General features: G+C 33.5%; 7 protein-coding genes and 1 long non-coding RNA gene across 21 annotated transcripts; 6 read left to right on the forward strand and 2 right to left on the reverse strand.

The window, feature by feature from the left end:
* Positions 1-26,987: 26,987 nt before the first annotated feature.
* Positions 26,988-34,643, reverse strand: LOC110720249 (probable isoprenylcysteine alpha-carbonyl methylesterase ICMEL1). The gene is made up of 11 exons (XM_021899254.1): positions 33,978-34,643; positions 32,100-32,176; positions 31,919-31,988; positions 31,734-31,814; positions 30,905-30,979; positions 30,426-30,527; positions 30,139-30,282; positions 28,996-29,061; positions 28,783-28,926; positions 28,309-28,399; positions 26,988-27,378 (listed from the first exon to the last, which is right to left on the reverse strand). The coding sequence occupies exons 1-11, from the start codon at positions 34,388-34,390 to the stop codon at positions 27,217-27,219; spliced, it is 1,425 nt and encodes a 474-aa protein (XP_021754946.1). The 5' UTR covers positions 34,391-34,643; the 3' UTR covers positions 26,988-27,216.
* An 8,976-nt stretch (positions 34,644-43,619) lies between these two features.
* Positions 43,620-45,294, forward strand: LOC110720258. The gene is made up of 2 exons (XR_002511298.1): positions 43,620-43,953; positions 44,562-45,294. It is a non-coding gene; the product is annotated as an uncharacterized LOC110720258 (long non-coding RNA).
* Positions 45,295-50,405: 5,111 nt separating this feature from the next.
* On the forward strand, positions 50,406-58,385 carry LOC110720302. 11 transcript variants are annotated; one of them, XM_021899350.1, is made up of 8 exons: positions 50,406-50,582; positions 50,793-50,962; positions 51,045-51,122; positions 52,192-52,300; positions 53,097-53,171; positions 54,010-54,080; positions 57,647-58,148; positions 58,251-58,385. In XM_021899350.1, the coding sequence occupies exons 6-8, from the start codon at positions 54,053-54,055 to the stop codon at positions 58,291-58,293; spliced, it is 573 nt and encodes a 190-aa protein (XP_021755042.1). In that variant the 5' UTR covers positions 50,406-50,582; positions 50,793-50,962; positions 51,045-51,122; positions 52,192-52,300; positions 53,097-53,171; positions 54,010-54,052; the 3' UTR covers positions 58,294-58,385. The 11 variants fall into 11 exon arrangements, 10 of the variants coding, with proteins under 10 accessions (XP_021755042.1, XP_021755051.1, XP_021755010.1 ...); XM_021899359.1 differs by having other exon boundaries at positions 53,105-53,171; XR_002511320.1 differs by lacking the exon at positions 58,251-58,385 and having other exon boundaries at positions 54,010-54,064; positions 57,647-57,720.
* On the forward strand, positions 58,327-60,348 carry LOC110720294. Its single transcript, XM_021899297.1, has 2 exons — positions 58,327-59,201; positions 59,965-60,348. The coding sequence occupies exons 1-2, from the start codon at positions 58,359-58,361 to the stop codon at positions 60,250-60,252; spliced, it is 1,131 nt and encodes a 376-aa protein (XP_021754989.1). The 5' UTR covers positions 58,327-58,358; the 3' UTR covers positions 60,253-60,348.
* LOC110720265 lies at positions 60,349-75,634 on the forward strand. 4 transcript variants are annotated; one of them, XM_021899271.1, is made up of 9 exons: positions 60,349-60,589; positions 60,688-60,800; positions 60,894-61,072; positions 61,159-61,278; positions 61,751-61,921; positions 62,001-62,189; positions 62,284-62,763; positions 72,827-73,999; positions 74,214-75,634. In XM_021899271.1, the coding sequence occupies exons 8-9, from the start codon at positions 72,852-72,854 to the stop codon at positions 75,367-75,369; spliced, it is 2,304 nt and encodes a 767-aa protein (XP_021754963.1). In that variant the 5' UTR covers positions 60,349-60,589; positions 60,688-60,800; positions 60,894-61,072; positions 61,159-61,278; positions 61,751-61,921; positions 62,001-62,189; positions 62,284-62,763; positions 72,827-72,851; the 3' UTR covers positions 75,370-75,634. The 4 variants fall into 4 exon arrangements, with proteins under 4 accessions (XP_021754963.1, XP_021754968.1, XP_021754974.1 ...); XM_021899276.1 differs by having other exon boundaries at positions 61,813-61,921; XM_021899282.1 differs by lacking the exon at positions 61,751-61,921.
* LOC110735433 (protein FAR1-RELATED SEQUENCE 1-like) lies at positions 63,594-64,871 on the reverse strand. The gene is made up of 2 exons (XM_021915647.1): positions 64,120-64,871; positions 63,594-63,597 (listed from the first exon to the last, which is right to left on the reverse strand). Exons 1-2 carry the CDS (start codon positions 64,869-64,871, stop codon positions 63,594-63,596), a joined length of 756 nt encoding a protein of 251 aa, XP_021771339.1.
* An 18,267-nt stretch (positions 75,635-93,901) lies between the features above and the next one.
* LOC110720352 (phosphate transporter PHO1 homolog 1-like) lies at positions 93,902-100,495 on the forward strand. The gene is made up of 14 exons (XM_021899374.1): positions 93,902-94,563; positions 94,658-94,952; positions 95,447-95,855; positions 95,992-96,040; positions 96,145-96,216; positions 96,911-97,040; positions 98,223-98,346; positions 98,448-98,697; positions 98,887-98,991; positions 99,082-99,126; positions 99,217-99,369; positions 99,470-99,748; positions 99,912-100,048; positions 100,143-100,495. The coding sequence occupies exons 1-14, from the start codon at positions 94,336-94,338 to the stop codon at positions 100,231-100,233; spliced, it is 2,367 nt and encodes a 788-aa protein (XP_021755066.1). The 5' UTR covers positions 93,902-94,335; the 3' UTR covers positions 100,234-100,495.
* Positions 100,496-105,373: 4,878 nt separating this feature from the next.
* LOC110735520 lies at positions 105,374-106,788 on the forward strand. The gene is made up of 3 exons (XM_021915741.1): positions 105,374-105,493; positions 105,761-105,879; positions 106,134-106,788. The coding sequence occupies exons 1-3, from the start codon at positions 105,374-105,376 to the stop codon at positions 106,786-106,788; spliced, it is 894 nt and encodes a 297-aa protein (XP_021771433.1).
* The last annotated feature ends 18,383 nt before the right edge of the window (positions 106,789-125,171 follow it).

Raw genomic sequence — 125,171 nt, forward strand, 5'->3', positions numbered from 1 at the left:
CAATCACAACTCATAGATTATGCCACTATGTTTTATAATTAAAGTACTCTTAGATATTATTTGGAGCCTTAAACTTCTTAAACGAACTTTCACTTTATATAATTGTATCATTTTCATTCAAAAAAAAAATAAAAAGAAATAAATAAATATATATATATATATATATATATATATATATATATATATATATATATATATATATATATATATATATATAATTGCATCATTTGAGTTAGAAAAAATTGTACAATCAAGTATGGATGAAAGAAGTTAATTAATAAATCCGGGTGTATGTTATAATATTAAATGGACTAGGATTGGTTATTGTAGAATTGTGTAAACTTACGGCTTAACCTTTCATTAATTGGAGCAAAACATATATATACAATGCTAATTCCTAGAGATACCTTAATTAGGTTACTAGAAATTAGGAAACAATATGAAAGATAATACCAAATATTCCACAAAATATATCCCACAAAATATATCCTCAATACCCCCCCTCAAGTTGGAGCACTAGGGTCATGAGTGCCCAACTTGGACAAAAGATGGTGAAACTGTGACTTCCCAAGAGCCTTCGTGAAAATGTCGGCCAATTGAGAAGTTGTAGGAACATAAGATGGAGAAATCAAGCCTTCAACAATCGCATCTCGAACAAAGTGACAATCCACTTCAATATGTTTGGTCCTCTCATGAAAGACCGGATTCTTTGCGATGTGCAAAGCAGATTGACTGTCACAAAATAACTTGATCGCCTGAGGGTGTTGCACACCCAAACTCAACAACAAACCCTTAAGCCACTTGAGCTCACAAGTGGCTGCAGACATTGCCCTATATTCGGCATCTGAAGAAGATGTCGCCACAGTTGGTTGCTTCTTAGTCTTCCAAGAGATAGGCGAATGCCCCAAAAACACCAACCAACCTGTGACAGAACGACGAGTTAGGGGACAAGCCGCCCAATCCGAATCACACCAACCTTCCAAGGTGAGATCACTAGTAGCACTCAACAAGATACCCTGACCCGGGGTACCCTTCAAATAACGAACAACACGAAGAGCTGCTTCCCAATGCTCAATGCGTGGCGCTTGCATAAACTGAGACAAGATATGAACGGAGTATGCTAAATCTGGTCTAGTTACCCCAAGGTAAATCAAACGACCAACAAGCCTACGATACATTTCCGGATCCGCAAGAAGCTCACCTGTGGCACGACCGAGCTTGTGGTTTTGCTCCATGGGAAAACCACTCGGCTTTGCCCCTAATAAACCTGTTTCAGAAATAATATCCAACGTATATTTTCGTTGACATAAAAATAAACCTGAAGCACTACGAGCAACTTCTATCCCCAAAAAATATTTCAAAGGACCTAGATCCTTCATTTTGAAACAATCACTGAGATACGCCTTGAAACCAACAAGTGCAGCGGAATGATTACCAGAAATAATAAGATCATCAACATATACTAAGACATTAATCTGAACTGTGCCTTTAGTATATGTAAAAAGAGAATAATCAGAGTAAGATTGAATGAAGCCGTACCCTTTCAAAGCCGTTGTTAGCTTTGCAAACCAACACCTCGGTGCTTGTTTCAACCCATACAAGGACTTCCTCAAGCGACACACTAATGAAGGATCTGCACCTTCAAACCCGGGAGGTAATTTCATGTATACCTCCTCAGCAAGATCACCGTGCAAGAAAGCATTATGCACATCCATTTGATGGAGTTCCCAGTTCTTTGATGCTGCAATTGCAAGAAAAGCCCGAACCGTGGTCATCTTTGCAACTGGAGCAAACGTTTCACCATAATCTATGCCTTCCTGCTGATGATTACCAAAAACGACCAAACGAGATTTAAGTCGTTCAATATCACCAGTAGAGAAATATTTTGTCTTATACACCCATTGACTCCCTAGAGCACGTTTGCCAGGAGGAAGGTGCTCTAAGGTCCAAGTGCCGTTATCTTCCAAGGCTCTAATTTCTTCCTGCATAGATTGTCTCCAACCTTCATGTTTCATGGCCTCTCTAAAAGATTTCGGATCATGACCACCAACAATAGCTGCCATAAACTTACAATAATTCACAGAAAACTTGTCACAGTTTATATAATGTGCTAAAGGATAAGGAGTACCTGAAGGAGTATTGGAAGACGGAATGGAGGGAGACGGATTTTTAGCAAAAACTGAGTGAGTCACAAAATCACGAAGACGAACCGAGGGAATTTTGTCCCGAAAACCTCGCCCCAAGGGCTGCTGATCTGCTGCCCCTGTACTGCCATTTTCATCATGGCTTAAGGACTGCTGTGCTGAAGAACCCGCGCCCACAGCCTCCTCCTGCGGGTGAGCTGAAGCAAGACCTTGGTGGTCTGCCGTAGCTGCACTCGCAGGGTCATGGTCACCCAAATATCTGCCCTCAAGGACACCATTGGGCATATCACGTTCCACACTGCCATCACACTCCTCAAACTCAACAAAATCATCGTGAATAGCATATTGAGAATCAAAGTCATTAGGCTCAATGTTAACACTGTCCGGAGTAGCAAACGGAAACACATCCTCAAAAAATTTAACATCCCGAGACACAAAAAAAACTTTGGAGTCAAGGTCATACAAACGCCACCCTTTCTTCCCAAAAGGATAGCCCACAAAAACACACTTCCGACTTCTACTAGCAAACTTATCTCCATTAGTTTTCTGATTATGAGCAAAACATAAACACCCAAAGGTACGAATGGCACCAAGCATAGGGGGTTTATCAAATAGGATTTCGAATGGAGTTTTATTTTGTAGCAATGGAGTAGGAGTACGATTAATTAGGTGAGCCGCGGCAAGTACACACTCACCCCAAAAATAAATAGGTAAGTTTGCCTGGAATCTCAAAGCTCTCCCAACAGACAAAAGATGCTTATGTTTTCTCTCAACCCTCCCGTTTTGTTGCGGAGTACCCACACAAGAGGTCTGGAAAATAATACCCGTAGTATCAAAAAAATCATGCAAACAATTAAACTCCGTACCATTATCACTTTGCACAATTTTTATGGTTTGAGAAAATTGTCTTTCCACCATAGCAACAAACATCAAGAACTTACGGAAAACCTCCGTTTTATCATTCAGTAAATAAATCCAAACGGCTCTAGAGTAATCATCAACTATTGTCAAAAAATAACGAGCACCGCATGACGAAACATGTCTATACGGACCCCACAAATCACAATGTATCCTTTCAAAAATTCTAGATGCTTTATTGTCACTCAAAGGAAAACTATCTCTAGGATGCTTAGCACGCATACATACTTCACATCCTTTATTTAAACAAGCTTTATTACTAACTGTGGGAAGCAACTTAACTACCCTCTCAGAAGGATGACCCATACGACGATGCCACAACTCCAACTCTGAATTTGCAGCGCTCACATGATGCACCGAATCCATTTTGCTAAAGTAATACAATCCGTCTCTCCTAGTCCCCGTTCCAATCAGCTCCTTCGTGTGGTCCTGTATAGCACAAATATAAGGGTTAAATTGGACAGTACAATTAAGGTCATCGTTGAGTTGCGAAACAGAAATCAAGTTACAACTCAAATTAGGGACATAGAGTACTCCGGTGAGAGTAATCTTGTCCGATAAACAAACAGAGCCAATAAGAGACGACGACACCGTGTCTCCATTGGGCAAACCAACCGGGCACTCGAAGCTTTTTGTGTCAAAAAGCCAATATTTTTCTCCAGTTACGTGATGTGTAGCTCCTGTATCAATAATCCAAGAGGTGTCATCAAACTTACCACTCAAACGATTATCAGAAATTGTAGCATTACCCATCAATCCCGTAATTGCCTTCCATTGTTCACTAGAGAATAAACGACCCGAAGCAAAAGAACTTGTATCCTCCGACTTCGAGCCACCACCCGAAACTGCATTAGCCTTCACCGGACCTCCCCGACCACGACTAGCTGCGGGTGGCCCCCCCTGGCTGCCAGCAGCACCCTCCGGCCAGCCATGTTTGTCATAACAGCGGTTTTCTTCATGGCCTCGTTTTTTACAGTAAGCACAAATTTTATCGGACCAACACTTCACGGTTTCATGACCCACTTTCTTACACTTGTCACACACTGGCAGCTGCCTGTCAGAACCACCGGCGCCACCTGCACGACCCCTCCCTGCAGCAGTTCGTACAACGAACCCGAGAGCAGGAGCAGGATCCTCCTTTGTACGAGAAATCCCTCTAACATTCTCCTCCTGTGAAACCTGTTGGTATGCTCTGTTCAAAGAGGGCAAGGGATCTTGCAAGAGCAATGTAGAACGCAAAGCAGCATAATAATCAGAGTACAAACCGAGCAAAAATTGTTGGAGACGATCCCCATCACGCCGCTGTGCGTGTTGCTTCCCAACATTACAAGAGCACTTCCCACATTTACAAGAAATTAGGGGTTCCAATCTATCAAGTTCATCCCACAAAACCGCTAATTTACTATAATAAACCGCAACTGTCATGTTTTTCAATTGTTCACATCTATTAATTTCAAATTTAATCTGTTGAATTCTAGGGCCATTAACGAGACAAAAACGCTCATGTAAATCATCCCACAATTTCGTAGCATTATCATAATGTGAAAGCATAGATTTTACCTCGGGATCGATTGTGTTCATGAGCCAAGAAACTAACATACATTGAATTGTTACCCAATCATCCTTCGTACATGGCGGCTCGAAGGTGGTGATACTACCATCAAGGAAACCAAATTTCCGGCGAGAGCAAAGAGCAAGTCGCACGGCATGAGACCAATCGTGAAAATTGTCCAATTTTAGACGTTGTGAGGTGATGTAATCCCCGGGCCGATCTTGCGGTCCAAGGTAGAAAGGGGAGTTTGATTCAATTTTTGTAGGTGCCGGTGGAGGAGATGTGTCATCCCCGACGGCCATTATTGATGTTTACAGAGAGAAAAAAAATCAAGGCTCCGATACCATGTAGAATTGTGTAAACTTACGGCTTAACCTTTCATTAATTGGAGCAAAACATATATATACAATGCTAATTCCTAGAGATACCTTAATTAGGTTACTAGAAATTAGGAAACAATATGAAAGATAATACCAAATATTCCACAAAATATATCCCACAAAATATATCCTCAATAGTTATATTGATACTAGTTTAAGTTTGAAATTAATTAACTTATTGAATTACGTTGAATGATTATCTCACAGTCGAAAGACCAATAAAGATATCGATCATTTTATAGTTTATACATGCATTGTATTTCTTCACCCACCAAAGCCATATAGTTTATAGAGATATCACTTTATAGTTCATAATTAGAAATTGATGACTCCTAGCATAGGGTTTTTTTTTTTTTTAATTTTTATTTTTATTGATGAACATTGAATACAAATTTGAAAAGTGAATAAGTAATTGACTTTTTAACCGAGCAATCTCAAAGAAACACGGTCTTAGGTATAAAAAAAAGAGTCGGACAAAGTCTAATAAGTTTCATATTAAGTACACAAATAAGGTTGACTTACCTTCTACAATATGTAATTGAGCTCACTAGAATGAAAGAGTTACGTTACACATCCAATAATTTAGAAAGAAATAATTGTCATAAATATAAAACGATTTCTCTAATCTCTCTTTTTATGAATAATCAATCAAAAATATTAAAAAAAAATCATTCCCATTAACATTAGTCGTGTAACCAAAAATCCCTATTCACTTACGGAGTAATTTTTAACTAGGTGTCATACATGATCAATTGAGATTTTTTATTTTTTATTTTTTCCATCTTTTTGTTATATACTTGTATGATGCATATTTATACCTTTATGAAAAAAAAGACAAGAACTGTAAAATTAAAACTTTGTACTATGAAATATACGAAGTATTGTCAAAAAAAAAAAAAAAAAAAAAAAAAAAAGGGAAATATACGAAGTAAAACTTTGTACTATGGAAAATAACGTTGGTCTATATAAATCGGTCATGCAAATGTTGTTCCCTGTGGATAAATTACAGCTGTAGCATAATATACGAAGAGAAAGGCATATTATCCTTTTATCTTTACTTCTTTATTAATCGTATGATCATTTGCCAGAGGTTATGGTATCTTCCTTTATTTATTTTTTTGGTTGATGGCTTCCTAATTTAAAGTTGGAATGTCGGATTTTCTCTACCTTTTAGATTTACACCTTTATATGTGTCGGTTTCTCATTCATTATCATTAATACTTGAAAAAGTATATTAGCATCATCTTAATTATGGTTCATTCTTCCTAATCAATAGGGTAACTACCGACAATCCCCTTTTGTAGAGAAAATCACAAATGCAAGTAATGGCTAATAGGAAAGTGCTTCGATCAGCTTATAATGGAATTGTTCTAACTTGATCAAGGTATTAAGTTCGAGATTTATCAACATCATATTAGGAGAGTTTTCCCTTCAATTAGGGCTTAATTAATAACCTGACTCTATTTCGGATTAGTCAGTCTAGTACGCTCTACATTATTGATATGTTTGTACTAATTAAAAGAGTATTGATTAATAAGGGTTTTCGAGTTTTGTGTAATACCCCTAAATAATTAACAATGATTATTTTCTTCATCGAATCTCATTCATCACATCTAAACGGATGTGGTCTAGTTTGATTTCATGATTTGATTGAACTTTGATCTTATTTACACATTGAATTAGATATAGCTTAATTAAGATAGTTGTCATTCACATGAAAATAAATAGTTGTCATTCTCATATTTGCTTTAAAACTTTAATTTGCTTGACAAACTACAAAGTATCCATTGACAAGAGATTTGCTTTAATAAGTTGAATTAGACATAGCCTACTTAAGCTAGTTGTCATTATCATACCTTATACTTCTTCCAATTCTTTATAGTTGTCAGACTTTTCTAAAATGGAAATGTCATAATAGTTACAACACACTATAAAAAGAAAGGTTTTCATGGTGAAAATTGTACTATACCTTTATTTTAAACTCATGACCCACTTGATTATACTCCTAACAATCTCTTAACCCCATTTTGAATGTATTATGTCATCTGAGGTCCAATTTCTTAAATACCGTAATAAAGTGTGTGTTGCAACTATAAAGAAGCGGAAGAAGTAGTTTTAAATTATTAAAAACACTTCTTTCCTTTGTATCACATGAGATCATCTTTTTACCTCAGTTCTCATCAATTTATAAAATTTGAGCAATACCCAGTCAATTCTCTATGTATAATTTTCTGGGGGTATAATTGTCTTTTCAAGTACCAATGGAGAGGTATATGCGTCTTTTAATGTACTAGTTGAGGGGTACATGTGTAATTTCCTCACCAAACAGTAAAAGCAAAAAGCAAACAGTAATTGGACAGCTCACCAAAAGTACTGAATAAATGACCCCGCTTTTTCAATATATTTACAAAAATGCTATCAGATTAACAAAAATTCGTTTATTTGGCAGATTAACTTGTATTTTTCCATAAAATTTACAGTCCCTAAATACTAAACTTAATAAGAAACAGATGAAATATCAATAATCGAACTTTGTATTTGAAAAGGAAACAGGTAATTAAATTAGGACACGTTTTAACTTGTTTTTCTTGTTATTTTCTAATATGCAACTAACTCAGGTCTCAATGTCACAACATCTGTACAAGATCTACTGTCAAAAAAAAAAAATCCATATTTAGTAAGAAATCATTTGTTCCTTTAATATGAGAAACTGATAAAAAAGGAAAAAGAAAATAAACACAACAAGAGAATGAAAATGACATCTAACTAGGTAGGAACATGGGACGACTATAATTTACGCAATATGGAGTAACATCCAACGCTAAAGAAGTAAAGATAGAGTGATAAATTGGAGTAAGATATATACCTAACCTATCAATTTTGTTCAATGTTGTGGCGGACTAAGATATACTGTGTGGTCAATTTCAGGCTGATATTATATGCATGTGACGGTGCGAACTAGGTCTAAATTAGGGTTATTACAGCTCATTAATCAGACATACTAATCCGATTAGGGATTGATCTTTTCTCCGCTTCCCCCTTCCTCTCCGGTAAGATATTATCAAATCAAATCACAACCCCCACGGTAAAATTAAAGATGGGGACATGCTATTCCATGCCAGCATGTCTCTTGCTCAAGCGAGCCATGCCTAGAACCGGCTAAGATATATCGTGCTAGCTTGCTTGCAATAGGCGGGTACATAATACGCAGTAAGTTTTTTTTTTTTTAATTAAAGTTGCATGTATGAGTGCATGACATTTTCCCAAACACATGCCCACACCTATCCATGATGTACATATATACGTCCAAGTGTACGATATAGTAATGCATTACTAAAAAGATAGCGTGAACGTTGTCTCTAGTAGTATAGTACTAAGCAGCAGCACTTGGTGCCAACTTTAATGAGACGGTTTGGCCGATTGGCCATAAATGGAAATGGTGGGAAGCAAGAAGAAACACCTTCACTAAGATAAGTAAAATTAGTTAGCAAAGGATACTACTAAAATGGATGGATGCATGCCAACAATCATATCATACATCTTTGAGTATAATATTGAGCTTACATACAATATATACACCTACATACACACCATATACATACCCCCTCCGTCCCTTAATATTTTTTGTCCCATAGAGGAATATTACTTTATTATTTTTAGGTTGGAAAAAAATAAATGAGAGAGAAAATTAGTAGGATTAATGTCCAAAAATAGAATGAGACAAAATTAAAGAACAGGTTAAAAAGAAAAGGAAACTTTGGCCAAAAAAATACCAACTATGATAAAGGTGCGTGTGGCATCACAACCTTTTAAGGGTGCGGTCAACAGCACAAAATATGTAATTGGGTGCACATATTAGCATAAATGACAATAATGAACTAAGGTTCTATGGGAAAAAGTGGAATCTTCATGATTATATAATTGTTTTAACATTTTTTTTAACTTACATGATTTTCAATCATGTATGACTAAATTAGCCTTCCCCCTTTTTTTTCATTTAAGCATTTCTTATCCTCCACCATTTAAGCGGATTCCTTCAAAAAAAATTTGCTACTATTTTCCTTCGTTCACTTCTTCAATTACTTTTTTCTAATATCGATCTTACATGATTGACTTAGTTTCCTTTCCCTCTCCACTTAGTCATATACTAAATTGATAAATATATGAATAAAAATCATACTCAAACCTTTATTCTATCAGCGTTCAGGATACAAAAGTAACTTTCTAATACCAAGCCCCACAAAATAATTCAAAATACTTAATTCAGACTAAGCTAAGTCAATTACATGAGATGCAAAAAAAAAAAAGTAATTGAAGAAACAAACGATAAAAATAATGGCTAAAACTTTTTAAAATAATTCAATTTAATGGAGGAAATTGAATAGTGTTTAAAGTAAAACAATTAAAGGAAGAGAAGACTACTTAGTTACATGAGATGGAAAATCAAGTAGAATGAAATTAAACCAAAAAATATATATTAAAAAATAAAAAAGCATTAAAAATATTTAAGATTCCACTTTCTGAAGAAATCTAAGCTATGCCAATGTCATTTAATTTATGTTGTTATATGTGCAACAAAATGCATAGTTTGTAATGTTGAGTGCACCCTTAAAAGATTGTGCTGCTAGCCTGCTACACACTCTTTCGTCATAGTTGGTGTTGTTGCGGTCAATTTTCCTCAAAAAAAAAAATGGGACAAAAAATAAGAGACGAGGGGAGTACAACATACTAGATATATCATATGAAGTAGTTCACTACTGTAGATGTTTGAGAACGCGTAATAAAAATAAAATTGTTCTATTTCAATTAGCATATACAAAGTATATACTTCGTATACATTCAAAAGATTACTTTATTTTTTAAAAAAAAATTGGAAGAGACAGATGACTATGTATAATTTTTCAACTATAAACTATTAAGAAGATTATATTATCATGTTTCATGTTTTATTCTATATCAAACGTGCACGTAGGTTCACTGTTTAATTACAATAAAATCCAATATTTCGTATGATTTCTCCAATTCGACATCAACTAAAAGTTTAAAGTCTCATTTTTTCACAAAGATGGATTTTTTTATTTTTTATTTTTTATTTTTGAGACATACAAAGATGGATTTTAAAGTTATCTAGGCTTTTAAGTTTTTGAATTTTTGAGCATGCATATCAGCATATATCTAGCAAGGTTTATGAAAAGTCGATCATAAGGAAATTTCGACCTTTTAACTTTTATAACAGCTCTCACAAATTACCATTTTACCATGGCACTTGGCTTTGGTGTTCCAAGCTTAAGAAAATTCTAGTACGATGAGTGACTTGTTTGGTAATAAAAATGAATTTCATCTGATATCTGACCCGCTTAATGCACGAGTTGTTATTTAGATATATATTTTGAAAGTGTCGCTTATTTGTGCTATATATGCATCATTGTTGTTTTGTAATAATTACATTTGATTTGCAAAATGGATAAAAAAAAAATTAAAAAAAAAAATATTTATTGTTCGTGTGAGATTAAGGGTCTGTTCTCATACGTTGAAATTCAATTCAATTCAGTTCAGTTCAGTTCAGTTATGTTCATTTCAGCTCAGTTCAGTTCAGTTTATGTCTAATGATATTGCTAATGATATAAAGCCAAATTTCATTCTTTTAAGCTCTTATTACAACGACGATAATAATAATAATAATAATAATAATAATAATAATAATAATAATAATAATAAATAATAATAATAATAATAATAATAATAATAAATAATAAATAATAATAATAATAATATTGATACAATTCATTGTTCAAATGGTTCTATTTTTTTTATACACATTTCTATTGTTAAACTCATTGAGAAAATTAGAGTACTACACAACTTAAACTAATTTTCATAATCGGTTAGTTCTTCATCTTCTTCTTGTCCACCAAGCTCCTCCATTACCTCGGCATTCCTCTTAACTGACTCCCATATCTGATCAGTTATTTCTTGTTGTACAATATCCATAGCTGCTTTTCTGTTAGGATCATACATAGTATGATCTTTTCTTCGCTCCATGACTTCAACTTGGTGCGTGAATGGAATCCCTAGTTCATGTAAACGAATAAAATTGTGTAGAGTACAACAAACAATGATTATTTGCAATTGAAAACGTAATTTTTTTTTATTTTTTTTAAAATAAAAATTAAACAACACAGTGTTTTGTGTTCTTTTGTCATAATACTATTTTATTTTTAAATTATATAGTATATGTGTTTAAAATGTTTTGGGGTTTCATGTTTATAATATAGTTTCCATAAATATTATAATTATAAAGTATATTTTTCATAAATATTTTAAATATGTACATATGTATATACACATATGTATAGTAATAAATAATCAATAAATAATCAAAGATCACTAATTCGTAGTTAAAAATCACTAAAAATTAAGTTATGTTCAGTTCAGCTGATTTCAATCAATAAAAACAGGCCCTAACTTGTATGTTTTGATGGACTCGATGTCCTATTGTCAATATAATGCTCCGTTTGCTTCTGCGAAATTCACATTTTCTAGCGATATAAATGTTTATAATTTATCTTTTTATGATCCTTTTTGTTATTTTTAGAATCTTTTAATGAGACAAGGAAAAAGAGTTAAAGTAGGAATAACAAAAGGCATTATTAGATCAAAATAGAATATCTGACAAGTAGGTACTCACATGCATTAGTTGTTATTAATCTTGACTTCAAATTAAAAATATAAAGGTTAATGCATAAGATAAGTGGTGAAAAAAAAAAAAAAAAAAAAAAGCAACAAATAGAGAGAGAGAAGAAAAACCTTAACTTAACTTTCTCCTCCCTGTAATATCATAACTAATTTCCATTAAATTGTTGAGTTATGGTGGAAATTCTATTAGATTTTACATGTGAAAAACCTTAGTCATTTTTTCTTTTGTGATTTTTTTTCTTTGCATTTGTTTATTTTTTAGGTTTAATAATGTTTCCTCTTCTAAAATGAACATTTCTCCCTCAAAGGATATGGGTTTTATTCACCTCTATTGTAATGAGAATTAAATAGTCTTACTTCTCTTCTTATTGAGAGATAGATCTTATGCATTACTATAAAATATCATCAAAATTCATCAATAATTTTAATTCAATCATATACATATGAATCTGATTAAAATTGTTCACAGCTCTCCAACAAATCATTAGATTATTTATTCAAAAAGCAATATTTATTTGCGATATGAGTGGGAGGTCTTTCACAGTTTATAACAAGATTTACTTGACGATCAATTATAGCGCAAGCTTAATTATATATTTATATGTAGGAGCTGAGATTGAGTACATTTATTAGATTCATATTTCTTTTATAAATGTCGTATGACTTTTAATAATACTAATGAACTAATTTGCATTTTTTTAAAAAAACATTTTAATGTGAAAATTGTTAATTATGAATTGTATGTTTTATTTTATTTTATTGTATAATTTTCTATTTTACGGGTACTAATTACTAATCACAAAATACCTACATATAATAATAATAACTAGTCTATTATTATACTAAAAGACAAGCACCTCAATGTGAGGATGACAAATGTCACTCTCTCATTGGCTTATGTTATGTATAAAATATATCTATATAATTATTGTTTACATATTCAAGCATAGTTATTTTTGTTAAACTTCAAATAATAAAAGCAAGTTTCTATACATGCATAAGATTTTCATGATTTCCTAACATAAATATTGATTTAATTTTTTATAATAAATATATACTTTCCAATACTACAAATAATTCATAAAATCTTTCCAATCTTTATTTATAGTTAAGTTAAAGAATAATAACTAATTTGAAGCAATATGATTAAAGTGGCATAATTCAGGAAACAAATATTTCGTATTTTGAAAGGCTAATATAGTTTTTTTTATGAAAATTAAATAAAATCGATAATATTTAGTTTGACGTTAATTATAAAATCAGTACAAACATTTAAAAAAAAATCAGATGTACAATAAAATATTGTGCACCTATTATAAAAGCTACCCTGTAATGAATGAAAGTTATTTATGATTTATTGATAAAAGTTACCCAAAATAGTCTACAAATTATCCTAAATTCAATTCAAGTAATCGGATGAATACAAAAGTTTTTGATAAAGATACAAAATAGTGTAAAAATTACTTTTATCGTTTGTTGTACTCCTTGACAAATACTGAATGCCGAGCCGAAATGTTGTCTTGGAAAAAAATACATAATCTTGAACATAAATTTAATTTTAATCGGCCTTTCATTTTCTATACAATGTCTTTTACAATGACCTTTTGTTTTTCTTGCATAAAAAAAAAAAAAAAAAAAAAAAAAAAAAAAAAAAAAAAAAAACTGAACCAATAACTAATCTAAACAAGAAGAATAAAAGTTAAATTGAATTAGACCTTTGACGGAAAAGGGATAGATATAAATGTTTTAAATTGTAATATTCTTATTAACAATGCTATTATGTATGAGTTTTTTTTAGAAAAACTAACATTTTGATTTAAAAATCGTGCATTGCTCATGTACTATACTAGATATACAACAATCATGTGCAATAATTTATGTTGTTTTATACATAATAATACTTTTAACTATAATACTATGTGTATATAATATAATATTTTTTATAATATAAAAAAGTATATGTATATAATAAAATATTTTATAACACGTGTCCTTCATGTTGGTGTAGTGGTGATTGAGTTTACACTTGGTAGGGAGGACCTGTGTGCTTCCCTGCAACAACAATCGGAAGGGGAGTGTAACCTAATAACCTAGAACTGATCCTCAAATCTGGATTAGCCCAAAGGGTGAACCAGATAGAACACCCAAAACTCAATGCATATATGACGGGAATTAACTTATCCTTTATGTATCTTATACAAAACTCCAAAGTCTAATTTTTTTTTTTTCAAAATATGATAATAACATTTGTAAATTTTTGTTAATATGAAAAATATAAACCTATCAAAATGTATATATAGTTAAAATGTTTAATAACTTATATCGAATGCGTAGTTTTATTAAAATTATTTGCATGTAATCATTAAATGTGTTGGATGTTGTGTAGCTATGCAATGTCCTCAAATCTGGATTAGCCCAAAGGGTGAACCGGATAGAACACCCAAAACTCAATGCATATATGACGGGAATTAACTTATCCTTTATCTATCTTATACAAAACTCCAAAGTGTAATTTTTTTTTCAAAATATGATAATAACATTTGTAAATTTATGTTAATATGAAATATATAAACCTATCAAAATGTATATATAGTTAAATTGTTTAATAACTTATATCGAATGCGTAGTTTTATTAAAACTATTTACATGTAATCATTAAATGTGTTGGATGTTATGTAGCTATGCAATGTCCAAAACTTTAGTGAGCGACTTTGATTTAGTGATTGTACGGTAAAAAGGTATTGACTTCGATCTTGAAACCTAATAGTCTAATAAATTCTAAATAGAAAAATTAAAACAAAAGGAAATAAAAATAGTAAATGGGTTTAAATATTGAAATAAACATAACCTTTTAAATCAATTTAGCGATTCAAGAGACAATTTTAAGGCATTTAAAATTAAATGGGGGAAAATATATGTAAAAAGAACATTTTTAGATTTATAAATGTCCATGCACTATTATAAGAGTTTTGTTAACCTTTTTATAATTAATGTAGGGATAAATCTTAGTAATATATAATCCGTATATTTTATTTATATAAAATTATCAGTATCCATACCTATATACGAAGTATTTGTGTCGTATACTATATTTAATCAGTTGTTGGTTATATATATGACTATTATATAATATATAGTTTTTGACACAATGCTTAACTTAGGAAAATATATGTTTTGGTAGGTCAAATATAGGGTTATTATTGTGTCTATAGATTTAATGAGTGCGACGGGTAAATAAAACATGTATATATTAGATAGATTGTAGCTACTGATGCGGATGGTATGATAAGAAAATTTTAGTTTTTTCTCAACGGAAGATATAAATAAATTAGTCCACTTCTTATATAGCTATGTGGAGTATTATTCAATTAATGAAAGGAAAATTTTCAAAAAAACCACCCAAAAATGTGATCAATTTCTAACTAACCACCCAAAAAAATTTTATTTTAAAATACCACCCACTAAATTAATTTTTTGCTCAGATTCCCACCCAATTTGAAAATCCGGTGGCTTTTTAACATGTGGGGCCCACATAACGGCTAGTTTATGCTTTTATTTGTTTTCTTCCCCCGATTTTTCCTATAAAAGTCTATTCCTTATTCAATTTTTGATCCTAAACAAAATTTATCCCCAAATTACACAAAATTAAGCTTTCTTCTAATTGCATTTGCATCTACAGCAACGACATAACTTGAATTCGCACAAGGTAATATCAATTATCTGGAAAAATTAGGGTTCTTGCAAAATGTTAATTGGGGGAATGTGTGGGATTCATTAATTAGGGTTTTTGCATGTACACGATTTAATTGTGATATTTTGGCAATTAGGGTATTTGGTAGTACTGAATTGTGGTTTTTCCTTTCAATTACACTTAAGTTTGCTTTATTTGTAACCTTGTTGTTTGTGTTTGTTTGTTGTTGTAATTGTTGTGGTAGCAATGAAACAACCCCACTTCAAGCAATTACTCTAGATTAATTCCTGCTGCAAGTACAATAAGGGTTTTAATGACGAATTTAGGGTTCTGAATTGAACAATGCACAACAATTTTTGAAGAAAGGGGGAATTCGCTGAAAAAAGGATTGAAAATTGATTGTAGAATAGGGTTAGTTGGGAGAATTGAATGAGAAAGAGAGTGAAACACAGTGAAGTCGAGAGAAAAGGAAAAAAAAAAGAGGGAAATAACTGAACTGGGCCCCACATGTTAAAAAGCCACCGGATTTTCAAATTGGGTGGGAATCTGAGCAAAAAATTAATTTAGTGGGTGGTATTTTAAAATAATTTTTTTTTGGGTGGTTAGTTAGAAATTGATCACATTTTTGGGTGGTTTTTTGAAAATTTTCCTTAATGAAATAACACTATAAAAAATTAAAAGAAATTCAAATAAGATAAAATACTATTCAAATAACGTTTCTTTAATTTTATTTTTTTTATTGACCATTAGTGCAAGTCCTTTAATAGTAAATGAATTACCTTTGTTTTTATTTTTATTTTTCCTACGGGTTTAATAATTTGATTTATAAACCGTGCATCGCGCGAGCACTATGCTAGTTAACTACTATTGAGTGATACTTCACTACAAAAAAAATGAGATAGGCAACACTTAAGATTGCAACACTTACAGAAATGTTGCTCTTAATAATCTAACGCAACAATACTTATTTGTTACCTTGAACTAAAGTAACAGAAAAAAAAAGTGTTGCTCTAGACTATATAAGGCAATTGTCGCTTAAAGTGTTACCTTTTTCTTATCTAAGACAAAAAAATATAATAATTGTTGCATGAAAAGATAACAATAACAAAACTATTGTTTGAAAAATGTAACATTAATATCTATGTTGCCATCTATAGCAACATTTATATTAAAATGACAACATATATATATATATATATGTATGTATGTATGTATGTATATATATGTATGTATGTATATATGTATATATATGTATATATGTATATATATATATATATATATATATATATATATATATATATATATATATATATATATATATATACATATGAGAAAGTTTGGTAGAGTTGGTGGGGAACTCACCTTGTGACTCTGAGGTCACAAGTTCGAGCCCTACCAACTACTAAATTCTTGGGAGTGACAACATTTTTTAATTATCTTCTTAGATGGCAACATTTTTCATTTGTTGTCTTTGTTAAAGTGTTGCCTTATGTATCATTTTACCTAAGCTATCAAAATTGTTGTCTTTGAATAAAAATGTGTTGCCTTATGAATAGACAACGGGGGCATAAATTACGCCTCATATGTGTTGTCTTAGCTACAAGGCAACATTTTTTTTATATTAGGCAATGGTTTTGCATTGTTACCTTTGCTTTATTTTGTTGTAGTGCTTGGAGCTTTAAAAGGAAATTTTTATCTTTTCTTATGTTTTTGGGCCATTATATATAGCCTATAGGTAATTAAGAAAAAGGTTGGGGAATTAGCGTGAAATTCTTGTCTACTTCTTTCACATATTCTTAGGTGCACACTCATGCACCTAGAAATGTGGATTGCTAAACATCGCCCGCAAATCTCCACATAAAGCCCACAAAATTAGAGTGAAATGACACTTTTGCCCTCAAAGTAAAAAACACAATTTCTTCTCTCTATTCTCTACTTCCACTTTCTCTCTCTAAAAAACTTTCCGAGCGATGTCGAGGCGGCCGGCAAGGAAGTGGCGGCACCGGCGGCGGGTGGACGGCGGTTTGCCGGCGAGAAGGTATTTTTAATTAATTTTGTTTTTAAAAAATAAAAAAAAAAGTTTGGAGGCGGTGGCGGCGCACAGGCCAGACGCCACCACCACGGCGGAGGCGCCTAGGCCAGACGCCGTGACGGTGGCGGCGGCGCCTAGCCCAGACGCCACCACCACGGCACCAGCGTCTGGGCTAGGCGCCGCCGCCACCGTCACGGCGTCTGGCCTAGGCGCCTCGTAATATTTTTTTTTTTTTTTATTTTTTTTTGTTTTTAAATTTGAAATTTTATTTTCGAAAATAATTTTTTTTTTCTTTTTTTTTTAAATTTGTTTTTCTTTTTTTTAATTTTAAATTTTATGTTTCTGATTTTTTTTTTTATTTTGTTTTAAATTTTGTTGTTTTTTTTTAAAAAATTTTATGTTCCTCTTTTTTTTTTTTTAAATTTCTAATTTTATGTTCTTGTTTAAAAAAAAGTTTAAAACAAAAAAAAAACAAAAAAAAAAGAGAATTAAATTAAAAAAAAAAAAAAATTTTTTTAAAGCAACCCCTAGTGGCGCCTGGCCAGGACGCCGGAGCCACGGTGGGGGCGCCTGGCCAGGACGCCGCCGCCATGGTGGCGGCGTCCTGGCCAGGCGCCTCGGCCGTGGCTCCGGCGTCCTGGCCACGCGCCACTCCCACGGGTGAGGCTTCCCCACCAGGCGCCTATGCCACGGTGGCGGCGTCCTGGCTAGGCGCCACAACCACGGCATGGCCTTCTCGGCTAGGCGCCAGCCACCATTTCGTCCTTACGATACGTTACGAACTTCGTTTTCCGGCGACGATGGCGACTCTCCGGTGCATATCGCCGCCGACGACGTCTCTTCGGTGATCCACATTTTTTTAGTGCGAAAAATTTGTTTTCGGTTAAAATTATTAAAAGGGCAAATTTGTCAAAAAATTATAAAATGCGGGCTTTATGTAGTAATTTGTGGGCGATGTTTAACAAATCCCCTAGAAATAGGTATAACAACAACACAATATGAACATTAGCTTTTTAGAAAGTGAACATTAGGTTTCTTCCCTTTATTTTTCTCCTTCATTTTTTTATTTTCTCTCTCCTCTGTTTTTTTTAATTTTCCCCCTTTTTTACACTTTTTTGATTGAATTTATTTCTTACAACATGAAAGTAGTTATTAAGTATGAATTTTTGTGTGAATTACGATTTTGTGCTTTAATTTCGATTGATTAAGGTATATATGAATCTTTGAATTTACAAATTATACTCTATTTTTTCTCCTTCCTTCTTTAATTCCTTTTTCCTCTGTTTTTTTTGTTGTTGTTTTTTTTTTCTATTTTTCTCGTTTTTTCGATTTAACGATAAAATATGTTACTTACAATATGGAATTGGTTGTTTACTTGATTTTTGAATTCATATGAATTGTTTTTTTTTTAGCTTCGATCAATTTCATTTGTGTATGAATTTCATTTGATTTTCTGCATTTTTTTTTTATCAATGAACATAATTACATAATCATGCAAAATATGAACGTATGCATAGGTTCCCTTAAATGTGAACATTAGCTTTTCAGAAAGTGAACATAAGCATAAAACATATGAACATATGCATTTAAGAAAGTAAACATAACAATTCAAAATATGAACATAAGCATTGGTTTCCTTAAAGTGAATATAACCATTTAAAAGGTGAACATATGCGTAAAAAATATGATCATATGCATTTAAGAGAGAGAAGATATGCATAAACAAACTTAATGAGAACAACAAATATTTACTATGAATATTTACATTATGAACATATAAAATATTATTATGAATATAAGGCATTTTATTATGAACATAAAAAATTGAAGATATAAAAATAATATGATTATGAAACATATGCATCATAATTCATAAGTATTAAAAATATGAACCTATATATGAATTCAAAATATGAACATATGCAGTGGTTCATTTTTGAATGCGTATGGACATAATTAAGCATTTCAGAAGGTGAACATATACATAAAAAAATATGAACATATGAATTTAGAAAGTGAATATAAGCATTTCAGAAAGTTTACAAACGGATTCAAAATATGAACATAAGAATTCAAAATATAAACATATGCATTTCGAAATGTGAACATAAAATATCCGTTTGATTTCACTAATTTTTTTGACAATTCCAGTAATAAATTTCGAACAATATTCAAACAAAATTAAGTGATAATCATATAAATTCAAACAAAATTAAGTGAAATTTACATAACATTGACTTTTTGGGGAGGATCCTTTTGATTTTGCATCTCTTTTCTGATGTCCATTGAAGTTTTTGCAGTTTTTTAGTGAAAGAATGAAATAGAGGAAAGAGAAAATCATATAGAAGAAGAAGATTTTTGAGTTTGGAAATGACGTTATATTTATTAGGTGTGGGTGGGTGTATTGCAGTTTTCGTATTTTTTAGTTTTAGGGCTTTATTTAATTGGGTTGTGTGTAATTAGGCTTTTGGGCTACGTTGTTACACCTATTTAAGGTGCACAAGGGTGCACCTTAGACTAATTAGTCTATTTCTTTTTAAGGGTTTTTTTTTTTTTTGAAAGGTTCTTTTTAAGGGGTTGAAAACACATAAATGTGGGAATTTGGTGAATAATACTCGTCATTCGCCTAATATAATCATAATTATTTAAAAGTGTTGCGGACTTAAATTTCCAAAGGTATCATAAATTGTTAAAGGACAAATATATGCTAGCCTCAATTCCTCCAATCATGAAAAACTTCTAATTGCATGGTGCAAGAAAACAATTACATCCACATCTTATAGTTGACATGAAGATCATTAGTCTATTATCTATTATTATCATTTAATTGGAAATTTTTGATTATGAAATCCAACTTTTACCGGTGTGCATAAGTAATCACAATTGGCATCTAGTGATATTCCACAAAATTGTTCTACTTTTGTCCCTTTTGTTGGTTATGCACTTATGCTTTCTCTTTTCGTTCCTTTCTTTTAGTTGGTTGCACTTTAGTTTTTGTTATATTTTTTAAACCCATATAAACTTTTATTACCAAAACCTCACCTACAATATTATCTTACTTATATTTGCAAACACACTATCACTCATTCTCTCATACCCTTAATAGTCGATCTCTAATAAGGAACACAGTTAAATTGCGTAATTTTATTAGAGTTAGGTTAATTTTTAAATTATCATCCAAAAATGTATCCATTTTTAAAAAACCTACCCGTTAAAATTTTATTTTACCACCCCTTAAATTCAAAAACTACTCAAATTATCACACATTTCAATATTTCGGTGGATTTTTCTTATATGGGTCCCACCCAACGACTCTTAATGATGAAAGGAAGAAGATGATCGGTAATAGTGACAATTCAGACAACAAGCTCTTGATTTTTTTAGTTGTTTTCTTTTGGTTTTAGGTTATCTTGTACTCAATAAATTAGTTTAGGGGGGGGGATGGAGTGATGAAGACGGGGTTGATTGTAATATTTAGATATAGCCGTTACTAGCCGTTGGGTGGGTCCATATAACAGAATTCCACCGGAATTTAAAAATGGGTGGTAATCTGAGTAGTTTTTAATTTAAGGGGTGGTAAAATAAAATAAAAAATTAAACAGGTGGTTGTTTTGAAAATGGATACATTTTTGGATGATAATTTAAAAAAATTTCAAAAAAGTTAAAATACATCCTTAAAATTTGGGGAACATTCCATCAATTAGTATTAATAAATTACCGAGCATAAATTTGTATAACTAAACTATAGAAGATTTTAATAATAAGTAACTAAAATTATTAATATGAGTTTTTTTAGGGCCTATGTGATGGTCTGATGGACATTGAATTGATATGAAAAGTTGCTTCAAATTTCCTCCTTCGCATCTATTTCAAAAATTAAGCTAAACAATTCAATAAATTAAAGTTCGAGGTCATTTATAGATTAACTAGCTTTTGGACCCGTTCTACACATGGGTTGTGCATAAGTTATGTTTCATATTTTTTTTTTTAACTCACAAATTGCATAAGGGGTCAATGAATTATATAAAATGTGATTAGATTTAATATAAAGATAGAGGGAGAAGAGGAGAAGTTTAATAAAATTCATTTTGTTGAATTTAAGTGGAGGCTATAGAATGCATACAATTATTGAAAATTAAAGGGGGAAGCTGGAGAAGTTCCTTGTAAAACTAAGAAAATAGAATGATAATAGAGAAAGGTGATTGGAGAGGAGGACATGTGGCAACTCTGGTTTGTGTTTTTAAATATTAATAATAAAGTATATAGATTTAATCAGTCATTAGTAATTTAGACTAGTCAGTCAGTCACCAAGTCTTAAAAGGACGAAGAATCAAACTCCTAACTCTAACCTCAACTCGCCAAATTGAGTTACATTGAACAAGCCCTAAATTCGAGCAAAGAGCCAAAGTGATAACTATAAATAGATGTGTTTAAGATGAGTCGATTACATACAAGTTCATACACCACAAACAAAATAACAAAATCTTCAAATATGCCAATTATTGATCTCTCCAAAACTATAGTTTTTGTTACATATTACCTCATTGACAAAGACACCACTTTGCATAAAATTGGCAGACATAATAGATAGAAATTGTCATATTATAAGTGGAAGTAAGCAAATGAAATCATATATATGCTCGACAAGTTACTGAATTTACATGCAACATAGCACTACCTTAGTCCTTTTTAGTACAACATTTAGCTAGTTGCATGCATACATACAAATTATCGTACAAGTTATTACAACTTATTTTCTGATGCACAATCTAGTAACGTGGTACATGTGTACGCTTTTCTATTTTAGTTGGTTAACATCAAATAGTGGGATTTTAACAATGGACATATTTCTTGTAATTGATGTTTCCTCACCCATCAATTTCGATCTATATATGATGATGTACAATTTTCATTGTATAAATCATTATGAGATGAAATTTTGTACATAGATTTTAGACGATTTTGTTACATGATTTTAATACTCGAAAATGAATATGATTAATTAACAAGGATTTTGCATAGTTTTGCTTTTAACCATTTAAAAGGAATTATAAATTAAAGTGTCACTTCATCATGAAGAATTTTCAAAAGGTAAAAAATTAATTAATTGAACTACAGGTATTTAAAAAATAGTTATGACGACCTTTTTCACTAGTATATATTCTAATTGTTCTAGATAAATTATATAATTGGTGTGCTTCAGCCTTCAAGTTAAGGCATGACATCTCTAACATAATGGATGTTGTATTATCTTGAAAAGGTTATGAATTTTTTTTTTTTTTTTTGGCACATAGGTTAAGAAAACTATATACTCAGTTATCTTCCTTAAAAAAGCTACTCCTCCGTCACTTAAAGAAAATCATATATGGTGGTTCTATACGTAAATAAAAAAAAATAAGATAGTGGAAAGAAATGATTAGATGTCACATTTATGGAACGTTAATGATATACTACGTATCGTATAATGTGGTGTGCCTTCATTCTTCAAGTTAAGTATGATTAGATACAAATATTTGCATTGAGGATATGTAATTATCTTTGTTAATAGAAATAAGTGCATTAGATTTATAAAAGTATTTTGAAAAATAGGAATAGTTACATGGAAAATATGTACGGAGTATGTATGAGGGAAATGTGCACTATTACAGATATGAAAATAATGGGAAATTTTGGATTCAATGTGAATATACGGAGTATTTATTCTAATTCAAGAAATAATTGAAAAGTTGCCATTAAGGGGAACGCTAAAATGACGACAAACGTAACTCTCTTTTAGGATCGGAGGGAATAAATTATAAATAAAAATAAATAAATAAAAATTGTCTAGAAATGCAAATATGCATTGCTAGTTGGAGTTTTTTTTTTATTTTATTTTTTTTTTGTACTTTTAAATAAGGCAAATTTGGTTTTGAATTACCTTTCTTTTAGTACTTTTTGAATTAAATTGTGAGTATCTTTTAAATTTCTTAATTAATTTAACTATCTTTCATTTTTTTTTATCAAATACTGATGAAATGTCATTTATGGCACTCATTTGGTAGCATTTTATGTTGTTTATACCTTAGTATTATAGATTTTTTTTTCCTGATTAAAAGCTTAGCCTTATTTCATTTTTTTATCTTTCTGAGACCCGTCACGATGATTTTTCGGGTTGGAAGAGGCCTATGGTGCAAGGTGGAAGCTTATGTATAGCTCACAAGGCAAGAGATGGTTTACTACAAGACTTGGGCCTACGCTCTTAAAAAATTATGGTGTTGAATCCACTATAATAAACTTCATTTCGAAAATGTCTACCTAGTGACAATCATGAGGAGTGCAACATTCACATCACGCACAGATCAAATAAGTGTGCTGCTCTAGGCTGCGCGGGCGCACATGACAGACATGCAGGCATGCACGACAGGAAATGACGGGCCACGACAATTAAGCAGCGCAACACCACGGCAGGTGCCCGCGCTGTAGAAAATTATAAAATGATTAGAGTAGGAACTCAGCGCAAGGGTAGCGCGACCTTTGCGCGGTCGCGCATCAGGGCCGCGCATATGTCATGCGCAGGCGCACCACTTGATCTCTATTCCGTACCCAGATTATCATAGACGTGGCGATGGCTGCGAGGGCGTGCCTGACTGGGTCTACTTCAGGATATTTGCCTTATTTCCTTTGTAGTTGGTTGTACTATAAATAGCTTGTCTTTTTAATTCTTCATTAATTAATTTAAGATTTGAATTAGACTTCATCTTCAGTTTAGGTTGAGAGTTTCTCTCTCTAGTTTTAAGCTTAGTTTTACGAGTGGTTTTAGAGAAAGAAAATGAGGGATTTCAATGGTGATTTGAGATATTGAAGATATAAGGGTGACAATTGTATATTGAAGACCTTCTCAATTATCAATGAGCATTTCTTACTCTATCTCATCTTATTACTTTCTTTAATTTCATGTTTGTTTGATTTAGTTTTGTTGCTTAATTCTTGATTAGATTAGCTGTAGTCCGTTTGATTGAATCTTGATGTGATCTCTTCTACTTGCATTGCTTTGATGTAATGATGATTGTTAGTGAGTAGTTGCTTGCTAGGGTTTGGGTCAAACTTAGCTTGTATGATTGATTTATTGTGCTTAATTTGGGAATCATGTTGATTGATTGTTGAAATTAAATGATTAATGGAAGCTTGCATGTGCTTAGTTTGATTAGGCCTTAAGAACTATGCTAGATTGCAATGCAGATCCTAATGACATGACCACTCGATTTAGGATACAATAACTATTGATTGGTTTGAATTGTGATTCTCATAGTTTGTCATTCATAGTGGAGACCTAGCTTGAGGATTAGCTCATTGATTCCAATTGATAGCTCTTACCATTAGTTTTCACAATCATTGATTGATTTAATCTTCCCAAATTGTTGCAATTGTCATGATTACATATTGATCTCCATTCCTTAGTTTTTCATTTGTTTGATTTCTTTGTTTTGGTAATTATTGATTGATGTTTGTTTACTTTATCCTTCATCTTCGATTTTGACCTAACTTAGGTGTAGATGGAAAGTACTTGAGCATAATCGTTCTTATTGGTTCAACCCTTGACTTACCTCTATACTTGTATGTAGGCTTGTTAAGTGATTATAAATTTTGTTTGGCTCTAGGGAGAATTAGTCAATGACCCACTTTTCCCTACGTCAAATACTCCATCCGTTCTCAAAAAAAAAGTTTACGTTTGGTTGTTTTATACCGTTAATAGAGAAAATAAGATAGTGGAAAATTGATTAGATATCACATATATAAAGTATTCAGTCATTAAATTAACTTTGAAAATAAGAATATTAAATATTTTGATAAATGGAATAGTTGCATTTTGCATGGAAATTATGTATGGAGGAAAATGTGAAAAATAATTGAAACGTAATCATCAAAAGGGATCTCCTAAAAGAGCAAACTTAACCCTCTTTCAAAGGGAGTACTTTGTATTAGTTTTGCAACCATGCGTTTAATAAAAAAATACACCAATAATATCAATCACAATTCATATACAAAGTATGTATTTTCAGTTTTAACCTCCTTTTTATACACTTTCCATTTTACGCTCGTTTTAGCTATTAAAAAGCCCAAAATGGCTTCAACTTTGCCAATTTTGAACTTGCAGAATGACCCAATTACACCTAGTACTTAAGAACACCACCTCCCGCACCCCCACCGGCCGAGGTTGTGTAATGTGTTATTCTTAGCTGTAACTTGCAAACATTAGTGTCAGCCTAACAAACACAAAAACAATGTAGCTATATACACTACAAGGTACTGAACTTTGCCAAATGTATCAATTAAGGTACTGAACTTTTATTTGTATCAAATAGAGTACTTTGACCTAGACTGGAGGTAACCTTTCAGTTGGTAACCTATTGTAACAGGTTTATTTGATTTTAAAAAAAAAAAAATCATGGATAACTTTTTCTCTCTCTAGAATATTATGTTTCTTTCATCCAACTTTCTCTATCTTATCTTCTCCTTCGTTTTACAACCCCAATTTAATTTGGATTATTTTATGGGGTTTTCTTATACAAGTATAAAATTTTCATTAATTTGCCTCTATTATAAATAATGTGGGAATTAATTTTCGATAACAATTCGATTACTTGTTAGGGTTATTCTTGTAGTTGCTGCTCTTGATAATTGCCCCTTTCTTCTTTTCGTCTGCAAATTATTTATGAGTAATTTTCCAATCAATAAAACTTAATAATTATATAAAATTCTTGAAGAATGAGCGTAACATTGTGGGAAAAAGCAGTAGAAAAAGGAGAAGAAAAAGAAGGTTGAAGATGGTGGCAAAAAAGGAGGAGAGAGAATAGAAGATGATGATGTTTTAATTCCTCCTGTCAATTTTTGTATGGTGGAAATCGGAAGATGGACTTTGCAGATGTGGGTTTCAATAACCTTCAAATTTTGGCTTCCTCTAAACCCTAAGTCTCAAGTCTATCATGTAAGTTAATGATTTTTTTATGGTTAATTATTGTAATTTGGGGTTAATTAGTTTGTTATAATTAATGAGATTTTATTTGATTGTGTTATTATTAATTATTGTATTTAAATTTCAATGCAGAGATATTTGTGTACCGAGCTATACCCAGAATCGCATTTGAAGTTTATTGAATCGCATAATATTCGATTGTGGTTTAATTTTTTATACGGAGTATTAATTATGAAATTATTGACAGCTCAAAGATGAAGGAAGGTTTTTGGAACAGACCTTCAATGGAGCTGCAACAGACATTTTTGGAAAAAATTGAAAGTTCGGTACCTTCCATAAATTTTGTCAGAATTTTATTTTTTCCTTTTTTTTTTTTTTTGGTTGTTAACCGGTTGTTGTAGGTGAGAAAGTTTAGTACTCTCCCTTAAGTACCTTGCCTGATACAAATGAAAGTTCAGTACCTTGCCTGATACATTTTGCAAAGTTCAGTACCTAGTAGTGTATATAACTCAAAAACAATGTGACGCTTTTCAAGTGAATATAGTCATTTTACACCTTCAGCAAAGAGAACAAAAAAAAAAATACTGGTATATCAAGATGCATTAACGAGTGATCCAGTGATGACGGCTAACCAGTAAATTGAGTCTAGAGTTGAATATTTCCAAAAAAAAAACTGATTACATTAGATCACCGATTCTTATCAGATCTAGTATACAAAATTAAGGCCTAATTCGGTAGTCCATATAGAGCTCAAATTACAACTATATACAAAGAATGGCTGCTAAAAAACAGCTGAACTAATGGTATGACATCTGGTTTCTTCAAATTGTAAAATAAATTTCTAAAACAATTAGAAGGGACTAACAGCACGAGCCAATTTCAACATAAACTCTGGTACAAGGCGTTTCCTTTGAGGTGCCATTGCATCTTTGGCAAGTGCTTCTTCATCTTCGGCATGAATTATAGCAACTAAATCTTCAAACATTGGGTCATTACCACCCCTCATTGGATCCTAATAAGCAGAGTGCAGAAATTAAAATATTGCAGCAGATACACGACACAAGTTGATAGAAAATCAGCCAACCTCATACTCTAGTCCTAATAGCTCTTCCAATACATAAGAGGAGGAGAGGAGAGTAGAAGAGATAACAAGATCCAGAGAGTATGTACAGGAAGTACAGAAAACCGCGATTTATATAGTAAGTAGTGGACGCTCAATGTTGTTGCATGCCAACTCGTAATAGAAAGGCTTTCAATGTGCGACATATATCTCAGTATTATCTGAGTCTATTATTAAATTACAGGGAAAAAGCCTAATGGAAAATAAGGGTTGGTTTGAAACTTACTAAAAACATCATGTATTTTTCCTTATAAGGATTTAAAAAATGCACCTTAAATAACTTAGTTACTACCTTATGTACAGCATATATGGTCTGATATTAACCATGATGACTAATAACAAGTATAACAGTCGAATATTAATGGTAAGGAGTAATTCGTTTGTGGAAAAGCCGAATAGGCATATCATGAGTGAGGGCAGAGGGAATATTACCAGATATAGAGCACTAACAAGCCTCAAATAAAGGATGTTTTACCAGATTCGCTACTTTAGCAAAACTATTTACCAAAATGGCTATTTATAAATTCTAATTCCAAAACTAGCTATACTATTAACAAAATATCGAGAGAATTTTTATTTATTTTTTTTTAATGCCAAGTTATTTGAGAAAAAAAAAATTTAATACAATGATTTATAAATCATTTATACACATAGGTCCGCCAATGAAAGTAGCAAATTCAGTAAAAGATCTTGATAAAGTTGAGACCTAAAATGAAACGGATGATGGAAATATGTACAGAAAATGCGAAGGACTAACAATTCAGCACCAGGGTAGGACACTATCACTAAGAACTAAGAAGACTGCTAACAGTAAAAATTTACCTGGAGAAAAACATCAGTATGAGTCTTTCCTTCATACAATATTGCTTGAGCTTCTACGCCAAGTCCTTGCAGTGTTTCGGAAAATTTTACGCTGAAAGATGCCAAGTTGAGATTATTAACCCAGAGAACCAGGGGAATAAATAGTACAAATAAAGCAAAAAAGATGGACCAGTAGCTTTTTAATAAGAAAAATTATGAACAGATTGTTACATTGAAAATGGTAGACTGACTGGAAAATTATTTATTAGAGGAGCGATAATGGGTACATATGGAGGTCGATGGGAAGGTAGTTTGAATTGAAAGTAACAATAGTGTTATTATTATTATCCTAATCGATAATCTCATCTTTTGAAGTTAGTTAAAAATGACTGTGCAAGTGTTCAGAGTTAGCATAATAGCCACGAATAGCCAGCACTTTACTGTATACACAATTTTGAAAAATTAGGTGAGTGGTGAGATGAGGGAGAGAGATACCTAGCGTCTGATGGAATGGAATAGTCACCAGTCCCATGGAATAGGGTCATTGGAGGTAATATTGAAACTGCACTTCTAACATTTGGATCCTGCACCACGACTTCAGGCGAGTAATGCCGCAACGAATGCTCCCCACCCATTATACTAAACCAGAGGTTAGATAAGGCTCCATGTAAGCATTATAACAAATTTAAGGAGAGACATGCGCCTAACCTCAAAAAAATGGAACGGTATAAACCTCTACTGTGGAAGTGATCAACTAGATTTAGCAAATTATACCTGAAAAGTGATTGAAATCATAAGAATCAACTAAAGTAGGTTGATACAATCAAAATCAGACAAGCTTTCTTCCAAACAAAATGAATAATGAGTTTGCTCCAAAACACAGTTTAAGCAAAGAATGTTTCACTCGATTGATCTAGAAAGAAGCATTCACAAATACAGTATCTGAAGGCACAATTAGTCTTGTAACTCAAAAGTGCAAGGCCAAAAAGAATTGAATAGAGACATTATATAACCATGAAGCTGTGACAGAAAAAATTAAGAACATGCAATGTAATGAGACTAATGACCATCAACAAAGATCATCAATTCATTTTGAAGATTTTGAAGGAAACTCCCAATTGAGAAACAATGGAAGCACTAACTTTTAGCTTTTTAAATTATGTGTGCATATGCTTCCATAGGATAGACTAATTTTAAATATTAGACAGGAGAAAAATTAACAGCTGATGCAACATTATGATTTAACTGGACTTTCCTTTACTGGTTAATTAGTATACATGACGGTAATTAGTGGTTATACATGACGGTAATTAGTATACTGCATAGAACAAGAATAAGTTTGATTTAGATCAAATACATATCCTTTGAAGTTAAAAATGACAATAAAATTTTGAAATGTCTTTCAGATCTCAAGTAGTTCCCAGCTAATGTTTTAGAGATAACACTTGACGTTGGAAGATTAGTTACTTTGTTTCAGGCCCTAAGTGATATATAAGTGATCAATATTGACATCAGGCCTCTGCCATACACTCTAATAAAGGCATGCCAACCAGGCAACTTTACTTGCAAATTAATTTGCAGCACAGACAGGCATTCATTAGCTCATGAATCATGTTTGAATTTATGCATTGGATTTTGACTGGGGGAACGAAAGGATTTTAATTATCATAGAAAGATGCCAAACCAATCAAAAAATTATGAGGAAAACATCAGTCAATTACTTGAATATAAGTTTATCAAATAAATGGAAGGATTTATGATTCTATACCAGTTATCAATTATTCTACCTTAGTATAAAGTTCAATGAAGTCGGTTATTAATCTGCACAATCAAATGCAAGCGCATACATACCCTCCTGATAATCCAAAATAAGCTCTTATCTGTGAAACACTCCAAGAAACACTTTCTCCTTCACCACCTGCCTCTTTGATAGCTTGCTCAACAAGAGTGCAAGCTGAAATATGAGCACCAGCTGACTGCCCCATCAAATATATCCTGCAATGTGGAGGAGAAAAATAAATCAGTAAATCACTAGTCCAAATAAAGTAGAAATCATTCGGGGTTAAAAAAAAGAGGAAATTTAAAAATTTAACCAGCAGTCTACTGTCTACTACAATGATTTATGTTGACCGTATTACCTGTTAGGATCACCTCCATATTCTTCGATATTGTTGCAGACGAATGATATTCCACGGGAAGCATCTTCTATCATATCACTCATTGTACCCTGAGGAAAATTTCTGGATGCATGTGTTTACAGCAGCACAATCATTATGAAATTCAAGCAATACTCAGTAAACACAGAAATTCAAAACATTATTGCCAAGTTTTACTACCACAATGCATAAATTCCTTTTCCACTTTGATATCCTTTTTTTTTTTTGGTTTCTCTTAGTACTTTTATTACTATGGTTCATATGATTTTTTTTAATTTTTATTTCCTTTCTATTTTTCTTCTATAAATAGTACATCCAGATAAATGAATTTGTGAAGCAAATTATGCAACAGAAAATAATTTAAATCTATAAATTACATACACAAATTGCAGCAAGTGTATGAAAAACCATTTCCAACAGCATCAATTCGAGGAGCTATAAGTATTCTTGAAATCACATACCTATAATCAATGCATGCAACAATGATGTCTCTATCAGATAATTGTTGCCCCAGAAGAGAACCCCATGCTTTGTAACTGCATTAACAGTGACATTAACTTCAAAGCACAAATAATACTTAGGCATTTAAATCAACAACAGAGTCTGAATCACAGCTTATCTTTCACCATTAGCATCTTACTATCTTAAGTCTTCTACTTCAAAATTTATATTCAAAGAATTACTGTAATGGTATTAATGTGGTTGTTTTGTGCTAAAAATTGAATGTGGTTACATTTAGTCCACAGTTCCTGTCATCCCCCTGATCCCTTAGGAGTGGGAGAAAGATAAGGGAGTCCCTACCCCTAAAAGGTCTAGTGGATTTGAGGTCATTACAGATATGGGATGGAGAAAGGAAAGGACACAAACTATTTGGGACGAAGGCAGTAAATTTTGTGATTAAAAACAAGGAAAGACTTTAAGGGTAAATACTTATTTTAAAAAGAACCTGACAGTAATAGGAGAAAGAAAGAAAAAAAAAAACTGGTGCACATTTACAATGCCTAAATTTACGTAAAGTTTGACAATAATAATCATTTGTCCATGGTGAAAAATCCTGACTTCTAACCTGAAACAACAGTTCTACAAATAATTTTATTTTACGCCACGGCACATATAAAAACTGAAATGTCACCCTACATACATTAGAAATGCTAACTTGGGGAGAACAACTGAGCAAGAATTTAAAACAGGGGACAAAACAGTAATAACTAGCGCAAGCCTCTTTTATATACAGAGTATCTCATATGCAAAGGTATAGCCGGGTATCATAGAGATTCTTAGAAAGCTCACCCAATAATCCAGGCTCCACCCGTTACAAATGCAACAACTGGCTTTGGCCCATTGTTATTCTTGGGCAAGTATAGATCAAGACTGCCAAATTCTCAGCATTAGCTTCATTTCAAAAATCAACAAATAAAGAAAATGTTCTGAACCAGTAGAAAGTCAAGCAAAATTAGTAATAAATGCTTACACACCTGTTTCTAGGTTGATCACCATAGACTATACCTCTGCGGATACGACTTGAACAAAAATACTTATAGCCAACTGTATGAGGGTGATTACCATGGTTCAGAAAGAAAACAATACACAGATAATAAATCCAACATACTTCATAAGTATAAACAATTACATAAACCCTATCTTTCATGGACAAACCTTGAATAAAACCAGGCATCAAGAAAATGGCATAACAACCAAGAGCGAAGAATCTTATGATCCATCTGTAACCTACCCTGGAAAAAGTAAAAATAAGCATGGAATAGAAGCAGAGATGATTACAATCATAGCATAAGTTTGCAAACAGAGAAAGTGAAAAAACATCAACCCTAGAAGCCCAACATGCATCATCAATCTAGAAGTTCCAGTGTATTTACAGGTTATTAGCTTATTATGCATACATCATCTCTAATGTTCACAGGCCATCACGAAGCCATGGTGTAATCATCTAATCAATAGTTCAATACACCACGCCCAAAAGGCATGCCACTTCATATTTCAGATACCATTAAACCTTATGACAGCATTTCAAGTGTAACAATCTGTTCCCATTGAAATTAAATTACCCCTCCATCAAAGCCAAGACAAAAAAAAAAGAAAAAAAAGAAAGAACGCTTCAGTTTCAGGTGACATGGCAGCTCTGGAAAAGTTTTTCAGAGACAAACAAGCTAGTTTTATCGACAATTATATATATATATAGCATAAGTCAACAAATCTTTACATCCAACACCACTGCATAAATTCATTGACAGCATTATATAAGGGACGTCACTGTACCATATAACAAAATGCAAACAATCATAGCTATATCATCTAAAAAACATAGCTATCCTCGTTCATCATACAACCACTAATTAACATCAGTGGCCTTGCACATAGGGAGTTGGGGACTTTGTTAGATTTGCTCATGGATTGCATGAACCTCTATTTCAAGTATAATAAAGATAAGGCTATTAATTATGGTTAGAAACTAGGAAGAAGCTTTATACCCATTATACAGATTACTGAAGATTCCATCTTAATAAGAAGATTTTTTTTCTATATTTAACCAAAACAAAAAAGGATTATACTAACAGCTCAGAAAATGTAGGACAAGCAAAAACAGACAAAATATCCTCTAAAACAGGACTAAGGGCATATGTTATATTCCAAAGAAGATGAGGTAATCGAACAAAAATGCAAAAAAGAAAAATGATTCACTAATAGTTCACCTTAGTTTGGATATAAATAAATCCACAGAAGAGACATGTCTTATTGCCATCCTTTAAACCACCTAACAGTGTGCGATTCAAGCTCTCAACAGTGTCAAAAGGTAGATTATGCTATCAATCAATCAATCAAAGCCTCAATCCCATAAGTGGGATCGACTACATGAACCAAAAGGTATATTATGCTAGGTCATTAAAAATCCTCTTTGCTTTCTAATTATTGTTGCTTAAAGGCCACCTCTGCAGAGACCAAAGAATCCTACACACTATTTATTCGCTAAACACCATATGTTACTTAGACTCGAGTACAAGCAACTCACACAAATATATCTGCATTTCTAAAATTGCCATCTATCCAAATTCCAAAACATCATATACTTCAAGTAAAATCCAAATTCCAAAGCGTCATATACATCTCAAAGTGTCAAAACAAAACATCATATACTTCAAGCAAATTCCTTGAGTAACGAATCGTCCAACTTCCACTCAAAACATTTGAATAATTAATTCCTAAAACACTCAATAATTCAATAACCAACCAGCAATCATAGATCAAATAAACTTACTATTTAACAAAAAGCACCACATAAAACTATCAACTAATATCAACATTACCCAAAACTAGAAACAAAACCAATTGAAACAAATTTTATAAATCCAAACTTATTAATCATCCAAGTCATACTTAAAATTTTGAATAATTAACCCTTAAGAACTTACAATCACTTCAACAAAGAGAAACCCATAAAACTATCAACTAAAACCAACATTACCCAAATATAGAAATTATAAAATTCGAAGAAACAAATAGAAAAATCAAGGAAAGTACCCCAGATAACCAAGAAGCTTAAAACTGAGACGAGTGATCAAAAAAGTCTCAGCAGCAGCATGTTCAACACTGGTGGCAACAGATTCACCCTCATTCTCCTCCCCATTAGAAATCAAATGCAGATTATCATCGCTAGCGCTTCGGCGGCGGCGCTGTTGTTGGGTGGTTGAAGGGGGTGATCCTCCGGCAAAGCTAAAAGCTCTAGAAAGAAGGGGTTTTTTTTCAATGGAATTAGAATTATAATCATCATCAATTTGAGAAATTAAAAGATGGGAAGTGGGTAATTCATAATTAGATCTTTGAACAAACATTGTTGAAGAACCCAGAAATGATGAAGATGGGTTAATATGATTATTGTTATTGTGATTATTGGTTATAGGAAGAATTGGGGGTTTAGATTTCATCATAATCATCTATATATAGGGGGGAAATTTGGGAATTTTTTTGGGAAATGGATTTGGGTAATATGAGCTGTTAGTTTATTGGGCTTAACTGCCAATTTTGTTTGTGAATGTGGAGTTGATGAATTGATGATGATGATTGGGTAGATGTATTTGCATCAACAGCTAGCAGAAGAGGAGGAGAATATACGAGGAGAATTAAATAAGGAAGATTGCAAATCATGCAATGGTTTTGTTTAAAGTTTTGTGATTGGAAGATGGCATTTTGGAAGACTTGTAGGGACCAGGGGTGAAGATGCCATGATGGGACATGGGAGGGTGTCTTTTCTATATCCGAGAATGAAATTATGTTTCGAATTTTTTTTTATTTTTTTTTTTAACTGGTAAACTACGGGGAGGGGGCCCCATCCTATCATAGGAATGGGGCTGTGAGGAGTCGAACCTCCATCACATGGGGGGAGATGGAGGGACCAACCATCCCTCCATCCCCTCACTCCTCTGAAATTATGTTTCGATGTTATGAGTAGATAAGAAGGTGATTTAAGCACAACAAAAATTGATTTTGACACTCCTAATTATGAATTGGGTAATTAGCATTTTTCATTACTATAGAGACTTAGAGAGGCTAATCGTTAGCTAATTATGACGAGATTATGAATAAGAGGTTTACTTTTAAAAGTGATCATAAAGAACTTTCATGCCGTTTTTATTGAAGAACCTGAATGGTATTGTATAGCCAAGATTGGTCCCTTAATAGTTTATTTTCCTTGCTTCGAATAAGCCTTGTGGCATTAGTAATTGTTATGTTTTGCTTTCGTTTCTAGCTTAGGTCTGTTTTTTATTTTGGATTTTAATTTTCTTTTCCTCTGTTAAGGCTTTGCCCTTCTCTTAAAAAAAACGCAATATTTACTCTTGAATGCCCTCCCTACATAGAACTATGGGAGTAGCCAAAATCAATTTTTGATGTGCAAAATAATCTTGTATAGATAGATTTCTCAAAAATGGATTTGACCAGTGAACTTAGTTTGAGTTGATCATACATCATACGATATCCAATATGTACTCGAATAATGGACGAAATATGTGATCTCTAGTACAAATCGAACTCAATTGGATGTTAAATAACAATTAACTGACTTGAATTGATAATATATGATTCGAACCTACATGAAAAGTATTATGACCCAATATAACAAACTAATGACTCGGCCCATGATGATCCTTCCCAGTGTGTTGTATCGTTGCAACCAATCTTGATTCATGGGGTACGGTTGGGGGTTGTTGTCAGTTGAATTTTTGGGTGCAACCTCACAATCCAAGTAAAGGCTACACATATAATTGTTGTAGATGGTACCTACATACAATTTTAATTTGTCATGTTTTTATTGGCTATGGGCCCAAGTTTCCTTAAATTCAATTTATATTTGACTCCTAATTTTCTCCCCTCTTTTGATGATGTGTCCATTTTTTAATGGTATTGCATGTAAGGACAATTTACAATGGTTGTATGTGTATCTAGGGGTGTACATAAAATGCCCAGACCGAAAACCGGACCCGAACCAAACTAGACCCGAAACAGAATATCCAGGTCTGGTCCCAGTCCTTAACAATGGTCTGATTCGGTTTTCGGTCTGGTCCGGGTTTAAACCAGATTTTTCGGTCCAGACCGAAAACCCTTTTTTTTTTTTTTTTTTGTATAATCAGGAAATGAAAATTTCATAGTACACTAGGGTGTACCAATGATGCGTTTTTAATATTTCATTTGCAAGTTGTCAGTTTGTTATTTTAAAAAAAAAAAATAATTCAATCTCTTCCACAATTCATGGGATTGAATGTGATATTATCCATTTTTTCATAACTTTCAAAATTAAATATCACCATATTTCAATTTCGAATTAAGAAAGAACAAAGTTTATACGTAAAGAATTTTGTAGAGAGAAAAATACAGAGCAAATTATGAGGACATTGTAATCGATGAATCGGAAAAGGTAATTTGATTTTATTTGTTATGATTTTAATTTCAGAATTTTTCTTATTAGATTGATTATATTTAGTTATTATTTTGCACGATTATTGTAAAACATCAATTTTTATTTTCAATTTTGATATTTATGAAATTGAGATCCATATGACAAAGGTTGAAGATGATGTTCTTTTATTTTGTCAAAAGTTGAAGATGATGTTTTTTATATTTTGTCAAATGTTGAAGATGGTGTTCTTTATAAATTGTACTTATGTTCGTTATAATAATTATTGAACAATTATATGAATGTTCTTTATTTTTATCCTTTATGTTCTTTGTTTCGATGTTCTTTGATTTATTCTGTATGTTCTTTGAATTATTATAATATTTTTTTAAATAGTATATCATTTATTAATTCTATATATATTGTTAATATTAATTATCACTAACTACGTATATTTTTATTTTAAAAAAAAAAAACCAGGATCGTGAAGGTTGATGACGATATTCTTTTGAGATCTCCTCTATTGATGATTGTTTTTCAGATCTAAAGAACATCCGTAATATTATTAAATAACATGATAATATTATGTAATGAACATAACTTTTATATATATATATACCTACCTCGATCCAAAGACAAAATTCAAAAAACATTTCGCAATAAGCAATGAACATTATGTGAAGATAAAAGTACATTGCAATTACAATCAAAGAACAAGAACATTTAAAATAAACTATCAAAAAAATCTAATAAAATAATTATATTATATAAGTATGGACTTAATGAAAAAGATATAGTTTTATAAAATAATTGTACATTACAAACAACTATAAAAAAACATCATGTTTTCTAATAGAGAACATTATTATATCACATATAGAACATCATAAAAAATTTATACCAACCCTAAAATGAATATTGTAACTATGGGCATGTTCACATTTACTGAACTGAATTGATCAGAGCTGAACTGAACTAAACAAATTGGAGCTGAATTGAACTGAACTGAACTGAATAGAGCTGAAATGAATATTTTATGAGAGAAGGAAATTAGGAGCTGAACTGAACTGAACTGATTGGAGCTGAATTGAACTGAACTAAAATTAAGCTGAAGTGAACAGGCCCTATATATATTAATGGTGAAAAATATGAACGAAATAAAATAAAAAAAAAAATTGAAATCTAAAATTTTGAAAATGAAATTTATAAATTTAAAATTTAAAAACGAATCTTAAGTTATTTTTAGGTGAAATAATTTTAGAGAATAAAAATAATCTTCTATTAACTATTACTAAAACAAAAGTTATTGACGTCATCATTTCATATGTGTCGCTCTCTCAATAAAAATTTTCCCACCTAAATGCAATGATGATGTCATTTCCTTTTTTTTGCTATCATATTTTACATTTTTAAAATTTAAATATTAGAAGCTTGTACATTACAACTAAAACCTATCGGTTTATCGTTGGAAATTTAAACAATTTTGAATAGTACACTAATATATGACCAGTATATTGAACTATGAATTAGACAACGTTGATCACTATATCATAATTTTGATGAATATAAAAAATTTTAAAATTACAAAATGCACGTAATCAATCAATAACATAATACTAAAACAAACATTAGGAATGACATGTGTCACTTCCTGGTGCTCTTTTTTTGCCTCCAAAACTACTAACCCCTTTTAGCAAAAAAAAAAACTTTTATTTTAGGAATATTTTTATAATACAACTTTTATAATGTTATTCCAAATCTTTTTTTTTTTTTTTTGAATGAATGTTATTCCAAATCTTTATATTGTCATAAAATGTATTTTTGTTTAATGTAATTCATGATCTTAATTCTTCTATACACATTAATAAAAATTAAAAAAAAAAATTCTATCTCTTTTTTAATTATAGAAAAAGTGAGCCACTGGTTTAGGTACAAGATACTATCATTACTTCCCGAAACATCTTTTAGACGGAGTATTATTGAATTTTACTCGAAAAGTAATTAATAATAAAATTCATTCATATAATTGATACAACAAATTACTTTAAAACATCACTTTAATTTTTTTTTTTTCAAATACCTCTAATATTTTGTTTGCTAGACTAATAGAGTATTACATATGACTATAAAATATTGTGTTCGACAATTATATAATATGTTTAATTCTAGGAAAAATGTGAAATATCAATCAATTTTTTTATTATTACGTAATTAAATATATTAATATATTAGTAAATAGACAAAAAATATATGTTTTGTTGAAATATGTGATTGAGATAATTAATTTATTACATTCAAGTATTCAACATTATAAATAAGATGCATAGTAAACGACATGTCGAACATAGTGACAAGTAGAGGTGGCCAGTGGGCCGGGTTGGACCCAGCCCACCCTAACTCGCACGGCTGGTGGGTCACGTGGGTCCGACCCGGTTTCAATCCGGCACAGCCCGGCACAGCTCGGATTTAATCCGGGTTGTGTCGTGGGTCCAAAATTTTTGACACAACCCATTTCAACCCAGCTCAGTTTAACCCGTTTGATTCGACCCAAATCGCACAACCCGTTTTGACTCATTTAATTCGACACACCTAGCCCGTGAACCCACCTAACCCGACCCACCTGGCACAACCCAGCCCGCACGGCCCACCCGCACGAATGACCCACCCAACCCGCACGAGCCAACCCACCTAACCCGCACGCATGACCCACCCAACCCGCACGCATGACCCACCCAACCCGCACGGCCGGCACAACCCGCACGGCCCGCACAACCCGCACGGCCCGCACAGCCCGCACAATTCGCACGACCCGCACGGCCCGCACGGCCTAACATCCATTTTAAAAAAAAAACGGCTAATTTTTTGTATCTAACGGCTAGTTTTTTGTATCTAACGGCTAGTTTTTTAAGTGTATGATCATCCATTCTATTTTTCCTATAAATACCAATTCCATTTCACTCAAATTTCCACACAAATTCAAGCTTTCTTTCTCTCTTACTTAAAAATTCTTATTGTTCTCAAATTCTCAAGTGTTATATAGAGTTATATTTTTGTTAAAAAAAATCTCCTTAATATTATTATTAGTATTCTTAAGATTCTAAAAAAAAAAAGTTCTTCTCCATATTATAATTAGTAATCATACAAAAAAAAATGAGCTCAAGAGGAGGAATGGGAAGGAGTCAAAGTGGTGGTCGAAGTGGTAGCCAAAGGAGTGGTGGTGCAAATTTTTCGTATGAAATTAATACGGAAAATTTAAACCAATTTGTCAATGAATATGGAGATTATGGTTTAGGAGATAGGCAAAATATTCAAACGTCTCCACCACAACATTTCTCCCACGAGTCCCACCAATCATCAAGTTCAACTATGCCACCTCCATCGCAACCAACATCTCAACCTTCATCTCAAGGTAATTTCTAATTAAATTTTTATTGTTATGAATCTTTAAAAAAACTATTATTAATGATTATAAAGTTAGTTTAGTTTCCAATTTTCTATGATTTACAATTAGTTAATTACCATGAAAAATGCGTTTAAATAAGTATAATTAAAATATTTAAAATTTAAAAGCTTATTTTCATGAATAGCATTTAAAAATTAATTTTAATAATTTGATTTATGAAAGGTGGTGGCGGTGAAAGTAGAGGTCGAGCACATTTTTCTTGGGTGTGGAAACATTTTGAACGAGTTGAGGTCACACCCCCGGGATGGCAACCTGGTCAACCAAAGAGGTTCACGTGTACATGCCTAGTTTGCAAGGCGCTAGGTGCAAATGTCAAGTCATATAATTGGAAAACGGGAGATGGAACCGGAACCTTGAGTCGGCATTTGCAAAATAAACACGACTTGTTCGAAAATGGCCCCCGTCCTTCGGGGGGTGGCGTCCAAACACAATTGGGTGGATACATGAACCAACCCGGCGGAGGTACACCTTTCATTTATAATAAAGATAGAATGATTGATGAAATGAGTACTTTAGTTATTGCTAATGAATACCCTTTTAGTTACGGTGAAAATGCAAACGTTGAGCATTTTAATAAAGTTGCATTACAACCTGCATTTACTCGTGTCCCCCGAAATACCCTAAGACGTTATACACAAACTTCTTATTATAAGTATAGGAGTGGTTTGATTGAATTATTTCGTACTTTTGATGGTCGTGTTAGTTTTACAAGTGATACATGGACTTCTAGTTTTGGCGAACCTTTTCTTTGCATTACTGCTCATTGGGTGGATGATGATTGGTTTATTCAAAAACGTATACTATGTTTTCAAGCTATGGAAGAAAGGCATACCGGTTTTAACATCAAAGTTCGTATTTTGGATTGTTTAAAAGAATTTCACTTGAATAATAAAGTTTTTTCTTTGTCTCTTGATAATGCAACTGCAAACACAAAGTGTATTGACTATTTGAAAAATGACTCCGAGTTGAATTTGTTGTTGGGTGGTAGTCTCTTGCATGTTAGATGTTGTGCTCATATTTTGAATTTGTCTGTTCAAGAGGGTCTCGCTGAGTTGCAACCATTGCTAAACCCAATTAGAACAGTTATAAAATGGATTAGGATTACTCAGTCAGTTAGAAGAAAGTACATAGCTATGTGTAAAGAGAGAGGTCTTAAGAAAAGACAATGGTCTATTGATACCCCTACCCGTTGGAATTCTACTTTCAAGTTGTTGAGTGATGCTATAAAGTATCGTGATATTTTGACCCAACTTTACAATGAGACTCGTGTTGATCCTACTGAGTTAATAACCGAAAGTCATTGGACTAATGCTTCTTTTGTTCGTGATGTTTTAAATGCTTTTGATAGTGCAACTCATATTTTCTCTTATATTTATGAGCCTAACGTTCATTTAGTCATAATTGAGTGAGTTAAAGTTGTTCACACCATCGAAGAGCATATGAAGATTGATGGACTTCGTCCCGTTCTTGATAGCATGAAACGTAAGTGGCATACTTATTTTAGTGAATTTCCAATCATTTATGGAATTGCTGCTATTCTTGACCCCGGTGTCAAAGCTGAAGGTTTGGAAAATCTTTTAGAATTTTATTATACAAGTTTAAGTATCGATTATGATGTTAGTGAATATATTAACAAATGCAAATCTGTTTTGGGAGACCTTTATGATCATTATGCATCTATTTATGGTTTTGATTTGGCAACACCAACTACTACTAGCACTTCCGATTCTAGATTTGGTTTTCTTGATAAAGTTATGAAAAAAAAACACAAAGCATCTACATCATTCTCATCATCATCTTCTTCAACACTTGCTATTAATGATTATTTGTCATATCAACATGAGACCAACAACAACTTTCAAATTATAAAATGGTGGCAAGAACATAAAAAAAGTTTTCCTATATTGGCGAGAATTGCAAAAGATATACTTGCAGTTCCCGCTTCATCTGTTGCTTCCGAGTCTGCTTTTAGTGCAGGTAGAAGAGTGTTAGATGAAAAAAGATCTCGCTTAACTCCGGAAAGCATTCAAATTTGTGTTTGTAAGAAAGATTGGGATCAAGCTGAAAGAAGAACTCAAGGTTTAAAGGAAGACGAAGACGATGAAGATGATCCTGTGATGATATTGGAGTCGTCAACGGATGATGCAGCTTCCGGGGATGATGATGCAACAAACATGGTGGCTAGAAAAGTCTAAATCAGGTACGCTAAGAACTACGTGGGCTTTGATTCTTTCGGGATACGTAGGCAACTTATTTTTCGAAAATTACAATTTAATTGCAAAATTAAATTTTAGTTTTCTAAAGATAGGTCCAAGCCCCCCCCAAATTTCAAAAGAAGTACAATATAAGAACTACGCTGGCTTTGATTCCTTATTTTATAATATAAGGATACGTAGGCATCTTAATTAAGAGCAAGCCATCAAATTGTTAATTTTGTAAAAATTAAAACACCACACAACCCACCCGACCCTAACCCACGAACCCACCCGACCCTAACCCACAAACCCACCCGACCCTAACCCACCTAACCCACAAACCCACCCGACCCTAACCCACTAATCCACCCGACCCTAACCCACCTAACCCACAAACCCACCCGACCCTAACCCACTAACCCACCCTTCGACCCACCCTAACTCACTAACCCACCTTGACCCGTCTAACCCACGAACCTAGCTCGACCCACCCATGACCCGTCTAACCCACAAACCCAGCTCGACCCACCCACGATCCGTCTAACCCACAAACCCAGCTCGACCCACCCACGACTCGTCTAACCCACGAACCTAACCCTGGTGTGTCCTACTTCTCCGACCCAACCCACGACCCGGCCCACCCTACCCTACGTGTGTCGTGCCGTGTGTCATGAAACCCCAACCCGCGACCCACCTAACCCTAACCCAGCTCGCACGACTCGCACGGTGGACACCTCTAGTGACAAGTGACATATCTTGTGTATCTTTTTTTTTTTTTTTTTTAAACATCTATCATCTACAAATAAATTTTTAAGGCAATAATCAAACAAGTATCAAATTACAATTTTTCTTGGCAAAAAAAAAAAAAAAAAAAAAAAAGCTTCAAACACATTTTTATATAACTACAAAGAGCGACGATATTATCAATTCATAAACAGAAAATGTACTATTAATAATATAGGTTAGTGTTGTCTAATAATTGATTATTATTGCCTTTAATGATTCAAGTAGTATTTATTTTCATTGAAATTATTCTATTGGATATAAATGTGATATATTATTTATAATTTATATATTTATATGTATGTTGTGCTAATAGTTTTACGGTACGTAGATTTTATTTTGTTGTTTTATTATATTAAAATATATTTTCATGTTTATTAAAAGACATTTATAAATAATTAGTCTTTAGCCATATACTCACTAGATTGTATAGTTGGGAATAATATGCATTATTGTTTTTTTTTTTTTGGGAATAATTAATGTAGTATAATGTATATATACGGTAGGAGTACTACTTTTAAATATTGTCAATACAACTAATCAACAATAAATCTTTTTTCTCAATTGTAGTTTTAATAATTTTTGCTTTATTATTTTATTTTTCTATGTACTGCATTGCACTTGTTTATTCCACATGAATTGTCTCATTTTTATATTATATAACAATTAATTATAGGAAAACAAATTAATACTACCGTGCATCGCACGGGCACTAATCTACTGTAGTTTTTTTTTTTTTTTTTTATAAAGAACATTATATATAGTCATATAATAAAAAGTACACTGAATAATCATTAAAATAAAAATTATAATCAAATTTTTTTTTAAAATTGGTGAAAAAATATGAAAAGAATATTTTTGTAAAGAATGGGAACGAAATATAGTATTTTGGATAACAAGAATGAAAAAGAAATTTAAATTTTTAAATTTGAAAAATTAAAATTCAAAACAACCGTTTTAATTCAGGTGTATGGGTGTAGGAACTCTAGGAAGTAGGAACCACGTATATTGTATATAATCAGGAAACAATTCATTCTCACTCTCACCAACGTTCAGTCCAATTCTCTGATCCTCTCACCTAAAAAACCCTAAGTTCGATTCTCTCTCTCACCGGAGATTCTCTTTCACCGAAATCAGTTCTCTCTCACCGGCGACTCCTCATTCATGGTTAGTGTATTTTTTTCTCAATTATTGATGATTATTTACTTGGTTGATGTTTGCATGTTGATTTTTTGAATTGTTGATGATTATTTACATGTTTTGAGTGCATTTGTATGGATTTTAGGGTTTCTTTGAATCTGTGGGTTTATGATTTTTCAATTACTTTGATTATGAGTTTTTGTTTTTTCAATGCCTACTACCTGTTCGACGAAATTATCACATTTTCTATTAAGCTCTGAAATAATTTGGTAGTTAGTAATTGTGAAGTTATTTGTTAATTTGACTCTGATTTCAATCTGGGATTGGGTTATTTCTGCTGTATTTAGCACAAAGTTGGGATTTTTTCTTGTAAGTATCAGGAAGTTATGGTAGTTTGAACATAGTAGCAAAAGATTTGATGCTACTGTTCGGATGCCGCACCACATGATCAATATTTAGGCCTATTTTTGAATACAAGAATGGCTAATGTTTGATAATTATTTCAATTTTTTAATAAGGTGTAATTTGTCAATGGCATTATAGTGATATACTCCGCACTTACCAAGTTACCAGTTACTATGTGTCTATATTTAAATAATTAATTGGGTTATTTTTGGGTGGATTTTTGTGAAAAGGGTTTGTAGATCGGCGTTCCCTGCTACGAAGCGATCACAACGAGTACCATTTTTCCCTAGAATTCTTCATCGTCAAGGTCTGATAGTTGTTGCTGAAAGTATGGTGATGACCAGATCCAGATCCAAGGCTTCAATGCCTGTTGCTGAAAGTGCGGTGACGACCAGAGCCAAACAAGCTTTAAATTGGAAGATTGTTGAAACACACAAGATAATCTAGGGGAAAAAGAAGTCGCCAACGGCGTATTATAGAAGCGAGATTTTCATTCATCTAGTGCATACGGATGCTGCTAATATTTTTGTGGAAGAAGATGAAGCTGTGAGAGAGTTTAAGGAGAAACAAATTCACAGGGAAGAAGATGAAGATCTGAGAGAGTTTAAGGAGATGAAGCATGCACTGGTATCAGAAGATATTTGGGATGAAATTTGGCGTGCTGCATTTAAGAAATGGTTTCCATGACTGTTACTGAACAAGCTCCTTACCATATAAAGGCTGCGAGAAAGTATCAGGAAGTGGCTGAGGCTATGAAAAGGAGCGTAGAAAATTGAACGCCCAATACCGACGATGGAAAAATCGTCAAGACATGAGGAAGAAGAAAGGAAATTGAAAGAGTGATGGCAGAGAGTAGAGCTTAGAATGGCAGACGACTTTTAATGTTTGCGCTTGAATAGAACATAAGAGTTTATTGTGCTTGTTAATGCCACTGTTAATAAAAAAAAAAAACATTGATAATAATTTGCTCAGTATGTTACTGACTGTTGGACCTATAAGCTCTTGCACTTCATCTTTTTCATCCTGGTATATTGTATAATCAGGATGCTAAAATATATTTTATGTATATGGAATTAATTTGCAAAATAGCTATGTTAAGCTAGCATGTATCCCCGTTGCTCTTTGGCATAGTGCAGTGAGGCTGGTTTGTTCGTTCTATGGTAAGAGGTTTTGTTTTGCATATGCATAATTGAAAGCGTTTAGGATTCTAGTTACATTCACCATTAAGTTGACTGTGAGAGTTGTCAATGTCCATACTCCATTTCCTTGAAATTGCATTCACTTTCCATGCTACTTTGACTCTCTGTCCTCCCCTCAATTGTTATTCCCTATATTTGAATCAAGTTACCAAATACTCTATGTTTAGGGAAATCCCCATAGCATTTCTCATGGATGTGAATAGAAACAAAATAGGGAAAAGCAGACGTTTCTTGAAAATTTTGTTTCTAAAGATTGACAACCTTTTAGGGACAATTGGGCTATGGCTTGTTGATAGATTTCTTTTCAATTCTTTCTTTTATGAGATATGTAGACATGTAGTGTATCAAGGAAGGGGAGTTGTTTTAGACAGATTCTATAAAATTGCATTTCTATGGCAGTAACATAAGATTGGCAGTGATAAAAAGGAGTGCGGGAGTTTAAGCTAATGACCTGAGAATCTGAGCTTAACTGGTTGAATCAGGTTCGGTCTCCAGTCCTCAAAATTCCCTGATTTAGTTCCGGTCTAACAGGTCCGATCCGGTGCACAACCCTACTTATGGGTACAACAAATTTTTAGACCATCTCTCCGAAAAGGTTGTATATTTGTTAATTTAGATTTCATTTGTAAATGACGTATGACTTTTTATTAATGAATTGATTTGTATTTTTTTTTGTACTCTACCACATCGTCTAACAAAAGCCTCAGTTTATTTATCAGATATTGATGTAGTGTTGGAGGATATTCTGCCGATTAATAGTGCTTTTATGTCTTTTCTTTGGTCTCATGTTAGAAGGGATGATAACATTGTAGCTCATCACCTTGCTAAGCTAATGCCATTTAGTGTTGAACAAATATGGGTGAATCATTATATTGTCCTGTAATGATATCCCCTTATGTACTCTCGGACAAGTTGTCCATTTATTGATTAATGCATTAGCTCGGCTTCCCCTAATAAATAAATAAATAAATAATTGAAAAGTTACTAAAATTCATATTTATGGAATGGGGTCCACGTGATTTTTTATTTTTAAAAAATATGAATATATATATATATATATATATATATATATATATATATATATATTTTTTTTTTGAAAAGGGTGTGAACTGTGAACATATTTTAGTAAAGCTCATATGAGTTTTTGCCCAAAATATTTTTTCACATGGAGAATTAAATAAGAGAAAATCCTCGTTCATAAGGCTTATGAACGAATTTCATTCATAAGAGGGTAATCGCGTCATTTTGGCAATAATAGTAAGGGTAAAGTCGTCCAATTGAAATCTGCCTCTTAACTTCAACATAGCGTCGTTAGTTTATGTAATTTTGACATCCCGTTATTAATTTCCATCCTGTTGCACCCACCTTCAATAACAACAAGATTATTGTAGGGAATAAATTCAAGCGTTAGCCCCTAGCTTGAACCCCACTGTGATCATACACTAAAGTACGGTGGCGTCCAAAAGGGAAGAAGATAGAGCAAAAGAGTCGCCAACAAGTTTTAGGAACTTGTAAACCGTTCACAAGGTGAAGGTTACACCCCTTCACGATCCAAGAGATCGTCAACTCCATAAGGTCTATATCCAAATAAGGGTTCGGGGATGAAGGTACAAATCCAACCTAAAAGAGATTGAACCTGCCCTAATAATAGACCTCTACTTTATTCTGATCGTATTCATGTGCGCTTTCTGACTAACATGCAATCAATAAGATTAACCCTAAACCTGTTTATCTATGTTGGTTGAATATTTAATGCACAAATAAAACTATTATTGGCGATCACTTGAATTATAATCATATCATATTAACCCTAACAAGATTATTAATTATCTTATTAAGCGTGATTACAAATACCAAAATTCCCATTAGACATACAATAAAAGGCGTGATCAAGCAATAACAATAAATAAGCATCAAGCAACATAACAATAATAAATATCATCATCATGAAAATAAATTATAATTGAAATAATCATGATAATAATCATAAAAATAATAATCATCATATTAATAATAATAAAATAATTATCATAAATAAAATAACCATCATCAAAATAATAATGTTCATAATATTCATAATCATCACCAATTATAATCATCATAATCATGTTCATGTTAATATCAAAGCATAATAAACATAGCAAGATCCTAGGCATGATACTAACAAGATTAATAACAAATCCTAACATGTCACTAAGCAATAAAAATCAAAGCTTTAACCCTAACATGATACTTACAATCATAAATATTAGGAAGAACATAGGAAGCATCGTGACAATCATGTTTAATATTAAGATTAACCTAAACATGATACTAGGAATATCATAATAACAATGTAAACATGATTTCTACATCATAACATCAATAAATATCATTAAAGCACTTACTTTGATGCCTCCTACCTCTTTCTAATAAAAAAATACACACGTTAGTAACTTCAAGGAAAATAATAATCAAACAATTAAATTAAATAATTGAAAGAGAGATTTGGGACCAAACCCTCAGAAATTAAACCTTTCACGTCTAGGGCGAAAGCAACTTTGAATATGGCTAGGTGTTTCTAGATCTTGCGAATGCGGAATTTTGTATGTAAAAACAAGGTTTAGAAAAGAGAAAGAGAAGAAAGAGAGATGAAAGAGTTAAGAGAGAATGAGAGAGAACTGAAAACTGATTGTAGGTGAATCTAATTGAAAAGCTGGTTGTTGATGAATGAAAACGGAGTTTTAGATGATTATTTATAGAGAAAATCAGCCAAAAAGATAAAATTAACAAAACAGAGTCTGGCGCACGCAAAACGAAATCGGCGCCAGCCATTGGCCATTGGCGCCAGGCGCCAACGTCAGCGCCAGGCGCCAATGTTGGCGCCAGCGCCTGGCGTTAAGCGCCAATCTTGTTTTTGACGCGTTTTCTAAAATCTGATAAATTTTGCCGTACAGGAGGATAAAATCGTATCTTTTCCTCAAAAATGCTCTTTGATTTTAATTAAAACTCTGAAAAGTCAACAAAAGTCAATTTATCAATGCTAATTGAATTAGGAATGAAAAGAACCTTCTAGAAGAATCTAGAAGACTAAAACCATTCCTAATTGCATTAGGAATGATAAATAATATTAGGCCCTCCCCTAGATCATTGGGCCGTACATAAGGCTCAAACCGGGCCCAGTTTAGTAAATTGGCCATAACTTCCTCAATATTCATCGGAATTGGGCTTATAATATATCGTTGGAAAGCTCTTGTCAAGCCGCATCCAACTACACTACTATTGGACCCATATAATGGACCAACCAAACTGGATTGGCTATTTTCTTAAAATAAGTTTTCAAAAACAGAGAGAAGAGAAAAGAAATCAAAACTGTCCGCAACACTAAACTTTCAACACTTTCGCTTCATTCGATTATGATTCGACACGAAAGGTACTCATCCTTGGGTTTGGTTTTGGGGAGACACAGATGGGTGTCTACAATTATGCATCTGAATGGGACTGTGAATTCAACAAAGCTAAGGGTTTGTATGAAAGCTCTTCGCCTGTACCAATTTGCTATATACGGATGATAAAGTGTGGAGGAGGTGGTGGCGGTGAGTCGAATTGGCGGCGACTATAATCCCATGCACTGAAGTTGGCCGCGAATGAGGAATGCATAGCTAGGGTTTCGACAGGTATGTCTATTGTGTGTGTTTGCAATTTATGGTTTATCGTTCGTGTTTGTTTTGCAATTCATTGTTTGTCTTGTATAAATTGTTGTCATAGGTTGTATAATTCAATCGATTTGTGTGTAATTTGCTTTTGATTGATTTTAAAACTGTGGTTTTAATTCAATTTATACCGACTGTGTAATTGTTGCTGGTGATTCATTATCTTGTTTGAACTGTATGATGATTTCGAGTGTGATTTGATATTGTGTTAAATAGTTTTTCCAATTGACTAGTGTTTTTATCGAATTCATACGGATGTTTGATATTGTGTTAAATAGTTTTTATATTGACTTGTAGAATCGTGGACCCATCGTTGTTTAAAATAAAGTTCTGATTGAATTCATAAGGGCGGGTCAATTTTTCTGGTAGTGTGTGATTTGTTTGTGCAATTCATAGTTTAGAATGCGCAATTTATAGATATATCATATGGTGCAAAGGGATTTCACGGGTGATTATGGGGCAGTAAGACTTGGGTTAATTGGGATTGAAATATGTCATAGTCCAGATTAATGTTTTTGTACTATAATTGATATTGAGTAGCAGGATGAAGTACGAATGATCATTGATATGAGATTTTAGGAATTTTTGGAATGAGAATGGATTCATTGGACAATAAAAAAACGTAACTGCAAAATGTGCAGAACTGCAAATATTTCTGAGGTATATTCATTGACTATTTTGTTAGAGCATATTTATCTGTTTATACATTGGTCATGTGTGTAATCAACCTATATGTATAAACCTGCCTATTCTCAGGAGGGTATACCAGGTCACATGAAGAAGATTTATCCAGAGATATTCAAGGTATTTAGAAATGTTGTTGTCAATAAACCTTAAGTCGGAATAAGTAAATCGTAACAAAGTTGCTAGTTATTGTAGGATGACTCTTTAAGTGTTGGTGGGGAGGTGAAGAGGAAAGGTGAAGTGTTGGTGCAACATTTGAAGGCGCGATGTAGGGTAAGTTAGTTGATTTATAGTATGTTAGTTGATTTATAGTATGTGTTTATCTATAAATTCTTATTCTTATTAAATATGGGAAGTTAGTAACAGTACTTTTTGGTGGTATTACACTAAAGCCCTCGAAATTAATGGAATTCCTACATTACCCTTTATTCTAATTGGTTGATGTTTGGGTGCTTTGACTGAATACACCGAAACCCTGCGCTCTTCTTCTCATAACTCAGAAAAAAAAGGCTCAAAGTTTTTAGGGAAAACAAGGAGAGAGAAACCTAGAGAGAGAAAATATATCCTCTTTCAACAACGATGGGGATGAGCTATAAACCACCGACCATCCCTTCGACGATGGTTATGAGGCTTTGATTCGTCTCAGTGTTTCAATTTCTCCGGTTTCAGCGACGAGGTTGCTAAGTTTCCTTTCTCTTTATTATTCTAATTGATTCGATGTTCATCTCTTCGATTAGATTTTACCTTTTATACGAAGGTTGTTTTGTTTCTTTCTGGGCTTTCATGCAGTATTTTGATTGAATTTGATTTTAAATGGCTCTTACTTAGCAAATTGCTACTAAGGTTCATTCCCATGTTTTCCTAAAGCAAAGATCGATGTTCGCAGGAATGTTCCAGAAGAAACCAAGCAAGGAAGAAGCTTTGACGCAGCTTCGATTCCACTGATTGATGCTCGGAGCATGGGTTGTTGCTATTCGGGTCACTCCTTATGTTCTTCAGTATTTTTAGAAAGAGGAGATCACTTTGGATCTTTGATTTAACCCCACCAAATTTAAGGTAATTAGTCTTATAAGTTTTCAAGATATTGACTTTATTTGATTCTTAATTTCACTTATTATACGTTATATGGGTGTTTTAGATATTAAAATATTAATTTTTGGAAGGAGGAAGATGGAGCAAGGTTTGGTGGATTCGAGTTTGAGGTAAAGAAACTCAGGTATTATTAGATGTTTGATCTATTTTATTTTATTTATTTAATTTCTAGAAAATTATTTTGTGCAATATATTCCACAGCTAAAATAGAGATGGAACAAGTATTTTTTTTCTTTTTTCATCCTCCATTATATTATTTTTACCTTTCTTATTCCTATCTTTTCATTTTTATTTTTCTGTATTTTTAATTTTTTACTTTTATAATATGCATTTTTTTTTGGTGTTGAATCATGAAATTATGAGTAATTTTTGAAAGTGGGTTTGTGTGTGTTTGGAAGCAACTAGAAACCCGGAATTATATCAATAAATTTTACATTTTAATTTGCCTTCTAAGATACTTGTCATGTTGTGAATATTGAACTAAAGGTGTTTTTGCCTTTAATTTTTATCTTTTTTTGGACATTATTGTTTGCTGGTTGAGCCAGATAACCTATTGATTATTTTTGGTGGATTGTATTCCTAGGCTTAGCCTAAAGCAGATGAAGTTTATGCCCATATTACTTTAATTCGAGAAAAGAGGAAAGATTGTATGACTAATAATTTAAGTACTTGTATATAGTGAGTCTTGAAGGCTTTAGTTTATGATGATGGTTATATAGATTTGTGGATTATGGGTTGTTTGTATTTGTATTGTTGTAGTAAGGAATTTTTGGTCCTTTGCAAGCAAGGCGATGAATGCTTGCCTCCCTTGGAGCGACATACTAATTAATTTTATTAATTTGGTAGAGAGGGGGGGTGTTCAAATTTGATTACGATATGAGTTTGGTGTGATTATGACTAATTTATAGTCAATAGTATTGATAAATAGTGGTCTGCGTTTGCATTTGGGTGAAAATCTTCAATTTATTTTATTACCTCTTGTTCTGCTAAGTTTGGGGTACTGTTCTAGAAAATAGGAATTTAATGAATTATATATGTCTATGAATAAGTGAAACATTGAAGTTTGAATCTATTTGTTTGTTGAAGTATGAATCTGTAGCTAGCCTTGATACAACTAGCCATGATACAACAGAGCTATAGTAACTCTAAAGTTGTTGTAGTTCTCACTCGCTCGCCCTGCTTTGTTTTCCAAGGGGGAAAAGGGAGAAGATCGAGGGGAAGATAATCTCAGAGAAGTTCTCAAGCACTCCGCGCTCAAATGGTTTTGGAGCTCCGAACCTCATAATAAGTATCTTGAACGCTGTGAGTGACTTCTTGCTTTTATGGATTTTTGCAGTTTGTTTGTTTGTTGTGCTTGTGCTTGTATGATTTTTTTTATTTATTATTTTTTTTATAAGTATCCTTATTAAGCTTTAAAGAAAGATTTTATTGACTTACAAATTTATGAACATTTAGGCTATAATATGAATGCTATAATAATTAACTCGGTTTCTTCCTTAATTGTTTCATTAATTGAAGATTGGTTGGGCTTCATTGTTTCTTCTTTTAAGGTTATTCATTTCCTTTTATTTCGTTATATTTCTTGTACCTTGATTATAGACGATGTTTTAATTTCTATCTATGCAGAAATGGAGGGTGTAAAATTATTTCAGAATTTTGGGGTGGTTTCGATTCAATTTTTTAAAAATTTTGGGATTATATTCCCATGCATTCTAATGCTAGGGTATTATTTATTTATATATTTTTAAGAAGTCTTCTGAAATATCAGCTCCAACTGTTGGAAGAGTCAAGAACACTCATCGTTACCATCCTAGAATTGTTGCTCCTCAGTAAATTTTCAGTTTTTTTTTATTAAAGCCCCAAATTACTATAATAATTTTGCCATGTTTTTAATAATTACGGGAAGATAGAAAGCTTACAATTACAAAACAAATTTTTCTTATGATTATAAGAAAAGGAGGGTTCTTCATTCATGTGGAATAGAGTAACAAACCTTCTTTTTCTTACAATTTAAGTTTATATTGTGGAAATTTATTCTCATATGAAAATCCCATTTTTTCTTTTTTTAAAAAAATGATTTTTGCTTTGTTTCGTGAAGAGTAACAGGGGAAATGGGGAGCTTGAATGGGATCTGAAGTGAAAGGGTTAATGGCTAGCAAAAGACCGGCATTAAGTGAGTTCTTCGATCTCAAATGCCTTTAGTTTTTAGTATTCTTTTATTCTTTAGCAGGTATCTTTCTGGTTCATATATGTTTAATCCATTTCTCAGGTTTTTTTTCTGTTTATTTTGATGAATTTGAAATTTTGGGATTTGGGTTTTGTTTATTTATAGGTGGTGTTGGAGTTAATCCAAAATGCTCATAGTTAAATCTGGTTTCCTTTTGATATCTTGATTAATTATCCATGTTTAATTTGATTTGAGTTTCTCTATTTTGGTGCGAGTATTAGTGAGCATTGGGGAAACTATTACTCATACATTATCGATTGGTAACTAACATTAGCTTTACCTTGATTTGAGAATTTCTGTACATGTTAATAATATGGCTGGAAATTGTTATTTATGAGCTATGATAAGTGAATTTTAGTGTACTGTTGTGTGAATGTTATTAAATCTGTTAAGGTAGCCCAAAAGATTGGTGTTTGTAGTGTCGTAGATAACATATTTTTTTGTGAAGTAATTTGGTAAAATCTGGAGTAAAAATTATGTTTGGTTACTTTGTAATTTATTTACTTTAATAATATAGCCTCCATTGTAGATCGTTGAGTCCATTCTCGTGTATTGATGTATTTTTCTTTAGAGGGAAAATAAGTAGGAGCTGAGTGGCATATGATTTCTTATAAACTATTTCATGGATGCATTTTTAGAATATACCTTACTATAAATTATGATATTTAATTTAATGTCTCAATAATCTTTATGAAGGAATAGGAAGCTGAATTAAACACTGCAGAATTGAGTTTTGTCAGCATTATTGATATTTTTATTTATACTATTTTTGCTGTTGTTATAGGATAGGACTTCAGAAGAGGTGAAGAAGATAGTAGAAACTCTCAATGCAGGTGAAGGTCGGTCATGAAAAAGGTTGTGAGTCTACTTACGAAGACATAGGGAAAAGAAATTTGATATAGTTCATTAAGCAGCTCATATCTTAGTAATAATTACATCATTCAATAGATTATTAGAGTACTTAAACTACTTGAATTTGTCATATTATTCAACCTACAAACTAAACTTATTTAGAAATCACATGACCTGATGTTAATATATTAGAACTTCAAAAATGATCTAACCCAAATAAAAAATCAATGCGACATATACTCGGTTTCATGATTACCACAGATTTACCCAGGAGGGATGGGAGGGATACCATTTGTTATAATGTCAGAGGTAGACTTTCTTCTATTCTTGTTTTCTTCAGTTTCCTATATTTGTTTCTTAAATTTATTGCAACAGAATACTAATAAGTGGTGTTAATTTCATCACACTATTAGTACTTATATCCAATTGTTTTAGGGATATTGGGTTCTTTATGGTATAAGTAGTTGTGTCTTTCTAGGTTAGTGAATTGTACTATTCTACTTTGATGATTGATGAGTGATATTATTTGTATGGAAAGGCACTACCGCCACCAATGCTGGAAAGTCCAATTTTGCATTATTAGTGATGGGTGTAGGTGTGAGTGTGACCTTGGTTGATGCTATTTGAGTGTAACCATATTGTTAGTTTGTTTAGTTGATGCTGCTTAATGAATTTGATTCAAATTTAGCATCTTTCCTCACCTATATGTACCCTTTGCAAAGAATTTAGTAGACAGAATGTTAGAGATGAGTAGTCTTTGTATATTCAATGGAATATAGCTATTTTAGTTTTGCCCTGTTTGCTATTCAATTGTTTTGTATCTATAGGAGGGCTCTGTTATGGATACAATATTGAGTGATGTTATATTTGTCTCTTTTGGTTGATATATGAATGTGGAAGGTACTGTTGTGTTTGTATTTTGACTGAATATTGTTACTATGTCTTATTGTAGACACCTAAAAATGTCTCCCCAAAACCAAACCTGATGATGAACAACCTTTGACCGCCATTATTGGTCGGGTTGAGTATTTAATTTTTGGAGTGCTTAAATCCATATTCAAATCCATATTTCCATTTCATAAAACCAACCCAACTCCTATCCCATTTTCCCAAAACATAACTTATTTTCCTCTTTTTGCGCCTTTAAACCCAAAATAATTCATTTCGTGTCCGTTAAAATCATTCATTTCGTATCCTTTTTATAAAAACGTTTAATCCAGTTTATTTTGGTCCATAATATGGTCCAATGATTAAATAGTTGGATGGGGCTTTAAAAGAGCTTTCCAACGATATATTAAAAGCCCAAATCCGAGTTATAACGAATAAGTTATGGCCAAAATATTAAACTAGCCCAAACCGAACCTAAGCCCACCTTACCTACGACCCAATGATCATGTGGAGGGTCCAAATTATTTGATCCAATTCCTAAACCAATTAGGATTCACTAATTCTTATATGTGGCTGGCCACACCATGTGGCCAACATAATATAAGCCCAACTCGCTAGCCCAGTCCGTTCCGTATAACGGGCTCCGTTACACTAAACGGTTCCGTTATTTTATTTATTTAAAAAAAAAAAAACACGCGCCTTTCTTTTTTTTCTTTTTCATTTTATTACATCAAAACCTTCTTCTTGCCCAAAGTTTTTTCATTTTCTCTGTTTTGATTTTCTCTCTCCTCAAATTGTTCTTCTTCCATTTTCTCTCTCCTCAAATTCTTCTCCTCTAATTCTCTCCGTTCTTCAAATTTCTCTATCAATTTCTTCATTTCTTCACATTCTCGTTCAATTTCGCTTGTTCTCTGCTTAAAATGGTGGTGTTGAAGATAAAATGTGGTTCTCGTACTCAAGGATCGACTTCTACCAATTCAATTGTTGCTTCTGGTAGTTTCTAAACCCTAGATTGTGAATTTTTAACGTTTTTAATCACTTTAGACCTACATTATTCTGTTTTTTTGCTTTTTTGAACTTGAATTATGTTTTTGTTGAAACCCTAGATTTTCATTTTATGTTCTTATATTGATGAGCTTTGTTCTCGGTTATATTTTTCTTTCTTGTTGATGTTTTATTTGTCTTGTTTTGTTTTTGTTTTTAATTTATTGTATTATTTTTCATTTTTATGTGTTATTGCTTTTCATTCTGATTTCTCTGTTCTTATTTTGGTGAATTTTGTTCTCGATTTTATTTATTGTTCATGTTCAGTTTAATTTTGTCTTATTTTGATGAATTTTCATGACTTTTGTGTTATTTTGCTTTTTTTATGAATCGATTATATCTATTTTTCATTTGCATGTCTAATTGTTCTCATTTTTATGTTGTTTTATGTTTGATTTTAGAGTTCTTATACGATTAGTTAAATCTTACTTTGATGAATTTTCATGAATTTTGTCTTATTTTGATGAATTTTGATGAATTTTGTCTTATTTTGATTTTCTTATGAATCGATTATATCTATTTTTTATTTGCATGTCTAATTGCTCTCATTTTTATGTTTGATTTTAGAGTTCTTATACGATTAGTTAAATCTGAGTTACTTTATTCATTATGCAGGAGTTACTTGATTGATAATGTATTGTTTTATATTGTAGGATCTATTATACTAGGTTCTAGGATTTACTTATTAATTAAGTAGGTGTTACTTGTTTCATTATGTAGAAGTTACTTGCTCTATATTGTAGGAGTTACTTGCTGTATATTGTAGGTGTTACTTGATTCATGTTGAAGGATTTACTTGTTTTATATTGTAGGTGTTACTTAATAAATTAAGTAGGAGTTACTTGATTCATTATGTACGAGTTACTTAAGTGATAATGTACAAGTGACTTGTTTTATATTTTAGGATTTACTCTACTAGATTCATTATGTAGGTGTTACTTGATTCATTATGTATATGTTACTTGATTCATTGTGTAGGACTTACTTGCTCTATATTGTAGGAGTTACTTGTTGTATATTGTAGGTGTTACTTGATTTATGTTGTTGGATTTACTTGTTTTATATTGTTGGATTTACTTGTTTTATATTGTAGGTGTTACTTAATAAATTAAGTAGGAGTTACTTGATTCATTATGTACGAGTTACTTTATTGATAATGTACAAGTCATTTGTTTTATATTTTAGGATTTACTCTACTAGATTCATTATGTAGGTGTTACTTGATTCATTATGTAGGTGTTACTTGCTCTATATTGTAGGAGTTACTTGCTTTATATTGTAGGAGTTACTTGATTGATAATGTAGGAGTTACTTGTTTTATATTATAAGAGTTATTTGATTGATTCCATAGGATTTATTTACTTCATTATGTAGCATGTAGTTGTTTTATATTGTAGTAGTTATTTGGTTGACTATGTATCATGTAGTTGTTTTATATTGTTCATTATGTTGCATGTAGTTGTTTTATATTAGAAGTTGCTTGTTTATTACATGATGTTGCTTCAGTGACTATTTAATTAAATTTTTTTCTATATAATGTATGAGTGAGTTAATTGTATGATTATTGTATTGTTTCATTATCTGTTTTTATCAGTTTGTTTGTCTATTATATTTATATTTTTTTTTCATTGAAAAAGGTAATGCAAATCAGTTACAAAAGGAAGAAGTGGTTCCTAAAGAACCAATAACATATGTACTTGATGGTTCCGGGGCAATTGTTTCTGTAGAAAATGTATCCCAGTCAGAAATTGGAGCATCAAAGGCAGAAAATGCAGCCTCATATAAAAATGTTCTGGATGAACAGGGTGAAAATAATGATGAAAATAGTGTAAATGATAAAGGTTTGGCTGGGAGGCAGGGTGACAAGAATGTTGCTGTTGATGATGGTGAAGAACATGTTTCTTCTGTTCTGCCAGACCGAAAATTGATTGAAGTTGAATTATGCAAGGGTGGTGTTTCTTCTGTTATTGAAACTGAAGAGGAGGAGGAGGATGTGAAGCCATTGAAAAAGAAGAGAAAGATGATTGTTCAAGAGGATGATGATTTGGAGGATGTTAAACCAGCTATTAGAAGAGGAAGATTGCCTAGATCTTCTAAACCTGTTGCTGAAGTTGTTGAAGTTTTGAATATTGATGAGGGGTAAATATTCATATCTCTTGTTCCCTTTAGTTTTATTTGTTATTTTTATGCTATATTCTTTTAGTTTTTTTTCTAATTAATTATAATTTTGTCTTTTGGTAGGGATGAAGTTGTTCTTCGATGTAGACCTTCGAGGAACAGTTAAAAGCTATAGAAGATATTGGCTTTGGCAACTTGAGTTTGATACAGTTAAATGAGTTCCCAAAGGAGATGATTAGGTGGTTGTGTGGTTGTTTTGTTCCTAGCAGTCGCATGTCTGTTATGCCGACGGGAAAGAAGTTTCAGTTGACTGCAAATGATGTTCATTATGTTTTTCAAATTCCAATTGGTCCTCTACCTGTTCCTATTTCTAATGCTCACGCAGACAGTGAGTTGAAGAACACTTGGAAGGATTTATATGGGGGTGCAAAGCATGAAGTAACTGTTCCTCAATTGGTTGAAGTTATGACAAGTAATGAAGGAATGCGAATGGGGAATGATGAGTTCAAGAAGTGCTTTGTAATGTATTCTATGATAACTTTGCTTGCTCCAACGTCTAATAGAAAAGCTGATTTCAAGTTGGTTTTGGCTTTGGAAAATGTTCATCTATTTCAAGATTACAACTGGTGCCAGTATGTTTTGGATGACTTGGCTGAAAAATTGTCAAGCTATTCTGCAAATCAAAAATATGTTCCTGGTTGTTTGTTGCTGTTGCAAATATGCTATTTTCATAGACTGCGATCTCGGGGTAATGTTTTACCTTCTACTTTGCCCCTGATTCAGCATTTGAGTGATAAGGATTTTAGGAGTCGATTGGCTGATGAAGATAAAGTCTATGGTATGGCAGATCTTGATAAAGTTACATATCCTGTAACGAAGATATCCAATAATAATTCAAAGGTATTAGCTATTGAAGCTAAAAAGACAGAGGAAAAGATAGACGAGATGAAATTTTTGGAAAATAAGAAATCTGCTGTTGAAGACAATTCTGTAAATGATTTTCCTCGGGTTGTCACATTCAATTTGCCGGCTGGAATTGAATCAAATGAAGAAATTCATATGCTAGCAAAGAATGTGAGTACTCTTTTTTTTTTTTTTTTTTTTTTTTATCATTATCATTTATCAATTTTTCTTTTACAAATAAAATACTTGTTATCATTTTTTTATTATAGCATATTTTTTATGTTTTCTTCTTTTATGATATATATGAATATATATAGTTGTAATTTGTAGTATAAGGGTTACCTGATGGTGTGTTAGGGGTTACTTGATGCAATATATAGGGGTTACTTGTTGGTTATATAATGTTTGTTATTACTTGATGCCATATATAGGGGTTACTTGGTTTTATATACTGTGGTTACTTGATTTTATATATGTGCATTTATACATGGGGATTACTTGATCAAACATTTATGGGTTACTTACTGTTATATTTAGGGGTTACTTAATGACATGTATAGATGTTACTTGCTGTTATATATTTATGGTTACTTGATGGTGTTTTAGGGGTTACTTGATGTCATATATAGGATTACTTGGAGACATGTATAGTTGTTAATTGTCATTATATATGGGGGTTAATTGATGAAACATTTATGGGTTACTTACTGTTATATATTGGGGTTACTTGATGACATGTATAGGTGTTACTTGGTTTTATATACGTTGTTTAATTGATGAGACATTCATGGGTTACTTGTTGGTATGTATTGAGGTTACTTGATGACATGTATCAGTGTTACTTCATTATATACTGTGATTAATTGATGATATATATAGGGGTTAATTGCCGGTATATATGTTGATTAAATTCTTTTACTTTAAATGATTTTAGGATGTTGAAGAGAAGTACATGCTGATCAAAAGAGATTTAAAGCTATTTTCTCACCAATTTGAACAACATATTCAGTCTGTAAGGTTACAATCTGAAGCTGTTCAAATTGATTCAAAGCTTCTAGAAAAAGAAAGGTCTCCTGTTTTAAGTCAGTTGGATGCAATTTTTAATGATTCATCGTTTTGGGATCAAATTGACAAGATTACGAATCATGCTATTGCAATGAAAAAGTTAGAAGATGAATTGCCTTCTTTTGCTCTGTTTTCTTATACTAATCCTCATCTGTAGATGCCTATACCGCCAATACTGGGTCAGAACAAGAACATTTTTACTGAAATTAGTGCTCAACCAGTTCCAGATATTGATATGAGTTTGGGTGCTGATCCCAATTTAGTTGTGAATTATTTATTGAAACTTGGTGAGCCTAATGCTGAAGGTTGTTCAGAGAAGCAACCAGAGAGTGTTGCTGTTGCTGATGTATTTGGGAAGTCTGCTTCTCAGAAACCAGTAGGGATGGTTTCTTCTAAGAAGCAAGACGTAGAGAAAACAGCAAAGAAAGGAACAAAGGAAATGCTTCTGTGTTTTTCAAAGTTGAAAGTTCTGCATTCTGATTGTTTAAGTGATGGTGAGGAGTCTTCTACAGATAATAAATGTAGTACTAGTTCTGAAGATCATTTAATATGTGATATTGATTGTGGTGCTGTTGGAGATTATTCTTTACAGTTAATATCAAGGTTTTTGAGAGTTTATAATCCAAAAGCTAAGAGAATGAAGAGTTTAAGGCTTCAGGTTGCTGATTATTGCTTTGGTGACAACTATGAAGGTTTTGATATGATGTAAGTTTTAGGGATTTCTCTATAATTGAATATATATATATATATTTTTTTGAATTTTTTTATTAAATAATTATTTTAAATTATGTGAAACAGGGAAGTTTTGGTGTTTTTTTTTCTGAATTTTATAATTTGTCGCGTGAAGAATTATGACATTGATAGAGGAGGAGCTTATTTCAAGTCGGGTTATGGACTGTTTTTTTGTGTTGCTGAATTATGTTCAGTGCCAAAAAGCAGCTACTGTTGCCAAGTTATATTTTGGTGGTGAACATATGGTAATTTCAATGTTATGCTTTGTTGAATTTTGTTATATTATTAAATATTATATATATATCATTTTAACTTATTTCTATTTGTTCAGTTACCTCTTTTGCGCTGTATATTCAATGGAGAAGGATGCTTCTTTGAAAAAGAAAGTTTCGGAGCATGGGATCAATGGCTTGATGTTGTTAAAACTATTGCATTTTTTGATGCAAAGCTGGTATGTCATTTAATTTTATGACAACAAGTTACTAAATAGCATATTTGCATTACTTGATATTATGTATAAGAGTTACTTGATGTTGTTTCCTGTGCTTTCTTACTTAGGGTTACTTGATATTATGTATATAGGATTACTTCATAGTATTACTTCTTGTTAAGTATTAGGGTTACTTCTTATTATTTATATGGATTTTTTTTTTTTTATAAAAGTGACTTAATTGTTGGTATGTATAGAGGTTACTTCTATTATTTATTGGGGTTACTTGATGGTATATAAGGTGTTACTTGATATTTATTAGAACTACTTCTTATTTATTGGGCTTATTTGTTGGTACAGGGGTTACTTGTTGGTATATACAGGGGTTACTTCCTATAATTTATTGGTGTTAATTGATCTTATATATAGGGGATCACTTATTATTACTTGTTTGCATATCATTAGTAATTAATTTAATGTTTTTTTTATGCAGCTTTTTATTCCCATCTATTATTTCAATCATTATTATGTTGTTGTGATAAACTTCATCAACAGCTCTGTTGATTATCTCGACAATAGAAGATATTTCTTGGGTGTTGGAAGGAATATTACTAGGACTTTTGATGAACATCATACTTGTTATTATACTCTTGTTTGGTATTTGGTAAGTTTATTAATTAAGCATTTTATTTTGTTTATTTATACTTTGTTGATTAACTGTCCTTTTTTGTTGTTTATTTCAGAGACGCTACTTTTAAAAGTATCTGGTTTTAAAGAATCATGATCAAGGGGAACTTGTCAACGATTTCCCTATTAGAATGATCCCAATTTATTCTCAGCAGTGTTCAAAGAACAATGATTGTGGGGTTTTCTGTTTATTTCATTGTTCTGTATACGAAGGCGAAGAATTTCATTGTAAAAATTTGACAAAGGTATTGCATGGTTATTTTGATATAATTATTACAATTTTGTGTATTTCTTATTTGGGGTATATTGTTTATATTTTTTTCTTTGTTGGCATTGCAGCCAGCTAATCGTCTTCGTTACAGAGCTGAAATTTGTGCATCATTGGTCCTGGTAATTTGAATCAATTACGGCTAGATGTTCTGGAGAAGGTTAAAGTTTTTCTAGCCAACCATGATGAAATTTATAATGAAGTCCTAACTAATGAAGAGGTTGATAAAGAAGAGCTTCTTGCCTTGGCTCAAGCTGAAAAGGAAGAAAAGGCTAAAGAGAAATTGGCCAAAAAAGAAGCAAGACAGAAAACAAATGAAGTAAAACAAAAGGAAAAGTTGGTTAAAAAACCAGCAAAAAAGAAACTAGAAGAAGAACAAGGAACAAAAAAGTTGTCTACAGAAGAATAAAAAAACAATGCAGATGAAGATGCATCACTGGCTGCAATTATGGCAGAAACTAAGGCAACTAAGGCAAAGTTGTCTAAAGTCAAAGCAGCAGGTCAATCAAAGCTCTCATCTCGTCAAAAGTAAGAAGTGTCACTCTTTAAAGGTATTCTTTTGAACTGAATATATAATGTTTCTTTATTTTGTTCAAATTGTGTTAATTGATATGTGTGAATATTTGTTAGTGTACTTTGCTTTATTGCTATTTTTTTTAAGTATGTACTTTTTTGATGACATAATAGTATAGAAGTGGTTACTTCTGTAGTATATTAGGTGTTTTTTTTGGATATGTAATAAGGGTTACCTATTTATTGTTAGAGTGGTAACTTGTATAGTATAAAGGGGTTACTTGCATAGGATAATAAGGGTTACTTGTATATTATAAAGGGGTTACTTGCATAGGATAATAAGTGATACTTTTATATTATAAAGGGGTTACTTGCATAAGATAATACGTGTTACTTGTATATTATAAAGGGGTTACTTGCATAGGATAATAAGTGTTACTTGTATATTATATAAGGGTTACTTCTTTTTATTTATTGGGTTACTTGATGGTATATATAGGTGTTACTTGTATAGAATAATAAGGGTTACTTCATTTTATTTATTGGGTTACTTGATGGTATACATAGGTGTTACTTGTATAGAATAGTAGGGGTTACTTGTTATTTATTTGTGTTACTTATATAAGGGTTATTTCTTTTTATTTACTGGGTTACTTGATGGTATATATAGGTGTTACTTGTATAGAATAATAAGGGTTACTTCATTTTATTTATTGGGTTTCTTGATGGTATATATAGGTGTTACTTGTATAGAATAATAGGGGTTACTTGTTATTTATTTGTGTTACTTATATGAGGGATTACTGTTATAGGATAATAAGGGTTACTTGTTTGTATTAATTGGTGTTACTAGTGTGTATAATAAAAGTTACCTGTATACAATAAATATTATAAAAGAGATCTTAGCATAATATTAGAGTTTAATTACTTAGCATAATAAGGTTACTTAAAGCAAAAATGTCATTACATACTTATATATTAAAGTAAAACTACATATTATTTTATTAAAATAATTTTGGACTTTGAATCGGTGTGGTTGTTCCAAATTCTCTTGTGTCTCCTTTAGCTTGCATTGCTTTTGTTTTTTTTTGTGTTCCTTCCTTTCTCGAAATGCCCTTTTATTCTCTTGCTTCTTCCCTTTGTGTTTGCTACTGTAGGAATTTGATTTTCTATTTCCTTTCTTTTTTCTCCTGTTGATGAATTTTTGTTTTGTTGTTGTACTTCTCCTTCTTCTGTGCCTTCGTGTTCCTGCCAAAAAAAAAAAAAAATATAAATTAGTCTCTGAGTGTTCTTGACATGTATAATTAGGGGAGAAACATATTTTTACCCTTTCCAATTTTCTTTTTATTTCATCAGCTTGTGTTTCATTTTTTTTAAACGCTTCCTCTACCAACTTCCTTGTCTCTGAGTATTCCTGGCATGTTAATATCAGATTGTATCCTTTTCTTGCCATAATTTGTCTCCAAGGAATGTATTTTACTGGTACCCTTGCATTTGCTTCTGCTGTTTCATCTCTTTGTTTCCATAAATGTGTTTTTGCAAACTTTGTCCACCTTGTTGAGATATACTGATTTGGTATTCTGGTCACTGAATGTTGCTGTAGTACACGTATAGCATGATAGCATAACCACCCCACTTCCTCAAAATTTTTGCAAGAACATGCTACACTGTTGTCTGCTGAGTTGTATGTAACTTTCTGTTTTGATGCTTCATTATTCTCTATCTGCACTTCATAAAAGAAGTAACCTTGAACTTCCAAATGAAGAAGTGTTATGCAGCCAATTGAGTATGTAAATTCTGTTTCAAAGTCTCTGAAAATTGTTTGTGTATAAACTTCTGCTGCATGCTTTAGTATTCCATAGAATGGTAAATGTGAATAAGGGTGAGAGTTTGAGCACTTGAAATCTGCATCAGATTCATTTTTCCTCCATCTTTTTATTGTCTGGTTGAATATCTTGAAAAAATCTGTGAAGTTTGTGTTTTTTGTGGCTTTAAAACCTACAGCATTATTGGTACTCTCACTTCTTTGAGAAGAGAGTATACCAGCTGAAAAGAAGTCTTTGCTTAAAGCTGTGCACCATTTCTTCCTTAGGTTGTAGAGTCTTTTGAACCAACTATTTTTCTCAAGCTTGTATGTTTTAATCATATTTTCCCAGCAAGTTTCAAACTCTTGATAAACACTTGTTGAATGCATCTTTGAAAGTTGTGTCTCTTTTTAGGGCTCCAAACCTTGACACTGCATTCTTAATCAAGTGCCAAATGCAAAGCCTGTGTCTTGATTCAGGTAATACCTGCATATATTAACTTGTTAGGTTTTGTCATATAATATAAACATAGGTATTTTAGAGTAATATAATAGAAACATTAGTATTTACCCTTTGAATTGCTATTGACATTGCCAAGTCTTGGTCTGTAAATATAGAAATAGGCTGTGTTCCACCCATAGATTTCTTAAAAGTTTCCAACAACCACTCAAATGTATCAGCTGTTTCATCAGCAATAAATGCACATCCAAACATCACATTCAACCAATGATTGTTGATACCAACTATTGGAGCACAAATCAAGTTATATTTGTTTGTTCTATAAGTTGTATAAAAAACAACTACATCTCCATAGATGCTATAGTCTTCTCTCATTTGTGAGTCCCTCCAAAAAATTGCTGTAAGATTGCTTGAATTATCTCCACCGCCTACTTTGAATCTGTAAAAGAAACCAGGTTCATTTTCTTGTCTTTGGTAAAACCTGTCTATTACTGTCTGTGCATCACCTCCTTCAATTTCTTTCATTTTCTTCCTTGTTATATAGTTGAAGTGATCTTTCATTGTGTGTGCTAACACGTTTTCACCACCAGCTTCATGAGACATTAGACGATAAGATTCTGCTGGCTTTAATCCACTTTTTGCCATCATGTCTATTACTTGTGCTTTTTCTTTTGTTATTTTTCTCTCTGATCTATGTAAATGCTGCCATTCTGGTCTTGTTAGTTCATGGTTGTGTTTCATCATATGCTCTTCAATTTCAAACACACCATCACTATTTTTTTTGGCTCTAATGAATGCTTTGCAGCCAGTTCTAGTGATAGGCACTTGCTTCACTCCCTTCTGTTTTTGGTCAGGTGGAGGTGGAGTTTTTCTCACTTTTGGTTTAAATCTGAATCCTTCCTTTGAACAAACAAAGTCTTTCCCTTTGATGATTCTGGGTTCTCCTTGTGTGTATCTAGTTGTTGATTGTCTTACCCCAAATCCAATAGCAAAAGCATGTTTTTGATATAATTCATATATTTCATCCTCTACTCAACTCACATGTAGCTTAGTAGGCAAATCAAAACCAGCAACAGTGTTAATGTTGTTGTCTCCTTTTGGTTTAGCAGCCTTCTTCTTATACCCAGTCTGCCAGGGATTTGGGCCTACCCTTGGGTCGTCCTCGAGGTTTCTTCCGAGACACAGGATCCTTCAACACTAGTGGCTTGGATACAGAGTTTGGAGTTGGGCATGACATGGGATTGTTTGATCCAATCTCTGATGGGGGCAATATTGTTCTTGGGGGGGGGGGGGGGGGTTGGAAGAGACGGTTGATTTTCAAGGTACTTCTCCCTGCTTTGTTGTACTTCCAAATGGAGCCTTTTCAAAGAATTGACAACAAGATCAAATGTTTCCTTGTTAGCTGGAACAGATGATGTAATTTCACATATGGGATCAAACTCCTGCATCAATTTGTTGTGACTTTGATATGTGGCATTATCAGTTGGGTCATGATAGGCAACCTTTACCCGAGTATGCTTCCGAGGCACATCTTTGCGCCACCTTTGAAGAACATACTTTGATGGAATATCAAAAACCAAGTTTTGATCATACACTCTAATTACATGCTTGCATAGAATACCAAACGTTTCAAACTTCCGGCAATCACAAGACACGTCCTTCGTAACGGTGTTAAAAAGAACACAGTAAAACCTCTGATCAGTAATCACTTCTTCACTTTTCCCTTCTAGAATAATCCAGACCCTATCTTCAAGGAGGAATTGAATCAAGTTCCCATCCAATACACGCTCGTCCCTCCCAGAGCAATGCATTAGTCGAGTACACTCTGTCTAAATCTCCTAAAACTTAGTGTTAGTGTAAATTTTCTAGAAGAATTCCTCAATGTAGAATCCACTAACGAGACGCCTACGATATTTGCGGCACCTAGCATCTGCTTCTTTTTCCGCTTTCACACGCCTCTCCATTACTCTTTTGTACTTATCCGGGAATTCATATAGCTTTGTTTTCCTGTTTACAAAGCCATCAAAGAAACTATTGATGCTTTCCACTCTTTGCGTAGTCTTCATCCCGGCCAGAAATGCTCTTTCATAAAGGCTGGGACCCACATATGTCGTTCCTCATACAATTCAAATAACCAGTCATTGTCATGTAGGTTATACTCCGACAATAACTTAGTCCATCTTCGCTCAAACTCCCCAACTGTGAAGCTCTCATAAATAAGAATCTTAAGAGGACTCTTAAAATCATGGTACCTGAAACATTGAAAATCATGACATAATACTTCAAAGGTACGTGACTCTTAAGAGAACTGTCAAAGGTCACAATGGACTACAAAAGTCAGACAAAATGACATTCATTTATGACAAAGGCAAAGCAAAGCATAGTAGAATTGCATGTAAACACATGAACTTATGCGTATAATGAGAATACTTTCAGATTTGTAATATGTAGATTAACTAGTTACAATCATGACACATGCACATGACAGTTCATTCATAACCAGATAAAATAAGTACAAAATTTCTGCACATGAACAGAATAATTGTCAACTGATATATGTGAGCATAACATCAGAAAACAAATGCATATTCATAAACAACATGACAATGTCAGACTTTTTAAATACAAGAATAGAATTGAAATTTAGCTTGCACTTATATTAAATTTCACAAATATGTGTGCCGAAACTTACTAAACATACACATTATACTACTTACCCTTCACATTTTCCAAGCTTATCTGGTATTTTCTTCAGTGTGTGCCAAATGCACCAACGATGCCGAGCATTGGGCATCACTTGTTCCTAAGGCTTGCGCATAGCAGCGACTTGATCAGTGAGAATAGCCCGGGGTTGTTTATTGCCCATGCATGACAGCCATTGCCTAAATACCCAACCAAATGTGTCTGAATCCTCATGTGAAACGAGTGCGCAACCTAACAATATAGATTGCCCGTGGTGATTAACCCCTACAAAATTTGCAAAAGGGAGCTCATACTCATTAATGAGATATGTGGCATCAAAACAAACCACGTCACCAAAATCTTCATTAGCCACTCTACTGCGCATCAACCCACAATACGTCCTTCAACGACCCTCTTCATCTAAACGGTGTGCTTGATAGAAATTCTGATTATCCTCTTGCATCCGGTCAAAGTACGCCATCATAGCAGCCGCATCACCACCTTCCATTTTTAGCCTCTTTACCTTTTCCTTTTGCACTTCATGTTCAAGGTCCTTAACACTAGGGAGGTTGTCGATCCCGGTCTCAGTACCCATACACCCATGTATTTGCCTTATGGGGACACCTTCATCGTAGAAATTGAACAGTTTCTTCCTTACATTCGATGTGTAATTTTTCATTTGATACTCCTTTACCAACTTAGCATCACTAGGTATAGGGGCATGGTTATCATGTTCATTTTGCAATTTCCTAATAATCCACAACCCATCACTGTCAACCCCAGCGTATAACATGACACCACACTCACATTTCTTGGAGGTCCTTTTCGCCCACTGCAACATATCTTCCCCAACTTCACCATTCACTATTCCACCTGTGCCACAAGCATCCATAGACTTGGACCTTTTCTTCGCCTCCCTCCTTGCCCTCATATCAAGTGGACCATAACACTCACACCTCCATGTCGCCCCTCTCTGCTCCTTATCCTTCTTAGAAAAATTGGATGAAACTCTTGATACTCCAAAACCTTTCTTCTCGGCATACTCTTTGTAGTAAGTTTCCACATCTTCAAAGGATTTGAAAACCATCCCTAACCTAGGTGATTCCACATAACTTTACATGGTCACCATGTTTGTTGAGACAATTGTCTCCACTGTTTCAATCGTTTTAATTGGAGACATGGCAGCTAATCTGTCAGCAGAGTTTGGAACATTCAATGGCACAAGGTTAAGAGAGGGAACATCAGTACCAACACCAGAAGTTAATAATTGTCCCTCCTCAACATCAATAACGGAACTCCAAACAGGCTCTCCTATTTTTCCAGGGTCACAATCTGATTCCATAACCATACTGCATTATAAAAACTATAATTTCAGATTGACATCAATTAACAAGACACTGTAATTTCATACCTAAACTGAGTCAAATTCAATTCAAATTGCATACTTCTATAGCAAAATGACTCAAAACAACGCACAGTTGACATAATACCAAACTCATGCAATTTAGCATTCATCAAAGGACATCAATTAGCAAAACACTATAATTTCATACCCAAACTGAGTCAATTTCACTTCAGATTGCATACTTCTATAGCAGAATGACTAAAAACAACACACAGTTGATATAATACCAAACTCATGCAATTTAGCATTCATCAAAGGACACATAGTAATGGTTATTCATCAAAGGGCACATAGTAATAGTTACCAACGTACAGTGTGAATGCCACTACAGAAACAAACAACATGATTTATGTAACTTTGAACCTGAGCAGCGGGGAATAATCAACAACACGCCATAGCAGACGCAATATTTGGTATCAAAATTCCAATTCAAATTAGCCAAATAGAATATTAATATTTACAAATATAATGCGATCAAAATTCAACACAATTACTTAGCATGTCGATAATAATTCCTAATCAAATTGCTAATTACCTCTTTCTTCACTTTCTTCCAATTAGTTTCAGCAATTAAAACCCCTATTATGTGTATAAAGCAATTGCCTTCACTTTAGTTTTAATAAAATTCATAAAAAAAAACAACTTCAATTCACCACTTCACATGCATATATTTACCAATTGCAACAGACGAGATATACCAATTTCAGAAATTAACACCAATTAACGACTTTCCAAAAACTAGGGTTTTCGAAAAACTAAGGAATACTTACCAATTCAGCTGGTACGAATGTCAGATTACGCTAAGGGGCATCAATTCAGAATCTCGCAATATTCAAACCTTGAAAAAAATGGAGTGCAGAAGTAGGGCTTGTTCTCTTCCGTTGAAATTCAATTCAGTTCAGCTCAGTTCATTTCAGCTCTTAATTTATGTTTAACGATATTGCTAATGATATAAAGCCAAATTTCATTCTTTTAAGCTCTTATTACAACGACGACAACAACAACAATAATAATAATAATCAATAAGTAATAAATAATAATAATAATAATAATAATAATAATAATAATAATAATAATAATCAATAAATAATAATAATAATAATAATAATAATAATAATAATAATAATAATAATAATAATAATAATAATAATAATAATAATAATTTGGGGTTAGATACTAGTTAGATACATGTATTAATTAAAACATTAAAGAGAGTGGGTTAGGGTGTTGGACTGTTGGGCCGTTGCCGCTGTTAGCTTTTCGTGTTTTTTTCTTTTTTTTTTTTAAAAAAAAAAATTTGTTTAAATGGGTTAGATACATGTAAGTGTTTTGCGTTCTTTTTTCATAATACTATTTTATTTTTAAATTAAATAGTATATGTGTTTAAAATGTTTAGAGGTTTCAAGTTTTTAATATATTTTCCATAAATTTTATAATTATATAGTATATTTTTCGTAAATATTTTAATATGTACATTTGTATATACACATATGTATAGTAATAAATAATCAATAAATAATCAAAGATTACTAATCCGTTGTTAAAAATCACTAATTAATAAGTTAAGTTCAGTTCAGTTCAGCTGATCAATCAGAACAGGCCCTAGAGAGCACAACTTGATGAGATCGTGTTCTCCAGACGAATGGTGAGGCATAGCTTCTGAAGGAGAACACAAAACGGGATGGGAATCGGAGTACTGTTACCCACGCTCTAACAGCCAAAATATTCCCGGTTAAGTGCCATGTCAGCTAAAAAGAGGGAAAATAATAAAATAATGAAAGATGTTTCAATATTTCGAAAATGCCATCATAAGGCTTATGAAATGGGGGAAGCTTCCCTCAAAAAAAAAAAAAAAACAAAACTGGGGGAAGCTCATTAAATAAACCATTGGAAATTCGGGGTAGTGCTATCGGAAAATGTCCTACCTCTTTGGGATTTTAGTTGTTTGTTTACAAAATTATAAAATCTGAAAAATGTCCTAAACCAAACTAGTAAGTCCACATTTCCAAATTTTAACACCGAGCTAGCACCCTCTTGTTCCGCCGGAAAAAGACTTTTCCGACACTATTTGCAAACTTCACAATATCAGTAAGTCCCTCTTTTTGTAATTGTTACTTTATTTTTCATTTCCATGCTAATTTTTTGAATTACCAGTTATAATTGATTCTCTCTACTTCTTTTTTTTGAATAAGATTCTCTCTACTTCTTTTTTCGTAATTAATGATGAAACCTTGATTTTGTTCTTGTTGTTGCCGGCAATTTGAAATTGATCCTGATTTATTAATGGAAATACCAAATCTTGATGATAGTTATACTGTAATTCGAGCCATTTTAATTATTATTCCTCTGTGTGTTTTTTAAGTACCCCAATTTGTATATACCATTTTGACTAGTGTTTATCAACCTTTTATAATTATATTTACTAGAGTGTATCCGTGCTAACCCATGTATATTTAGAAAGAAAAACAATAGGAGATGTGGAAGTTATTAAAAGAAATAGAGAAGTAGAAAAAATCATAAGATTTTAGAATTGGGTTTTTGGGGTCCGTGTGGTTAAGTGTTAAAAATGACTGCAATCATATACTCGTAAACTCAAATTATAAAGACAAACTATGTTGTGTCAAGGGTCTGTTTTCAAGTCACACACAGCTAAATAGCCATTCTATAATTTCTTGCGTGATTTTGGTTCAAGGTGGTACTTGAAGATAATGAAGAGTCTGAGTAACATAGATTAAAATTCATAATAAGGGTATGTTATCTTCCGTTGAAATTCAATTCAGTTCAGTTCAGCTCTTAATTTATGTCTAATGATATTGCTAATGATATAAAGCCAAGTTTCATTCTTTTAAGCTCTTATTACAACGACGACCACCACCACAACAATAATAATAATAATAATAATAATAATAATAATAATAATAGTAATAATAATAATAACAATAATAATAATAATAATAATAATAATAATAATAATAATAATAATAATAATCAATAAGTAATAAATAATAATAATAATAATAATCAATAAATAATAATAATTATAATAATAATAATAATCAATAAATAATAATAATAATAATAATAATAATAATAATAATAATAATAATAATCATCAATAAATAATAATAATAATAATAATCAATAAATAAGAATAATAATCATCAATAAATAATAATAATAATAATACTACTACTACTAATAATAATAATCATCAATAATTAATAATAATAATAATAATAACAATAAATAATTAATAATATTTTTTTTAAAAAATTTGTTTAAATGGGTTAGATACATGTAAGTGTTTTGTGTTGTTTTGTCATAATACTATTTTATTTTTAAATTAAATAGTATAAGTGTTTAAAATGTTTAGAGGTTTCAAGTTTTTAATATATTTTCCATACATTTTATAATTATATAATATATTTTTCGTAAATATTTTAATATGTACATTTGTATATACACATATGTATAGTAATAAATAATCAATAAATAATCAAAGATCACTAATCCGTAGTTAAAAATCACTAATTAATAAGTTCAGTTCAGGGTAGGGTTGGGTTGGGTTTAGCTCAGCTCAGCTCAGTCAATCGGAACAAGCCCTTACTTTGTTGATTATTATTATAAGTTGGGAAGAGTTGATTTTGGCTGTGCTAATTTGTTCAATTATATATTGTGCAAGTTTTTTTTTTTCTTTTTTTGCAAGGACCAACATTTTAGTGAATTATTTTTGTATGGTAATTTGAGCAGCTTTGATTGCATGTTATCTTGATCAATGGAAAAGACGAAGGTGGAGGATTATTGGTGCCTTCCACCTGCAGAGAGATCACCCTATCTTGTGTATACGCTCCGGAATGTATGTGGGGATGATGATGATGATGAGTCTAAACCAACTCAAACATTCTGCACTATTGATGAGGGTAATGATGTCAGTGATTACTCGTATATCAAGAGTATCCCTCAACTGCGCGGTAAATTTATTTGTGCCTCTTGTCATGGCTGGTTAATCTTAGGCGATTTTGTAGACAAATTCTTATATTATTTATGGAATCCGCTCACATTGGAACTTATAGCACTCCCTCCGTTGCCAAATTCAGCTTACACAGATGATGAGGCTCTTGAAATTTATGGAGATCTTGAAAAATATAGAGCTTACACATTGATTACATTAGGTGATGAAGATCTTGAAAAAAATAGTGTTGGTAACAATGTCTCTGTAGTTTTATTGTTTTTTGATGACAAAGTCTTTTCTTATCGACTTAGCTCAAAGAGTAGTAGTGATATAAGTTCTAATTGGATCAATCATGGACTCGAGCTTTTTGGCAAGAAATTAACAATACACAATGTTATTACAGTGAACAAAGTCGTATATGCATGGGCTCATAAATATTATAGAGAGGATATTGATGGACCTGATCGTTCATCCATTTTGTTAAGTATTGAGGTTGCCAATGACGCTACTGACTCATTCACTATAAAGTCCTTGCAAATGGATCCGCTGCCACAAAATGGCTTAGTTAGTTCTGATAAACTTGTGGACTATTGGGTTGAATCTTGTGGTCATGTATACTATATCTGGTATCTTGTCCGCCGGTGTATGGATTGTCGTATCAGGATGGTGAAGATTTATGAGTTGGATTTGGTGGGAAATAAGTGGGTGGAGGTGAAGTCTTTGGATGGCCGCGCCTTTTTCTTAGGCCAAGATTGTAGCACCTGGTGCTGGGGAAGTAACTCAGGTGATGGCAGTGGATGTGTCCGAGGGGATTGCATATACTTTCCTGTTCCAAAAAGAGAGTATTTTGATAATACTATATATTATTGTTACAGCCTAAATGAGGGTGCTTTGAGTATGAAATTGTTCCGCTCAGAGCTATCAAGACATTATGCTCCTATTTGGCTGAATTTGATGCCGCAATATCACAGGTTAGTATTTTAATTGCACTGTTACTTCTACGACATTATCTCTTCACCTGACTTTAATAAGCTGTATGTTTATACACATTATAAGAAACTGATTTTATGGGGTCTTAATTTTTCTAATTGTGGAGCATGCATACTTTGGAATATGATTTTGATCATATGATATGGTAAACTAATTTATGTTTGTTGTATCTTTCTCTGTTTTGGGCTTTCATAGTTTATTAGGCGTTCAGGATATGAAAGGCAAAGAATTGACTCAGATTAAGGAAAATGTAGATGGTCTTGACTGTGAGATGATTAGTTATAGTACAAGCTACGATGAGTGCCACAGAGAAGAGAACAAAAGACGAGGAAAAAGACCACAACTCTCTGAGCTTCCACTCCATCTTATATATCTGATTTCAAAGTATATGCATTTGTTCGATCTCTGGAATTTTCGAGTTAGCTGTAAGACATTTCATGATGCAGTATCTCAACCCCAACACAGAACCAATAACATGCTTCCGTTGTTTGTCGTCTTGAAGAATGATGGCAGATCTTGTGAAATAATAGACCCATCACTTGATTATTCATGTTCCAGCATTTTGCAACTTTCTTCTGACCCTTTTGCTATTGAATTTTTCAAGGATGGGTGGTTAGTTATATCTGTTGATTCTAAAACACAATTGAAATACTATAATCCCTTCTCAAGAGTTAGTGGGGATTTTCCTTCTGATGTTGATATACATCGCTTTACACGCATCGGATTCTCTACATACCCTACTTCTCCTGATTGTGTCACGGTTGCAATTGATAATAGCATACCTTGTGCAGTCAAAATCTATTGCATTAAATATGGGGATGAATCATGGGATAGTTTTATGTTTCGCCGCCGCCTTAACTTTTTCTTTGGATCAAGCAGCCCAATTTATATAGCAGGAACATTCTACATTCTCGACGCAGTTGGAAATCTTGGAGCATATATATTGATAGATGGTAAAGGAAGTTGGAGAGTTTACAATAGGCCGTACATTATTGGGAATTTGAAACGTACGAGGGCCTATTTGGTTGAGAGTGATGGAGAACCACACTTTGTGTGTATTCGTGATGATTGGGGACCTTGGGTTAAAGTGTTCAAGTTCAACCTTCTCCAGGTTAAATGGCTTGAAGTTAAAAGCCTGGGAAACCATAGCTTTTTCTTGAGTCATACTTTTTCGTTTTCAGTAGAAATTACAAAGGCTGGGATGCAAAATAGGATCTATCTTTCAAGGCTCAAAGGGAATGGTATACTTTTCTACTCGCTTGAGACACATAAGTATCATGTTTTGGGGACTGAAGATTCCATGGAGCACTTTTCCGGTACCCAGGAGCCAATGCAGTGCTGTTGGCTTTAACTCATATACATTGTGCCATTTTATGAAATCTTCTTCCACATAATGTGAATCTAAGGATCAGTTTAAAAGTTGAATCTGTTTTAGTGTTTAGTAAATTAAGTGTTTCCCTTGATTTTGATTTTTTGCCAAAGCAATCTTACTTCTGTACGCCTGCTTTTGTATTTGAACCTTGTATTATGATTCCTTCACATTAGCTACTTTGACAAGAACTGAACATCTGCTGGTTTCTGCTGCGGCTATAATACTCGAGTCTTGACAGTTGACATTCCTTGCTTACTGGATTTATCTCTCTAGTTGCTGTTTTTTATAACTTGTTGAATAATGTTCTTGATCATTGTCTAGTAAAGTAACCATTGAAGCGCCCTCTTTTATTTAGTTTAACAAAGCTCCTTGAGAAAGCAAACGAGGTCCTCCCTTTATATTCTGTTTCTTGCCTTCACTGTCAAATTCTCATGCCTGGTAAGTGTGGTAACAAACTAATAATTGCATTTTTGTGTAAATACAATTAGAGGTGTCCAAAGCCCATCCGACTCGATCCAATACCGATTCGAAAAGTATTCGATTCAATACCGATTCGAAAAGTATTCGATTCAGATTTTGATTGGCGTGGACATAATAATTTAGTACGATTAACTTTAAAAATCAACCCGACCCGACCTCATCAGACTTGATCTGATCATCCGAATTGACACCTCTATATACAATCACCTCGGATGAGGCTCACTAGTGTTTAGTGGGCTGAACACTTATACAAATAAGCACGTAAGCCGTGCCAGGGCCTCGGGGGTGTGTATGGGAAAACCCCTCCGATGCCTATGTTAACTTGGGTATACTACGATTGAGAGAAGAGTATTATTGGCTTAAGAGAGCAAGTGCAAATAAACGCTAATAGGAGATACCATTGAAGTGCTATTTGGAGGGGTAATTAACTAATTATACCCTTGGGGTAGTCAAGGAAGATGGACCTAGTAAAGTATTAGTTGGACCAACAAATGACCTTTGGGTCTAATGAGAAATTCATTGGATATTAATAGATTGACTTGTCGAAGAATCGAAGATGACACAATTGGACTGTGGGAGGCCCAAAAGTTGTTATTATGTTTGGGAGTTATATATACATAGTCATGGCTCATGGGTTTAAAAAAGAATATATATATATATATATATATATAGTCATAGAGCAATATTTAAAATTATACTCCGCACTACTCTCCCGTTTTTAAATACTTGCTTTACTTTTCTTTTGTGGCTGTTTTTAAATACTTGCTCAATTTCCTTATTTGGAAAGCTTTTATAATATTTAATTCATTTCTCTCAAGTAGTGGGACCAAATTTTACTGTATTACTTTTAGATTCTCTTCTCTAATTTACATTCCACTAACTAGGGTTGTTCATCGGTCCAAGACCGGACCGGACCGAAGACCGAAAATTAGAATTTTAAGAACCGAAGACCGGACCGATTAAGTTAGGACCGAACCCGGACCGGACCGAAAGAATCGGTCCAAAACCCGGACCGGACCGCCTTGGATCGATTTAAGAATTTTTTTTAAAAAGAATACTAAATTTTTAATAAAGTTAAGGAAAACACAAAAAAAAAGTATTGGAAAAACTATATTGTAATGTCATTTTACGTCTTTTTTTGTATGTTTAGTGCAAAAAAACTTATAAAGTTAAAGTTTACTAAGCTTAATAAGGATAATTTAACCATTATTTAAGGTTTCACACATATTTTTAATAAAAAAATCGGTCCGGTCTAAAATCGGTTTTTATAGAGTTTTGGACCGGACCGGAAAAATGAATTTTAAGACCCGAAGACTGGACCGATTAATTCGGTCTGGTCTGGTCCGGGTTCGGTCCGGGGTGGTCCAGTCCATTTTTTCGGTCCGGATCGATTTATGAACACCCCCTACCACTAACCCCTCTATCTTTATATTTTATTACGGAGTACTTTCTCTAATTTCTCCTAAACTCCACGCATTGAGAAATGGAACAAGTATTTAAAAACTAAGGGAGTAATAGAAAATGAAGCGGAAGGCATATATATATATATATATATATATATATATATATATATTATTGAGATGTTTTTCATGTACAATTGTCAATTTTTTTTTTAATATTATAATATCTTTAATTATCAAATAGACAAAATTATCCAAATGAAAATTAAATGATTTCAAAAAGTACATATATGACTTTATTGAATCACTAACATTACTCAAAGTGAATTAGGTTAATAATGCAAAAAAAAAAAAAAAAAGTCAAAATATTTTACTTGGAAAATATTGAGAGAGCATATACAAAGTACATTACAACTTTGGAAAATGATAAACATAGCCCTAAGTAGGGGTGTACACCGGTCCAAAACCGGACCGGACCTGGACCGGACCTGTTTGGACCGGGGACCTGAATTGGGTAATTATGAGGATCGGGGACCGGACCTGAATTAACAGGTCCGGTTCCGGGCCAGACCTGAAAAATCAGGTCCGGTCCGGGTTTGGACCTGAATGGACCTGTTTTGTGTCTTTTTCGTTTTTTTTTTTTTAATACAAAACCTGTTGGACCTGCATATGGACCTGCATATGGACCTGTTTTGTGATTTTTAGACCTGTTGCATAATTTAATAATTACATACAAACCAAAATTATCAATTACAAAACTACATAAAGTCTATAAAGTCCCGATTCTCAAACACCAAAAATACAAATGAGTCCACCGAAAATACAAATAAGTCCACGAAAACTCAGTTTCAATTTTTCAGAGTTTGGTTTTCTTCTTTTTTTTTTTTTTTTTTTTTTTTTTTTTTTTTTTAATTACGATTTTCCCGGGTTTCAGGTCCGGACCTGAAAACCCCGGGTTTGGACCGGGTCCGGACCGGGACCGGGAACCTGGATTTTTAAGAACCGGGACCGGACCTGAATCAACAGGTCCGGGTCAGGTCCGGTCCGGTTCAGGTCGGTTCAGGTCCGGTTTCAGGTCCGGGCCAATTTTTGTACACCCCTAGCCCTAAGGGCTATGTATAAGAAGCTTAAAGAGGAAATATTGAGGATAAATTAACATTAATTACACCGATTTGCGCATGATTTTGTCATGAATTCCCTACTTATTTCCATTTTAGATATATATTTAATGCTTATATATAGCCTTAAGGGCTACATATATCATTACCCACTGTTTTTAATCACTGTTTCTTTAGTTAACCCCAAAATAAATAAATAGACATGATCCAAAATTTAGCTTGGTTAATGCATATCAACTTTAATCATTAAAGCTACACATTTCCAACGTATACGTAAAAGAACAAAACAAAGTCTAAAAATGGTATAGATGCCCAAAATTTTCTAATCTTATTTCGATATTACGCCAAATTGAATTGATTGAATTACTGAAAAAATAAAAATGCATTTGTAATTTTGTATTTTAGTTGATTTTTAAGTGCAATGTATTTTGGTTGATCACATTGTGTGAAGATTGTTTATATTAATCATAGGTTAAATTGACTAGTGCCAATTATTAAGATGAGTGCATTTTCTTTATTTTGTGCATTGACAAGTTAATTAGGCTACACCTCTAATTCTTAGACAAATCTTTATGAAAGCTTAAATAACTTTTAATGTATGCTCAATAATTAATTGTCTTTTTTGGGGATTAGATGCTTTTGCGGCAATATTGCAAAAGTTGCTTAAAACTTCATAGTCTAGAGTTGAGTGGCAATAGAACTGGTTTTATGAGCAATTCCTTATTTTAGAAAGTTTGAATAATGTACATGTGATAATGAACGAAATATATTGTCCTTTGCCATGATAGACAATGCTAGATAGTTAATACTTCCTCCGTTAATGATTAATTACAACAAAGGGGTATTATTTGTGAGATATAAAATATTCCTTTGTTGCAATTAACCATTAACGGAGGAAGTAGACAAATTAGTTATGTACTCTCCTTTTTTTTGTTTTATTCATTTTCTATTTTAGGTCGTTCTTTTATGTTTTACTCACCTTGTTTCACTCTGTTTATACCTTTATGGTTGTATCCCTTTTACCATTTTACCCTTTTAACCCCACAATAATTACACTGTTTCATATTCTTTCTCTTAATTTATTCACCTTTTTCTTACACAAAGCTATTGTTTTACATTTTCCCTTTTACTTGTCGACGGAGTGCTTATGTGATTTAATTGCCCGCTTGTGTTGCTTTGTGCTCACAAGCCCCACTTCCGCAAAAGGTTAGCGTTTTTGCCGCCAAAAGACTAGAGCGCGCCGCACGTTTCGGGGCCCAAACTCCTGGACCATGACCCACTCATGTATTTCAACAATTTCTTAAATTGCGTATCTAAAGTAAGAGACTAAAACATACGGAGTACAAAATCTGAATGGAGGTAGTACATTGATACTACATTTGACATTTACGTATATAAAAAGTTTGATTTAAAATTTTTTTTTAAAAAAAAAAAATGAATTGTGTAGAATTCATAATGAGTAATGAAGTTTTAGAGAGTTGTGGTTAAATGTTATAAAATCAGACGATCCTCTATCTCTATCTAAAAAATAAATAAATACTCCACATTATATAAAATCTTGCATATATTACAAGTTATGAACATTCTTTTGTAACCTTAGACAAGCCGTTTAAATTTCTTTATCCAAAACCATTGTATCATACATCGATCTTTTATAGGCCATCAAATATATTAGCTATTACTATTACTTAAACAAATATTTTTGATATAATTAGTAAATTATACTAATTAATAACATAATTATTTCTCAAGATATGGTATAAAATGGGTCAAAAGTTCATTCTTGGTACATACTCATATACATCGCAAATGAACTTTCCACAAGTCTTACACTTTGACACGAGTTTCTTTCAGTTTGAGAGCATCACTGATTCACTTAATTCCCAGCTTAATTTCCGGGACCAAAATTTCATTGTCAATGAAATTTATTGGGTAATTTTGGCTTTGCACTTTAAATCGATACCTTAAGATTTTGAGAAAAATTAAGTAAATGATTGCATGGCATATTTTTAACCAATCAATATTGCACATGTATATCTCAGATCAACCGCTCACATGATTATTCAACACATTAATAAAGAATGGAGGGAACATTAAGTTATCTTATCAAATTTTGTTAAAATTACTTTATATAATTATATTCAATCTGTTGTAGGTAGAATTCATAGAAAGTACTACGTATAGTATATTGACAATCAAAATACTTGGTTTAAGTAACATATTATAATACTTTCTATAATGAATGGGCCATAAGTTTTGAAGGCTCTAAAATGTTAGAAATAATTTTTTTTTTCATAATACAAAGCAATTAAAAAACTTAGTTAATTATGTTTTTTCTTTTAAATTGACATAATGTTTTAACTTCAACATTATTCGCAATTTCGCATGTTATCCTTTATTGCCCTTTGTCATTCATACATAATGAAAAAATAATATGATTTCAACTTTTTATCATACTTCTTGTTTGATAACAATGATCAAATACTTCGTATACTATTAGTAGTTTAAGTATATGCATTGATAGCGCGAGTACACCTTAGGAATTCTCCTCGTGATGAGGGTGTCCTAATGTTGTTTCTTCTTACCTTAAAAAAACATATGCAACGATAACGTGATTAAAATGTGTCAACTTATAAGAAACAGTTAGTTGAACTACTTGTTACTAATAATAATGTTTGTATGATGGGATGTAGCATTTTTGGAATTGAAACATTTTTTTAAGCCTTTAACTTTCTTATAAAGGAGAAAAAGTAAGCCTCTCAAGGCCAAAAACAAAAGTAAAAAAATAGGTTAATGATATTATCTGAGAATGTTTTATTTGATACTTCGTATATTTTATGATGCTTGACTGCATTTTTGGTGTGTAGCAAAATATCAAAAGCAAATGGCTAAGATGAGATAATCTACATCTATACTTTACATCTTATGTTCATTTTATTTTTGCAATTATAGGCCATGTCTAATTATAACCCTACTTTATAAAGCAATAATTTCGTCAAAAAATATGGCTATAATCTCAAAGTTGTTGAAATTTGGTCCTATCAATATATAGTTCAAATCAATTCAAAGTAGGGAAAAAATATAAAGTTGCACGTTAAAAGAAATCAATCCTAGCAAAGTTTTAACTGTTAATTTGTATGATATAGATGAAACTTTTGAATCCAATTATTTGAGTCAAAGCTTTGTAGAGTAATAGTTATGACAACTTGGATTTCAGTGGAGTAAACTCAATTTATGTTCATCACCAGGCCAGCTAGCTAAATTTATACTTGCAAAGACTGTATGATCAACTTGGAAATGATAATTCTCTTATTACACTACTTGTTGATCATCTTGCATTGAATGTGCGATTGCGCGCATATGTAGAGAGTGTGTATGTGTATGTGGTTATGTGAATATGTAAATAGATAATATTGGAAACCCGATGCATAAAGGTAGAAAACAGGTAGTATAGGGTTCGTTTGGCATCACTGTGGTTTTCTGTTTTTTGGTTTTTTGTTTTCCAAAATCATATGATATATGTAATATAATGAATAAAAAATTAGTCAAAATTATTAAGAACATGATAATTTTGAAAACTGACAATAGAAAAGTGAAAACACCTTTTTCTTGTTTCCTGTTTTTGGTTTTTTGTTTTCAAAAAATCTAAAAACTGAAAATAAAAAATGAGGCCAAACAAGACCATAGATTGCGGTTTTAATTCAGGTCAAGTTAATATGCGGATGTTTTATATATCATGTATGTTGTTAGCGACAAATAGAGCTATATATGCAAAATTTCGTGAGAAACAACTCTTTTATTATTATTTATTATAATAATACGCGGTACTTCTTCCATTCAAACTTCATAGCTATTCAATAATATAAATTAATTAAATCAAATATATGACAACTAAATTAAGCAAAAACAAGTAATGAGAACGGAAATTATGATCTCAAGACGTACCGTACTATACCATATCGGTCAAAAAAATGCTAAACAATACGAGCTTAAAACCTAAAATAGGCCACGAATACATAAGAACAAACTTATGTACAACATTATAAATTTCAAAGCGACAAAAAGTGGTTGTTATTAAGAGCATAAATGTCATTATATTATATATGCTATATGAATAAGCACTGAAATTCCTAATTGCATTATAAGTCCGGCCAGAACAAATTAGCTACCAAATTCCTAAGCATACTCAAAAGATAATTTTTTTTAAAAAAAAATCTAAACTTAATCCCTTAACTCAAAACTAAACAAAATAAATAACAAGATTAAAATAAGGAAATAAATTCTAATAATCACTTTAAACAAAGAAAACCCTTTCAATTGAAAAGTAAAATTTGTAAAAAAAATTCTAAAGATAGCAATTAAACAACTAAAGATCGAAAGTTCCAAAAAGGGTCAGATTTTCCATTATTATTCCGTATCGAGAACCAAATAAATTACAAATTTCAAGCATAAATTACTAAAGTTAGCTCTTAAACTTGGTGTTAACAATGTTAAGAAAGCAATCTAATTAGTGCATTTCAACCATTATCCTTATATTTAGGCTTTAAGTGCCAATATTTGTATACTAACTAGTATGCATGTATTGCAATCGATATATATTGCATTTCATGCATGGATAACACTCTCATGTGATGTCACCAACTCATCTTTAACGTAGCAATATTATGTCATGTTCTATTTAAATTTTTTCCTAGTAATTTATATATAATTATATAAATTAATACAGAGTATATACTCATCGCCTTACACGTCGAAAATGCATCAACTAATACATACGTTGCTTTATAAAATCTGTTTGCCAACTTCGATAGGCAAAGCTTATTAATTTATTGCTTAATTAAGTCTTTGTTTAATTGTTATTTTCTAATTGCTTCTTCGTTCTTTCTTTATATGGACATTAGATAAAGGATGATAGGAGTAATAATATATTTTTAATGAAAATGATACTACTTTGGTTGAAAGTAGTACTCCTATATGTTATTCCATTATTCGAGATTTTCAATCTAATAAAAGATTGTCAAATTGCATGTGAGGAAGCTCAGTTGGTTAGTGTCTCCTTTATGAGTCCAGATTGTCCTGAGATCGAATTGAAGTGCTTTAGATGTGAAACAAGTTTACAATTCATCAATTTCACGCACTTCACAATTCAAGAACAAGCTAAGCAAAGCAAGCAACCAATCAAAGAAGGAATTTAAATACGTAAGATATTGAGACAAAGTTTGTTATCGTGGAAATCCCGAGAAATGTAGAATTCAAATGCCGCACTTGCAATTGCGCGCCGCGCATCATAATTTCAAGCAAGGGATTGACATTTTCTCCACACCAATCCTAACACAAATTTCACCCTTAACGTGTATGTTAAGATCACCTTGATTCCACCAACTTAATTGTCAAGGTTTCTTCTTACTAGAAAATAACAAAAAACACTAAAGATTGTCAAATCATTTGATCAAACAATCTTAATGGTTAGGTACAATATATACTTTTATTAGCCTGTTTGATGAGATTTTGTACTCATTTTTTTCGTTTTTTAAGAAAACATACAAGTTTATTGCCTTAATAAACAAAATTTGTTTATTAAATACAAAATCTGTTTATTAAATGACATCACAGTAAATAATTTCAGACTAGTAAAAATAATTTCAGTTTAGTAAAAATAAGGTAAAATGAACAGGGCTTTATAGCACGTTCGAGTTTGTGGTTACATACATCCTATAATTTCAAATGGTAAAGTACTAAAACAATACGGTAATTATAATTTACATTAGAAAATTTCACCCAAAATCATTGAAGAAGTAGCTCCTCAATATTCTTGAAATTTTTTAAATACACCTGAACAAAATGCACACAAGATGTTTTTTTTTTCTTCATTTAATACTTCGTATTAGGAAAAATTGACAAAAATAATCCCAACTTTCGTCCATTCACTCAAAATAATCCCAACTATAAAATATTTTTAAATAATTCGAACTTTGGGGGTCATTCGCTTTTAAAAGACCCAACCGATCATCCAACCTATTATAATAGGTTATAGGACACGTGTCACCACGTGATTGTTTGGATTGTTTAAAAATAATCGATAGTTGGGATTATTTTGAGCGAACGATCAAAAGTTGGATGAGATTATTTTTGTCAATTTTTCCTTAATATTATTTGCTCTTTTAAAAATATCAAAAGGAGCAAAATAAGTACCCTTAGCTTGGCCCATGGGTACACTTACAACTATGTGCACCCGGTGTATATAAAAGTTAACCAGTAAATATTTATTCTCTTCTTCAATATTAGAGAATTTACATTACACGTGCATAAGAACAAGAGGGTGCAACACCACTTTTAATTCATTGCAAATCTCTTAATAAAGACAAGGTCAAAAGAGATAGTAATGGTTTAAGAAAATGTTCTGCAATAAAAATTCACTATATATACATCTTATCAACCACTTATGTTCTTTTGATCTCTTATTCTCCTCATCTTAGTAGAGTTGAAGAGATCGAAGATTGGGAATATTTTACCATTATTGTGCATGCATGCATCAGTACCCCCACTCATCTCATAAAACCAATTTGTTTCCCTAATATTACATGTCTATACCATAATTTGCATTTATGCTAATCTTTTTCATTTTAATTTCAAACTCCTTCTCAAACATTCTAGATAACAAACGAAGATGCGAATTAATATTTAGAGATTCTATGATAAAACATAATTTTAAACGGTGTCATCCCTACATAATTCGATTAGTAACTTATTGTACAAGAATCATTTGTGTTACCTAATCTTTTCATTTTAGGTTTATCGAATGTCACTGATGAGACTTAACAAGAAGAAACCAGGAATCTAGGATTATGTATTGTTTGTTCCTTGATTATATCACAATCTATAAGTTTAGAATTGTACTATATATGGTGAATTGGTAAACTAATTATTATAGATCGAATTAATGACACATGGAATTATTTCATGCTTACACTTAATTTATATAGAATAATATACGCCTAACTTATGCTTTTTTAATTTAAAGAATCTAAACCCGTTTACTTACTGATAATCCAAATTAAATCTATGTTAAATTATGGCAGGCTGATGTTAGATGCAAAGTTAGGGCATATCCTTAGGCAAAATCCTTTTCATGTACATAATTGTCTTATATTGTACTAGCAATGCAAGTAGCGAGAATCGATGGAACATAATAATGAAATATATACGATTATACGTAGTATATGAGTATGATTTAAAATAATGAATTAGCATATAACACTTTTTGTACTAAATCAGGATATGCCAAGCATAATCAATTGATAGTTACAAGTCAATTACCTTGCAATGAGACAATGTATGGGTTTTATCCAATTAAAAATGGATATTCTGGTTTATTTAAGTGATTTCAATTTATCAGTAACACTTATTTATATCTCTTAGAGGAATCGTAATCTAGAATCACATTCTTAAGAGCTATATTATTTCCTATATACTTTGGATAAATTGAATTGATTTTGGCATCAACGTTCGATTATTCTTATGAGGATCCATTTTATTGGAAAGTCATACGATGATTCGTCTACTAAGAAGACCAATGACGTGACAAAGTTTATTGCTTTACACTTGTAAACTATTCATAGAGATGAGCACATTTTTAGCTCAATTCGTTAAACAAACAAATAAATACAAATATTTTAGGCCTGTTTAAGCTTTACATATTCAATCGTAACTTGTTTAAACTTATTTACAGTAAGTTTAATTTGATCTTGAAATTAAATACCATAATAATGTACAATTCTTTCATCAATCTTAAAAACAAAATTTTATAATTGTTACTATTTTTTATTGCAAATGTGATAATATATTATGAAGAAGTTCCAAGTAGGGGCAAACACACAAGCTAATAATAAGTAGAGTTTCACCAAGTGAGATGAGGCAAGAAAACAAGATAAATGTACGTCCTTTTATCTTTACGTAGGACCTTTACCTTTTTTCCCTCAAAATTGGCTTTCTGTGTGGTTCAATTACCATGATTATACATACATACGTGAATGTGCCCTTTTAGACGCCCTTTCAAATTCCATTGGCCTACTCTATGTTTCTACGTATGCCCTTAAATTTTTAGTGATTCTTTTTTGCATTATTATTCCTCAAAATAAGAATTGGTGTTTATAGAGACTTATATTACTGACCACAATAAATTTTGTAGGTAATAATAACTTATCGACCACAATAAATTGTAGTCATTCCACCTTTAAATGCTCCTTGCTACAAACTCAAAATACAAAGTTCAATAGTTTTAATTTAAAATCAATACTTCCTCCGTCTTTAAATTAGAAGTCTATTTCTTTTTTTATTATATGAATAATAAATACTAGAAATAGGCTTCTAATAAAGGGACGGAGGGAGTATACTTTTTTTGACAATATAACAATATTAGATTAGACATAATTATGACAATATGAAAATTCTTTTATATATAAAGAAGGAAATTTTGACAATTACCACCTTCTGTTATGTCCATTTTAGCAATTACCAGCTTGTATTTTTTTTTTAAATTACCACCTTCTACTTTAAAAAACATCAAAAGTTACCACCTTCTTGCCCCCCAACTACCACAAGAAGTCATTTTGGGCCCATTCTTTCCCTTCCCTCCCTATTTCCCTCACATTTCTCATTCTTATTTGGATTCTCATCTCCCTTTTCACTTTTTTTCAATTAAAATAGCAAAAAAATAATGATTTTATTTTTTTCTATTTCTATGGCTTATGGCTTGTTTGAACCTTTACTTAATCTAATATTAACATCAATAGTGTTTTATATATATTATATTTACATCAATATATAGGCATTAGGGAAGACTAACCTTTTCCTCAAAAAAAAAAGTTTTTTTTAAAAAAACTAAACCACATTTTTTTTCCTAAGTGATCCATTGGAATTTATATCAATTTTAATCCAAATTTTCAAATATAAGTCCTAGTTTATTAGCATGTACTGATGTACAAATATTATTAAAGAAAGCTAGGGAATTAAAAAATGATTTTATTAAATAAAATTCGAAAATAAAAAAAAATGATTTTCGGAAATTAAGTAATTGATTTTTGGAAAATAAAAATTGAATTAAAAAAGGAAAATACTAAATATAAGGTTTGACCAAGGTTTAAAAAAATAAAAAAAAAATCAGCCAATCATAATTAAGCATACTCAGTGGCGGATCTTGGCCTAAAATATTATAGGGGCCAAGATTTAAATAATTTACTTCCTATTCATAATTGATCACTATACTCCAATATTTTACTACTTGTTCAAAATGTTCACTACATATAAGGTATTTAAGGTCATTAACTAATTAATTATAATAATTTACGGGGGGCTTGGCCCCGAATGGCCCCGGTGAAAGGTCCCCCTCTAAGCATACTCATGGTGATAATAATTAATAAAGATGACCATAGTAGAATTTTCGAAATAATATATATAAATAAATAAACTGATTTTGGGAAGGAGATAGGAAAGATGTGGAATGCAAGTAGGGGCATCACATATATAAAATGCCATCCGACTCATAACATCATATGTCTGGCTTCTCAGTGGCTCCTTAGACTTTGCTCTAATGCTTGGAATATCCCTAATTTATTAACCCTTTTCACAAATTTGGATATGTATTATAAGCCTCATTAAATTGTTAATTACAAACTATTTAGATGAGTGTTAATTTTAAGTACCTCAAATTGTAGATTATATATTTATCAGTTGCTATCATGGGGATTCTTATGCCTTTAATTTTCTAAAAAGTTTAATTTTTTTTTTCTAAAACCCAATTCTAAGGCTATCTACATAAATTATACATATACTTTGTTAGTTTTAGTGCGTATGACAAATTTTCATGTTGTTAGCATAGTTTATTAATTTTTTCTTATAAAGTTAAGAAAAAGAAAGAACAACACGCGCGAGACCGTTCTCACTAGGGGAACTCCTAATGCATCTACTGTACAAGAATAGGATATAAACTAGAGTTATTACAAGGTATAATGTCCATACTATAGCTTATAAAATTACCAGCATTGGCTATCCAGTCAGTTGCTTGATTGCTTCACAATATATATGTCGAATGCTCCAATCCAAATGTTGGAACCGTTGAGAAGAAGATGCATACATGTAATGATATGATCACCACCCATAAAACTGTAAACTGAGTTGATAACCATGAGATTGTCACCTTTAATATGGACGATTTTAATGCCTTGTTCAATTGCAAGTAGGATGCCCTTGTAGAAACGAACCGGATGACTCAACTATGAAAACTTTAATGTTGCTAGGTTCAAAGTGCACAATTTGAAGGATGTCATTGGTGTCACAAATAACGATTATCGTTGTTGCTGAATAATGTTGAATTGAACCGTTGAAATTGAGTTTAAATAGGTGGTGTCTCTTAGGCAACCAAGATAGAGTTTGTTGTGTGATGAATATGGAGATCCCACTATTCCCATAGAGTGAAATGTAACGATGAGAATTCTATTACGCCATTCATTGAGCGATAAATAGTTAACTTTCACTCTTTCCACATTCTTAGAACGTGTATAATTATGTTATCTTAGATAATTCAGAAAGGCTTCCTTAGATCAATGAAACAAATTGTAAGTCTAGCCATCTTGTGACAAGATGCATGTTCCAAATTTATTTCTCTCCCCGTCTCATTTTGTTGGCTACAATAAATGCATCAACTGAAAGGAAATATATATCTTTTTTTTTTGAAGTAAAGGAAATATATTTCTCTTACAAATTAAAGTATATCACAAACTCTTATGCTATCATGGAAAATTTACAAGATTAAAATATGACATCCGATTTGATGCTCTATAATGTTATAATTCCTCCGTTTCTATTTAGTTGACGCGTTTGATTTAGGCACATATATTAAGGAGAGGAGAGAAAGTGAGAGAGAATGAAAAAGCAAGTGGGGTAACTTGTAAATGTAAAGTAAAAAAGTTACCCCAAAAGGAAACGTATCAACTAAAAAAAACTTCCTAAAAAAAATACGTGTCAACTAAAAAGAAACGGAGATAGTACAACGTACGTACTTAATTAGTAAATGCTTTGAATATGTTTGCTCTAGTTAGGCTGTTAGGGTGTTTGAGGGTGCAACATGTCCCCCAAATTAAAATTAGTATTGGGAGTGTCCCAAACTCATATTTGGAGGAGGGAAGTGAAATTTTAATACTCCGTATATAGCAACAAATTATAATGTATAGCAACAATATTTGCAGCGACCTTATTTTTATTTTTATTTTCATTTGAGGGAAAATCATAGAAATAGCATAAATTAAACAAGTCAAACGACACTTATAGAAATCAAGTAAAGACTACAAAGAACAGATTTCACATTAGAAACATATTTTTCCACTAACTTCTCCACTAAAATCAACTAAAGACTAAAGAGGGGATTTGGGGCGTACCATGAATATTTCCATTCATGGCAGCCCCAATTGATCTGATTTTGGGGTTTTTTTTTGGATTTTTGTGCAACGACCTTATTTTGTTGTAGCGAAAACCATGTTTTTTTTTTTCATTTGAAATAAGAAAAAACCATGTATTGCAACAACTAAAAATTAGTCGTTGCAATTGCAATAAATGAGTTTTCTTGTAGTATATGCAGGATGTAATGTTTTTTTTCCCTTCTTCTTTTCCTTGGACATACAATTTTAATGTGTTATTTATCATTGTTGATTAGCAACTGATAATTAGAAATATTTTTAGTATGTAAAAAAAATGAAACGGAGTACTCCCTCTGTCCCTTTTTTTTTGTCCCATTGCCATTTTTGGGTCAAAATTTGAAAACTTTGACCATAAATTACCGTTAATCTATAATAGATAATATAGTCATGAGTGGTCTTGTTAGGTTTCTCGAATTGTATAAGTTATTACTATCACATTATTATAATTTTTACGAGTATGAAAAAAAAAATTAGACATTTAAAGACACGTCTTGAAAACCGTGCATAGTCAAATGGAGCAAAATTTAGGGATAAAGGGTGTAATTGTTACTCCAATATGTAAAAGCTTATGGATTTGAAAACGAGCTATGAATTTCATAATCACCTGAGGCCTAAAATTAGGCAACAATCTCAGCTCCCTACCCCATTTCATGAACCAAACATCATTTTCATTTGCCTAAATATGCATGTTTTCACACCTTATAACAACTTGAATTTTTTAAACTTGTTATCTACTCTAGCTCAAGTTCTAGTATTGAATAAGTTAATCAAAGGGAGTACTTTCAAGTTTCAAGTCCAAGTAAAGTCAATTTCCATTCGGCTTTGGAGTCATTCAGTTCCTAGTTAGTTTTAATTACGAATTTTGGGATTTTGAATAATGATTCTTGTTCGTTAAAACCTAATTAGGCATCGTCATTAGTCTCATTAAAATTCTCTATATAGAACGACATGGACAACAACAACGTAATCAAAGACTGATTGCGTTCCCAAAAGAATGATATTTCCTACATGAACCAAAAATATATCATGTGACCATACATGAAGATCACTTTCCTCCATTCACCTCTATCTAGTACGTCCTACAAACTCTTGCAAACTCATTTTCTTCATGCACTTTGTAACTTCATTCATTCAATTAAGTCATGTTTGATTATAATAAGTGGTCCTAGTGTTAAAAAGGGAATTACCCAATTTATACTTGAATAACAAGCATGTATACCTAATATAAAGGCTACAAATTACGATCCAATAATTACTTTTAGTTGGAAATCTGTTAGTGTTACATTTGGATTTCCTTACTCTAAGTGAAGTTAGAGATATTCTGGTAATTAACTGATTATATCCAACTATGACCTTAAAATAGTAAAGAAAAGAGGGTGGGGTTAGGAAAAATAAGGAGTAAAGTGCCAAAAAAAACTGAAGTTATTGATAATTTGACTAAAATTTCCAAATTAAGACAAATAATTAAACTTTAAGCAAAGTTTGAAAGACTAATGCATATATCATAAATGGACCATAAGTAGAAGTGCCAATGTCTGCGCAGGTGGAAAAAGAACAAAAAAAAAAAAAAAAAAAGAGGCCATCAACCTTAGCTTATGTCAACATACTTGCATCACCACTTGCACACTTAGGCCTTGTTTTCATCGGATTATTTTCAGTTCGGTTTGGTTCATTTCAGCTCTAATAAGTTCAGTTCATTTCATTTCAATTCAGCTCCTAATTTCCTTCTCTCATAAAATATTCATTTCAGCTCAGTTAAGTTCAGTTCAGTTAAGTTAAGTTCAGTTCAGTTAAGTTAAGTTAAGTTCAGTTCAGTTCTAATAAGTTCAATTCAGTTCAGTTCAGTTCAGTTCAGTTCATTTTAGTTCAGTTCAGTTCAACTCATTTCAATCAATGAAAACATGCGTTAGACAAAATTACAGAGTATTGTGCAACCATCTCACAAGTTACAACCCCTCGAAACTACCAATTTTTTGAGGTTGATAATAAATTGTTTAATTTATAATACTTACATTTGATACATTATTAACATATAGTTTGAATAGTCGAATGGATATATCCATCTAGCCTATAGTGATTAGGCTTGCATAAGCCCCATGAGTTGCAGCGTCATAAATTTATAATGCCTATAGAAGTCAATTAAGTACACTATCCCCTAATTACTCTCAAATTATACATTGTTTGGGCATTAACTTGGACATCGAAGGCTCTGCCTTTGAGGACCACCCCAAGACTTAGGGTATATCTAAAAAACATCTGTAATATAAATAAAGAACATGATAATTTTATGCAATGAACTTTATTTATATATACCCACTATAATTTAAAGACAAAATCAAACAACATTTCACAATAACCAATGAGCAATATGTCACAAATAAAAGTACATTACACTGACAATCAAATAACATGGACATATGTTCTTCTCACTCTCTTTTGGTACAAATATATTTTCTTCACTCTAGTATATACTCATTTCATTAATAGTATGTTCTTTTAACTTTATGTATATGTTCATTACATTTTAATAGTGTGTTCCTTTCACTATGCACCGTACAGACACTTACAAGGGCCACTGATTGTTCATCTTGTAGATCCATCCACGATCTAGAGCCAAGACCCTTAAATGCTCACACTATAATCAAGACCCCGCGTTTTACCACGGAAACAAAGTACTACGTATACTATGGTATTTATATCAAACAAATCATACAACATAAGTCAAATACTGCCTCCGATTTTTTTTTTTTAAAGTTGTAATTTGGGGTATTATTTGTAAGATATAAAATATTTCAAAGCTGCAACTAAAAAAATCGAAGGTTGTAAAATAAATACAATTATATATAAAGGCTCCCAATGGATAATTAACTGGGTCCGTTGTATTTATAAATAATTAAATATAGAAGTCTTCTTCTTGAAAATCTAGTGGAGCTGAGATTAGGCTAGTCTAATTAGAAGAGCAATGAGGTCTCAAAACATACGCCCAAACGCCACCACTAGGAATTTGCATGCTCACCATTTCACCAAATTGCTCATGCACTCTACAGTCTACACTATCTTCTCTGTTCTTGAATCACAGCAAGTCTTAAAAGTACGTAATAAAGATGCATAGCAGTTTTTTGAATGGAAAAGGCAAGTTTAAGATCTCTATTATAAAAAATTATCATATACATTTTTTTGAAAAACAAAAGTATACATTGCGTGTATTTAGATGTAACGTTCATAACGTAACAGCCTCTATGTGGCCTGGAGCTCATTAGTACATCGATAATAAGGGGTATTTTTAGAAATTTAGTTGGAAAACAAACCAAAATCATCACACTGCTCTCATGTTTGCTGAATTGCATTCAAGGTTCAAGCCCTCATTGGTAACTAACATATTAAACTAATTATGCTACTAGCACCATATGCATGATTAGGAGGTGTGCTTAATGTGGAACTCGCTAATAGCTATTAATTTAAATATTTATAGAATTATTAGACCAATAGTGTAAATTGCAAAGGAAACAAAAAAGAAAACTTGTTTAGGGCTCTATATATCATGTGTTCTGCTGCTTCATTACTATAAATACTTCCTTTATTCCTTTAATAGAGCAATATGGGGAGGTTACTTCTCAAAGCACAATTTTAAACTTTAGATTTTCGGAAAGATTTTATTAAAAAATAAAATAAAATCATATTGTAAAAGTATATCTCAATACGAGTCTAGCAAGACCTCATATAACTGCAAATTTTTTTTCTTTTTACGTAAGCTTAATATTTGGTTAAAGAGTATAGTGCAAACGTTACACATCAATTCTCAATACTTTCTCTATCTTAATTCCCAACCACCTTTTCTTTCTCTCTATCTCTCTCTAAACCCATATGCATATTTATACTCCCAATTATTAGCTTTAAGGAATCTTTAACTTTCTTAATTCCCGCGCAAAATGAGAAATAAACATGTAATAAAGGGACGGAGGGAGTACATGTTACCCCATATATTTAGTAATCCATGTAAAAATCATTCTTTTTATAAATATTGCTTTGTACATGCAAATTCTCTAGTTAAAAAAAAAAAAAAAATTAAATAATCAACATGAATTAAAGGGGAAAACTTTATAATAAGGTAACAATGTAACATATTTTAGAATTAGGTAGGGTCCCAATATTATGTCCATCAATTTCACCTTTTATCTCTGCCAAATCTCAATATAAGAGCATATAGCAGGGAAGAGGGTCACCATATCAGTTATATATTGGGAGTGGCCAAGGGCATTTTTCCGGCGTACCTTTGCCACACCCCTCTATTCTCTCTTTCTCTCTCCTCCTTCCCTAAACTACTAGCAATCTAGTGGAACAAAGAACATAGAATATCTTAGAATGTGCCTCTAGAGAATCACTTCCTTTCGCGCTGTTAAATACTCGGATTGTGTTCTTCTTTCAAACCCACTCCCTCTTACACATTCTCTCACGAATACGAGTTAAGGCGAAAAGATGGTGAAGTTCTCTAAGCAGTTTGAGGCACAGCGTGTGCCGGAGTGGAAAGATGCTTTCGTAGATTATGAGCAACTAAAGAAGGAGCTTAAGAAGATTCAGTTCTTAAACTCTGATAAAAACTCTTCTAAACAACAAAATAAGGCTTCTTTTGCCTCTTCCTTGATTTCTTCCCTAGGGAAGTTCTCCTCATTTGGTCAGAAACATAGAGATCATGCCACAATTCATGTACTTCCCCTGTTTTTCCTCTGTTTTCGAGTATGTTACGTTTGTTATGTTGTGATTATTAAGAGTAATGACGTGAAATTTTGATGAGGTGCAGGTTCATAGGAAGCTAGCATCTTCGGCGAGTAGGGGAGATATGTATGAGACTGAATTGCTGGAGCAATTCACCGAAGTTGAGGCTGCTGCTGAATTTTTCACTTGTTTGGATCGCCAACTCAACAAAGTGAACCAGTTTTATAGGGTTAAGGAGAAAGACTTTGTTGAGAAAGGAAATTCAGCTAAGAAGCAGCTTGATTTCTTGATTCAGGCGAAAAGCGAACTCAAGAGGAAGAAGGAAGCTTCTTCTCAGGATTCCAATGATGATCCCTCCATTTCAAGCCAACTTTCCTCTGGTAAACACCAATCCCCTACTCTCATCTCAACGAAAGAAGAGATATATTAATCATGTGCCACAAATACTTCGTAGATCAACAAACGCAAAAAAAAAGGCATTAGACAATATAATGTTTCTACGGCTTCTAAATAATAGGCCACATTTTACTACGGGTTATCAGTTCAATACTGTAGTTTCAATTAAAATATCATAAATAATTGTAAGTTTTACATTTTCGATACGCCACGAGTTAGCCTCTGCGTTTTAAAAGAAGTTATTATTAGTTTGGACGGTATTAATTCTCACTACTACTGTTATTAGAAACATTTAACTTGTACCCTAACCCAACTCATAATTTAAGGATTTTCAAGTGCTAATCTACACGAAATAAAGTTTTTCTGTCTTTTTTAAAATGCATAATAATGAGTCTTCTAAGAAATCAAATGAATCATGAACTTACCTCTATTTTAAAGTTATGACTAATGATTTACATTTATTTTATTAATACAACAGAGATAGAGTTAATTGAGAAAGCAGAGGAAACAGAGCAAGAACAGGGCCAAGACAGCTCCTCCACTGATGAAAATGAGAAAAATGACAATGAATCCCCAAAATCCGAAGAGACAGAAAAATCATTGCGACGAATCAAAAGAGATGACAGTGGTTCAAGGAGCTTCTCTAGTAGGGTTTTTAACTGCCAAGGGAAGAACTTAACCATTAACATTCCACTAACGACGCCATCTCGAACCTTCTCAGCTATAGGTTCCTTAGTTTGGGAAGACGTTTTAAATCACAATTCTACAAAGAAAGCCAATCCAAGAGGAATTCACATCAACAAAAGTAACCTACACCACGCAGAAAAGATGATTCGCGGCGCGTTTCTTGAGTTATATAAGGGTTTGAATTACCTTAAAACTTACAGGTAAAATTAACTCCATCACATGGAAAATCATATCAGATCACCTAATTATCTCACGTAATATTCATGATTTGTTACACATGCAACATGCATACGTGAAGAAGATGAACTAATATTCCGAGATAATTGTGTTTTGCAGGAACTTAAACATGCTTGCATTTGTCAAAATCTTGAAAAAGTTTGACAAAGTAAGTGATTTTTCTTTTTAAAGATCTGTTTTTTTTTTTTTTTTTAATCAAAGCAAATTGTTTGTTTGTACGTATGAATAACCTTGGACGTTCTGTTATTTCAGGTAACTAACAAAGAAGTACTACCAATTTACCTCAAAGTGGTAGAAAACTCCTATTTCAACACCTCTGACTTGGTAAAAGTCTAACTCTTTCGCAAATACGTTTATTGTGTGTTTTACTATATATCTTACGTGGTACAACCAATAAACTTTCGATCTAACATAGAATAAAGTTATTTTATTAACTCTTCCAAAAGCCATTTATTACGAGGTCGTGAATCACATATGTGACGCAGTAATTGTAAAGGAAAATATTTCATTTGAAAAACAAAAAAATCCTGATAGACTAGTAGACTTCGCATTAATCTAGGCTTCGCATTGTTTTGTCCCCGCATAAATTTGACTGATTGATGAAACATTTTTATCTTCTGAGGCAGCAAATAAATCTCAAGTCTTTCAAGAGACATTTTCAAGTGGACATCTAGCATAATAGTGAAACACCACACACAAGAATTTAGCCTTAGATTTTTATGCATAACGAAAAGATACGTTGGTATGACATTAGATAGAAATGACCTTACAAATCAACATATAGATTTTCCACTTACTGTACCATTCACTCTTCTAACACCACGTGACAATGTTACCCTCTCATAAAGAACTTCTTTACAACATGAGAAACAAAATCCTCATATTCTTTTAAAACCTCGATATTAATTCTACTAACACAATTGTCTATGTTAAATGTTAATGTAACATCAAAAATTTTGAGGAGAAACATTTATCATTAACTATAATCATTATTTATGTTTATTTATTTTTTAAACAGGTTATGCGATTATCCGATGAAGTTGAAGAGCTATTTGTTAAGCATTTTGCCAAAGATGATAAGAGAAAAGCCATGAAATACCTCAAGCCAAATCATCGCAAAGAATCCCATGCAGTAACCTTTTTCATAGGTGGATTATCTTTAACTTCTGTTTCTGCATGTTTTTTTTTCTATTTTCAACCAAAGTTCTCATCAATAATTTAGTAAAGCATGAAAGATAACATATTAAACTCATAAATGACTTATAAAATCTATCTTCTTTTTGACCACCTTTATGTTGAAAACTACTTGTTAGTTAAGTATTTTTTAACTACTCCCTCAATTCCTTATGATTGCAAAACGAGTGTATAGATGTTTTAAGTAAAGTTAAATGAACATATTGAGTTATACTAAGTGAATGCATGTAACAACTAAAAGTGAACAGAGGAAGTATAATATTAGAGAACGTAAAGAAAATAGATAAGGCGGGCCCATTAGACCACTAAAGCATGATCAGAAGGGCCGTACTTGGGCCACTTTATATGGGTGTAATTAAAGGAAAAGGTAAGCAAAACGTAGGCCACTATAACTTAAGGACAAAAACATGATCTTGCTTGGTCTAAGCCCTGATTAAAAAAGGCCCAATAACAACCTATACACCACCAAAAAAAAAAGAAAAAAAAAGGTTCAAATTTGATTGATTTGTGTAATATGCCAACCTAGTGTTTTATTTGATGTTAAAACATGCTCATAACGGTTGTCTATTGGATGCATGTTGGACTTCCACCATACTTTGTGAATTCCATGAAGAAATGGAAAATCTTTTTGATTGGACTTATGATTTGCCAATTTTAGTACTGTAGATTTGTATTCAAAGATTTTTAAAGTTGTCATTATGTTAGATGGATTATGGAAAGAATACATAGTTAAGCATGCTTATAGGTTATTCGAGTTTGATTCAATCAAATCTCAAGATCTAATTCCACTCGACTCTATGATTGAGGCTAAAGATGTACTTCGTACTTCATATTAGTTTAGTGTTTATTATTCTACCCCGTATTAATTATGTTTTATATAATAACTTTCATTTTTTTACATAAAGTAATTATTAAAGTCATGTAGATTTTATATAATCCCATAAAATCTTCCCACTTCCTCCCCACCCCCCCCAAAAAAAAAAAAAAAGAAAAAAAAGAAAAAACATATTACTTCCTTAGAATAAAAATTGAAACTTTGAAGAATGGCTTGACCCAATTAGAAGTCTTAATTTTTTATTTAATAAGATTTTAAAGATAATGCATTAACAGCACTTATTTATATTGTGCAAATCCAGGTCTGTTTACAGGATGCTTTATTGCACTTCTAGCTGGTTATGTTATCATGGCTCATCTAATGGGAATGTACTCTAAACAATCACCTGACACTGTTTACATGGAAACTGTATATCCTGTCTTAAGGCAAGACACTCTCCATCCTTTCAAGTCTAATAATATTTCGAAACCTCGATTTTTCGAGCAAAATTCACTGACTGTTACAATTTCATTTACTGTGTTTTCAGTATGTTCAGTTTGTTGTTCTTGCACATCTTCTTGTACGGGTGCAATATCTTCACCTGGAAAAAGGCGCGAATAAATTACAGCTTCATCTTGGAGCTAGCTCAGACTAAGGAGCTCAAATTTAGAGAAGCGTTTTTAATCAGTACTGCTTCAATGACTGCTATTTTAGGGGTCTTATTCATTCACCTATCACTTGCTTCCAAAGGATACTCCTCTACCCTAGCTCAGACCATCCCAGGCTTTCTCTTATTGGTAATTTACAAAATTTAGCTGCTCATTAATAAATGGTGATAATGATAATGATTAATAATTAAACATTAGACATTGACATGAATCATTTTTCTTACAAAATCACACATATATCATTACAAGTATCACCATATTGGTGTTTTAAGGTAATTTATATTAACAAATTTTTGTGGTTTCTTTTTTATTTGGCAGTTTTTCGTTCTATTGTTGTTCTGCCCTTTCAACATTGTGTATCGATCAACTCGGTACAGATTCCTTCAAGCTATAAGGAATATAATTTTTTCACCTCTATATAAGGTACTTAAATCTCTCAACTTGACTAATTTAATACTAATACAAAAATCACTTTTCGGTATCTAATGTGGTCTGTTGGTGATTCATTTGTAGGTTGTTATGCTAGACTTCTTCATGGCTGACCAACTCTGTAGCCAGGTAATTAATCCTCAAAATTACTAATCAACTTCAAATATAATATGCTTATTATCATCAAAAGACTAACAATAGAAGTGATATCTTCAACAGGTTCCTCTGCTTAGAAATCTCGAGTATGTAGCTTGTTACTACATCACAGGTAGTTACAAGACTCAGGATTATGGATACTGTGTGAGGACTACACATTACAGAGATCTCGCATATGCCGTCTCCTTTCTACCATACTACTGGAGAGCAATGCAGGTAAAACAAGATAAAATACACTTCCTTATACCAAAAGAACAAATAAATTTTACCTGAATGAAAATAAGGCTAATGATTAGTACATAAAATTATTTTTCAGTGTGCAAGAAGGTGGTTCGACGAAGGGCAGGCTACACACCTAGTGAATCTAGGTAAATATGTGTCAGCTATGCTGGCAGCGGGAGCTAAGCTGGCATACGAAAAAGAGAAGTCGACAGGATACTTGTGCCTAGTTGTAGCCTTGTCAAGTGGTGCCACTATGTACCAATTGTACTGGGACTATGTAAAGGATTGGGGATTGCTTCAATTTCATTCCAAAAATCCTTGGTTAAGGAATGAGTTAATGCTCCGCAAGAAGTTCATTTACTATTTCTCCATGGTATACATACTATCACCAAATCTATCATTATCTTTAGTAGGCTAAATTCTCGAATAAACGTACCATAGCCACAAACTAATCCCCTGAAGAACGAGTAACTTTCATACTATACGAGGTTCAAATAGTTTAATTTTGACAAACAAATAATGGTAAATCTTTGCAGGTATTGAACCTGATATTGAGGTTGGCTTGGCTACAAACAGTTCTCCACCCGAATTTTGGGAATGTTGATTACAGAGTAATTGGGCTATTTTTAGCTGCCCTGGAAGTGATCAGAAGAGGACAATGGAATTTCTATAGGTAAAAACTCAAATCCCATCATTTTCAGTTCATGAAAAAGTGACTGACTAGTGAACTTTCAAGGTACTAATAGTATATATTCTCATCTTTTCAGATTAGAGAATGAGCATCTAAATAATGCCGGCAAATTTAGAGCAGTTAAACAGGTACCACTCCCTTTTCATGAAGTGGATGAGGAAGAATGATAATATTTTTTTCGAGGCGACAGCAATGACTGGAATGAAAGGAATACAGTTCTGAATCCAGAGGATGGTGGTTTCAGGTCCTGATGTTTTCGGTTCACACTACACTTACAGGACGTGAATGCCACAAAGCATCACTTAAGTTCTTTTGTTCCCCTAATCAAGTATATTCCTAGGAAAATACTTCATAAATGTGCATAAATTGATTCTTCGGATTTTGTTAATGAAAATTAAACTCGTGTATCTTAACGAGAGAGTTGCCTAATTATAACATTTGCAAATCACAATGGTATTTAGGGACTTCAATAAATTTGGAGTTTTTCAAGCATTAATGCCCTAATCCATGTAGTCGTGTTACTCGTGTAAGCATGGCACAATCGGAATCTTCAGGTGGTTTGGCAGGCAAAATCTGAAGGTGCTAATACATAGATAAAGGATCTATGATTCAGGAACTGATGCCATATTCTTGGTTCCATTATGCAATTTACACTCCCACAAAACCCGGCCTAAAGTCTGGTTACAATAATTCTACTCCTGGGCTTATCTTATTGTCTCAGAGATTGTATCACTAAGATGCCAAATGCAATCAATCCAAGAAAGGCTAGACACATAATTGTCAATTTGACAGTACAGATCTTTATCAGCAGTATCCCACTGCAGCAGATGTGTGCATCAGATTTGATTTATTATTCGCGGTTCTACTTGATTAAACACCAATAGGTGCTGACTGAGTGGCTTGAATCAAATTTTATTTTTCAAGGACTTTAAAGCAAAGCTAAGAATATCTAAAACCACAGAATTACATGTTTCCTAGACTGCATGAATATAAAGCCCCAACATACATATACCTCCTTTGTTTCATAACATGAGGCATTTTACCTATTCAGTAAAATTTATGCTTCACTTGGTACACTTTTTGGTGTTTTAAGTTTTGGTTCCTATGGTCAAAATGTTACTCAGACTCGAAAACCCATGTCTAACATGAGTTGAGTACATGTCTAGGTGTCTGACACAGCTATTTTGTGATAATTTTTCATGATTTTGGCCTAGATAGAAGTGTCTAAGTGCCCTATGCATGTCTAACTGTCTTATATATGTCTGAGTGTCAAGGATCCGACACAGGTACTTGTGAAATAAACGGCAATAGTACCATTCAAATTGTAAAGGCCGACTAAAAATTACTCCACCATAGTTTATCATCGTGTTTTGGTAGTTTAGACTAAAATTTACCTATTACGCACACAAATTAATAACCACCAACATGTAATTTAACTAAACACCTATGTACCGTATTTGTGCTACTAATGTAAAGAATTGTATAAGTAAAGCTATCACTAATGAAGCAAGACATATGAACCAACAGCGGATTGACAAATAATAAAACAATATTTAAAATTGCATTGGTTATTATAAATTAACATATACTCCATGGTTAAAAATTAAAGGGGTGCTTTACATGTGTAATGTTCATGTTAAAAATACTGAAAAAGTTTGATTAGGAAATGTTACCCATTAAATTGAAGGATATATTCTTGCCAATGTCTTGGTTGCAGAAGAATCCTAAATTGACAATGATGTAACCTGAAACAAGAACAGTCATATCAACGATTTGCATAATTTACAATAATAAAATTAAAGTTAGGAGCTTGGAAAGAATAATGGTAATACCATTGATGGCTTAGATTTGATATTGAAGCTTGATGATTCATTCGCTGTCTCTTTGAAAATTTGACAAGTCCCTCCACACCAAACACGGCTTTTCCCTCCATTAATTCAAATTAGGGAAGAAAGTTGGCTGGTTGGGTAACTTCAATTTTAGGTTTACCTTTCATAAAACGAATACTACCTCCATTAGATTAAACTGAATTGAAATGAACTAAAATGAATTGTTTATAGGGTATCCATGATTTGGATTAAAATCGAAATCGGATCCGAACCTTAAATCGAATAGGCTTGGATTGAGATTTAACCATTTAAGTAAATCATTATTAACCTATGCCTATGTAACTGTGATATGCATTTACTATCATTGTAATAATCATTCCCTAGATGTCTTGTATTATTCCCTAGATACTTTGTATATATACTGTACCATGAAATGGAAGGAGGCAGGGAACATATTCCTACATGGTATCAGATTAGGTTTAGCACCTTTTGTCTTTTCATCTCCCTCTCTCTCTCCTTCCTCTACTCTGCCTTTTCTCTGTTTTTCCATTCATTCCTTCTGCCCCCTTTCTACCGTGGCGACCGAGCAGCCCAAAGCTTCCCCTTTTCACCCTGCAATGGCAGTCAATAACATTAAAAGTCTCATTCCAATCACATTGGAGATGAAAAATGTTCTTTACTCCTCCTGGGCTGAATTATTCAAAATTCAAGCACGTGCTCACGACCTCCTCCACCACATTATCCCACCTGCTGAACTCGAAGAACCAGCGGACAAGGCTCTCTGGACTCGTCTTGATGCAATCGTGCTCCAATGGATATATGGGACTATATCCAACGAACTCCTTCAAACAATTTTAGAACCGAACTCCACTGCTCAACAAGCGTGGGAGCGCCTTCGCGACATATTTCAAGACAACAAAACCTCTAGAGCGGGTCAGTTGGAAAGTGTTTTCTCCTCCATTTATATGAAGGATTACCCCAACATCTCAACCTACTGTCAGCACGTAAAGTCAATTGTCGACCAACTTGGGAATGTTGGTGCGCCGGTGAACGAACACCGCCTCGTCCTCACATTAATTCGTGGTCTTCCCAAATCTTACGATGGTGTTGCTTCCATTTTGCAACAAACCGAACCTTTACCCTCCTTCTACAAAGCCCGTTCGATGTTAACTCTTGAAGAGTCACGCCTCTCAACTCAGGCAGCCAGCGAAGCCATTGCCGCGGGGTCAACCCTTATAGCCTCCGGGAATGACTCTACTCACTATCACCAGGATAATTCCCCATCACATGACCACAATTCCCGCCCCAACACCCACAACAGCAACAAAGGAAACAGGGGCGACGGACGGCGGCCGAAACCGCGGCGGCGGAGGTCGCGGCCGTGGTAGAAACCACCACAACAACAATCGTGGCGGATATCAGTCTCACAATAGCCAAAACTGGCAGTCCTAGGCTCCGTGGCAACAATGCCCTCCCTAGGTTCAGTGGGGGTCGCAGCAGTGGACGGCGCCACCTTGCCCGTATCCCACCACTCCGTGGTCCAGGAACACCGGGCCCCGTCAGCAGGGCATCCTTGGCCCACGACCTCAGCAACCCCAACAGGCATACTCTGTTCAAGCTCCTTCCACCGCAAACTACGCCCCTACCGACATCGACGCAGCTTTACACACTCTCTCCCTCACACCGCCGGACGAAGGGTGGTATATGGACACCGGCGCCACCTCCCACATGACATCTCAGTCATGTACTCTCTCGTCTTACTTTAATTTGAGCAATTCTCGCAATATTATTGTTGGTAATGGGCATGCTATTCCAATTCGAGGCATCGGTTGCACATCCCTTCCTTCCCCCACCTTCCCTTCTCTTCAAATGGTGTTCTTTATGCCCCAAAGCTTATTAAAAATCTGATTTCCGTATGGAAATTCACTTGTGATAATTGGGTTTCAATTGAGTTTGACTCGTTTGGTTTTTCTGTAAAGGACCTCACGACGGGAACAACTCGTATGCGATGTGATAGCTCCGGAGACCTCTACCCCATATCCACCGCCACCTCCCTATCCTCCTCACTGTCCACCTTCGCTGCTTTATCCCCTTCCCTTTGGCACGCAAGACTCGGGCATCCTGGCACAAATATTTTACAGTCTCTTGCTAGGCAAAATTTTTTTGATTGTAAAAGAAATTTGAACTCTTCAATTTGTGTTTCATGTCCCCTTGGCAAACTTTCTACTACTTGTATGCCATTTGATATAGTCCACAGTGACCTTTGGACATCCCCTAAAATGAGTTCTGCGGACCATCTTTATTATGCGTTGTTCTTGGATGATTTCAGTAATTTTTTATGGACTTATCCTATATGCAAAAAATCTCAAGTTCACTTATACTTTCTCCAATTTCGTGCTTATGCTAAAACTCAATTTGAAAAAAGAAATCAAGTGTTTTCAATGTGATAATGGGAAAGAATATGACAATGGCCCTTTTCGTATTTTTTGTGAGCAAAATGGTATGGTTTTCCGCTTCTCATGTCCCCAAACCTCCTCTCAAAATGGTAAGGCGGAAGAAAAATCCGTACTATCAACAACATGATCCGTACTCTCCTTGCTCACTCTTCTATGCCTCCCTCGTTTTGGCACCACGCACTCACAATGGCTAATTACCTTCACAATATCCTCCCTTCTAAAACAATCGGCCTCAATTCTCCCACCAAAATCCTATATCACAAAGACCCGTCATACTCTCATCTCAAAGTCTTTGGGTGCCTATGCTATCCTCTCTTCCCATCCACATCAATAAAAAAACTTCAAGCTCGCTCCACTCCGTGTGTATTCTTAGGACGAAACATCGGGGTTACAAATGTTACGATATGTCAAGCAACAAAATTTTCATCTCAAGGCACGTGGTTTTTTACGAAACACAATTTCCTTTTGCTAAATTCCACACACCTACTGCCCACACATACGAATTTCTGGACAGTGGAATCTCCCCTTCTTTTGTCCACCATCTCACTAATCTCTCATCTCCCGATCCAGCCCAAAACACTACCCCTCCTACTCCAACGGCCCACCATACTCCTCCCTCTCATAAGGCCCACACAACTCCAACCTCTCAAGCCCGTAACTCTCCTATCTCCAGCAGCCCAGCTACACGGGCCTCTTCTTCTGCCCAACATACCGAGGCCCAACACACCACCCCTAACCCATCCCTTTTGGATCAGCCCAGAAATGAAATTCCTAACTCTCAAGTGCAGCACCCTCCCCCTTCTCCTCAAATGAGAACCCGCAGCTCACATGGAATATATCAACCAAAAACACCATTCAACCTACACACCTCCACTTCTCCATCACCTCTTCCACGCAACCTCATAGCGGCTCTCTCGGACCCGAATTGAAAAGATGTTATGCTTGACGAATTTAATGATCTAATTAAATCTAAGACTTGGGAGTTGGTGGCCCGACCATCTAATGTCAACATTATTCCATGTATGTGGCTTTATCGCCACAAGAAAAATGCTAACGGTGATTTTGAGAGGCACAAAGCCCGTCTTATTATTAATGGCAGGAATCAACAGGTTGGCGTGGATTGTGATGAAACATTTAGCCCGGTAGTGAAACCGGCTACCATCCGCACCGCACTTAGCATTGCCCTCTCCAAGTCTTGGCCGATACACCAAATGGATGTCAAAAAATGCATTCTTGATTGGAGATCTTGAGGAAACCGTCTATGTGAATCAACCCCCGGGTCTTCGTGATATGAACCGACCTTCTCATGTGTGCCTCCTCAAAAAGGCATTATACGGTCTCAAGCAAGCTCCCCGGGCTTGGTATCGTCGGTTTGCAAATTTTGTGTCTACTATTGGTTTTGTTCACAGCAATTCAGATCACTCACTTTTCATCTACTCCCACGGCAAGGAAATTGCCTACATATTGCTCTAGGTCGTCGATATCATTCTCACCTCCTCCTCCAAATCTCTTCTGCTATCTATCATGAGTAAGTTACAATCCGAATTTGCAATTAAAGATCTCGGCCTCTTGAACTCATTTCTTGGGATTTCAGTTACTCATCACTCAAGTGGGCTATTTTTATCTCAAAAATCCTATGCCGAGGATATCATCGCAAGAGAAAACATGTCCTTTTGCAAACCGTCAAGCACTCCGATTGACTCCAAGGCCAAACTAAGTGCGACCTCCGGCCCACCCGTAGCTGACCCGACTCTATATCGAAGCCTTGCCGGAGCATTGCAGTACCTCATGTTTACACGGCCTGATATTTCATACGTCGTGCAACAAATATGCTTGTTTATGCACGACCCCCGTTAAGAACATATGCAAGCTCTACGGCGTATCCTTCGCTACCTTCAAGGCACTCTTAAGCTTGGTCTACACCTTTATCCTTCTTCCATTTCGTCACTCATCTCCTACACAGACGCGGACTGGGGTGGCTGCCCAGACACGCGCCGCGACTTCCGGCTACTGCGTATTTCTCGGTGACAATCTGATTTCATGGTCTGCCAAATGGCAGCCCACTCTCTTGCGTTCTAGTGCTGAAGCCGAATACAGGGGAATGGCCAATGTAGTGGCCGAATCCTGTTGGTTACGTAATCTCCTCCTCGAGCTCCGTCGTCCCATACATAAAGCCACGGTGGTTTACTGTGATAATGTGAGCGCTGTGTATCTCTCGGGAAATCCGGTTCAACATCAACAAACCAAACACATAGAAATGGACATCCACTTCGTTAGGGAAAAGGTTAGCAAAGGCCAGGTTCGTGTACTTCACGTCCCCTCAGGATACCAAATCGCCGACATCTTCACAAAGGGGCTCCCACAAATCCTATTCGAAGACTTCCGTTCCAGTTTAAGCGTCCGATTACCTCCCGCTCGAACTGAGGCGGTGTATTAGCCTATGCCTATGTAACTGTGATGATGCATTTACTATCATTGTAATAATCATTCCCTAGATGTCTTGTATTATTCCCTAGATACTTTGTATATATACTGTACCATGAAATAGAAGGAGGCAGGGAACATATTCCTACAATCATCAACTATGTTATTAATATGTAAAAAAAAATTATATAAGTGCAAACCACAAGGTTTAATTAAATAAATAAAAAGTACATATACAGTTTTAAAAAACTTTTAGCATATTTCCATTAGAAATTACACATTTAAAATATAATCAAACTCATTACAAGTTCAAAGGTCATCCAAGGGATTAAAGTTACCTTTAAATTAATCGTCTTATAATAAAATTAACGTGAATATAACAAGTCCACTTATACATGATTTATTTTTCACAATTGGTCTTGTATGGACCCGGTCTACAATAAATTATTGTAGACCCAAAATTTGACACTTTCAAATAATATAATCACATTCTGGATGATATAATCACTTTTTTAGACGATATAATTATCTTTTTGTGAGTCATATTTTGAATTATATAATCTCATATTAAACCATTTAATGAGATTATATAATTATCTTTAGGATGATAAAATTTAAAAATCATATTTTGAATGATGTAATTTACTATTTGATACTTTTTATAATGATAAATTCACTTTTTAAGTGATACATTTACATAACAGTTTCAGGATGATATAATCACTTTTGTAGTAATATAATCACATTTCGTATATAATCACATTCGTATGGTATACTAGAAGGTTGGGTCTACAATAAGTTATTGTAGACCGGGTCTATTCTAGTCTTTACCTATTTTTTAATACTTGTAACACATAAAAATTATTTTGTTGTAACTAATAAGAAACAAGGGTAGTAAAAAATTAAAACAAATATTGGGGTTGCCCTTTTGCTTCACGCCTTCACCAATTTTTTTTTAAAGAAAAATCACGGAGTATCGAGAAGATAAACCTTTGGCAAAAATTAATCCAAAACAGTATCCAAGCCGCTCCCCTCTTCTCTCTAGCTAATTCCTTGTAAGTTGTAACTTTGGGTTGTCATATCATTAATTTCCAAATTATATTATTTAAATAATAATAATAATAATAATAAAAGAAATAAATGCCCAAAAAAAAAAAAAAAGAAATCACAACTACTTATTCATTTAAAATGGACACCACATGTGTTTGGGGCCTTTGGGCGAGGTGAAATTATAAAGCTAAGTAGTTTCACCAAAGCTATAACCCTTGTAGCTCCATAATGGTGAGCTACTAGCTCCAATTATTTAAAGGAAAATTTAACAAGAATAATCCAGTTGAATTCTCCCAAAATAATCCAACCTTTCGATTAACCCTGAATAATCCTAAGTTTACTACTTATTTTCTTCCAACAACCCTAGCAGGTCACCTTACCCTTTGTAACAGGTTACCTTCCAAGTGGAATTTTCTTATTGGTCAATTTTTAAAAAAAATTTAATTTTTTTAATTGAAATTAAAAAAAAAAAATCTCTCTTCCCCATCCTGCTTGTTTTTCACTCCTTTTCCTTTCCTCCATTATCAGCCACCAAAACCACTTATCACAATACACGGGGCCACCACCTGAACACCACCAACATCACCACTCAACACAACAACCAACCCACAACAATGCAAACAACACACACAACTAACATCTTCGATGTACGACCACCCCCAATTCAACATCAAATTCAATTGATAAAGAGGGAAGAGAAGGAATATGGTGGAGGTTGGGGTTTGGGTTTTGGGTTGGTGGAGTTGGGGTTTCGCCGTTTCGGGGCATGGGTGAAGATGGGTTGGTGGTTTCGGGGTATGGATGAGGCCGTGGGGTGGGATTGGTGGTTTTGGCTAGGTGAGGTTGGTGGTTTCGAATCTGGGTAAGAGTGGGGTGTGGGGTAAGTGGTTGTGGTGGTGGATGGCTGAGTTGCAGGCAGATTATAAGGGGGTGGCACGAAGCAAGATGATTGTCAGGGAGAGGAAAAGGTAGTGAGCTGGTTGATGGGGAAATAGGGTAGGTTGATGGTGAGGTGAGGTGGTGGCGGGAAGTTTCAGGGAGGTGAAGGAGCCATTATTAATGGCTAGAAGGTTGAAATGGAGTTGAGGAGGGAAAAAGGAAGAAGGGGAAAAAATTAAGGGGGAAATTTTTTTTTTTTTAAAAAAAAAAGAGTTACTTGAAGTTTAGGTAACTGGTCATATAGGCTTGATATAAGATAATAAGTAGTAAAATTAGGATTATTCAGGATTAATCAAAAGGTTGGATTATGTTGGACTTAATGATTTTGATGATGACACAACCTCACTTACTTACAAACTAATAAGTGCTTGATTGTTTAAGTGTGTACTCAGTTGCAAAGACCAGGAGAATTAAGTGTCTTGTAAAAATACCATGAGGAAAAAGAAGGCCAGAAGCAGAGCTATCCATAAAGAAGAGTTCTTTTACAGGAACTGGTGCTTCAGAAATGAAGACTTGAGAAGAGAAGGTTCCACTCAGGGAACAGAAGGTTCAGAGAAGAAGCTTCATCAGAGAAGAGAAGTTCCTTCCAAGAAACAGAAGCCTAAGAGTAGAAGCTTCATCAGAAACCATGAAGACTAAATATTTTTATATTTTAGAATTTGTGTAAGTATGAGATATTAAGTTGCACTCAAAAATTCTGTGTGGAATTGGTCTTAGGAGAAAATATTGTGCATGCTAGAAACTAGGAAAATGGTTAAAGTATTAAACGTCTATCTTTTCTAAACTAAAAAGATTTTATTTTGTTTTCTGATTTTTGAAAATATCTTGTGCAAAAGGATTTTATTTATTTTCCTATTTTCGAAAATATCTTTTGTAAAATAAAATCATCATGTTTTCCTTATCTTGCGGCCTACTCCCCATGTTCTTATTCAAGGCATGGCTGTGCACATTAAGGAGTTCATGGTTCCTTAATTTAAGGGACATGATCTTCTTAGTGGGTTGGAGTAGTGGTGTATTGGTGTTGCTGCACAAAGATGATTTTCCAAGGCGTTTTGAAATCTATAAATAGCTATTGATTTCTGTTGGAAAATCTCCCCCTTGCTCACATAAGTTTTCTAACTTTTAATTCGAGTCAAGTGTCAATTCCACACAAGTTCATTAGAGTGTTCTTAATTTTCTTATACTAGAGTTTGTTTTTCTTTCGAGTTGTAATTTTGGAGAATGGGGAAGTTCGAGTGAACTTTTGTGTATGAGAAAGAGAAGTGAGAAAGAGAAGAGAAAGATAAGAGAGAACAGAGAAGTGAGAAGAGAGAAAGAGAAGAGAAGAGTAACAAGTTGGGTGACTTGTACCTCGGGGTTTCAAGTTTGTAGAAGAACTTGAGTTTGAGTCTTTAGTTTTTAATAGGACCATTTGCTCTATTCTAGTGAAGATTCTTTTCCCAAAATTCCAAGTGGTCGTGGTTTTTCTCCTTGTTAGGGTCAAGGAGTTTTCCACGTAAAAATCTCTCTTGCATTCTTTAGTTCCTTTAGTTAATCTTTCTGTTCCTTTAGCTTACTTAGTTTTAATTCCGCAAAAAGTTTGGCTAAACTCTCATACTACAATTCAACCCCCCCTTCTTGTAGTATTCTTTGAAACAACAGATTATTATAGGAGAATGGGGCAAAGGTTGGATTATTAGTGTTAAATTTTCCTTATTTAAAAATTACAAGCAATTACTCATTTACAATCATTGTGGATTTGTGGATTATCTCTCTTCTCTCTCCTTTGTGATTTGCAACTTAGAAAGATGTGACTACATCAAAGGTTATTTTTTTTTTTTTTTTTTTGGTGTTGTTTAGAGAGCCACAAAAGCAGGGTGAAAATCGATCCTAGATCATCTAAAATATGGAGGAAAACTGTACTCACTTGAGCTATCCCTCACTCTCAAATAGTTATTGTTTAGATTGTAAATTTTATATTATTTTCTCTAAATATTTGGTTTACAAATGTGTAAGATTATTATAGAAGAAAATACTGGTTAATATGCAATATGAACAAGACTCGTTTATATGAGGGCACACCAGTCATTTCCACTTTTTTAGTAAGGGCAAAATTGTAAACATGCGGGTAGAATCTCTAACGTTTAAAACAGGGTTAACTCCTCGTTTGTTTACAGTCCTGTTCCATAACTATTTTCCGTTGCTAAACCAATTGGTGTTTCGTTCTCCTGAATGGTCTGGCTCTCCTCCAAAAGATACTGCAGGTGGAGAGCATGTTCTTTATAATTCCACTGAGTCTCATATCGAATTGAAGTTACCCTTAATTTTCTATGTCGATCTAAATTGGTGTCTGTGTTTTCAAACTACAGAGGCGGCGGTACATAGTCGTTTCTTTAATTTACGACATTATTTACAGTTTTTCGGGTTGATTCTTCCCATTATTGTTGTTGTAAATTGGATTTGTTTACAATTAAATAATTTATTGATTGATTGGTAATGTCATGTGATAGAGTATGTTGGACATAATGATATACACAACCTCACTTACTTACAAACTAATAAGTGCTTGATTGTTTAAGTGTGTACTCAGTTACAAAGACTAGGAGAATTAAGTGTCTTGTAAAAATACCATGAGGAACAAGAAGGCCAGAAGCAGAGCCATCCATATAGAAGAGTTCCCTCACAGGAACTGGCGCTTCAGAAATGAAGACTTGAGAAGAGAAGGTTCCCTCAGGGAACAAAAGCTTCAGAGAAGAAGCCTCATCAGAGAAGAGAAGTTCCTCCCAAGGAACAGAAGCCTCGGAGTAGAATCTTCATCAGAGACATGAAGGCTAAAATATATTTTATATTCTAGGATTTATGTAAGTATAAGATATTAAATTGCACTCGAAAAAGCTCTGTGGAATTGGTCTTAAAAGATAAAACTGTGCATGCTAGAAATTAGGAAATTGGTTAAGTTGTTACATGATTATCCTTTCTTAACTTAAAGATTTTATTTATTTTCTGAATTTCGAAAATATCTTTTTGTAGGGAATGGATTTCAAGCTTTAATCCCACTAGCTTGAACCCCAATGTTATCATACACTAAAGTACGGTGGCGTCCAAAAGGGAAGAAGATAGAGCAAAAGAGTCGCCAACAAGTTTTATTTAGGAACTTGTAAACCATTCACGAGGTTTAGGTTACACCCCTTAACGATCCAAGAGATCGTCAACTCCATAAGGTCTAGAACCAAATAAGGGTTCGGGGATGAAGGTACAAATCCAACCTAAAAGAGATTGAACCTGCCCTAATAATAGGCCTCTGCTTTATTCTGATCATATTCATGTGCGCTTTTTAATTAACATGCAATCATTAGGATTAACCCTAAACCTGTTTAATCTAGGTTGGTTGAATTTAATGCACAAATAAATCTATTATTGGCGATCACTTGAATTATAATCACATTAACCCTAACAAGATTATTAAATATCTTATTAAGCGTGATTACAAGTACCAATTCCCATTAAACATGCAATAAAGGTGATCAAGCAATAAATAAATATAATATGTATCAAGCAACATAATAAATAACCAATAATAATAACATTCATAATCATCATAAATTATAACAATTATAATCATAATCATGTTCATGTTAATATTAAAGCATAATAACAGCAAGATCCTTGGCATGATACTAACAAGATTAATAATAAACCCTAGCATGTCACTAAGCAATAAAAATCAAATCTTTAGCCCTAACATGATACTAACAATCATAAATATTAGGAAGAACGTAGGAAGCATCGTAACAATCATATTTAATATTAAAGTTACCCTAGACATGATACTAGGAATATCATAATAACAATGTAAACATGACTTCTACATCATAATATCAATAAAATAAGTTAAAGCACTTACTTTGCTGCCTCGTACCTCTTTCTAATAACAAAATACACACGTTAGTAACTTTAAGGAAAATAATAATCAAAACAATTAAATTAAATAAGTGAAAGAGAGATTTGGGACCAAACCCTCAGAAATTAAACCTTTCACGTCTAGGGTGAAGACAACTTCGAATATGGCTAGGTGTTTCTAGATCTTGTGAATGCGGAATTTTGTATGAAAAAGCAAAGTTTAAAAAAGATAGAGAATGCAAATTAAAAGTGATTGTAGAACTTGTGAATGATGAGAATTGATGAATGAAAACGGTGTTTTCAATACGATATTTATAGAGAAAATCAGCCAAAAAGATAAATTAAACAAAACAGAGTCTGACGCGAAGAAAATAGAGTTGGCGCCAACCCTGGCTAACTGGCGCCAAGCACCAACACTAGCGCTAGGCGCCAGTGGCTAGCGCCAGGCTTGGTTCCAGGCGCCAAGGCCTAGGGTTAGGCGCCAAGCCTGGTTTTAACGCGTTTTTGAAAATCCGATAAGTTTGCCGTACTGGAGGATAAAATCATATAATTTTCTCAAAAATGCTATTTGATTTTGATTAAAACTCTGAAAAGTCAACAAAAGTCGATTTATCAATGCTAATTGAATTAGGAATGAAAAGAAGCTTCTAGAAGATTCTAGAAGACTAAAACCATTCCTAATTGCATTAGGAATGATAAATCATATTAGGCCCTCCCTAAGATCATTGGGCCGTACTTAAAGCTTAAACCGGGTCCAGTTTAGTAAATTGGTCATAACTTCCTCAATATTCATCGGAATTGGGCTTATAATATATCGTTGGAAAGGTCTTTGCAAGCCCCATCCAACTACACTACTATTGGACTCATATCATGGACCAACCAAACTGGATTGACTGTTTTCTTAAAATAGATTTTCAAAAACAGAGAGAAGAGAAAAGAAATTAAAACTATCCGCAACACTAGACTTTCCACACTTTCACTTCATTCGATTATGATTCGACGCAAAAGGTACTCATCACTGGGTTTGGTTTTGGGGAGACACATTTGGGTGTCTACAGAAGCCCCCACTTTGGCTGAGTTTGGAGAAACGCAAGTTTCGAAAACAAAAGTCAAAGTATCGATAGGGACGGAGAATGATTCAGAACGTTCTGCGATCCTATATCATTTTTGCAACACCGATACCTGCAAACTAGCGTTAGTTAAACAGATAAAAGAGTTAAGAAACGCGTATCTTGCACCGTCGAGCACACGTCTCTATAAGTAACCGATTTTCTGTTTCGATGACCTCCTGCAAGCTAGAGAATGTCATCCCGCTTGAAATCTGATACGCTTGTAACTGCTTCCAAATTAGAAGATTGCTTCACCTGAAACGCTCCTCCTCCGCATTGATAGTATTCCACGTCCAAGGGAACACCATCGAAGATTATTTCTCTTGAAACAATCCTCATCCGCATTGATAATATTCCACATCCTAGGGAACACCATCGAAGATTATTTCTCTTGAAATAATCCTCATCCGCATTATAACCATCTTCCATGCCTAAGGGAATATAATCAAAGACAACTTTGCCCGAAATTACCTCCAGTTGTTTGTGACAACTCTCCGCAAGCTAGGGAACGCTGTCTTGCTGCTTGTTTTGATGTTCACTCGTCTCTGAACAAACTTCTTTTTGATATGTTCCAATTTCCGCTGTGATAGTCTTCGAAAAGATCATTGCTTTTTAATCCTTAATGCTGCCATGCCAGTACGTCGGCGCTTTGCTGCTTGTGAACCAGTATGTCGACAATCCTCTTTTATTTGGGAATAGTTTCCAACACAACTCTTGTGTAATGTATGACAATCCGATTTAGGGAAAGTTGTCAATGCTACGTAACAATCCATCCTTGGAAATGTTGCCACGATGAAGCGACAATCCGTATCTCATAAAATTTGCCAAAAATCCAATCTTTGGAAAAGTTGCCAATGCTTCGTAACAATCTTTCATAAGAACTTTGCTACGATCGACAATCCATGTCTTGGAATATAAATCTTGAAAGCAATCCACCTTGGAATTTTGCCAACGCTATGCGACAATCTTTTTGGGAAAATATTGCCACTATTGACAATCCGCGTCTTGGAAAATTTGCAAAAAGAGTTGACCGACAATCCACTTCGGGAAAATTTGCCACTTATTGAAATGAATGACAATCCACGTTGAGGAACCTTTGCCGAAATTTATGATGAATAGAGACCTACAACAATCCTTTGGGAAATTTTACCATAGGGAACTAGGTGTATGACAATCTAATCTCGGAAAACTTGCCAACGAGCTGATGAATGTATGACAATCCGAACTTGGAAAAACTTGCCAAACAAAGAAAGAGCACGACAATCCACGCTTGGAAACTTTGCCAGAGATGACAATCCAATCTTGGAAAAATTGTCGTTGCACGACAATCCATTTTTGGAAATATTGTCAGTTGGGGATGACAATCCAATTATTGGAAAACTTTGTCGTTTAATAAGAATGCGTGACAATCCATATTTGGAAATATTGTCGTTTAAGTGATTGCTTTTGAACCGATTGTAATGAGCCAGTGTTTTAGGCGCTTAAGCTAAGTGAGACGATTTTTTGTCAGGTCAATCACTTACTACGATTGTAATCCAGCCGACTACTAATCATGTCAAATTTCTTATAGGGGCTAACTGGCGTACCAAGGAACCCGAAATTGCTGCATGAGGTAGAAATCACTTTTCTGAGAGGCTTCGAGCTCTGTCATTGCTGAAATATTTCTGGCGCCAGGAATTGGAGTAGGGTCCTCCCTATTCTGCTGCACCTGTATTTATTTTGACTATAGAACTTTGCCAATTTCTTTAATTATATTAGGGTTGACCTAAGGTTTAGCATTGCTTGACTCATCGACTTGACACGACTCAAGGCATAATCTTGACTCGCTGTGATTGACTCGAGGTTGACTCGACTCAAAGTGTTTGACACATGTGTTAGACTCAAATCAAAGTGATATGACACGACATGACTCAATGTGTACATGACTCGTGTGTGCATTGTATTATGATTGTGCGACTCGAAAATGCAAAAAATAAAAAATTTCTGTCATTTTTGTGGAGGGTACCGACTTTCTCCCGAAAAAAGAAAGACATGAAAAAGAAGAAGAAGCGAAGTTTGAAGATGCATGTTGAATGAGCTTAGTCAAATGTTGTTTGATACTGTCTCTTAAGGTGCAAGGATTAATCCATCCTAGGCTATCTCAACTGTTGACTCCACGATGAAAGTATTTGGGTAACTTAGGCACGGAGGCTAAGCACTTCATACTTCAATGTACAATGACAATTATGATTAATGAGCGATTTTGATATGACAAGGCATGTTTCAACGTTATGTTAAGATTTCATGACAAAGGGGTCCTAAGGGAAGTATATTCAGTCATGTATCTGTGCAGTGTGTGATAGTGACACTAAAGTTAGGCCGCAAGGGCTAAGTGTGTGAGAGAATATTATTGAAAAGAGTCAAATGGTGGTGACTCTTAGGCTAGGTAAGCTAATGATGTAGGGATCAAGCCCCCAAGTCTAGCTCTAAGTGAATAGGGATGAGCATTGGAGATCCCTTGATATGATCATGGTGCAAGTGTGTGAATGTGAATATGAATGCATGTTTATTACGGCCGCACCTCGATGTGAGGTTTCTACGTATCTGTTAGGAATGAGGCCGAACGTAGCTCTAGCCGAACCTCGCACAAATGTGTATGCCTCAAAAAGGTCTTTTTAAGGGTTGTAACGTGGTTAGGCTAAAGGCTGAAGAAGAAGGGGATAAAGGCTCAAGACCCTAGATAAGCCCCCAAGGTGTGCAACCTTGCTTTTGAATCTTTATATTTTTATGCTTGAGTTTCTACTCTTTTTTAGTTCTATTTTATCTTTTGCTTTAGCATCTATTTTATTTTTATAAGCGTGGGCAATCCCGATCATGCGGTCTATCACTCACTTGGCATTCATGTTTCTCAGGCACGGTACCGAGCACTCGATAAGAGACGCAATATGAGACGTGTTCTTATCGAAGATATTTTCATATCAAAGACATTGGAACACTTGCCCTTTTGTACACTTTTATTTATTTTTTGCTTTTGCTTATTTTTGCTATTTTAATTTTTTGAATCACTCAAGCCCTTTTTAGAATTGCATAAGTTGCACACCATCCCATCCCAAGGATAGATAGATGTAGGTTGAAAAAAGAAAGGTCTATCGTTAGACGAAGCTCAAAGTGGTTTATGAAAAAAGGATTGTAGATTATAAATGGTGAAAGGAGATATGATGTGGCTACAAGGGTTGCCTTAAATCATTGGTATACCTTGTGTTTAATTCGACATGGATTGTTTTTTTTTTTTGAATGCAATGTAATGAAATGATCATATATGTATAAGGAAATAAATGCTCACTTTATTAAAGGAAAAGAAATAATGACCCTACAAAATAAATCTAAGGAGAATAAAAAGGTGCCTATGCTAGACTTATTGGGGAAAGGAAAGAACGAAAAAGAAATAGAAAAAAGAGGTCACGAAATCTTGTCGTTGAAGCTCGCCTCTTGTCTTGTGTCATTCGCTTCATCATCACCCAGTCTTCTCGCTAGCTAGAGGCAATGAGATCTTATTTGCCTCTATGAGATCTTGAATGAGGTTTTGAAACCTGTAGCATTCATCAATAGTATGACCGTTCCCTCGATGGTACTTGCAATAGGAGTTTGGATTCCATCTCGAGGATCGATTTTATGGTGTTGGATCCTCGGTAGGGCCAATAGGTTTGATTAATCCTCGATCGTAGAGACGATCAAAAGCAACATCATAGGTCATTCCAATGGGTGTGAACTCTCGCATGGGTTTCCTTGTAGATCCTTCATTGTCCATGGCTAAGACACCATTATGGTCAAAGGTACTAACATTATTACTAGAGTGGGTGTTTTCGGAAGAAGAAGGATTTTCGCTCTTCTTTCCTTTCCAGCCACCGTGGTTACTATTGTTAGTAGCTTTTTGCTTTGCGAGGTCATCTTCGATTTCAATTCCGATGTCATAAACGACCTTGAAAGTATTCAAATTGTGTTGATATTTCAACTTCGAATACTTCTCCTGAAGATTCTTGATAAACATCCTCACAGACTCCTTTTCGGTGGGGACCTCAATCATCTTGGCGGAAGTTTCCCTCCATTTATTAAAGAAAGAAGTGAAACCTTCATTCTCTTTTTGTCTTAGCATCTCAAGTTGTCTATGATCGGTTTCAAATTGAATATTGCACTTGTATCTATCAATGAAAGCGTTCACTATCGATTCCCAGGTAGAGATCTTCTCTTTGTCAAGGAAGAAGTACCATTGTTGGCAAACGGTTTCAAGAGATAGTGAGAACAGAGAGGGGAAAACTTTCTTATCGATACCCTTAATACTCATTATGGTTTCAAAATCTCTTAAATGAAAGTAAGGATTATCCTTCGCCTTGAATTTTGGGATGTCGTTGGCATTGAACTTCTGCGGAAGAAGATCTTTGTCCACCGAGACCCCTTGTGATGTGAGCTCTTGAAACTTGTAATCACTAGACAACTTGCTTAGGCTCTCTTGCATGAGGTCTATCTGTTGTTGCTTCATGGGATCATCGATCTTGAGTGCGAGAAGCTTCAGTGTCTCAGTCATGGTAGCCAGTTGGTTCTTAAGATCATTGACTTTTTATTGAGTTGCCATTGTAGTCTTAGCTTTTCTCTTGCGAGCTATGGGTTTGTCGAAAAGTTGGACTTGTACGAAAAGGTTATCTTTGATTAATCGTCCTTCCTTTCTTGACCATGCGCTGTAAATTAAACCATTTTGCGTTTTAATTACTTGACTCGAATCAACTTGACTTTATGGTTTATTTTAAGGGAAAAAAAAAGAAAAGAGAAAAGGGTGCATATTTTTGACAAAAATAATGTACATATTTTTAGGGAGCTGAGTATAGGTTTTTTTTATTGGAGGATTAATATCCGACTTACCCCCTTAAAAAAAATGACGGAAAAAACGCGCACACAAGACTCTCTTATGGTCAAAGTATTTGTATTGGTGTGTGCGTTGAGTGTAAGTGACATGCTTGGACTCTTGTGTAAGACCATGGGATTTAGTGCCTAAACTCGATCATTGATTCAATTAAATATTATTGACAGCAAAATTAACCGAATTAAACAAGAGACTGATTAATTAGACAATAGGTGATGACTAGACCAATAATCCGAACTGTCGGCCAAGCGATTGGACTGGCGTCACACTGTGGAGATTAGCGTCAGGTGACAGAACTGTCGTCAGGAGCTAAACTCCATAATGTGGCGCTACAGCTCAGACCTTGGCGCCAATATTGGAGCTTCGGTCTGGGACTGTTTTCAGTGTTATTAGTTAATTGGGGTATGCCTAAAGTCGTACTAGGTCAATTTCGATTAAAATATTAGACTTTATTGACTCAAATTAATTAATTAATTAATTAATTAATTAGGCAAAGTTCTTTAAGTCATTAATTTATTTAGTCTCAACACAAGTCAACAAACGGTTAAGAGAAACATAGAATATATATGCACAACAAATAATGCACAATTAGTCAATTAGGCACAATATGATGCAATGCGTTTGCAACCTAACCATGACTCTAGTTCTCTAAAGTTCGGGATATGGTTTAGTCAATAGAGGGTCCATGGTTAATTGTCCGGATGCACCGCGCGGAAGCCTAACCATGAAGGGTTGGCACGAGTGGATGGGACACCGCGAGTTTTAGAAAAAACTCGCTTCCATGGTTTGGTGAATTCAACATCTCGGATGTACCCTTTGTTGCACGGAGCGTTCAATCGGGTAGATGGAGCATGAATTCCCAGAGGGTTATGTCCATATGTAGAACACATATGGGTTTCAGAAAAGTGAGAAAAAATTCAATCAGGAAGTAGGATCGAGCAAACAATACGAAAAACCGGTCAAAATTCAAACGCATATTTCTGGCTCGGTATTGGAGGAAATTGGCGCCAACAAACAGGGACTGGCGCCAGCTTTTAACTATAGCGTCTGGCGCCAATACTAGCGTCTGTCGCTACAACAAAAATAGTGGCGCCAAGCTCTGGCCCCTAACGCTACTTCCCACATGCCTCAGCAGCTTTCTGTGCTCGATAAAATTTTCCAGTTTCGCGCGGTGTTTATTTCAGTCCTAGTTGTGAAAGATATTTCTCAAATTACCTACAGGTAAAATCCTATTTTTTTAACTCATTACGGAAGGTCTTTTTAATGAGATCTTTTTTATGCATATGACAATAATGTTAATCAAAATTACGCACATGAAATACTTATAACTTTTCGAGTCTCATCCACTCATTCTAAATCATTGCCAAAACCAATTCAGGAATTAAAATAGAAATCCTCCCCAGAGGAGTCGCCAAAAAACTGTAGGGAATGGATTTCAAGCTTTAATCCCACTAGCTTGAACCCCTCTGTGGTCATACACTAAATTACGGTGGCGTCCAAAAGGGAAGAAGATAGAGCAAAAGAGTCGCCAACAAGTTTTTTTAGGAACTTGTAAACCATTCACGAGGTGAAGGTTACACCCCTTAACGATCCAAGAGATCGTCAACTCCATAAGGTCTAGAACCAAATAAGGGTTCGGGGATGAAGGTACAAATCCAACCTAAAAGAGATTGAACCTGCCCTAATAATAGGCCTCTACTTTATTCTGATCGTATTCATGTGCGCTTTTTAATTAACATGCAATCATTAGGATTAACCCTAAACCTGTTTAATCTATGTTGGTTGAATTTAATGCACAAATAAATCTATTATTGGCGATCACTTGAATTATAATCACATTAACCCTAACAAGATTATTAAATATCTTATTAAGCGTGATTACAAGTACCAATTCCCTTTAAACATGCAATAAAGGTGATCAAGCAATAAATAAATATAATATGTATCAAGCAACATAACCAATAATAATAACATTCATAATCATCATAAATTATAACAATTATAATCATAATCATGTTCATGTTAATATTAAAGCATAATAACAGCAAGATCCTAGGCATGATACTAACAAGATTAATAACAAACTTTAGCATGTCACTAAGCAATAAAAATCAAATCTTTAGCCCTAACATGATATTAATAATCATAAATATTAAGAATAACGTAGGAAACATCGTAACAATCATATTTAATATTAAAGTTACCCTAGCCATGATACTAGGAATATCATAATAACAATGTAAACATGATTTCTACATCATAATATCAATAAAATCAGTTAAAGCACTTACTTTGATGCCTCGTACCTCTTTCTAATAACAAAATACACACGTTAGTAACTTCAAGGAAAATAATAATCAAAACAATTAAATTAAATAATTGAAAGAGAGATTTGGGACCAAACCCTCAGAAATTAAACCTTTCACGTCTAGGGCGAAGGCAACTTTGAATATGGCTAGGTGTTTCTAGATCTTGTGAATGCGGAATTTTGTATGAAAAAGCAAAGTTTAAAAACGAGAGAGAATGCAAATTAAAACTGATTGTAGAACTTGTGAATGATGAGAATTGATGAATGAAAACGGTGTTTTCAATACGATATTTATAGAGAAAATCAGCCAAAAAGATAAATTAAACAAAACAGAGTCTGACGCGAAGAAAACAGAGTTGGCGCCAACCCTGGCTAACCGGCGCCGCGCCAGTCTTGGTTCCAGGCGCCAAGGCCTGGGGTTAGGCGCCAAGCCTGGTTTTAACGCGTTTTCGAAAATCCGATAAGTTTTCCGTACTGGAGGATAAAATCATATAATTTTCTCAAAAATGCTATTTGATTTTGATTAAAACTCTGAAAAGTCAACAAAAGTCGATTTATCAATGCTAATTGAATTAGGAATGAAAAGAACCTTCTAGAAGATTCTAGAAGACTAAAACCATTCCTAATTGCATTAGGAATGATAAATCATATTAGGCCCTCCCCAAGATCATTGGGCCGTACTTAAAGCTCAAACCGGGCCCAGTTTAGTAAATTGGCCATAACTTCCTCAATATTTATCGGAATTGGGCTTATAATATATCGTTGGAAAGTTCTTTGCAAGCCCCATCCAACTACACTACTATTGGACCCATATCATGGACCAACCAAACTGGATTGGCTGTTTTCTTAAAATAAATTTTCAAAAACAGAGAGAAGAGAAAAGAAATTAAAACTATCCACAACACTAGACTTTCCACACTTTCACTTCATTCGATTATGATTCGACGCGAAAGGTACTCATCACTGGGTTTGGTTTTGGGGAGACACATTTGGGTGTCTACACTTGTGCAGAAAGATTTTATTTTATGTTCTTATTTTCGAAAATATCTTTTGAAAAAATAAAATCACCATGTTTTCCAAAACTTGCGGCCTACTCTCCCATGTTTTCTTTCAGTCATGGTTTTGCACATTGAGGAGTTCATGGTTCCTTAATTTAAGGAACATGATCTTCTTAGTGGGTATGAGTAGTGGCGTAATGGTGTTGCTGCACAAAGTTTATTTTCCAAGATGTTTTGCAATCTGTAAATAGCTGTTGATTTCAGATGGAAAATCTCACCCTTGCTCATATAAGTTTTCAAGCTTTAAATCGAGTTAAGAGTCCAATTCCACACAAGTTTATTAGTGTTCTTAATGTTCTTATACTAGAGTTTGTTTATCTTTCGAGTTGTAATTTGGGGAATGGGAAAGTTTGAGTGAAATTTTGTGTACGAGAAAGAGAAGTGAGAAAGAGAAGAGAAAGAGAAAAGAAAGAGAACAGAGAACAGAGAAGTGAGAAGAGAGAAAGAGAAGAGAAGAGTAACAAGTTGGGTGACTTGTTTCTTTGGGTTTCAGGTTCGTAGAGGAACTTGAGTTTGAGTCTTTAGTTTGTAATAGGACCATTTTCCCTATTCTAGTAAAGATTCTTTTCCCAAAATCCCAAGTGGTCGTGGTTTTTCTCCTTGTTAGGGCCAAGGAGTTTTCCAAGTAAAAATCTCTCTTGCATTCTTTAGTTCCTTTAGTTAATCTTTCTGTTCCTTTAGCTTACTAAATCTTAATTCCGCAAAAAGTTTGGCTAAAGCCTCATACTACAATTCAACCCCCCTTCTTGTAGTATTCATTGAAACAACAATTGGTATCAGAGCTTAACTTATAGGAAAATCAGGAAACCCTGAAGAAGAAAGGTCTTAGAGAAAATGAATACTCATGAAAAGTTCGAGGAAGGATACTCAACTCAGAGGCCTCCTATGTTCAACGACAAGTTCTATACTTACTGGAAGAACCGCATGGAGATCTTTATCAAGTCAGAGAACTACCAAGTCTGGAGGGTCATCGAGGTTGGTGATTTCGAAGTCACCAAAACAAATGCTCAGAATGAGGTAATCCCTAAGCCTATGTCTGAATATGAAAAGGAGGACTTTGATAAAATGGAAATAAATGTTATGGCTGTGAAATTGCTCCACTGTGGACTTAGACCTCACGAACACAATCGTGTTATGGGGTGCAAGAACGCTAAGGAAATCTGGGATTTGCTGCAGATTACTCATGAAGGAACTAATGAGGTTAAACGCTCAAAAATTGATCTACTTATATCTAAGTATGAAAGGTTTGAAATGCAGTCAAAGGAAACCATTCAAGAGATGCTAACACGTTTTACTAACATCATAAATGAGTTGGTTTCCCTTGGTAGACAGATTCCTACAGATGAGCAGGTTAGGAAGGTTCTTAGAAGTCTTCCTCAAGATGAGAGATGGAGAGCTAAGGTGACAGCCCTTGAGGAAACGAAGGACTTTACTAAGTTCAATATTGAACAACTAGCAGGCTCTCTCATGACCCATGAGCTACACCTTGGAGTCAACAATGAACCCATGAGGAACAAGGGATTGGCTCTTAAGGCTGATGAAGAGGAGGACTCAGAAGTGGACGAGGATGAGGCTGCCCTAATTGTGCGAAGATTCAAGAAAATGTTCAATAAAGGCCGAACCTCAAGGAACTTCGGGAAAAAGACCTCAAATCCAAAACCTGACTACAGCTGCCACAAGTGTGGATCCCTAGATCACTTTATCAGAGACTGTCCCCTTTGGGAAAATTATAAAGGAAAAGGAAAGGCTAAGGAACAGGGAAGAGAAAAATTCAGCAAAGCAAACTATCAAAAGTCAGACATGAGGAAGGCCATGATAGCAGCCTGGGGAGACTCAGACAGTGAGGAAGAAGAGGATGACCAACTAGAAGAGGAGACAGCCAATCTTTGTCTGATGGCCAAATCAGATGATGAAAAGGCTTACCTTGAGGAACTCCAGAAAGAGGTATTTCTTGATCCTAAACAACTTAAAACTCTCTCTAAAGATGTCTTGATAGATATATGTCTAGAAGAAGAAGAATTCTTTAGAGATACATGTGTGAAGTTGAATAAACGTGAAAAAGCTCTTAAGGTTTGCAATGAACATGGTGCTTGGTTGGAAACAGCCTATGCCAAGTCTCAAAGCAAACTAAGAGAACTTGATTTTAAATACAAACACATAACTGAGATAGCTGATAGAATTAAGAATGAAAGTATTCTCCTGAATGTTGAATTAACTCAGTATAAGCTCATAAATTCTGATATCAGTTCTAGCAGTTCCTCAAGTGATCAGTTGCTTAAATTCAATGTTGATTTTTTTTTTTGAAAAATGAGCTTTCTACTTTAAAAACCCAAAAGGATCAACTTGAATCGGAACTGAATGCTAGAAAGGATAGAAGTATTGACCCAAAAGTCATACCTAAGTGGATAGTTGAAGCTCAAGGAAAAAGAACTGAAGGCCTTGGTTATATGACCAAGAGGAAAGTTAAGCAAAAGAAATATGTTGAGCTTCCTAGCATGAAGGTATGTACTTTTTGTGGCAAGACTGGACATCTCTATGGACAGTGTAGGATAAGAGAAGAAGCTGATAAAAGAAATGTAAAACAAGTGTGGGTCAAGAAAACTGATATTGCATCCACGTCTAAGGAACCCAAGGAAACCTAGGTTCCTGATCCTAATGCTTAGTTTTCTTGCAGGTCCTAGTGAGGGGGAACAACTCGTGGTATCTTGACAGCGGTTGTTCAAAGCATATGACAGGTGATAAATCAAGATTCCTCTCACTAGAAGACTACCCTAGAAGAACATTAACCTTTGAGGATAATAAGAAGGGCGAGATCATTGGAAAAGGCAAAATTAGAAGATCTAAATCTTATTCCATTGATAATGTGTTCCTGGTCGAGGGCTTAATGCACAATTTGCTCAGTATATCACAATTATGTGATAAAGGAAACTTTGTAAGTTTTACTTCTGATTCTTGCAACATCATTAACAACAAGTCAGGAAAGGTTGTTCTAGAAGGAACAAGAAGAGGGAATACTTATATAGTTGACCTCAACTTAATCCCAAGGAACAACCTTACATGTCTGAGTGTTGTTGAAGATGATCCCCTGCTATGGCATAAACGTTTTGGACATGCTAGCTTTTCGTTACTGGACAAACTGAGGTCAAGGAACTTGGTTGT

The sequence above is a fragment of the Chenopodium quinoa genome, unplaced genomic scaffold (assembly GCF_001683475.1).
Source record: "Chenopodium quinoa cultivar QQ74 unplaced genomic scaffold, ASM168347v1, whole genome shotgun sequence".
Classification (NCBI taxonomy): domain Eukaryota; kingdom Viridiplantae; phylum Streptophyta; class Magnoliopsida; order Caryophyllales; family Amaranthaceae; genus Chenopodium; species Chenopodium quinoa.

Excerpts from the sequence above, each read along its gene's own strand:
- LOC110720249 (XM_021899254.1), bottom strand. The coding sequence starts at position 34,390 with ATGATTATGATGAAATCTAAACCCCCAATTCTTCCTATAACCAATAAT. Across the intron at positions 31,815-31,918 it reads GGTGATCAACCTAGAAACAG|TCTTGATCTATACTTGCCCA; the intron begins GTGTGTAAGCAT and ends AGAATTTGGCAG. Across the intron at positions 30,980-31,733 it reads GGTGGAGCCTGGATTATTGG|TTACAAAGCATGGGGTTCTC; the intron begins GTGAGCTTTCTA and ends CTGTTAATGCAG.
- LOC110720302 (XM_021899306.1), top strand. The coding sequence starts at position 55,886 with ATGGTGGTGTTGAAGATAAAATGTGGTTCTCGTACTCAAGGATCGACT. Across the intron at positions 55,959-57,646 it reads CAATTCAATTGTTGCTTCTG|GTAATGCAAATCAGTTACAA; the intron begins GTAGTTTCTAAA and ends TCATTGAAAAAG. Across the intron at positions 58,149-58,250 it reads GTTTTGAATATTGATGAGGG|GGATGAAGTTGTTCTTCGAT; the intron begins GTAAATATTCAT and ends GTCTTTTGGTAG.
- LOC110720352 (XM_021899374.1), top strand. The coding sequence starts at position 94,336 with ATGGTGAAGTTCTCTAAGCAGTTTGAGGCACAGCGTGTGCCGGAGTGG. Across the intron at positions 99,127-99,216 it reads CTGACCAACTCTGTAGCCAG|GTTCCTCTGCTTAGAAATCT; the intron begins GTAATTAATCCT and ends TATCTTCAACAG. Across the intron at positions 100,049-100,142 it reads GGACAATGGAATTTCTATAG|ATTAGAGAATGAGCATCTAA; the intron begins GTAAAAACTCAA and ends TCATCTTTTCAG.
- LOC110735520 (XM_021915741.1), top strand. The coding sequence starts at position 105,374 with ATGTGGCTTTATCGCCACAAGAAAAATGCTAACGGTGATTTTGAGAGG. Across the intron at positions 105,494-105,760 it reads GTGATGAAACATTTAGCCCG|CAATTCAGATCACTCACTTT; the intron begins GTAGTGAAACCG and ends TTTTGTTCACAG. Across the intron at positions 105,880-106,133 it reads TCTTCTGCTATCTATCATGA|TACCTCATGTTTACACGGCC; the intron begins GTAAGTTACAAT and ends GGAGCATTGCAG.
- LOC110720294 (XM_021899297.1), top strand. The coding sequence starts at position 58,359 with ATGATTAGGTGGTTGTGTGGTTGTTTTGTTCCTAGCAGTCGCATGTCT. Across the intron at positions 59,202-59,964 it reads TTCATATGCTAGCAAAGAAT|GATGTTGAAGAGAAGTACAT; the intron begins GTGAGTACTCTT and ends AAATGATTTTAG.
- LOC110720265 (XM_021899271.1), top strand. The coding sequence starts at position 72,852 with ATGGAAAAGACGAAGGTGGAGGATTATTGGTGCCTTCCACCTGCAGAG. Across the intron at positions 74,000-74,213 it reads TTGATGCCGCAATATCACAG|TTTATTAGGCGTTCAGGATA; the intron begins GTTAGTATTTTA and ends GGGCTTTCATAG.
- LOC110735433 (XM_021915647.1), bottom strand. The coding sequence starts at position 64,871 with ATGATTAAAACATACAAGCTTGAGAAAAATAGTTGGTTCAAAAGACTC.